This window comes from Centruroides vittatus, unplaced genomic scaffold (genome assembly GCF_030686945.1).
Source record: "Centruroides vittatus isolate TY-2023 unplaced genomic scaffold, ASM3068694v2 contig_912, whole genome shotgun sequence".
NCBI classification, from domain to species: Eukaryota; Metazoa; Arthropoda; class Arachnida; order Scorpiones; family Buthidae; genus Centruroides; species Centruroides vittatus.
In genome coordinates, this window is record NW_027122601.1 from 1,125,287 (window position 1) to 1,264,185 (window position 138,899).

Consider the following 138,899-nt stretch of genomic DNA (forward strand, 5'->3'; position numbering starts at 1 on the left):
AGTAATAACTTTCAAATATTATAATTTAGAAAGGACAAGAGTGTGAACTTGTGATATTAAACAATTGAATTATTTTTCTTATATTCTATTCACACAAAATTGACTCATACATTTAAAAAGCATATCAGATCGATTTTTTATTGTTTGGAGAAATTCATCTATAAATACACGTCACATGATGACGATGATGATCGTGATGATAATGATGATGACTTTATCTGAAGAGATAAGTACGTTATATCGGATTAAAACTTGTCGGAATTTAGTTATAATAGATTAATTTCCTTAGATAATAATGAAATACGCTCATTTAATTTTACTTTCCCGGCTGTTTTGTAATCGTATCAAATTTGACCATCCGAGTCTTTTACAAATTTCGACGATTTGTGATCCCCTGAGCCAAAAATTCAAAAAATGGGAAAAATTCTCGAAATATGAACGTGTTTGTGTGTTGGTATCTATTTCGTTTAATATCTCAGGATGGGGTATAGATTAAGAAACAAAATTTGGCCTGGTAACTTGTATATAAGGAGCATTAAACTGAAGGGGAAGGGAGATACTGGAAGGTCACAGTCAACTGGGAGATGGTGAGTGGGAGATGGTCAACTGGGCTACAGTCAACTGGGCGCCGAACATATCGGCGACAAAATAACAGATCAATAATAGACAAAATACAAATTTTTTATTGATTTTCTTTATTAAAATAACTTCATTACGCTTTTCTATTGATCTAATATCCGGTAAATTTAAATAATATTATTCAAGAAACTATTTAAAATAACGATTTTGTGATATTTATACATATTTTATTTATTTATTTTTACAAGTAAATATAAAAGTCCCGAATGACAGTTGATATCTACCCTAAAAATTAACAAAAATACATAAAAAGAAACACAACAATTACATAAAGTTAAAAATGCATTACGTTATACATTAAATACAATATAAATTAAATCAAGAAAGAATAAATGTTCCTGGAAAGAATTTGTTTTGAAAGAACTGATTTTCGAGGCTACAAACAGTACGTTGTTGGGCTGCAGTTTGAAAAACTTGTAGACGTATAAATTTCCACAATCGTTCGCCTTTCTGTCCGCCTGTCCGCCCGTCTATCCCACTGTCTTTAATCTCGAAAACGGAGTTATATAGATGTAAGACTGACTTTTGGGAGGCCATTCTATGTAATTTCGTTACTGGCATAGATATTGTTGCAGTAATAAGATTTATCCAGAGTTACTGCATTACATTTTATTTTATAAAGTAATTTTCTTTAAAATATTTAAAGTTAAGACCATATATGGAATCCTTGGGAGAGAGATCTAGATTAACTGTATACGAACGTTCTAAACTAACCGGAAGTCGTGTTATTTAATTCAAAAAATTTCTTCTGAAAAGAGTTAGTTCGATGACCGACACATCTCCATTGCTAACGGAAAAGGAGCAAGCCACTACTAATTTGAGGTGGAGACAGTGGCGGATTTAGCACTTGAGCAGCCCCAGGCCGCCAGGGGCGGATCTACATAGGGACTAATAGGGCAAGTGTCAAGGGCTCACAAAAATTGAATTATCATCATAAATATTTAATACTTTTTCATTAACGATGAGCACTTATTGTATCATAAAAAATAGTTAATATTAATAATATAATAATAATGTTAATTTATAGTATTATTTGTTTTATTGTAATCAATGTAACGTAATTGATCAGTAATTAATCAATGTAAATATGTCTTTATTTCTTACGTTTTTTAATATAAGATATAAAGTTTGTCATTCAACACCATTTCATAAATAAATATATTTCAACTCTGATTTTGATGTTATTAAATATGAATTTTAAACCCCAATTTAAAGACTCTTAATCTAACAAAAAATGGGGCCCCATTGGACTTCAATAAACCCTAGGCCCAGTAAACCTAAATCCGCTCCTGCCCAGGCGCAATTCAATTTTGAGGCTCCCTTTAAATATTTTCGCTACCCCTACACCCTACAGTGTGCATTCTACGCGCACGTTTTTTATTCTGGTAGGCACTATACTGGTCCAGAAAAAGTGAGACATAGGGAAATAACGTTGAAAAGGAACCAATATAAAATTACAACCGCATGGCTGTATTTAAAAGGTTACTGTTGTTCAGATTGTATTAATTATGAAAATTGAAACTTATTGGTACAAGAATTATTAAGTTTCAATAGGCAAAAGTGTTAGAAGCAAAAACAAATCTAGTAATTCATGGATATAAAAAATAATTTATTTTTAAATTTACTACTGATTTTTATTTTGAGAGCTGAATTTCAAGGTCCTCTTGATTTATGAGGTCTCAGGTGCGCGATTCGTGCGCCTATGCAGAAATCTGTCACTGAATGGAGGCTATATATTTTAAATTAACTAAATTAAAAATATGGTTAAAATTTTCAGTCCGGCGTTGTGACAATGTCACAATACATAATTGCTCGTCCCAAAACATTTCCTTCCCTTAAATTGAAAATAACTCATAATTCATAGTTCGTAACTTATAGCTCACACCTGATAAGTCTTAACCAAATTTATATTTATATACATTTTATTAATATTTACAAATATATATATATATATATATCAACCAAATCGTACGTTATGAGTGCCTGTAGCGTACACTATCTGCGTTTTAACTAGTTGAAACTAGTTTTTACTGGATGTCATTATTATAACTAGAATTTACTGCTAGTTAAAAATGAATTTGAGTTTAAACTAGTTTTAACTAGACAAAACGGGTTTTTAACAAAATCGGCTTAGTAAAAACTGTTTTCGACCAAGGTCATTCAGCTAACACGTCCCTATAGCGTATGATGAATTTCGTATCGCTTTAACCCTTTTCCCCCGACATCTTGTTTACGTTTATTTTGCGATCCCTCCTAAGGCAATATAAGTCAGTCGGACGATATTATTTTTAAAAGTTCACAAAAAATCAAATTATCATTATATCTATGTGAAAAAAATCACTTACATTTATTAATATCTTTAGTTTTAAATACGATATTTTCAATATATTTTATCAGAAAAATTTATAAGAAAAAATATTATATATATCAGAACTAACACATAAACTCGATAATTGGTAACATTTTGTGAAAATTAACATTGTCTAGTTACATAGTTGTTTGCTGGCACTGAGCCAGAAAGACGTAGAATATTGTTTTGTACAATTCGACATAACACTTATGCATGTATGTTTATTCGTTGTGAAATTATCGCACATTATATCAAACATTTGTTTGAAATCAAAATTTTATACTGCCATCAACTAATATAATGAATTATTATACTTTATTCACTTCATATCGAATGAGATTATATCTGTTGTTAATAAATTTTACAAAAATCGATGTTTACCAAAGTAACGATGAATCGGTACCCCCGAAGTTTTTCTTAAAAAGCCAGGGTACCGATCGATCGGTGCCTTCAGGGACAAAGGGTTAATAACAGATGTGTGACCAATATTTTCAATAAGTATCGTATTAAATAATACAAATGTTTTAATCCCAATCATCACTTTATTTATTTCCGCCAAACATATTTATGTAGCTAAAATTAGTTTTAACTAATGTTAATAGTTAAAAAGTTAATGTTTGATTTTAGTTTTATCTAAAATCAAAACATGTACAGCAGTAAATTCTAGTTTTTAACTAGACAAAACGGGTTATAACAATGACATCCTGTAAAAACTAGTTTCAACTAGTTAAAACGCGTTTTCACTAAAAACGGGATTTTTAATGTAACATATATATATGCTTCTATGCTTCGATAGAGCGTGTATGGCAACTAGGCCTTGTACGCCGAACATATATATAATATATATCAGTCAAATCGTACGTTATGAGTGCCTGTAGCGCAGTACTGTACTTGGTCAAGTTTTACAGAGTGGACCTAAATTCTTTCTCGTTTTGCCATTTATAATATATTTAAAAACTCATCTCTACCCTGAAAATTAAGCTTGTTTTTTTTGTCTTTTTTATAATAATTAATCATATAAAAGATAATACGGTATCATGTCATAACACATGGCGCCACACAAAATTTTAACTGTCAGCCAGTTCATAGTGTTTTCAAACTTAAATATTTTCTTAAACATTAAGCGATTTTTTTATCATCATTCAACAAAATTACTTCTTTTTTTATGATTAAATTTTTCTCTTATATAATTTGAAAATTATCCCACTTCGTAACGGTTCCCATAATTTACTGTTCTAGTGCCGGGAATGTCCAGCAAGAGCTCCTATTTTTTCTGAAACATTGTCAAACATGTATGCTGTATATTCAGAACTGTTCTTTTTTAAATTTAAATTACTAAATAAGTGATATGTAATTTCGTTTATTTAATAATATAAGACTGCTATTTTAGAATACATATAACTGTTAAAAATTAGTGTATAGAAAAACACCGTTTTTCCGATGACGTGTGTGTTTTAAATACTGTATCTAATGTATTTATACGTGTATTTTATTCCAAAAGAAAAACTATTTGTTTAATAATATATTGGTAGTTCGATTCGTTGCATTCTCCGGAAATTCGATGACGTTGTACCTGAGACACTGATGTAAAATAGAACTCATTCTGCCACGTGTAAGAACGGCCCGTGTCACATGACAGTCACTACTTTTATAAATACTGAACGCATACATAGCTACAGTTGATTTTGTTTCTGTTTTTCTGTGTCTAGTCACGCGAAGATAAAGATTTATTTTTATTCAGTGGCAAATACGAAGTAAAGGTACGACGGAAAAACATTACAAATTCAGCCAATTGATTTTGAATTTTGAGGTTAGCTGCTAATTTAACTCATCGACGTGTGTTATTTATCTTGAATTTACAAGACGTATTAATTTGCTGGATTTTTAATAGGTCCTATCTATTACAACAATAGAAAAAATTTAGTAATTTTTCAAAATATTTGTAGAAATATAAACAGACGTTTACTTGTATTTTCAAAAAAATATACGCTCCTTATTTTGCTGATTCATCAACAGTCATTTTGAAAACATCAAATAAAAAATTTCTGAAAATCCTAACTGAAAAAATTAGAATTCATACATTTTACGCACGTTTCTCTGCATGAGCAGCGTTCCCCACCCCAAATTATTGATTGGATTTCTATATATCAATTAATTTTTGCCTACTTTTTGATTTGCTGGGCTTAAACATTTATCGCCATCTGTTGGCAAAACATTTAAGAAAATGATAATGATATAATGTTCTTACCATATACTAAATATTCTTACAAAAAAAATATATAGTTTTAAGTATATATATATATATTATATTCACTTAATTACTGCGACAATGATAGATCGCGAAATAGACACGCTGTTATACGCCATTACTCCATTGCTACGTCAGGTATTTGTCTGTGCGGAGTGTAGTAGTGTTTTGCTACTGTACGTCGTACTTTCTCCTGTTAGCAATTAGAGAATGCTGCTGACCATGAATTTTAATATCTTTCAGCGGAAAATTTTTGAATTGAAATAAACATGACTTCAAATTTTTATCGTATGTTCCTATATAGTTAATCTGGTCCTCTTTCTCTTACGATTTCCATGTTTGGTATTGACTTTCATCTATTTAACTCTGTTTTTGAGATTAAGAAAGAACAGTGAAAATTTATAGATCTAAAACTTTTTCAAATTTCAGCCCAGTAAGTAACCTTCAGTAACAGAGTTGATAAAACATAAAACACCGTAGTTGGTCATGGGTTCACACATTGCCAACGGACTTGCCACGTGGAGTTTTCTAAGTTTTCATTAAATTGGGGCCTGCTTTACATAAACGTCTTAAATTTGGGGCCAGCTTTACATAAAGTCTGGGATGCATCCTCCTTGGCAGATCGCTCACGTGTCTCACGTTTTGTGCCGTAACCAAATAAACCAAACAGATTCTAATAATTTTTCTATAAACGCGATATTTGCGAGGATATGCTTAACTACCAGGAAACCTGGACATCTCCCCGATTTCATGTCCCTTATTAACTCATAAACTCATTGCCCGAAACTTCCTTCACTGATCTGCTGAAAGATGTTCTAACGTTCAGTGAAACTATTGTACTACAGTACGTGTATATGATTTTAAGGCACAAAGTAAAGCTCGAAGTCTTTTTTGTGCCGATGTTTATTTTTCATATTTATTATTGCGGTGACATTGCTTCATCCAAATCTTCCTTTAGTTGTAGTATGTGTAACGTGTACTTTATTCACATGTTGTCAAATCTGTTTCCGCTATTCTTAAGCCACAACTTTCAAAACTTTCCTTTATTTACATGTTTTTGCTGAACTTTACTTTTTCAACCTGGTTTCACCAATTTTTTTATGGGATTACATAAAAGCAATTATTGTCACATTTTTTTACAAGTTTTTTATAAATACACATCTCATATCAAGTCTTTTGGACGTTAAGGTTAGTAACTTCAATCACATGCAGGACCTTCACAACCTATCTAAGACGGATCACTTTACAAATATTAATAGTAGACCAGTATTAATTATAATAATAGTCGTTGATCGTCCTCTCTTCTGGGAGGTCAACTACTACTTTTGGTCGAATTAACTTCAACCTCATTTCTTTCTTCCTATCGGACCTGGCGGTATGGCGACATTCGAACAGAAAAATTACATAATACGGATTACCGGAGAGTACAAAATATGTTTTAAGGGGTTTTCGAGGGTGCCGAGTTTAAATATTCGGTTCATTTTTCGTGAAATTTGATTCGTTGACAGATTGCCATTTGATATTCGGCCGTGAATGAAACTGTTTGTTAGAGCTAACATTAGAAAAAAAATGACACAGTATCTTAAAAAATTTAAGATATCGTATTTTTAATTGCTGTCTACTTGACCGATAAAATTATGTCATTTCGTACCATCCGAGAATCGCGAAAAACATGGCAATGGTAGGCTGAAATAACCAAACTCTATATGGTTTTCGTTGTGACCAATTTAACACATTTTTAAAATTTATTCCTCTACTGTACACAATTTAAAGAATTTTTAAAATGTGTTAATTGGTCACTTGGTGCGATAAACCCTTACGTAAGATATTTGACATCTCCGTTCGACTTCATTTTCTTTTTTGACATTTAAATAATTTTTTTTTCTTACAACGTGGTAGTTTTTCTTTTAAAGGAATGTTTCTTTTTCTCATTTATTTCTAAATTTTGTCATGTCTACGAGTGTCGGAGTCAAATCTCGATCTTCTTTCTGATTAACATTTTAAACATTTCAGCCCGTTAGTTCGCGACAACTCGTGACCGCACGGGCCGACCGTATTGTTTATTTCATATCTTCGCGACAGATCTATTACATACGTTTTTTATAACAAATTTTCTTCTTAAATAAATTGAACTTTTATACATTTAATGAGAACCCTTAAACATATGCAACACTGCCTTTCTGGCGATACATGAGAAAACGCAGGCGGCTTTCTGGTCATCCTTAAATGCACTTCCAATTTCTCTGCTCTTTCATCCTCAACACGTTATTTGCTCTTTTTCAGAATTTCCTTGTATTCATGTTATTCATTGTATTCTGTACTCATCCTTACTCCCATCATTCAAATATCTCAGGTAGGCTTCTTTCTTTCTTTTTACACGCTTTAGCAACCTCTTCATTTAATCCAAACCTCAAATTTCTCTTTCATACACTTTTTTACAGCATCCCACAGATTCTCAGGGTTTTGTCTAACATCCACACTCAGCTCATTTAGCTTAGCAGATACACTTTATACTGTAATTTTCACTCCTTCGAGCACTTTTCTTTCACACAGTCTAAAATTTTCCTTTAATTGTTTTCTACTATATCGCCAGCCATTCAGCGATTGTATTCTCAACATGACAGGTAATGGTCAATACCTATTTCATACCCTCTCATCACTCTCATATCTTTCACCATCCATTTCAACCTTTCATCATATATCACAAAATCAATCATACTCTTTTGCTGCAGTATTCTGTACTCCCAAGTATACATATGAATGACTTGTGTAGAACAAATGTGTTGGATATGAACAAGTCCTTTGCAGCACATAGTTCAATCAGGCACTCTCCATTGTTATTCACTCTATCAAAACCATATCTACTGACATATGGCCAAGAATGTCCATCACACACACATTCATATTACCTAACACAATTCTTTCATTTGTCTTGCATTCATTCAAGACATCCAACAGAACACTCCAGAATTCTGTCACTCATAAACCAACTAAGTGATTTTGATACAGATCTTCTATTCTGAATAGTCAATTGACCTTCACCCAACGCCATTCCTTTAGTCTGGCCTCACCTGCAACCTTTCTGGCATGGCTGAACCTGCCAGTAGCCATCCTTACCACCAGTTAAGCTCTCAGGATCATTGAGGCACACAAACCTCACCACCATGATGAGGTGGTGATACCAAGATGGGGAAGAGATACTAGGATGGGGAAACTGAAAAACAATATCTTATAAGATAAATACAGTAATAGAATTAATTACTGTACATGAAGATAACTATCTTAAATGTCTAGTGGACATTGAATAAGTGTTCATTTAAATATGTAGGAAACTTTGATTTTTAAATCATAAATATTTAATGTGTAAATATTAATATATTACCAATTTTATTAATCAATAACTTTTTCCATTTCATTTAATCCACATCCATGCTAATATCTAACCACACTATGAGGTAAACAAATCTGCCATTTAAGAACAGTTTAATATAATATCAACCAATCTAAATGCTATTACATATTCTTGAGTATTTTTTAAATAATAACTAATATATTTTTGTAATCAGAAATTTTCATTTGTCCAGATATTCTGATTTGTATTAACATTTTAAAGATTAATGAAAACATAATTCATAAAGAACTAGTAGAAACTCATTTATTAATCACTACATAAAAACCAATGTGGATTCAGAAATATATTTGTTATATTTAAGTGATTATAATACAACACCTTAATTTTGCTGAGAATTAGATTTTTAATCACAAATGCTTTCAACCTGATTAACAGGCCATCTTCAGGTCTACAAAAAACGATAATGGAACAGAAACGTTCCATGTATAGAATATAAATATTTAAATCAAAATTTTAGAACAAAAATTTAAAAAATATACAATAGAGACGGAATAAAATATAAAATTAAAATATACAAGAGAATAAATAAAATAAACTAAAAAATATAATATACATAATAAATCTTCCCATAACTGATTCTAGCATGAGTTTTCAGTGAATTTTTTAATCATGTATTTCCACGCCGACGACAGGCTCTCAGCATCTCTCGCATTCAAACACCCTTCCCGTAGCCTACTCCTATATATTTCAATCTTCTCCGCTGTCATTGATAAAGTGGGGGAAGATACTGGTTTTATAATCGTTGCCTCGTCCCATTTTACTATCGAACCTTGGACTTGCGACATTTGTGACAAAACCGTGGTATTGGATCCTTTTTTTACGTTATACCGATGTTCTTTTAGCCTTACCCCTAAGCTCCTGTTGGTGACGCCGATGTAGTCTTTCTTAACATCTAGCTGGATGTTTTCATAAGGAACTTTATAGACCCCTGGTTTCTCTTCTGTCTTTATTCTATCCTTATCAGTTCTCAATTTAGTAAAATGGGACGAGGCAACGATTATAAAACCAGTATCTTCCCCCACTTTATCAATGACAGCGGAGAAGATTGAAATATATAGGAGTAGGCTACGGGAAGGGTGTTTGAACGCGAGAGATGCTGAGAGCCTGTCGTCGGCGTGGAAATACATGATTAAAAAATTCACTGAAAACTCATGCTAGAATCAGTTATGGGAAGATTTATTATGTATATTATATTTTTTAGTTTATTTTTATTTATTCTCTTGTATATTTTAATTTTATATTTTATTCCGTCTCTATTGTATATTTTTTAAATTTTTGTTCTAAAATTTTGATTTAAATATTTATATTCTATACATGGAACGTTTCTGTTCCATTATCGTTTTTTGTAGACCTGAAGATGGCCTGTTAATCAGGTTGAAAGCGTTTGTGATTAATGAAAACATAATTCATAAAGAACTAGTAGAAACTCATTTATAAATCACTACATAAAAACCAATGTGGATTCAGAAATATAAATATTTGTTATATTTAAGTGATGTCAAAAAATCTTAAAGATAGAGATTTCCATGTCACAAAAACATACAAGCATTATTTCAAAGCCAACAGTATGAAAGAAAATTAGTGATGTAACAGCAGCACACCTTTACACTAAATTTTGTCCAAGTATTCATTACAAAGAAGGCTTATTAAACTCCAAAACTGGGCAGAGTGGATTCAGTATAAACCATATATGCTAAGATACATATCTATATTAACTATCATTATCAGTTTATCATCTGATCTATTGAGCTCCATTTGTTATTTATATGTTACCATACATTTAAATTTAAGATTACATTTCAGCACTGACATAACATCAATATTCTGAATGAAAATATATAGCATAATATTTAATTTATTGTAAAACTTTTAGCAAATAGACATTTTGTTATATTTGTTATACTGTACATTTATTATTTTTTGTAACAACTCTGTAGATAAATCTAAAAAGAGAAATTTTAATATCTTTTGGCAACTCCTTAGATGTTTATTAATGTATAGGATATTTTAGGGTATTTTTTACTTGTTTACTAAGAATTTTTTTAAAAATGGTTCATAAAGAAATTACAATTGTTAAAAAATTAAATAAGCTTCTTTACTAATAGTACTAATTCTTTGTTTATATAAATTGGTAAAAAAAAATATATTCAAGTAAAAATGTCTTTGATAATTTATCTTCATATGACATTAAAATGTATCTATTACAGGTATACCTCACTTTATGTCGGTAATTGGTTCCAGGAGAGGCGACATAAGTCAAATTTACTTGTGTAGTTATGACATAAGTCGAAACTACGGTGGAAAATGCCAATAATGAGCACTTAAAGATTGCTAAATAGGATGATAGCAGAGAAACACAGATGTTTTCATGTTTCGTTCTCTAGGATTTATGATGATTATATTAACATTTACTGTAAATATACATATTTTAATATGATTTTATGTGCTTTTAACGCTTTTCTAGTGATATTACAACTTCAATATTTGTGGTGGACAGATGTAAAGTCGAATAAAATGACTTAAACTTGATTTTTATTTTTCCATATACTTTTTTGACAAACGACGTATAATCGAGAATGACGTAACTCAAGGTATATCTGTATTTTTACAATTTTGATATACAAGTCTGATGACCATTATAAAACTGCATCATAAAAGTCTTTTGATTGCAGATGACAACTTTTAAGAAACATTTTAGTAGTAATTAATGAGTCAGTTATATCTTGAAAAAATGAATTTTTCAGTAAAGGGCAATTCATAAATGGTATCTTCACTGAAAGGTAGGAAGAGGGTTATGACAAGTTGGACAAAGTTGGAGGAGATGATGATGGGTTGTGCTTCAGCAGACATCTGTTTCATTTCATTAAATTTTATAGTTTATGCATTTTATTATATTTATTTCAAAATTTCTTGTATGCTTCATTTTTAAAGAAAGATTTTTTTCAAAATACTTCTCTTGAGCTGATAGCAAGAGTATGGCAGAGTTTTCATTTTTAAACATTTATTAGCAAATCAACATATTGTAATGTTGTCTACTATTCTTTCAACAGATGTACACCACATGGGAGGAGAAATCTCTATTAATCCTAAGCAATTTGGGCTATTTAATTCCTGAATGGTATAAACTTTATGGGTTTTTGATTACCTCTTTAATTCAGTTTAGAAACCCTCATGCAAGTATTACCTTACTACTGTACTGTACATACATAGGTACCAAGCAATGAAGTCTATGCACACAAACTAACCTGCCGAGTGATCATGTCTAATTATTGTGAGAAGATTACTTCAGGATTCTGACACAACCCAGCAATCGTTTGAAAATACTTGAGATGACCTTGAAGAGTCAATCTGAAGGATGACATGGCAAAGATTGGCAGATAGTGAAGACAGTGGATAATAATCGCACCTTAGGTATTGTAGGAAGAATGGTGCATCCGAGGAAGGAATTGGCAATGGCAGGCAGTGAGCAAATAATGAAAAGCAGCTGCTAAGATGAACTTGAGATGGATCAATCAAGATAGACTGATCCTTCTATCCAGAACTTTACTCTTTATCTTTGTGTCTTTGATTCCATTGACTAATGACCTGTCTTGATCTGTCCCTCATAATTTGACCTCCTCCTTGATGACACCTAGTCAAATGTAAACTAAACTTTAACTAAACAAAATAAATCAAATTTTTAAAAAAAATTTTAAAAAGAATGTGCAAAGATTAATTTTTTTAACAATTTAAGCATAGCCAAGGAATACATCACATAAAAGGTAACCTCTGCAAAAATGTCCTGCTCTATTTTCTACACTCCTGAAGATAACATTTTTATTTTGGAATTGAGGTATTATGAAAACACTACTATATTTTGCTAGAAAGGTGCAATATATGCAAACTTACAAGAACAATATGGATGTAATTATACTTATATCTATAGTTCATAAAATGATAAAACTTAAGGGGAGTTGAGTTTGTTGGATGTCTGAAGAGGAAGGCAAGATATGGAAACTTGGAAAAACTGGGACAATGGGGCAGGGGGAGTAAAAGTTTCAAGAAGAATGCAGACATAATTTATGTGGATATAAAACAAAATCTACCCTAAGATTATTAACAAGAATGAAAACATTGCAAGGTTGATATCAGTTGAACATTTGCCAAAGTAGTCAATTTAAAAGTGAACAAGAATTGGTATATCTTTTACCATATTAGGACGACATAAAACTAAATATTTCATTAGTGTCCACTAGTTTTCACTTAACTCTTTGACACACTTCCACCAGAATGACAAGATTTGGATCATCTTATATTGATATTTTATAATTTCAATCAAATAAATTAGAATCTATTTTCTAAAACAATACTTTTGGAATGCATGATAAAAATAGGGATCTAAGTTACTTTTACAAAGTGTTGAAGATAGAAAAGACAATTGCAAAGTAAATGAATTTCAACTTTTGATCTGTAGTAAAATTAATCTCATACTGTGCCAGTTGTACCACTAGCTGTTGGTCTAAAATTTCATAAATTTAATTGTCATCATTAAAATCATAAGTAAGTTTTTACAATATCTGTCAGGACCATTCAATATTATAAAATACAAAATTACTTTCTAATTTGCACATTGAATTATGAAACTTCCAGACAGAAAATTAAAGTATATATTAAAACAATTCTTTGTTTACATAAAACAGACCGACTAAATAGCTTTAAACTCAAGGTATATTACTATTTTTATTATTTATTTATTTTATTTTAAAAAATTCTTAAAACATTTTAATATTTTAAATTCAATCTTCAGAATTATAGCAAAAGAGAAGAATTTTAGTTCAGAAACAATGAACAGATTTATAATCACAAACTTTCAAACATAAACTCATAATTAACTAGAAGTAAATTTTTCATCTGTATTTTTCAAAGTAATTGATATCTGCTTAGGAAGTCTTATTCTATTGTTTACATTTTTATACAAAATTCTGAATTCAAATATGTCAGGATTTCTAAGGTTATTAATATGTTTAAGTATAATATGTTTGAATTCAAATAAGGTTTTAAATATATAATATGTTGAATTCAAATTATTTGTAAGAAATGCAAACCTGTCAAAAAATTTACATTAAATAAAAGATTTTCAAATGTATCACACCCCGGCAAGAAAAGCAACACAACTCAAAAATGAAGTATTTGAGAAAAATCTACTTAAAGAATACTATAAAACTTATAGTATAAGCTGCTTTTAAATTTCAGGTATTTATGGCAGTAAATTCTATTATATTCTATAGTATAGTAATTATGGATCTGTAGCTCTGCTCTCGTCGAATGTAGTGTTATCAGTTAAATATATACAAGGTCTTTGAGTTATGTCACTTTTCTTGCTTTTCTAATAACTCTGTTATTTTGTGAGATAGATGTGATGCTTGTTATGAACATTGGGGTACTTCATACATATTTTTCAATGACGTAATATCAAAATTGCCATTTTTTGAGTTGTGTCACTTTTCTTGCTGGGATGCAATATAATATTAAAACAATTTTAGTGATTGTATAACTTATATTGTATAACCTATGTAACTTCTAATACACTTGAAAATGTTAAAAGTTCATTATCACATACTTTTACTTTAACAAATATACTTTACGTGTACTGGAATCATACTTCTTCCCTCCACGAAAAACCTTCATAATCCAGTGATAGTTGTTTCTACAACCGCTAACGTTTTCAACCCCGTCAGGGTCTTCTTCAGGCACAGCTCATAAGAAGTTTCAAATACCAGTGAATGGAACAAAAAATCGAAGCAAATTCTATTCCATATTTGGAATCATGGAATTGGAAGATAAGATGGAACATTATGCTCGTGTTGGGATGTTGTTTACGCATGCGTACTATTATGCTTGCCGATCTTTGAATATAAATTGAATTAAATCAATGTGAAGTTATTTGTGGGTGTGCATTTCCCTCATAACAATATTTCCAGGCGTGCGAGATGTTAATTGCATCCTTGTAGTTGATGCATGTGTTCTGCAATCCTGCCTTACATATCTCTAGAGTCTCCAATGTTCTAAGTTGGTCCGTATGGTGTGACATTCTGATTATACGAGCATTTTGGAGGTCGGCTGTGATTCCCGGTTGTGTGGCATAAGTTGCCAGTGTGGTAGATTGTTTATTGTTGGCAATGTCATACCTATCTACCACACTGGCAACTTATGCCACACAACCGGGAATCACAGCCGACCTCCAAAATGCTCGTATAATCAGAATGTCACACCATACGGACCAACTTAGAACATTGGAGACTCTAGAGATATGTAAGGCGGGATTGCAGAACACATGCATCAACTACAAGGATGCAATTAACATCTTGCACGCCTGGAAATATTGTTATGAGGGAAATGCACACCCACAAATAACTTCACATTGATTTAATTCAATTTATATTCAAAGATCGGCAAGCAGTAATAGTACGCATGCGTAAACAACATCCCAACACGAGCATAATGTTCCATCTTATCTTCCAATTCCATGATTCCAAATATGGAATAGAATTTGCTTCGGTTTTTTGTTCCATTCACTGGTATTTGAAACTTCTTATGAGCTGTGCCTGAAGAAGACGCCGACGGGGTTGAAAATGTTAGCAGTTGTAGAAACAACTATCACTGGATTATGAAGGTTTTTCGTGGAGGGAAGAAGTTTTACTTTACATATTGATTTCTATTCTTATATCATCAATTTTATTGTTCTATTAATCAATCAATAAACATGACATATTTACCAGTCACATTACTTTTACTTCTCAGAAATATAGTAGAACACTAGCTGAAAAGATGTGAATGCCTCTTTTCCCAAATTTCTGAATGCTCTCTAATGGAACATACAGTACTAACTGAAAGTAAGGTCATGTGACTTCCAAAATATGGTCACTAGTCACTTACCTTGTTCCCTTGAGATGAGGAGTTACATATATATATCCAATAAACCAATAATTGTTTCTCATATGTTCATTATGATTCTGTAAAAAAATCTTTGACTGTTCATGTATTAGAAAACTGACTAATGGTAATTTCAACAAATCTCAACAAATATTATACTGTAGAGGTTGGTTGGTTGGGATTTATTGGCACAAGAGCCATACAGGCTATACTGCACCATGACACATAATACAATTTGTACATATTATACTGTAGAGAGCCTTGTTGCTATGCACCCTTGGTGGCAATGTAACATAAGACCCTTATAAATCTTCCTTAGAAAAGTGCTCCCTTATTTGAACTGCTGCTCTAAAAATTCTGCTGACACAATGCTCATATAAACAAACTGCTCTGCTATCTGGTACTCTATTAACAGGAGTCCTACTAACGTAAAACAGGAGAGAAATCGGGAACATGGATAAGTGCTCTCTTATGCAAACTGCTCCTTTATCCAATGCCGTTAAGTGGACCAACTGAAGTAACCACACAAATATTCAAATTCACGAATTTTATATTGTTTCACATATACTTCATAAGTATTTTTCAGAATAAAAATTTTATTTTCCTTATATTTCATTATAAGTTTTCTATAAATTACTAATTATTCTAAAAATTCTATTTAAAAAAATATTAAATTTCAGTCTTATATAAGAATGTAGTTAAACTTTTGGTTTCTCTATGAGAATAACTCATTCTATCATACAGAACATTTTTACAGAAGTAGGAACTTCTTTTTAAATCATTGAAATTGGATTAAACTTAACATTTAAAAACATATTGGATGGATGAATAGAAAGTATTTAAATGATTAAAAGATTTTCAATTTGATCAACAAATTAAAACTTTCTAATAACATTGATTTGTTGAACAAATCAAAAATATATTTATATAAAACAACAAAAACTAAACAGAATTTTTGTATAGAAATAAGAAAAACAGATACACAAAAGTTAAGGTTTACAGCCAATATGCATAAAGGAAATAGATGCATTGTGACTTAAAGACATTAAAATTAGTCAATAATTAAAATTAACAATAGCAATTCTTTTGTCGTCTTGATTGTTCACTTTAATAATTATTAAATTTAACAACTATCATATTTTCTTAAAAATTACAAAAATATAGTAATATTTTTGTAATTTTTGTGGTTAAATTTCATATGAAATCTCAGAATACTGACTTATGAAATAAGACACAAAATATCTTAGTATTTTATTCTTTGTAAATATTCTTCAGAGATAACAGCTTTTAACTATATTTGAATACTATTCACTAACATATTTGAATAACTAAATATAAGCATTCAAAAGAACATTCTTGTAATCTATCAATTTCTCTTGTTCAATTGCATTTCTAATTGACGAAAAGAATTCCAAGTAATGATGCAAATTATGAAGCATCAATAATACAGAGGCTAATAATTCAGATGTACTTAATAAATGATGTACATAAGCACAAGTAAAGTTCCTGCATGTGTAGCACTTACAGTCTGTCAACAAAGAATTAAAATTGTCTTTATATTCATCACAAGTAAGATCTATTTCAGGAGATGTTGATTTTGAATCTTTCCATGTCAAAGGAAATACAAGAGCTTTTCCTCTCTCAGTACTTAAATATGCATATGATGCATCAAATACATCAATTCCACATAATACAAATTCAACAACAATGGATGGTTTAAATGATCCAAACATCATTTTCAATTTTGTTTTTGGTAATAATGAAACAGTACTTTGTAATATTGGTTTTACTTCTGCCAAATTAATTTTTTCTGCTTCTTCACCATTCTGGTGAAAACCATCTATAATAAAACCTGTAACAGGTCTCAATGCAGTTTCACGGGCTGAAAACTCGCGTGCTTTTATGTCATATCCACCTTGTACAGTTCCAAAAATGGAACTATTTTTTAATTTTTGTGACGATAAGTGTCTTTCTAAACAACTGTCAAGGAAAGAAAGAGAACGTTGTACAGAATGGTGCATTCTTTTCTTTGAACAATTCTGAGGAGTATCACTGTCACATAGGGCTTGATAGCAATGTGGTGTAAATACTTCTTGAATTTCCATAAAAGCATTCGGATCTAAATGCTCACGACCTGAATGTTTCCATACAGAAACACCAGTTTTGTTGTTATAACCAGACGGTGTTGCTACTGCTGGATCTTGTACACTGATAAAATTTGGATATTCATTAAGACCAACAAATTTGCAAAGACTTTGACCATAATTCATAACAGCATTCTTTAATTCAACTATACTGGGTAAGGGCAATAATAATGGTATATGCTTTTCACTTAAAAATTGAAAAACTTCACGTGTTATATGCGGAACACTACCAGATTTTGTATATAAAAAACAAAAGGGTGTTCTGAAATTCATATCTTCTGTCATACCATTTACAAGCCCTAGTCGACTTTGCTCTGTGCCTGCCTTTTCAACATTAAAATCCATCGAAATTTTGAAATTTTACTAACAAAACAAAAAGTATTATTTATTTATAAAAATTTAACAAAAACGACAATGTGGAGTAAACCTTTACCTTGTTTACTTTCGGAATTCTTAATACGATTCAACCACGTGTTCTTAGATATATCATTTTCAGTGCTGTTGCCAGCTAATAAAAAAGTTAGTGAAAATTCTCGGGTCAAAAAGAAAGTATTTTCTTTCTTTCTTTCTTTTGATGGGGTGTTAATATGGAATGTTCAGCACAAGTAAGCTGTATACTCTGAATAATTGTTATTGATCGCTAGGCGACCAAAAAGCAGGCCTTACAGATTGACCAATACGCGCGCGGGAAAAGAATGCCTTCCGGGAGGACTCTTATGGGAAACCTGCCACTGTTGGGCCTTACACCGTTTTAGGAATGTTGGACGAGCAAGGTCCAGTTTTGGACCGTTAGCCGCCTGCGTGCCAGAGATATTTGGCCGCCCCTATCAATGCTAATCGCGAGTAAATTCAAAATCTAAGCCAACGCATGAAAGCCTTCTAGTATGTTGACAGGGGTAAAAATTTCCATAAAAATATTTGATATATATTTATTTTAATTTTATTCAAATTAAGCCTTTAGTAGTTAATACGAACCTTTGTTCAAAGGTATATTTCTGCGCCGCCATAAAACAGAAGTTGCAAATTAAAATGATATTAATTTAATGAAATTTTTCTTCTTATTTAGTATATAAATATAATACATACGTATGTGTATATAAAAATTTATTTAAATGTGAATATTTAAATTAATAACGTTGGTGCGCATCTTTTTGTTTATTTAAATTGGGCTGCAATTTGAAAAAATTTGTAGATAAATTTCCACTGTCGTCCGTCCGTTTGTATGTCTTTCCTTAATCTCTAGAGAGAATATTTATCAAGAACAGTGATTTTCAAACTTTTTTGATCGTGTACCCCTAAGACGAAAATAATTATAAGTTGCAACCCCTATAACATAATAAAATTTGCTAAATTTTCACTATAAATACATAATTCCTGCTAAATTTCCCGCTATCCGCAATTTGGATTTTTCCGTGTATGATCGCAAGTGATCGTGAGCCTACTTCTTCGAAAGGATGACTGTAAGATGAGACAGACTACAGACAGGATACACATACAGTATTTTGAAGAGAAACTTGATGTACCCTCAAGTATCACTTTGCGTACCCCCTGGAGTACTTTGGAGACCACTGATCTAGACTACCGCATACAAACTGTGTTGAAGTGTTTCCCTTATCTTTCTTAACAATGGCCTGGATACTCAAATCGGTTTAAATTGAATATTTGCAACATGAGAATCGGTACCAGGCCTCATCTTCGATACTAATCACGAAAGTTCAATGGTATGAAAAATATCTTGTTTCCTATCTTTTATTAGTGATTGCTGACTCGATTGAAATCGGATTCGCCCATAATTGTCCAAATTGAAATTTATTACATAACAACAGCGTGCTACAACTCCGTCTCATTTATGTGAGATCCCGGACAGAGTCCGAATCCCTTATTTAAAGTACAAAAATTTCTATATTAATTTTAATTTTTTCTAGTCTTTTGAAAAGTTACAAAATAGTTATATGTGCCAAACAATCTATTTAATAAAACGTGAACAGATTTATGATCTGTAATTACATGTAAATATGAATAAATTAATAGATAAAATATTGATTAAAACAGAGCTAATTTGTTCGAATTTAAATTTACGAGAAGATTTCAGCTTTGTATTTAAAAGCCTATTTTAGGCATGTGCTGCATGCTTAAAGAGAAAGTTTTAACTGTCAATATATTTTTTATATGAGAACAAATATGCCAATAATAATGTATTCTAACGTGTAAACTCTTTTATCATTTATGTTTCCTTTTACACTGGCAGCTAGAGGCTAGCCGTTTTAAGTCAGTGCGGTGCTTGCGGAAACTCGATCGCTTGCTTGTGTGGAGATTTGCCGCAGCAAACAAGTGAGTGTGCATGAAATCATTTAAAGCTTTTAACACGGCCAGATTGTATCGAAAGCTTGCGGTACCGAGTCAGCATACATATATCGTGTACAGTGTCGGATCTACCTAGGGACTAATAGGGCTTAAACCATAGGCCACCAGTATTAAGGGCCCACGCCCACAAAAATTGAATTATCATAAATTTTTAATACTTTTTCATTATATTTCATGTGTAGATATAACGGGCTTTATAATAGTCTATACTTTTTATTCACCCCAAATAACGTTTTTGCCTATTGTTTAGTGCTAGAGATAGGCCTATTATTCTTATTATAACTTTTAGCATGCCCAAAAATTTTGGTCATGCTAAAAGTGCTGCTATTTAATAAATTATTATGTACAGGTACGATTGTTCTTAACCGAACAACCAAATCGATTTACTGACCTTTTTTCTTTTATTTATGAAGTCGATTTTATTTAAATTATTGCATTATTTTAAATTAAATTTTGAAACGTATTAAAAGGTAATGTACATACATTATTAACACCTATTTGAACTCTTCAGGAATTCCTGGAACGCAGGAGTTAAATTAACAAAAGGGAAGGAATATCTTTGTTGGGAGTAGAGGACAAAAAGGGTTACTTTCGCTCTCAGACTTGATATTGAACAAACGTAGATTCATCTGCTAATAACATTTTGATACAGTATATTACATAAAATATAAATCAAACAGAGGAGCAACAAAGTAAATATCTTATGAACAAATAAGCCCCAAAATATGCGATGACGTAAATGAAAATAGACTGGTTTCCGGACAGATGATAATTTTATCGTTTGTTAGCATAAATGATTCGATTCTAAATCATACCTTGTGTTTTGGACAACGTTCAATATTTTGATGTTTCTGTCTCTTCCCCAAGTAAGCTAAAAAGATATCTTAACCTAACCAGAGAAATTGAGAAGGCTACCAACATAACTTTTAAAATATTCTTGATAGTCAGGCGAAAGGATTGTCTTAACTCGTGATACCTAATTAATCATAATTTATTCGTTTAGAATGCTTTTAGTAAAAGTTTATCTTTCGTATTAAAATTTGACGTACACGCTATTGTACTTTTGTACCTGGGAATATTCTTCACGTTCATACTTTCAATATCTCTATTTTGCAATGAAAATATGCAATGTGTAAAAAAATTACATGTTTAATATTGATACTTATAATAATAAGTTTTTACTGATAACAAGAGGAAAGAGAACAACCTAGAAATTACTTGAGGTATACTGTTTGTTAAGTTACACGGGCGATGCATTTCGGGAGGTCTTTTTAATGATAAGTGGTTCCTATTCAGGCGTTACAGACGTGGAGAAAACCCGGAAAACTTCACACAGCCAGTCCGTTTTGGTGAGGCGCGAACCCACGCTCGAACTCCCAGTGTTCAGGGAACGGAATCGCTTGGTCACTGGAGGGCCTGAGGGTATACCAAATTTACACAAGTTATCATTTATTTTTATTGAAATTTTTAATAGAGCGAAATACTATTCTGACGGTCCTTCACCCTTATATCTACACTTGGGAATCAATTTTGAGATTATACGGAAGATTTAGTTTTAGAAGAGATAGATTTTCAAAATTTATAATAAAATCCAAAATATTTACAAAATATTTTTGTTAATTTAATTAAATTGTTTTATTTTAACCCAAACACATTATATGTGGTGTATATTTTGCATAACACTAAATTAAAACAATTTTTTTTTAGTTTTATTTTTTAATTTTGATAGTTCCTAATTTCACCAGAAGAGGACGTATCGTATTCTAGCGGTTTGTTGTTTGGGAATAACACTATGAGCTGAGAATAAACATTATTGACATTGTCAGTATAATACGAATTTTTAAATCAAGAATATGGAAGACGATTCTACTTTGATGACCAAGCTCGAATGCTTGAAAGAAATCAGGTAATAGGCCTATCATTCTATTAATGTCAATTTTTTTAAATTTTCTGATAAATTAAAATTAATACAGCTTGTAACATCGATTATTTAATACATGAAATGTATATTAGAGCATTGTTTTTAAGTGTAATTTATGAATGAGTAATAATTTTATCTATGTAGATTGATTTAAATGATTTTAATACATTTATATTATTGTTTTCAGCTACAATAACAACGGTCATAAAAATTTAATAACCAATTATTTTATTCAAAATGTAAATTAATCAGAAAGAGGTGATTACATTATCAAGATGTTTTCTTTGTTTTAATGATACAAATAATTGTTGCAGTTGCCGTAATCCTTCGGAAGTTGCGGCTAATCTCGCAGATGCATTCGGAATAATTTTTGAAAGTGCATAGAATCTGGTGACTTTGAGTAGCTACTCTTAAGAGAATGATGACATTGATTAGCTAGCATTCATTGTTAGTCTTTTTTGTTAGGTGAAACCACTTTTTTCCAACACTATCTTAATTTGTATCTGAACGATATGCTATCTATTAAAGTATTTTGTTGTTTTTTTAGATGTTTTTTGGATTTTGAAAGAATTTTTTCACTGCAAGATGCTTTAGGATTTGACAAAAACTACAATGATTCAGAAAAAATTTTCAAATTTGGTCATGTTGAACATTGAGATCCACATCATCAAGCAGAATCTGACAACACAACAACTAGTATCATTACAAAAACATCTAAAAATTGAGTCTAGTTTAAAAGCAGTTATCTAAGCATATTAGTATCTCTTTTCTTTCAATAAATTACAACTTAACTTTTATTTATAGTTTATGTTATTTTTTACTTTACCATCTTAGAAGACAAATTCTGTTTCAATGAAAGAAGAAAATGTGTCATTGAACTGCTGGTAATAAAAAGACTTCTCAATAGGATTTCACAATTTCTAAATAGAAGTGACCATCCCCAAAAAGACTTTCTTGTTATGCCATTATTCATCCATTACAATTATATTGGATTTTTTTCAATGACTTGTAGAAAATTTCAAAATATAATTTGAATATCTGAGGCAATTAAAAATTAATCTTGATGAACATTATTTTACATTATTCACAAAATATAAAAATTATTTTTTATGATAAAATCATGAATTACTTTTATCTTGAACTGTTTTCCAATTTCCTGTGAAATTTCATTAAGATTACAATACTTTCCATTTTTTATTAGTTGGAAAGTTCAATAAAGGGAGAGTTTTGACAGGACATGTTTACTGTTCCAATGGGGGCAGTAAACATGTTAAACATTTAATAGTGAGAAAGTTTTTCATTTGTAAATTCTATCTTTTGTATTTAAACCACCTGTAAATATTTCTTTCCCTTTTTACATTAATTATAATTGAGGTCAAATATTTTAGTAAATTGTATAAATGAACAGAAAATGAAATTTACACTTATCAAACTCTATGCTGGAAGGAATGTATTATAGCTTCTGAGTGAATTAAATAATTAACAGTTTAAAGAATTGTAGACATTAAATTTGACTCTACTTTAATAGAAACAATTCAAACAAGCAAGCAAGTAGTCAGTTATTTATTATTTTAACTTCCTTGTACTGCTGAATTTTGACAAATTTATGGAAAATGATATAAATCATAATTAAATAACAACATTAAACTTTAGTTGAAATATCTCAAATTCGGTTTTAAAATAGTAATGTTAAATCTAAAAGATTAATTTGTGTTTATTATTTCAAATTAAAAATAAGTTTTATTTTCATTAAAAAAGATAAAAGTAGTAACTATTTTAAAATATCTTTTTTAATTTTCCAAAAAGGATTGATGGAAACGTACTGTTTATATATTTCTAAAAATGCAGAGAAAACTTCTTGACTGATCTGAATTTAATTCAACTTATCACTTAATTAAACTTCTCTTATCACTGACATATTTCTTTGTAGGAACATCTGTTGATACATATGTTATGAATCAATAATACCATACATAAAAGGAATATTTTGAAAATGAACTGATGATTTCACTGTAGAAATGCTGCATCTTCAGACTATTGATCTTGCAGTTTGAAGTTTTAATTACATTACCAAAAAAAAGTTTTATTTTATTTCTCTAGCATTAAAATAAGTGATCGCAATAGAAAAAATTCTCAATTTCAAAAATCATCTCCAAATTTTCCTGTCATACAAGATCAGAAGATAAACACATCTTTGTTTGTATACTAATATACATACTAATTAGTAAGTTGATAAAGCATATCTACCTATGAAAATCATTTTAATATGGACTTGCAACCCATACATCACAGCTGACTTTAACGAAGCATGTATCATCCTCACCACCCAGCATCATGATCACCTCAAAGTGTTGGAGGCAATGGAAATATTTAAGACAGGTTGCAAGTCTACATGCATTAATTTTAAAGAAATGTTGCTTTCCAGAGCATGTCAAGTCTTAATAGATGATAGCATTTGATTTTGTATTGGTGTTTAAATGGTTTGAATTGAATCTTGTGTGCATTTAGAATCTCATACGATTATCCGATATTTGAATATCTTGGAATGCATGTACGTTTTCAATCAGAAATCTAATGCCTTCTAAATGAAATTCAAAAAATTGAATGAACAGCTTGCAATGGATTTACATAAGTCTGAAGAAGAGCCCAGAAGGGGTGTCAAACACATTTGCATTAGTAGAAGATTGTTGCTCTGATTATTTGGTAAGTAAGGTTGATTTTACAGTAAGTAAGGTTGATTTTACATTCTATCACTCCATACTGTGATGTGTACACTGCTAAGCACCTTGAACATTAAATAAAACACATGCAAATGTTTTAAAAGTGTATATAAACTTGCCTTTAGAAAAGCTGTTTGGATATTGATTTCCTCTTGTATTCCTGCTTTCAAGAGTTATGACTCTTGAAAGCAGGAGTACAACAGGAATTGTCTGTTTTTTATTGATAAAGTACATATTAAAATTATTTTATTTTAAAAGTCTCACAAGAAACCAGTAGTAATCACAGCATCATTGGATCCATGTGACTTTCCATGACATCTCTTCTTCATGGTGGAAAAAATGGCTTGGTGAAATCTTTGCCAAGTTTATCACTAACATTTAGAAGATTTTTTGAGGAAAAGGTTGTGGTATGAATGAGGAAAATGCATTTTTAAAGACATTCAACAATCCATATTTCTGTAGCACTTCAGTAATTCTGACACCAATATTTTATAATTTTCCTCCTTTTTATTGTCAAGAAAATACGCTTGCCTTGAATGACTGTCATGCTTCTAATTTAATTTTTTATAAATGGTGGTTGAAGACATTATCATTCATAACTTTTTGTAAACCAATGAAAATTTTTTTTTTCAATTTGTCATATGTTGAATATAGGAATACTTTCTAAAGGACATAAGTGCTTCTTCATATTGAGAGCCTTAATAAAGTTTTCTATCAACCCAAGTTTGATATTAGCATGAAAGAATTTTGTTTGTCTACAACAATTGTTTGTCTTTTATATTACATTCCCCTGGAACAAATTCTTCCCTTTTCTTCACTGAAAGTATATGATATAACAGTTGAACCTCAATTATCTGAGATAATGTGGATTGATGTAGTGGTGTAGCGTGGGTGTCAGCCGCCCTGGGTGGAGGAAATTTCCTCCGCCCCTTAAAATTTCGCCCCCTCTTAAATAAAATACGGGGAATCCCTACAAGTCAGTACAGATGGTGTTGTCAGTTGCTACAATGAGCAAGTTGTCATTATTATACATACATTTAAAGAAAGGGGATTCCCCAGTTTCGTCCCAGAATAAGTAATGAAAAATTCCATGCTTATTTCAATCGGTCCGAATCGTAGGTGCGATAAAAATATGAAATGAAATGGTTCAAATTTTTACAAGATATTATTATTATTTATTGTGAAAAAATGCCGCCCCCTAAAAGTGCTGCTCGGGGCGGGCTGCCCCTGCCGCCCCCACTACGCTACGCCACTGGATTGATGTTATCTTAGAGAACTGAAAACTTAGATAAAATGATGGCCATAATCATTTCAGATTAAAAATTGCAAAAAAGTTATAAAAGCGTTATATGGTATTACATTTAACCTCTTTTCATATCTTAGTGAATTTCATCATATATAAAAGCAATATTTTCAGACTGCAATTTGAAAACTTTGTAAACCTATAAATTTCCACCATTGTTTGTTCATCTGTCTTTTCTTAATCTTGAGAATGGAGTTAGATAGATGAAAGACAAGACCAGATATGGAAACCTTAGGGGCAGGAGACCCCGATTAACTATATAAGAACTTTCAATGCAAACCAGAAGGAAAAGTATGATATACAGGGACAAGCCACTACTAATTTGAGGTGGAGAGCATAATATATTTTAATTTAGCATAATAAATTAAAAATATGATTAAAAAAATTGCAGCCTAGCATTGTGACGATGTCACAATAAATAATTGCTTGTTGTACAGCTAATAGTGTTTGCACAACACAAAGTTCTTCTTTAACCTTACCTTGTGATATTTCCAGGTTAGAAGAGTTCCTTTAAGAGAAAAAATTAAGGAGCATCCCATGCAAAATAATTATTTATTGTGACATCATCACAATGCTTGACTGAAATTTTTAGTCATATTTTTAGTTTTTATTTAATTTAAAATATATACTTTCGATTTTAGTAGTGTCTTGCCTCCGTACATCATACTTTTCCTATTAACAACAGTGTCATGCTGGTTATCTATCTAACTTTGTTCTGGAGAAAATTTTTGAATTTAAATGTGACTTTTGGTCCAAACAAGAAGTTTGTATATAGTTAATTGGGGCTTCCTGCCCATAAGCTTTCCATATCTAGTCCCAAATTCATCTATTGGCAGTGGGAATTTATAGGTCTGCAATTGAAAATTGCAAGCTAAATAGTGTAAGATTCATATTTTAGACAAATCACAGTGCAGTACTTGATGATGATAACTAAACCCCACCTTCCTATTGTCACACTTAAAGCAATTGTTGGTTGCCATTTTCTCTTTGCAGGATTGAGAATTTTACACTTTTATTTCTTTTCTATATAAATATTTTAATTAAAATGAATGAATTATGAAAATAACTTAAAACATATTAATTTCAAATTATCATTTCTTATTAAGTGATTAAATGTAAAATGATAAAAATTATCAATGAAATTATTATTTTGTGTGTTTTAAAGAACAAGAATTATAAAGTTGTTCATGGTCCTTACAGGCTTTTTAAATTGAAGTTTTTTATAAATATACTTCAAATTTCTTGTTGAGAGCCAAATTAAAACTACAGTTTTGGTATAGAAGCCATGTTTACTTACTTTTCATACATATGATAATATAATAAACAAATATAATTATTAAAAAAATTGCAAAAATTCTCTTATCTGCTTAAGATAAAGTTTCTATCTTGGATATTGGCATCATTAGGAAGGGTTAAGCAACCTTATAAGAAGAACGTGCAAACTCCTTAATATGTACAATAGTTAAAGAAAGTTTAATAGTTTTTGTTTTATAGCTGTTTATCCCTTGCTGCTTTGTTCCACAGTTATTCAGTATTAACCACTTGCTCAGTACAGTCTAATGGACAAATTGATTCAAGAACAAATCTATCTGGCAGTTGCATTTTCCATTACTAACCAATAAGTCACATTACTTCCATAAGTCAGTCTTTCAAGTATCATGTAGTTAACAAAACAATATGAAATAAGTGTCAATGTAATAAGCTACTTGTTTAAAAATGAAAAATTTCTTTCAAAAATAGGTAGATGATACTGAAAATTAAGTAATTGATTGAAACTTATTGTTTAAGAAATATATATTTCTAAAAATTTATTAACACCATAATAGGATATTTTCAATTTGAATGAATAAAAATTTCAGACTGAGAAAACAGATACAAAAAGCTAGCAATTTCTAACAGAACTGGATATGTTGCCATGACTATCCTGAATTATTGTTGTTAATAAAGCTATTGTTTCTTTAAATGTCATTCATTTTTTAATGTTAATTTAATAATTTTAAATTTAAAAAGTAATAAGGTGGAATGTTTATTTACCGATTACTTCAATTACTGGAGAAGTAATCGTCAGGTAATTATTAATCAGTGGAGGAGCCAATTATACGATTAATGATTAGCAAATGATTAATCAGTACATCTCCACCCCAAAGGTAAAAATCATGTTCAGAAGTAATTATCATTCATGTATTAGTCAAGTTTGTATAAACCTATTACTGTTTAGTTATCCATTAGTTATGATCATCTCAATTTAGTTTACAGCAAACAACTGCTGCAAATGACAAAATGTTTGGAATGGTCAAAGAGAATTTTTAAATTACAGTAGAGCGTCGTTAATTGGAACGTCGGTAATTGAAATGGCCGGAAATTGGAACGATTTTCAGTCGGACTGTGTCGTGCTGAATCGAATGTTTTTGATACTAGATTTACTTCTAAAGTATAATTTTCATGTTTTTATATTCTTTAATATATTTATTTTGTTTGTACAAAATGCAGAAATAATTTTTAACGATACAATAGCCTCGATGATTATTATAAAAATTTTCATTAGGCTTAAAATCGACGAAAATTCAACGCGAAGCGACACGCAACGAAGAAAAATTTGAACATCAGACAGGTTAATATATTTTTTCGTACAAAGTCGGAAATTGGAACAAATGACTAATTGGAACAACCCCAGTCCCCAATTGACGCCAATTTTCGACGCTCTACTGTATATTCTTTCTCATATGTAGTAGTTAAAAGATCCATGTGATTTTTCTAGTAAACCATTGACTTTAATCACAAAAAAATTAGCACAAACTCAATGAAATGTAATTCATGCCTGTTTGTTTGGGAATCAAATGAGAAAAGCTAAACTGATTTCTTTCAAACTGTTCATATAAATCAGGTTAGTCCTGGAAAAGATATAGGCTACTTTCCTTTTCCAAAAATTAAATTTTTGGAAAAAGAAAGTTGCTGTTCTTCCAATTATAGATTATAATTTAAAAGACAGTGTTACAGTATGACTAGGAAGGTGTTGGAAGTACTGTTGGTTTATTGAAGAGAGTTTAGTCATACAAACACAAAGCAGGTAACATCACACACTAACTTTTCAACTGCCTCTAATGTGCAAGATCATGGAATGTGAATTTTTGGATTTTCAGAGAGAGAGACTCAGATTAACACAGTTTGTTTTCTAATCTTTCTTGAAACATGAAATGTTGCCTTATCAGAAAACATGATTCTTGTCATGGTGATAATGAGATGACAAAACTTGTCAAAATCAGTATTTAAAAAATTTATTGAATTTTTCTTTAAAGTGAGATAGGCATATTTTCTAAACCATTAGGTTCACTTTTTATCTAGGATAAAAGTTGTAAAGATAATTTTTTGACATCTAGTGTTTCACATTTGTATTGCATTATTACTATTTTTTTTAGATTTTTGAATAAATTGAACATATTTTTTATAAGTTACTTAGCTTTTTGAAACATTGTTTCAAAAGAATGGAAATTTTTGTTACTTTTTTTTATTTTTTTTGCTTTAAAGTTAATTTGAATTATTTGTATAAATTAATTTTTTCTCTATATTAGTACTTTGCTTTTGTTTATTATAAATTGCAGGTTTTTCTTGGATCATCATTTTTTTACTTCACATTTATTTAAATTATCTTTATTTAATTAAATTTAACATGAATAACTTTCTAATTTTTAGGTCTCGTACAATTCAATTAGAAAAATTAAAAGTACGAATGCGGCAAGAAGTGGATGCTACAGAAAATGAAGAGAAGTGCCTTCAAGATTACCGTCATGAAATGGAATTGTTATTACAAGAAAAGATGGCACATGTAGAAGAATTGAGACAGATTCATGCAGATATCAATGTGGTAATTAAATATAACAAATTATGATTAATAAGTAATGAAAATATTGATATATTTTCAATGGTAATACAGCTTATATAAATAACTAAATTACTAGGTCATAAATACTAATTTTGAATAGAAATTTTTGCAAGCTAAATTTATTATTAGACCAGGAAATAATTGGAAACAAGAGATGTCATGAATTTGTCTGTGAACACATTACTGTTAGCAATTATTTAAAACACTCTAAAACTGGGAAAAAACATTGACTAATGCAGTATTTAATTGTGAAATTATAAGATGCAAATAGATGAATACCATGTGTAAAAATTTAACAATAACAAATTTGCTGATTATTGGTAAATGTAACTAAACAAAATTTTTAATCAAAACTATGTATTAATAATTCAGTATCTGTCAATATTTACATTGGTAAAATTTTACAATATGAATCATTTTTTTAATTTCTTTCAGATGGAAAATGTCATAAAACAATCTGAAGAAGATCGTAATAAGCATCTTGAAACTGCGAAACAACTTCATCATGAATATAAACCATTAAAAGATTTAATTGATAGTATGCGTAATGACATAGGTTTAACAAAATTACCAGAATTGCATGAAGAAGATGAAAACTTTAAGCCTGAGTATGTTTTACATATTAAATAGCTAATTATTAGTTGCTTTATATTTAATAATTTCATTTTATTAGCATATTTGAAATTAACTTTTGATTTAATAGATTTTTCGAGAAGCAGAAAACTGAATGGCAAAGTGAAGTATCAGAGGCTACACTTCCGTCCTCGTTAGCTGCAGTGAGTGCTGCCACTCAACAGATGCAGATGGGTCGAGCCAAAACTCAAGACAGACCACAGCCTACAGCATTTAGACAACAGCCACCTCCAATGAAGGTTAGTAATAAGATTAAATATGTTATTATATATTTAAAAATGATTTAATCTTTAAATAATTTAATTTTTCAGTCTTGCCTCTCTTGTCACCAACAAATCCATAGAAATGCTCCTATTTGCCCCCTCTGTAAAGCCAAAAGTAGATCTCGAAATCCAAAGAAACCTAAACGGAAACTAGATGATTGACATTTATTTTTATGATAGAATCATTTTCTTCCCCAAAGAAATGCCACTTTCTGAACACATTTTTTTTAATACAAATTATCACTTTTAGTAGAAATGAATTTTCTTTCAATTTATGATGTTTTTAGTTTCCTGATTCTATTTCTTCGAAATGTTCAGAAGAATATTTTCAAATTTATAGTCAAAAAACTGAAAATAAGAATATTGAGTAAAAACTACATAATATATTGTCTTCTGTTATTACATCACTCCTAATTTTATTCATTTTGCATTTTGACCTCATCATATTTATTTATTTCATGTATCAAAGCTACATTTTACTTGATAATGTATTTTGTTAAAAATTTAGTATTAATTTCTATTACTTAACAAAAATTACATATAATGGCATTCTAGTTAGAATCCTCATGAACAGATATTACTGATATTTTTAGGATTGATGGCATAATATTAGAATTGCCATTTGTCATATTTTCCCTAAATGATATATGAGCTGTTGATAAAGTGCCAAAGTATTTGTATGTCGTGCAATAGTGTGTCTCTTTCCACATAATTTTTCTCTTTACAATAATTGTTGAAAAAATATCATAAACCTAAACAAGAAAAATATTTTAAAATTTGTATTTTATTTCACCATTTTTAAGGTTTTAAATAATTATGATAACTGGATGTAAAATTTTTTATTATTATAATGTTCACATAAAGAAAAATTTATGCATAAAAAGTATTGATTTTTTTTCATTTGCATGTTTAATTATTATATAAAAGATTTTTTTTGTTGTTATAGTTCATTTGTATTGAAATTATTTTGTAAAGAAATTTAATACAAAAATTAAATAATAATCAAGAAAGCATTTTTGTGTAATTAATAGTCATAAAAAGCAGTACATGTTACAGTAAATTTACAAAATAAAATATTCCATCATTTTAAACATAAATACAAAACAAAAAATAATGAGTTTGATATAATTATAAAATTGATTTATTTGTATTTAAGGTATACATTGCAAAAATAAAAATATAAACGATAAATTTTTATTTTTGATTGTAAGTACAATAAGTAATTATTTTACATCTACATTTATTCCTGTCACTAATATTTTGTGTAAGTGTATAAAAATTTATTATTCCAAAATATTGGGGGTGGCCTTATATTTTTGCAACACACCCTAACATTACTAAAAATCAGTTTAAGTGCTTTTTGATGTTAGTATCATGTTGTAGTGATTTATATACAAATTTATATTACAATACAAATACAATACAATTTATATATAATACAATAAAACAATAATACAAACAATAATAATACGAATAATACAAATTTATATATTTGTAATGTATGATTTGTGAATATTACTTTTATTGGAATACAACAAATAATTTTTTTTTTTCAAAATTTGTTTTAATATTTTAAAAAGCACCTTTTGTTTTTTCTAATAAAACTGCTGCTTTCAAACTGTCAGTAAATTTTATAGAAATATTTTATACTAGCAGGTAGGCCCAGCGTTGCTTGGGCAAAAGTAACGATAGCGAAGATTAAGATTATTACATTATAATTAACCTTACCCGTTTTCACAGAATGCAAGAATTGGGTCCCCCTGTTTCTAGACTAATTAGAGAATTGTTAGATGGGTCTAAAAATATGTTCGATTCAAAACTAAAAAACTGCATCTGCGTCTTGCACGTTGCTTTCTCTTAACAATTTCATTGTTACTTAACACTTTCATTGTTGAATGAAAGTGTTTAAGACTTAATCCTGTCCCTTTCTCCCATGGGAGGAATTTCGAAAAATCCCTTTTTAGTGTGCGTCCTCGTGACGTACCCTAACTGTGTACAAAATTTCAACTTTCAACTCCTTACCATTTGGGCTCTGCACTGATTATTATTATTATCAACTTGTCTCGATTATATATATAGATTTGAGAATTTTCTTAATACAATAACAAAACCAACAAAAAACAGATGCAATTTTAACATTTCTTTATTCAAAATTGATTGCTTCTTTAAAGAGAAATTAATTAAAACAATTTTAAAATTGATTTTAAGGTGCAAAATTTTTTTCCTAAACTTTTGTTATGTTGATGCTTTCCTCATATATATTTATTAAGAATAAAACTGCTGAAATTTGGTTACAAATACTTTTATTTATCTGTTTTTCTGCTTTTTGGGCACTAAGAGACCTTTATTTCATACCCATCATGGGTTCCAGCCCACAATGGGGGCAATGGGCGATTAGAGAAAGGCCATCAGACTTACATGAAAAAGTCTCCAGTTGTCTTGTCCAGATTTGATTCCAGGTCTCCATAGTGGTAGATGTCATCTTAACCACTTCAAAGTATTTGTTTATAACATATGTAACCATTGGTTACAAATACTATAAACAAATGAAAGCAGCAGAATCTCAATTCATAAAGGAAAAATTCAAAAATAGCAGTGGCGTGCCGTCATTGGAAGTGATGGAAGTGCCGATTCCACCTTCCAATGACCTCCCCTTGTATTTTATAAAATATAAATTTACATATTTTAACCTACTTTGCATTAATTAAAAGTAATATTTTATTACATAATGCAGTTATGATATCTTTTACAAATTTCTATACTACATGTGAAAAAAACGATAAGATTGCTATTGTATATTCGAATAATTCAGTGGCGGAAGGAATGTCAAAACCAGGTCAGTTTCCAATCAGCCAGATTATACAGGCATTGACACATGCGGTTTACAGAGCACCAACCTTACCCGGTTTAGCTAGTAGAAGCAACACACGCATAAAGCATCTAATTTTATATCCCGGACTGGTTCTGAGCTGTTAGCCGTCTGCCTGTCAACTTCCAAGCAGCCAGATTATAGGCATTGGCGCATGCGCTTTACAGAGCACCAACATTATCCGGTTTAGCTGGTGGATGCTTCACACAAAGCTTCTAATTTTATATCCCGGACCGGTTGTGGGCTGTTAGCCGCCTGCCTGCTAGATGTTCGGCTGCCCTCGCCCGATTATGCGAATCACGAGCAGACTAGATCAACAGCGGGCAACCCCCGGCCCGCGGGCCAGCTACGGCTCGCGAAAAGTTTCTATCCGGCCCGCGAGATCTTTAATAGATTATTAAATTGGAAAAATAACTAATTAATAGTTATTTTTCCAATTCTTTGTAATTTTCGAAAACGATAAGAGCAAATAAATGTAGTAATTAACTTTTTATTTATTTATTTCATATTTGCAGACTAAAAAATTACGAGTCACAAGAAAGCGTCAATTAACTACTACAGCCCGCGGAAAAAAACGTAAAATTTATTCTAGCCCACATAAAAAAGGTTGCCCACCGTAGACTAGATTTATAACTTAACCCAACCGGTAGGAATTTACTGGCATGTTTTTATGATAGTTCTGTATAGTTGACAAGAGTTTAAAAAAAAATCCATTAAAATATTTGATATATTTATTCTGCGTTTATTCTGCTCTCCCATCTTATATTACTTACGGATTTCAATGTTAAACCGGTGATATTACGATTTAGTATGTCCCATCTGTAAGGGGATGCAGAAAAAACGTGTACAATTCTAGTACAGTATTAAAAAATTAACTGTTACTTTGGCAGCATCATTTACAATCAAATTTAATGAATGAGACGTACAATGGTACAAAAAAAGCTCTAGAATTTATTTTCCTTAAATTTACGATTTATGTATTCGTTGTCATAAAAATTTCTTTCCACTTCTTTCCCAAGACTACAGATATTCAAGTACAAAGTAACCGGTTTCAACTTATTTGTACTTAAGTAGTAGTTAAATAATTAAGCGATTAGGGAATTAGAAACATAAATAAAACCCTGATGAAAGAGCCGAAATTTTACTTAAACAGAAGCTTTAACCAAACCAATCTCTTGCCGAGTACGGTGAGGTCTGATCTCTTCATAATATTAGATGTAATAAAGACAAAAATTTTTCCAGTTCAATGAGAGTGACCGAAAAGTTGTAAATTTTGGAAATTTCCGTGAACACTTGGTCCTAAAACGAATTAGTTAGAAAACGAACGACGGACAATCTGTTAAGTTTAACATATTTAGATTTTTACAGCTATGGTAAGAAACGTTTAAAAACAACCCTGTCGCGTCCTTTGATATATACTAGTGATGCGACAAAAGAAGCATTTGACATTGACCGGTATCCGCACTCTCGGGATTTGGCACGCACACACCTACCTGGACAGTCTCTGATTCCATTCATTAGCCACTCGTAGGGAGCTATTTGACTAAATGGATTGTTTTAAGATTTAAAAAGTAAAGAATATTTTGTTATTTTATGTACAGTACGTTTCTTCACAAAGTTATATTTAATTATAAGTTTCTTTAAAAGTATATTCGTACAATTGAAGAATTTTTTGTACTAGGCATGTATATTCATCACACATTTTGTTTTACCAAGTAAGTTTTTCTGATAATTTTAATTTTAGCCCTTATATCGTGGCTAGTGATTCAAAAATTTATTTTAAAAAAGTTTTGGCTCAAGACCATATAATGAAAAAGAAACATTATTAAAAAGAAAGACCAATGCCTAAATTAAATATAAATACGTCAACAAAAAAATTTCGACATTTTGACGATAAAATTTATGACGAATGACGATTCTTTCGTAAAATTGAAGCAATTTGGAAATCAAAGCGGAATAGAATTTAACATTGGTAGACAATATAAAATAAATATTGAAAATTATAACAAAATAATTACGATTAATAGATATATCTAAACTAATAGATATGTTTTTTCTCAAAGCAAGAATTGGCATTTAGAGGGCATGGGGAATTTATTGAATCTAATAACGGAGGTAATTATATTGAACTTTCTTATTTATTAAGTACGTCAGATAATCTATTAAAAATACATTTAAAGAAGTATATCGGTTTTTACTGGCTTATCGAACAAACGAATACGAACGGGCCCTGACGCGCAATTAATTGGTTGCCCCTGTAAGTCGGCTTCTTACAGAAACACAGCTTTCCTATTATCAAATGTCACGGCACGCCACTGGTATTTATAGATGAATTTCTCCAAGCGATAAAAAAATCGATTTGATATGCTTTTTTAATGGATGAATCAATTTTGTGTGAATAGAATATAAGAAAAATAATTCAATTGTTTAATAGCACACGTTCACACACTTGTCCTTTCTAAATTATAATATTTGAAAGTTATTACTCCAAATACTAATTATTGTATCTAATTTTATGCATTATAATAATTGCTCTGCTTTCATCCAAACATACAAGATTGAATAACTTACACGTTTAATGTGAAATTAATAGTTAAAAATAGCTAAAATACTTATTAAATTAGATAGACGAGGAAGTAAATATTTCAGCTGATTAAATAGGAAATTTTCTTTGTTTACTTTCCGCCAGAGCAAAAAGTTGCAGATTCGCAAAGCTGATTGGCGGAATTTAACACACAAACTGTATATAAGCGTGGATACAAAGGCTAGCAGCATAAGAATCTAAGTATTCCACTGCAAAAATGAAACTTTAAGTATTCTTCCTGTTGTTTTTGTTGGTCGTTGCATTTGCGCAAGATGCTAAAGAAGCAGAAGGAAAAAAAGAAGAAGCGGGAGAAACCGGTGGAGAAACGGCAGAAAAAGCAGAGGGAACCGCCGGTGCTGAAGAAGGTAGCGCAAATGCAGAGAGAAAGAAATGAAGCTTTCGACTTTTTCCTGGAACCAAATTCGGTAGAATTTTGTTCTGTAAAAAACCAAAGCATTTCTGATATAATGTAGTGAATAAATGACCATTTGCAAGTTTAATTGACTGATTTTCGTTATTTGAAATGATAGAAAATATCAAATTTCAGTATTAATCTCAACAGAAATTACGTTAGTCAATTCAAGAAATCACAGAATAGAAAAAGTTAATTTCCGATCGTTAGAAAACGAACATCTAATTAATCAAGAATGAAATTTTCTTGACAATTCTCTTTAAAAATTTTGAAATTTCTGAATTTCATTCAATAATTTTATATTTTACATTCCAAAATGAACATATATCTTCGTTATTTTCTCTTACATCTGTGAATTTAGTATTTCAAATTGACCTTTAACTTAATAGTTTTTCGTAATGTAGACTGTAATAAATATTTCGACGAAAAGCTACTAATTATTCTTTCGTCACACATGGATTCATTTAGAAACAAAACCTCCTTGAAATATTCTTGGTTAAATCAAACTCTTTATATTATATATTATGGATATATATTTTTGTTTTCAGGATATATTTTATTCCAGAAAAAAATTTTATGAGACCAGAATTACAAGATAAACCACATACCAGTTTTGAAGATGAGGTGAAGAAATGTACTTTTTCTAAATTTTAACAAATAGACTGCATTCTAAGTATAATTTTTTTTTTTTTTTTCAGCGCGTGCGTTGAGCATTACGCTCGAGCTAAAGAGCACATTCATAATTTTCATGCTCTTCAACTTCATATTGTCTTTTTAAAAATTTACTGACTGACTGTTTCATTCAGCACTTAAGGTTATTCTTTGTGTACTTCTAGCTGTACGTGTTATACATCTATTTACATAATTTTAAGATCGTCTTAAATCAGTGGCGTTCTGTCCTTTAGAAAATACATGTTGCGCGATTATTTTCATATTTTAACGGACTTTGAATTAATTAAAATTAATATTTTATTATAACCGCATTATCTTTCTTATTATTACAAATTTCTATACTACATGCGAAAGAAAACGATAAGATTGCTATTATGTATTCGAATATATATTCGAATACATAATAGCAATCTTATCGTTTTCTTTCGCATGTAGTATAGAAATTTGTAATAATAAGAAAGATAATGCGGTTATAATAAAATATTAATTTTAATTAATTCAAAGTCCGTTAAAATATGAAAATATGAATTTATATTTTAGAAAATACAAGGAAAGCGGCGCTTCCACCGCATCCAATGACGGCACGCCACTGCAAAATACCTAATTTAAGTGCTAAAAAGTGAAAAAATATCAAGAAGTGTTCAGCAACTCACAAGTCAGCGGTAAAAATGGAACTGTAAAATTCCCGTGAATCTTACAATATTAATGCCTGAGAAGTGAATTGATACGATACTTAGCACATTACACATTTATTTTACATGCATCTTGTATATACAGAATAGGGTCTAACAAAGAAAGAGGGTACTGCCCTCGGTTACAGAGTTTATATATCGGGCGTCTCGCCCTCGGACGCTGCGCTCGACGCGTTCTTTACACGTCGTGGTAAGACACGACATGATAGGAACTAATATCTCTTCCAAACGATCGTAAACTTCATAAAGAATCAACCTGTGATACTTTGAAACAGTCCCTTATGCAAATAAAGAAACGGGGAGCACTCAACTTTCCAACTTAGCAAGCGTAAATTTAATGCATATAGTTTCTAGTAAAAAGCAAAATATACTATGTTGATAAAAGTATTGGGACACACATAGGAGGAGACGAAAGTAGCTTTTATTAGCAGTTTTCAATACAGAATTAGGATGCCTTTGGCCTAAATCACTGAAGAAACTCTTCTAAGATAGATGCGAAGAAATGCTCGCAAGCCCAACATAGTAGTGTATGAACACCGGCACCTGTGATAATACTTAAACGTCATTCTTGGATTGCCAATCAATGGAAGTAAGTGTTGTAGACTGGTGATTCATTGTGCACAATCTTTTGATCGAATGATAGTTGTTTGAAGAACTATTTCTACAAGTTTTCGTCATCCCAACAGTGAAGTTTGGAGAAAGCTCTGTTATGATGTGGTGTGTTTCTGCTGTGAAGGACTAGGGACATTACAGTGAAGTCCACCCTCAATACCAGCGAGTTTAGGGCAATGTGGCATTATCTGTCATGTAGCGGTACTTTGGGACAGTTCCGTGTCTACCAGCATGACCGAGCCCTGTACTTTACAGCACGCAGTGTTGAGAGGTAGTTTGAGGAGCAGAACGTCCGCAAGCTTGTTCGGCTTGCCCCAAAGTCAAGACCTTAATCCCATCAAGTATCTCTGGGATGCCATATCCGTGTGCGACCAGCAGGTTCATCGTCCACTGCAACACTATCCGTCGCTCTTCACTAAAGGTCACTCTTCTATCGTGACCTTTCATTTGCAGTTTCCTACAGATGGTTCTAGCGCTAAAGATGTTCCAATCGCCTGTGAAAAATCTCCTAATAGACTGTTTTAGCGGATGATGAGCTTAACGCCTTCACAGCTCGTACAATTTTCCCGTTCGACCAGTTTACGAGGCCTTCCAGAACGTGGCTGTGTGACCGTTGGCCATAGTAATGTATATTTTTGTATTTTATAATTTTATAAATTTAAGTTAGGTTTAAGATTTCTTTTGTTTCTCTCCCTTTCCTGTTGACAAAAAAAAAAAAAAAAAAAAAAAAAGACTTCTATCTTAATCACTTTACTATCTAATTGTTTTACTACCTGATGGGGAGTGATGCCTCCGATGAAAAACAGCGTTGTTAAAAACAAAGTAATAAAAAACAGAGAGGAGAAGAAAAGAAGAAAGAAAGACAGAAGGGATCTCGGCTCTCGACGAGAAAGGTCGTGGAGCACGGGTTGTAAGTCGGAACGACATAGGATAAGAATTGGAGCTCGACGAGTGAGGTCGAGACGGAGAAGCTATCTAGTGTTAAAGTAGACAAAGAACTTCCTGATGAACTGCAAAATACCTAATTTAAGTGCTAAAAAGTGAAAAAATATCAAGAAGTGTTCAGCAACTCACAAGTCAGCGGTAAAAATGGAACTGTAAAATTCCCGTGAATCTTACAATATTAATGCCTGAGAAGTGAATTGATACGATACTTAGCACATTACACATTTATTTTACATGCATCTTGTATATACAGAATAGGGTCTAACAAAGAAAGAGGGTACTGCCCTCGGTTACAGAGTTTATATATCGGGCGCTGTACCTCTGAACTAGATGATCGGAGGCATCAGTAACCCGCCCAGTGTCACGGAGCACCCAGAGCAGAAATCCCGGGTATTTCCACCTTCCCCTTTTTCTGTACTTATATTCTCTTTTTCTTCCATTCTTATAGTCTGTAAGTAAGTTTAAGATAGATAAGGACCCTTGTAATATTAGTAATATTGTTTTATGTATTCTAGACTTTGTAATTTCACCGCCTACACGTTGGGATCCAGTGTAAAAGAACCCTGTAGCGTAGCGAATAAAAGTATAGTTTTGTAAATTAACAAAGTGTGTTTGTTAATCCTCGATTACCATTCGCTGTCGGTTATAACAGCTGCACTGTAAGGTACCACTTGCTTTCCACTTCCAAATAACATTGCCAACAATTGACTTTGGTAGGTCCAAAAGCGCTGCAATGGCCCGTGATCGTTTACTAAATGGCATCACACCAGTTTCCTGTTGGAAGTCTGTCAACTTTTCATCATGCTTCACCCGACGGGTATCTGTGCCGGGAGATGTTTGTGCCATGTGTCTCCTTTATACTTAGTGTCCGCGGTCCCCCGACCATTTACACAAATCACATTCGCTTGACAATAATGATGTTTCAATACTTTTGTCAGCATAGTGTATATTTGATAATAATTAGTTATGATCATGTTTGATATTTTACTCTGCATCGTGCAATCGTTATGTTATTATATATAAAAAGTAGTAGGAATATTAATAATTCATAATGTTTTAAAGTGTGGTATCAAATAGATATATTCTCAAGTATAAATGATTATCATTAATTAATATTAAACAGGTGAAGTCACTGAAACTACTGTTTTCCTTCAGGTAGAAACTTACATGGGATCGTAGGCGTCCGCAGAGAGGCAAACGGGACACTTAAGTCTCCCTGGGATCGAGTAAAAAATTCCAAAAATTATAATCGTAAAAATGATCGAGATATGTAATCTTACACCCTCGACCAGGGACGCTTTATCTGTCTTTAAAAAACTCACGTCATTTTTTTAATTTTTGGAATTATTTGTCTTTAAGCTTTGTCCCCTGGAAAATTTTCTGCCAAACGCCCATGCATAAGGTACTTTCTATAAAATAATATACGTCTGTTTACTCTGAATATTACTGGATACAATAATAATTTCTTGCAATTTTAGATTATGGCGCTACATTTAATGAAATCACATTAATTTGGATTTGTTTATTTAAAATACGATGACAAAACTTGATTAGAGTAACGGTTACGATATTACAATTTCTAAGTTTGTTTATTTAAACTTTTATTTTTATAAAATTATTTTCTTATCGTCTATTAGTTCAAAAACAAAGTAGGCTATTTCATTAAAAACGAAATGAATTATAGGTACAGTACAGTACTTAGAACATGACATTTTTCTGCTTGATATTTATAGATGTTGAATGTCTACGTGAAAAGTTCTCTCTCGGGCTAATAAAAAGTTTTATTTTCAATTATTCGCAATTAAATTTCGTTAATAACATATAACATGCATTATTTAAGTTATATTTTGTATATTTAAAACTAGAATATTGACAGAACATGAGAAAATAGTAACTATTAAACAATTTTCTATAAAATGTTACAGTAGGGGAGAGCGGGGCTAAAAGTTCCCGGGGTAAGTTGTTCCGATTGAAATAGCTCCATAAGGAAAAAAAAGAAATATAATTAGCAAATACGTCATGAATCTAATGTGATTGAACATTGATAATTGATAATTTCAAGGCTGATTAGCTACTTAAGCTAATATAATGGTTAATGTTTCAATCGTTAAATAAAAATTATAAATGTTAAAAAGTAAAAATGTTTAGTTTATAATAAATTTAAAAAAAAACAACTAATTATTCATAAGATATTATTGATTAGTCTTTAAATACATACTTAGTTAAATAAATTGTTGTTTTTTTTTTACATATTACACCTTCCATAGATCTCGTAACAATTTGCCCCACCCTGTTAACAACTAGCCCCGAACCGGGGTAAGTTGTTACTTTCCGACTTTAGGTATTGTATTATTAATTATAAAAAAAAATCTTACACAAAACAACCCCAAAAACTGTCTTTATAGCAAAGTTAGATATATTACTAAATTTTAATCTCTCAATACTTATGCTAGAATTACGTTTCCTTAACAAATTATGACGTTGATTAAAAAACGAAACTTGTAGCCCCGCTCTCCGCTACTCAAAATATAAAATTTTTCGAAAACGTGTTTTGTGAATATAATTTTTCATAGATTTATGGAATTTTTAGAATCTTTTCTGTTTGTGTTGGGAAAATGCATATAGAGACATTTTTGTTAAAAAAAATAATAACGAAATAAAAAATTGCTTTCAAAAAATAATGTCGTTATTAGTTCTGTCTCATCAGTGGCCGAGTGAATAAAACCACTGTACAGTACACGTGAATTCGCATCTCGCCAACGAACTGGCCACGTGGAGTTTTTCGGGTTTTCTTCACGTTCGTAACATAAATAAGGGTAAGGTTCCCTTAGAAAGTCCTCCTGGAGGCATCTCCTCGGCAGATCGCCCATGTGTTGCGTTGCCGTAAAACAATAAACCAATAGAACTAACAATTGGTTTGGTTTATCAATAATATTTTGAGTACCCAAAAATGTGAAGGTGGAGTAGTTGGTACTACAAAATATTTCACATATAGAAATAATTTAAATACATTTTCAATAAAAATCTTAATGTAGTCTAATATATCAGCACAGAGAAAGCAGTCTAATATATCAGCACAGAGAAGGCAGTAAAATATATCATTTAACATTTTTATTGAAAACATATTTAAATTATTTATATACATATAAAATATTTTGTAGAACCAACTACGATATTGTTTACGCCAATTTCTCGCTTAATTAAATATTATAAGAGATTAATAATATTGTTGATTGTTTATTATAAATTAGATGGAAAATATTTTGCAAATTACATATATATGTATATAAAGCATCTATAAACATGCAGATCATCAACATATTTATTCTAATTCAAAGAAATGATTATCTAATGAAAATAACGCCGAGACAATGTAGTAACAGTAGCAATAGTAATATCGCAGATGTGGTCAGTATCATTTGACAATACAAAGAAATTCGCGACTATTGGGCGACATCTTATCGCGCTTATGCTGCAAATTACACTCCACTTGTCCTGATAGTTGATGGGAACAAAAGTACATCGGATTTTCTATCTATCGCGAGAACAGTAGATAGCGATAACTTAATTACTATCTTAACTCACGATCTACTCAATTGCCTTCCTGCCGTTTTGCATAATAGACCATACTCCGAAATCGATTTCGGAACTCGCTTCTTTCTAAATTCTCCGTTTATTCGACATACAGGACAGGCCGAATATAATATCGTTTAAATATAAAAATGAGATATTCGTCCACTTAAATTTCGAGATCGGCCAATTAGATAATCGGAAATCGAACGGCCTTATCTATCCGTAAACACGATTGGTACTTTTTGTGAATGAAATGAAAGAGATGAAAACAGATAAAGTTATTAACAGTTTACTTTCAACATGGCCGGTATCGAATTACAAAATGAGAAGCAATACAGTACTCTCAGTCAACGTGCAAGAGCATTTTCAGTCGATGCATTATTGGGTCATCAGAAAATAGAAAATTCATCTGGGAGAGATGTGCAAAGTCGTGTTCCTGTAAAAGGTGCGTGCCTAATATTTTTTTATTATTTATTTCATGCTTTGATTTTCTTTCTTTGCTAAAATACACCCGCGAAAGACATATCCGAGATAGATTGCACGAGAAAAATTTCTGAGGTTGCTCGTCTGGATTTGAGTCCTTCAAAACTGTAGTCTGTGGCCATAACCGCTTCGGTCGCCTGGCCTTCCCTACTTAGGTGTTAGACAAGTGAAGGAAACCTGAAAACTCCAAGAAAGCCAGCCCATTTTTCAGGCGCGAACCCGGGACCAATTACCAGCGTTAAGTACTTTCATCCACTCGGCCACCTGTCGGTCCAAGTGGATCCGTTTCTCATTTTAAAGTATATTGACCGAATCTCTCGTACCGTACAGTACATCAGACACTTCAGCAGCTCGTACCAATTTACTAATGAGTCTGAAGTCGAGTCTTTACATGCTAATCGCTGTTTCTTTCTCTGGTCATTAGGGAAATTAAATCATAACTTATATTAAAATTGACATTGCGATGCTTTTTTTATTGATAGAAATTTTTAATAGAATTTTCTAAAGGAGACACTGATGAGAAGAAGTTTTCATTTATCTTATTTTTCTTTAAAATTTTATTTACAGAATCGATTTAAATTTCAGTTTTGCCTGCCTATTCCGTATACTAACGAAAATACCCAGTATAATTCGTCCAAAACAAACTAATCAGCTTTATACATAAATAAATTTGAAGAATTTTTCAAAATTTACGCATTTCGCATATTATGTTTGGTTTATTTGGTTACCGCAACGCGATACATTGCGATCTGCCGAGATGATTCCTCCTGGAAGAACTTTTATGGAAAACTGACATTTATTTAGGTGTAACAAACGTAAAGAAAACCCGGAAACTTCATGTGGCTAGCCTGTTGGCCAGGCGTGAACCCTCGACCAACCTGTGTTCAATGGTTTTATCCACTCGACCATTGATGGACTCTCGTATATTACGTTGTGATTTATATTTTAAGTCGGGTTAGCATCGTTCTTATTTATATGGACACATCCTCATTTTAGAGATAAAAATTACTGTCCACACACATTTTTGTGAATTCCCCATTTTATACGTATGTCCATGGACGTTGTATCTTTAATTTACAATTCAGAAATTAACTATTCAATTAATTACATCAGCAAGTGAAATAGTGTTTCCACTTTTCATATTATATTTTTAGTGTCGTTTTTCTAACAGATTATATATTGGTATTATAATATAGGCTATATGATATATAGAAAAATAATAATTAAAGAATTATTTAAAAAATCCAGTAAAGAGTTGCTTAACTTTCCCGGTAACATTTGGTGGCTTTATCTGTTACAATATTTTATTAAAAAGAACTTTTTATATATTTTTAAGTATTATAAAATAGCAAAAAACTTAATTTTGAAGGCGGGAAAAAATTGTAAAGGCTAATAACGAGTAAAATCGTCATGAAGAGACTACTCGAGATATAACGCGACCCCGTTTATCTCTCCACTCCCTGGACCTTTAACCACCAAAATTTACTAGCATCAATCTCCCTAATACATAAATCTCCCTGCAAAATTTCAGAAATTTTTGACTAAAAGCACAGGAGTTATTAAGCTTCAAAGAGTGTGAACAAAATGTTCACACTCTGAAGCTTAATCCACACACTAACATCCATACGTACAAAAAAAAAAAAACTCGAAATTTTTGTATTTATCGACGTTTCAAAGTCTCCTGATTCCAAAAATATTAGGAGACCTCGAAAAAATCTTGGGGTCATTTTTTGACCGATCGCCATACTTTCCTTCTGTTATATATAACAGCCGGGAAAGTAAAATTGCCCGATTTCACTTAAAATTCAATAATCTTTTGCACAAAAACTACATGAATGAAAGCAACAGATCCTGAATATTTTTTACAATACAATTTGTTAAATGCAGGATTTAATACTTGATTTAGTCACCTGTCTTTCACAGCTTGTTAAATCGAGCTATGTTAAAATCTTTCAAAATTGACTCATTTTTATAAATAAATTTATTTGGTTGCATCTTCAAGAATTTTGATTCGTGAATAGTTGTTAGTGTTTCTGTTAGATGATTCATGAGTGAAAAAAGTTAGTCGGCAATATAAACAACGAACATGAAAATCTTTTAAAGTCAAGTTACATAAACCAGGTCTACGAAAATTATGAATATAGATTATCCTATTTGTCAATTTAATTTTGTTTAGACAGCGTTGTCAACTTATTACTAAAATGTGTCAAAGATCACTGTAAAGCGTTGTTAAACCTTAAATTTATACTTCGTTTCCGGTGCTTTGTTGTAGCGAGCCTACATATATAAATTTGTATAGAATGACGCAAGATATTCTAATTTCAATTATATATTACACACTGACTTAAATCACTAATGGTGTTCTATGAGAAATAATTCATTTTATAGATTTCTATTTTAAACTTTCTATTGTCCTATTACAGTGTATTAAAATGTCAACTATTACAAGATAAATATATTGCAATATAATCCTTAGAAAATGTGCATACCAAACACAAGTCGCGGGAAAGTTTATACAGGAGATATTTTTTACAAAAGAATTTAACGGAGGAGCTGATAATGTCTAATTTTTTTTTTATATATATAAGTTAATATAAAAATTAACAAACCAACTGACACTTAGCTTAAAAAGTTATCTAAAATTAAATGCATTAGCATAAATATTATGGTAATTTGATGAACTGATTCTAAAAATAAAATACGGACTTCAAACATTAATTTAGTCTTTAGATTTAGATTTTTTGCTATATGAAAACTTAATTTTTCACGCAATCGACAGTATTAACGACAATTACAACGGAAGGGTTTTGATTGAATTTCAGGCTTAGGCCTGCTCCAATACGATTGCGATCGGAAATGGACTTCACAAACTTTAGTTAGCCATAAATTCGTTAAGACCACCAGTTTGATTTTTGCTAAAATATGTATTATTTAATAGGTTTTTTAAAATGTAGTTATAGCACTTATAAGCAGAAGGCCTCATCATATTTCAGAGAAATTTCATAAGGTCCCATTTTGTATTGCAGCCTGCCAAAATATATAGCCTATAATCGGCATAGGCTTACATGTATGAAAAGTATACATATATCATAATTTAGATAGATGCTTACATTGAAAAAAGAAAGATCAGAAAAAAAATTTTATTTGTTTATCTGAAAATTAAAAGTCTCAAACTCATTTTAAAATATACCATTTTAAATCTCATGGGCTGCACTAGAAGATACAAAAGGCCATCTACATATTTAATTTACAGGTGGTATATAATCACCATATAAACCTTTCATTTTTTGCTATATATTTTATGGTCCAATTTTACCTTTTCATAAAAAATATATATAGGAAAATTTTGTGAGGGCATCAATAGAACAATATTTTAACAAAATGAAAAATTTATTACATGAAAATCAACTCATTAACTTAGGCACTTGACGCTAAACTTTGTCGAGCACTTTAAGGTCTCGCTAATCTACAACTTTTATGATGGATATTCGTAAATTATGTATAAACAAGATGAGCTAATCTTGTATATTGTCAAAAATAGTTACGATTACTTTCATTAACAATGAATACTTTTAAATACAGTGATTACAGGGATTCACAACTAAAGAGTTAGTCAGAAGTTAACCAATAAACATTCACGTATTTAGTAAAACGAATGGTAATTGGTTGGCTTCTGACTCTGATTTTTTAAAACCTTTTATAATTGAAACTATTATTCTATAGTTAAGGACTTTATTTTTTAAGCATATATTTGTGATTTTAATTTAAACTTGTAATTATTGTGATTAAATTATTATTAATTTATTTATATTTTATAAAATTATGATTAAATAGTGCATTTATATTAATAAATTTAATTATTAGTATTATTTAATACTAATAATTATAAATCTAAATTAAAATAAAAATATACATCTAAATAAAATTATTCGCGTAAAATTATATACTATTTAAGCCTTTTTTTAATTTTATTTTAAATTATGGACTACACTAAAAGTGTCTTCAATTTTTATTTCTCGCGATCAATATACATTTTTAATAGTCATTTAATAGTTTAAGTGGCACTTATATTTCACCAGGAGAAGACTAACATCGAAATAAATTTAATGTTTATGTGTAGTTAATTATCAAATAATATTTTAGATATGTTTACATATTTCACGAGAGATTAAATATCATTGTAATCGTAATCTGAGGACGAAATTTAAGGCATTGGGTAATGTAAATAACAGTTATTCGTCCTAAAATTATCTAGAGACGATTTTGAAATCTTCTTCGAATTTTAATTTAAAATTAATATGAAAATTTAGTATTAACAATTCACTTGTAATGGCGGATATAAAACAAGATTGTGTTATTCAATGAATGTAGAATGATTTCACTCAAAATTCGCAAAAATTTCTTGCATCTTTGTCTGTAATTAGAGAGAAACAACTAAAAAAAAGTCGCCATAATCGTTTTATCATGTTTTCTGCCATTTTTGCGTAATCATCTACCAGCCACTGAAAAGTTAAGAAAAATTAGATTTAAAAAAAGAGAGATTTTTAAAATGCAGTTTTCATTTGTATATTTGTATTTATCATTAAAATAGAAATTTAAAATTGTATTTGACTATGCTATTCGTTCGTAGGTTAAGCTTCTTCTGCTATGATTAACGACTATTTTTTCCTCTTTATTACGATATTTCGTGTAATTTCTGCTTTGTCATTTCTGTTCCATTCAAATTGCAAATAACAAACTACACAGATCCCTCCCCGAAAAAGAAAATCTTATGTTAACCACAGCGATTTCGAGTAAAAATATGCTAAAAAATCATTTACTTTTTGTTTGTCAATGGCTAAGACTACGAATCGTGAAAGAGAATAGTTGGGTGCGTTTCCTGTTTTAATGCAGCTGCATAAGCCAGCCAATGATGTAACCTGCTTCATTTGAAACGGATTAGATCATTGGTTTGATTATCCAACTGTATTAAAGCCGCTTTGTCAGACAATGCGTCCATTGACAAATTAAAACGTATACAAATTAATTTCGGAAAAAGTAAACACTATTAACATTTTTTTAAAATTTGTACATTATTATTCAATTAAAAATCAATCAACGGTAAAACATTTGCCTATTTTACCAAACATAAACGTGAATTATAAAAGAATATTTAATTAAATTGATAATAATTGGAACGAAGATAAAAAGCCAATTAACTGTTCAGTTTTTCTTAACTCTTTCCGCTCGGTGGACAAGAACAAGTCTTTGAACAAGCTCTCTGATTGAATTTGATAAAAATGAAAATATATTTTTTATGTGACTTTTAATCCTTTCTTTTTGAAGAATCTCTCGATTGTGACATATTCTTTAAGCTAGAAAAAATTCGATTAATCTGATTAAAGCGTATCTAACTCTCCCGTTTAGTTATGAAATGTAAATCGTTACAAAACGGGTCAATTGTTAATCAAATTTCAAACTAAATTACCACTGCGTCTTTCAATTACTGAAGCTATTTATTTTAGAAAAAAATAACCATCATCGTACGAATAAAGATTCTTTTTTACAAGCAGATGTGATACGAAACGATATTAAAGTGGAACTCGTAAATTGTTCTTTGTGGTTACAATTTCATCGTCTTGAAAATGAAATGATCATCACCAAAGCCGGAAGGTATGATTTTTTTAATCAATTAAACGCTCTCAAAACTATCAAAATAATTAACCCTTTCATTGTATTAATATTCTACGAATGTATAATAAAGTATATTTGTATTAAACAAAAAGTTATTTTATTTCAGGCGCATATTTCCTAGCCTGAAATTTGATGTTTTCAACTTGAATCCGGATGCTTATTACTTATTATGGATGGATATTGTGCCCGTAGATCGACATCGTTATCGTTACGCATTCCCAAAGTACGTTACTAAAACATGTGAAAAACCAATTCCGAATTTAAAATTATTATTAACCGTTTACTCTTGGTTCAGTTCCAGGTGGACGATAGCGGGAAAATGCGAAACTCATTCGGATTGTAATTTGTATATTCATCCTGACGGGGTAGCGCAAGGTAGTCACTGGATGTCCCAGAGCGTGGCTTTCGATAAAGTTAAATTAACGAATAACAAAGAATGTAAACAGAAAGGACAGGTGAGCACGTTTGTTTAATTGTCAACACTTTAATTTTCCACTAATTATCGATAACATGACAGATAGTTCTGAACTCCATGCATAAATATCAACCACGTCTCCATATCCAATTAGTAGACATTAGGAATAGACAAAATGCGGCGCCCGATGCAAAGACTTCGAGACGTTTCGAATTTATAGAAACTTCATTCATAGCCGTTACTGCTTACCAGAACCAGCAGGTAACGTAATTCAAGTTTAAAATGAAGAAGTTAATCGATGTTTAATGAAATTTTACCTCGCAGATTACCACTCTGAAAATCCGCTCTAATCCATTTGCGAAGGGTTTCAGAGATGCCATCAAAATCAGGTACGTTATCATTAGTATATATACTATATTTTTGGAAGAAAATCGCTATCGAGTGTTAAAAATGGTGTGTCAAAATTAATTATTATTGGCGAAATTAGTAGCCTGTCATTACATGTCCATTCAAGTTTTCCGTTCCAAATGAGAAGTCACGCATCGAAAACGCCGTTTAGAAACATATTTTTCAAGAATTGCGTGATACTTCGACCTTATTTTGGAGGTTATTGGCTATCAACAAACTTTATTTTTAAAATTGACACATTAGCGGCGCGACGTCGATCCGCTAGATAAATTTACGCCATGCATAACATACAAAAATAGACTACTCGAAAAAAGTTGTTTGTCAGCGTCCCGATGGCGCCGTAGGTTAAATCGTTGTTGTTGGTCTTCGTAAATATCAGAGCCATATCAATGTCACAGGATCGCTACCGTTTGACTTCACACCTGTTATCGGCGATAGACGCCAAACTGGAGCCAAATCTAATCTATCGATTACTTGACAGGTGTATGTCCCGGTTTTGATTATTTCCTATCGCTAATTTATAGTAGTGGGGGGTAGAACTTGTCGACACTTGGTCTTATCTCCAACTGTCTGATTACTTTTACCGCCGAATCGTTCCTTGATTAAGTGGCGCCATTCAAACGAACAACTTTGCCGATAACTCTCGAGTGTCCGAACTTTTAGACATTTCTCTTTTCTTCTTCCTGCTTTGTAAACATCTGAAAGGGTTAAAATTTATTTGGAAAATCCTAATTGGCATTCAACCGTTTCTGAAAGAATAGTAGGGTTTCCCAAAATTCTAACGTTGATTCTAAGAAGTCTCCATATACATCGATGTAGTCTCCAAACAATGCGAATATCAGTTATGTTACATAAATGCAGACATGTATAAACATTTATATAGCAAACTAGATATCAGCTGACAATTGGCATTATTGATATAAGTGAAAAACAATTGTGTCAAATCAATATCTATTATTATACTTTCTATGTCAACTTATGTTTATCTTTCTTTAAATTATTATATAAGAAATACTTTATAACAAATTCTTTACGCTGTAATACAAAAATTACAGCGTAAAGATACGGAAGGCTTATTACACAAACAGCAGACAGATGTCTAAAAAAGATTATTATTGTAATCTTAAAATAATTAACATAACAAAATAATGACAAAAAATGAATAATATAAATTAATAATCAAGAATAATGAATAATTTATTTATTTTTATTATTTTTTAATAATTTTAATTGAAAAAATAATGATTAATTACGACATATTTGTGATATGACAATGAATAATATACAGTAACAGTGTTATTTGGATTTGCAGTTTGCACTTGGGGCACAAACGTTTCATTTATTTATTTGCCGTTTGTTAGGTTAAGTTACGGCAACGCTACACTTGGGCGATCTTCCTAGGAGATGCTTTCCGGGAGATCTTTTTAAGGGTAAATTGCCCCTATTCAGGCGTTACAGACGTGGATAAAACCCGGAAAACTCCATGGCCAGCCCGTCCGAGGCGCGAACCCACGACCGAACTCCCAGTGTTCAGGGAACGGAACCGCTTGGCCACTAGTGGGACCTTATTTATTTGCACATGATGAACTGCTGACATTTTGATGTACACAATTGGTTTACCTTCTTACACGTGCATTTTTTCGTTTGACTTTTTATTTTTTGATACCATACACTTACAACTGGCAAATCCTTGTCCCTCAAACTTTGATTTTTTCGCCACAGCTTCACGTAGAGATACATGTGTTTCTGGGATATCTTCAAGAATTTGAGTCCCAGAAATCTGGAAATCACTTCTACCGAACCACCGTTTGTTTCAATTTGATGAACGTTATTTTTTGCATCAAGAATTTTTCTATTACATTTTGGCAGTTTAATGGCCCTCGGTCAATCTTTGGAACGTTCAATAAAATAAAGTCCCCAACTTCAACAGGTTTTAGTTTTTTGTAGTAATTTCAATTATTTTTTCTGCTGCTCTTTTCTGGCCTTCGTGTTTGTTGACGTTCCTCTGCAATTTTTTCTTTTGCAAGTGTCGCAAATGTAAACGTCACTAATGTCTTTAGAGATCCTCCTTGTTCTGAGCACAATTCTTTTGAACTCTCATCGCACATGACGAACATAATGTTACGTGTGATTCATTTAGATCGCGTACACAAACAGAACAAGTCTCTTTCTCAAAATTCCCCCTCTTGATTTTCGTTTACTTCCTCAACGGCAGCTCGTTTTAAGCTGTTTTCCTTAAGTTACAAACTCTTTATAGTGAAGAAGATTTGGTGTAAAATTTCTGGTGAAATATTCGTTGAACCTAATCCTAATTTTAGTTTTGATTCAGTGCTGTATAAGGACTTCTGCCTATAACTCGATGCTTGAAAGAGTTATTTTGCGACTGGACGAAAAGCAGCCTATTACCCAGTCTGTATACCGGTATCATCCATCCACGATTTTCAACACTCTGATTGCATCGCTCTACGCTCTCCTGGAATTGAGGATGTCGGAGTCTTTCGTGCACTATTTTACATTCAGACCATATAACTGAAGATTGTTCAAAGACATTAGCTGGGAATTCTCTTCCGTTATCACTCTGCAAAATATAAGGCGCCAAAGACTAAAAATGTTTTCAGCAGTTCCAGGGCAATTTCCGCTGCACATTTTATTTTCAAAAGGCAAAGAACACAAAATTTTGTTGCGTGATCTTGATAGTTCATTAACCATTTGTAGTCTGTACAGAGAGTAATTGAAAATCAATTAATTCAATTTGGGCCCGAAGATTGAAATCGTTCGTAGTGATTGGTCGTACTACGATGTTTTTCTGATGTTGAGACTTCTTCGAATTTCACATTTTACACAGCGATACAAATAAGTCACTAGCCGGTCTTGGGATGTAAAACTTATTTTTCAGAGCAAAACATTTTATCACAACCTCTATGACCTGTTGAGCAATGATATTGAAGTAATATATCAAAATATTCCTCAATAGGAAGAATTACCGCAACAGGATCGTCATTGGTTTTTCTTTTCTTAATTAAAACTGGCCTTTCCCCAGTCTCCATTGTATCATATTTCCTAATGGATTAATTAGGAAATATGATACAATGCAGTCCGTACTGCTTGCTACTTTTCTTCTTGTCAGGATTCTTTTATCTAAAATTTCACGGATAACTTCATTTACACTTGAAGTCGTCCAAGGTTTTTTTATTACACTATCATTCTTATTACTGTATTCTTTCATTAAATTTCAACTTTATACAGCATATTTCTTCTTTGAACCATTTATAGTATCATTGTCCCGCATATTTTCTTCTCCAACAAATTGTAGTTCATATATCCTTCTCCATTTCCAAGTCCCTCTAAATACAAACACGACACACACACACAAAATGAGATGTAATTATTTAAATTCTATTAAATGTTAACTCAAAAAAGCATCTGCGACTGTTACAAGCTCGTTAGCAAACCTGGGCGAAATCATGTTTTCAAGGGGTGTTTGAAGACACGACCAATGGTGCTAACACGAAAAGGAGAAAGGAAAAGAAGTCATATTACAATAAGCCTAGAATCTAGCGGCCGGATGGCCGAGCGGTCAAGGTTAGCAGCCTGCCGCCCTGAAGAACTCTGTAGACTCCGATTGCAAAACGCCTAAGAAATGTCAGACTGAATAGCAAATAAAAGATGATTTTCCAATTTTCCAGGGTTATTGTAAAATGACGGCGCTCTTTACAATGAGCCGGATTTTCCAATTCGCCTACCACAGGCACATCAGTTATTTATTAAATACGAAAATATTCCTTGATTTTTTAAAATAATTTTCTGTCATTATAATTTGTAATTAATGTAATAATGTCTTTTTCCCATTTTAACATCAGAGATTTCCGGCTGTAAATATTTAACAGGCGTGATTTGCAAACAAAACTGAGTGATTGTGGTGGATACATTTTTACGCGTAACCGTAAATTGTAAAGTGAAGGTGTCATCGTAAAATTTTTTAGGCGTTTAAAAATCGTTTTAATACTGCTTGTGAAATTACGCTTGCTCAGTTTTGCGATTGCTCGTTTTATTGTATGATGCGAATATACCTATGCATAATAATTTTATACACAACGTTTGTAGCTCCACCCACTAGGTAGGAATGCATTTAATTAAAACGCTAAAACGTACCAAGTGTCACTAGTGTCGCATGAGGTTTTGTGATTGGCTTCAAGTTGGCCAATGAGTGGGTGAATAATGACGTGGTGTTCAATAAATGGAAAAAACCTCTTCTATAAATGGAATTGTTGAAAATAATTCGAGTGAGAGAATGCCTACGATATGTTTCACGGAGTGGAATCAACAAATAAACGTTATTTCTTATCCGTTATCTCTGGAAAGAGAATAGCAAAAATGAATCACAATCATATTATTCTCAAGATTGTAGTGGTAAATAAATTGCTTGCCGACAGTTTGTGAATGTGTCATAATTATAGACTACTAAAAAAACAATTATGAAAAAAAAAATATAAAAATTGTTCATATACCGAAAACCCTCCTTATATCGCGTAAGTAGGGGAGAAACCAAATGAGCGGTTTATAAGATGGTGAGATATTACCGCTGTATTTACCCGTTATCGGCTAAAGCGCTTTTATATTTGGAAGGCAAAAAATAAAAGCTCCTCGATACATCGCATATTTATCTTTATAAATTTAAAATACTCGAAAATAACTTCCGTGAGGTTTTAGGAATAACGTTTTCATTTAGTTTAAGTTTAAATCCAGACAGATCATTGTTACGGGTTTCTTGTCTTGTATGTCAACGCCACCTATCGGTGATTTTATAACTAAATTTTTCCTGTTCCTAAAAAGTCTCCCGTACTTACCACGCAAATCGCATTTCGTTCTAATTCTTCCATTTTTTTAACGAATGTTGAAAATGTTCACGGACCTTTTGCCCACCTTGTTTTTTGGCAAGAACTTAATCTATACAAAAGGCAAAAAATACGCCATGTGAAAAATGCAATTTTTCATGCGCGCAACAATGTTGATTCGTCACAAAACACTTCGAGGTCTGAAAATCTCACTCAGCAGAATTTTGTTGCGCTCAGCAATGAGTGAAGGAATAAACTGTTGCAGCGGTGAACGAAGGAAAGTCCTGGATGTTGCGCGCTAGTGGGTGATTTGAAATTGGAATTTTATTGGTAACAAAAAGTGGACTGGACAAAGTCGATCAACCGAACCTATTCCCATGGACTTAAATTTAAAAGAAAAAAAAAAAAGCTTCAAAATGCTTTAAATTTCTTGTCATATACAAGATCAATCTGAAAAGTTTTGAGACAATAACAAGATCAATGTGTGATATATAAGTTTATTGCTATTGCTCAAAGTACTATTCTTGATTTCATGAAGGTGCCAAAAATAAATTTTTATATCTTTCAAATGATCTGTTTTGGAATGATGTTGATCTCATTTATAACCCTATTCTGAGTCTGTTACTGTTCTGTTACGGAAATATACTACTACTTTCCCAAACTTAAATTTGATTTAAAGACAGTTAGTTGACAGTGTGTGTGTCTGGTAAATAGGATGGATAAAGTATATTAACACTTACCTTTATCAAAAATATTTCAAAACTGTAATTACTACCCTATCACCAGTTACAATGCACAAAATCTGATCAAGAACTGCATGCAACAGCTATTTGCTGTTGTATGTAATATTCTTACAATAAAATTCATCTTAAAAATTTAATGACTAAATTATTGCCACATCAACTAGGAACAACTTATTTGTCTACACATTCTGAAAGACAAATGATACAATTATATTCAGCTAAATACATAATACATTAGAAACTTTTATCATAAATGTGTTTAATATATTAGAAAAATAGTCTCAATTATTAATTTAATCCAACTAGAAAGATTTGGCTAAATTTTTGATAATTATATATACAGAATTTATTAATTCTTCTAAGATTCAAATAAATTACAGCCTATCTTAATCTATAATCTCATCTAAATTTGATTAAACTGAAAAATATTTCAATTTTAAGGAATGTACACCTCTCGTGTCCTGATACAAAGAATGAGGTTTCATTTCATCATCCAACAGTCAACACTTTCCCATCTGGTAAGTTTTCATAATAAAATGTAATCTGGAAAATCAAATAATTATTCCAAAAAGCAGTAATCTGGAACTAGGTTAATTAAATTATTTAATGATTTTAAAACTTTGGACTCTGTATAGATTATTATTGTTATACAATTACATAAGAAAAACCAGTGTTAACATTTGATTTATAATATCTAATACAAACTCGTGAATCATTAATTTTATTAACCTACTTCTAAACCAATGGATTATAATTATTTGATAATTTAGTTTTAAAATACTGAATACCGTTATAGAATTTAACATTTTTTTTATAAATCTTATTTTTATAGAGAATGTACTTGGGATGACTTCTATTCCCAATGATACTTTACAATGCATACAGTATCCTCACTATGTTACCCTGTGCAGATTTTGTAATTACTATGACATTTCTGCGGGGACGGAGAGATATTTAACGTCACCACATCTATCGCATGCTTGTCGGATGTACATGCCCTGTAAGTGAAATATCGCTGTGGAGAAATGCATAACAAGATCTTTACTTGTCTCGACGACATTAAGTATGACAATGAAAACGACTTTTTTTTCTGTAGATCAGCTTCTATTTAAAAAGAACATTTTAATTAAATTGTACGTAACAATATTAACAATCAGTAAATATGAAATTATTATGATTAAATAATTATGAAAGAAACTCAAAATAATTCAATTTGCATTTTATTGAAATTTATAACAAGCTTTCTCATATTTAAACAGAATATAAAAATCTAACTGCATGACAAAAGCCACAAAATATACAAATAGAATTTCTGTACATCTTTAAGCCAAAAAACACATTAATCTTAACAACTATTGTCAACAATTTGGAAACATTCATGTGTTTTTATATACACCTAAATATTGCAAGTTTTTTCTCAAATACAGGAAATTTATTAATTTTTCAGTTAAACACTAAGCAGGATTTAAAAAAAAAATTTATATATTTTTCATATTTATCTATATATATATAAAAATTTCCATATCCAATAACTAACTACATATACAGAAAACTATCTTTTGAAGTAATCTACAAGATTGTTAGATTGTCTACCATCCTTATTTTACAAGATTTGTTGTTCACTCTCAACAATTTTACAAATACTTGAAAGGCATGTTTGATGGGGATGGAATGATTAATTCGTAAAATATTCAAAAAAATACGAATACAAAAAACAGGAATCTTGAGTGTGAATTTTGTGGGAAAGATATGATGTTCAAGTGCACGAAATCACCGTGCTCAAATACAAAATTAAGCAACATATACATCTCTCTGCAGTTGATTTACAAACAATTGATCAGCCATTGCAGCCACGTAATTTCCTATTTTGAGAATTCTAATAAATACTAACTCTTGTTGATTAACCATAATACTTAACCCTTTTAAGGATTATCACACCCAAAAATGTTCTAAATTGTGATTTATGCTATTAAGATTTGGATAATTACATTGATATTGTCAGTAATTCCCTGAAATTCCAGTGGATATGACATGCTGTCAAAACTAATTATAAAAAATACTGTTGTTCTATGAATGTTCAATGCATATTTGAGCAAAATATAAATTATTGCTTACATGTTAAAAAAATTAGCAATTTTGAAGATATAAAAAAAATTTTATAAAATAGCAATTATTCTTTTATATCATTTTAAAAAATTCAAAATAAATATGTACAGATTGCACTTTTTAATTTTGTGCATGAATTCTTTTTTTTTTATGTTGCAAATCATAGAAAACAAACTAATTTGATATTTTCCTATTTAGAAACAATTGTTTAAAATTTATAAAAAGAAATAATTATATAACTTACAAATCTAAGGACAACCATCATAATATTTCAACCAAGAATAAAATAATTAAACAGCTACTTTCTTATATTTAGAAATTTTGGATAAAAACTATGTCTACAAATTCTAGTAAGAAAATAAAATATGGACTATTACTGAAAATGCTCATATTAACACATCAAAATTTAGAAATGAAAATTAATAGTGAAAGATAGGATTTTCAAAAAATTTTTAAGCACTTTAATTGATTCATTATTAATAAAATTCTCTTCTTTTAACACATTCACTGCCATGAATGTTCTTAAATTTTGGTCCAATTTAATATTGCCACATAACATCTCATTATTATTATGCTATCAGACATTAGCATCACTTTGTATTAAGTAATATTTTTCATTGTCAGTTGTAAATTATCATCATGGCACTCTAAAAATTAAATTATAGATAGTAATGTCATATAGCAGTTATAAATTAGCTAAAAATATCAATAATAATGAATTGTTTGTGAAAAACTATTTCTATACACTTGATGTTTGTCATACTTATTTTTTTTAGAACCATTAATTGGAAAGTAACTTTTACTAATTTTTGCATAACATTTATATATATTATTTTTATTTAAAAAGGTACAAACAAAATAAAATTTATAAAAAAAATTATATATTTTAAATATATATACATAATATGTAAAAAAATAATTACTGTATATCTCAGCAGATAAGACGATAGTTGAATCATAAAAAAAGGCCCCCAAAATCCGGGGTCGTCTTATACGACAGATACAAAGAAATTAGATTGAAATTTATATGAATTAAAACCATTATAAAAAACGAACAAACCGTAATTATTTACTAGTAGAGAGTAGGGTATGTCCACAAAATAGAATAGTCCATATGACAGTTTTTGTGAATAGTCAAGGTCATTACCCGAATGCCGAATCAGTGCGAATGTTTGCAACAATTGCAAGGCAGTGCAATAAAATAAAATTTGTTCATTCGAAAAATTACAAATAGGACATAATTCTGTATACACTATACAGTGTTATTATTCAGATAATCGCTGATCTAAACTAAATTCATAAGCCATTGATAGTTTGGGGGTCGTCTTATAGGACACATGTTAAAACTATAAAACTTCAACGAAAATTTATGCCTAGTCTTATCTGCCGAGATATACGGTAAAAAGAGAAAGATCTGAAAATACACATTGATCAATAAACTATTTTCATAAAAATATCTCAAGTTAGCAAATATTAAATCACACCAGTTAGTAAAAGTGACATGGCACAGGAGGATATGCTGTTGGTCATTGATAATTGACATGACAGTGAATGTGATAATTCTCATTAAATGAATTAATCTCAGTTTATCACTTATATTTTTCTTTTTCTTAATAGTCACTTTTTATTTGCTGACATCTTTAGCAAATAGTTGGCATATTATAAAGATTTCCTAACCTATAATGCTATAAAGCACTCCACTTTTAAACTTTAAAAAAATTTCATACTTATATATCCTATTTTCCTTCAGTAATAATTTTCAACATTTAACAATTTGTTATATGGAAGTTATCAGTCTATAGGAAAACATTCTGGCATCTCACCATTTTCTTTCATTGCAGCGCAACTAATAAATTGTTAGCCCATCTAATTTTGTCACTATATAAAACTTTGGAACTGGCCTTAAACTATATGCAATAAAGTTGTGTAAAAATTTTAACCTAAAATAAAAATTATTTTAATATATTTGGCACTATTCTTAATAAAGAATATACATATACAAACCTATTCTTCACTATTAAAAATTTTAATTGGAATGTTAACTAAACCCATTAATAACCAAACAAATTATGCTTTCACATTTAAAATAAAAGATGCTTTAAAAAATCTTCAAAATAAAACACTATGCTGCATCAATATCATATAAAATTTGCTCTTTTATATTATGTACACAATAGATAATTTGATATTATTAACAAACTTTCATTATTTTATTTTCTGATCCAAAATGCACTGAACCAGTCGAGGTATTAAATATTAATAGTATTCTGCAGTCTCCAAATATCCTAAACCAGCTTCAAGCATTACATAACAATATAAACATGTAAGAAAAACCAATTGGAATGTTGGTTTGTGATCTTCCAAAAACTGTGTCAAAAAATATCACCTTAGAAATGGCAGCAATAAACTGCGTGGAGACGGATTGATTCTGATTATTGTGCATAAATTATACGGTGGCAGTTAATTTTTTTATGCGTTCTAGCTGTACCTCGAGTGCCATTCGCAATTTCTTTTCTTCATCTATTTCACTCATAAGTTCAAAAACTAAATTGCTGAAATAATTTCTTTGTGATTCAATTGTTTCTTTTACAGTTTCAATCTGAAAATTAAAAATATTAGTAATTTAATAAAATAATCTGTATTAATGATAATTCAGAAACATTCTATTATTTACATGTCATATACAAAAACTCAACTACAACTACACATATATTACATTAGAATAATTTGTGTATTTATTTTAATTAAGATTACTAAAATGCTTTGTCAATAATTTTCAAAGTTCATTTGGAAAGAAACATTCAAAAACTTAGCACACTAAGAAGAAACTTCAGAAGTGAATTTATGACTACAAAATAAAAATTTAGAAATAAGTACATTTTATCTAAATACATATCAAAGAAATATGATGTAATTAATAGTTAGAAATGGTATTATTCTAGCTAATACTGAAATAAATTGATAGCAATTATTTCCAAAATAATATGCATTTTATTTATATATGTACATGCAAAATTTGATAGTCTGATAGATGGTGATGGTGTTTGAATTATAATTGTGTATTGAATTCAAAGTTTAGTCCCTATTTTAATATATTACATAATTAGAATAAACATTAAAAATTGGTAAGAAAAAAAGGGTCCATCTAATTATTTCAGTTTTTACAGCTACTTACAATAAATTATTTGGTACTTTATAATTATTAGTAACAGAAATGTAGTCCAATTTAGTCTGGTAATCACTTGGCTTTAATAAAATCATCAGGTTTTAAGATGTTGATACATCTGAAGTATATCTATGGTCATCAACAAATCTTAATATAATCCATGGAATTATTTATTAATCAATTACTCAATAATCAATTATTTTAAAATTCTAGGATTTTCAATTTAAAACTAAATTAATAAATATACAAAATTAAAAAGTTTAGTTTTTTAGAATAAGGAGTAAAGACAACAGAAAATTTTAAAATGAACTAAAAATTAATTTAATAATTATAAATTAATTTTTAATTTAGTAAGTTCTGGAAGAATGGTTCTGTACAGCAGTGGTCTCCAAAGTGGAGTACACCAAGTATCACTTTGCATATCAAAATGTAAATTTGTAATTTAATTTAAATGTGTGTATATTGTTTAAAATAATTAAATAATAAATAATTTGATTTTTAACTACACACACACACACACACACACACACACACACACACACACCGTTATATTATATTATAGGGGGTACAACTTATAATTATTTTTGTCTTAGGTGTACACGACCAAAAAAGTTTGGCGATCACTGCTGTACAGTATGCAGGAATTGAAGGTTTGAGTCCCCCTCAGGATCAATTCTTTCATTCTAGAACTCTAAAGTAAAACTGCAAATGAAATTAAAAACAGTAAAACAAAGCCTGAATCCAGATAAAATACAATTATCTAACCTGTTTTTGTAATTCAGCAAACTCTTCCTTACTGACTGTATTCTCTTTCAATGTTTGAATTTCTTTCCTCAGGTCATTAATACTGGTTACTGATTCAGATGCAACAGCAACATTGGAACTATTATTAACTGGCTCAGGTTTACTAACCGATGATACAGATGCTGTAGGAGAAAGCTCTTTTGTAGGGGAAACAGATGCAGGCGATTTATTTACTGGTTTATTTTCTGTAGGAAACAAAATATTTAATTTTAACATTAAATATAACAAAATTTTTATATTAAAATATGATGAATTTACCTTCATCCTTTTGTGGGGTGACTGTACTGGGTGCAGGAGGAGCTGGTTTGTGTTGTGGTGAACTTTTTGGTAGTTCAGCTGTATGTGATTGTGCCTAAATTGTAAATTATATAGGATGTTTAAATTTCTTTACTACATACTTTTTAATTAAAATTATTATAGAACATCTGAAACTATTCCTTAATATTTGTTAATAATCAGAAGACATTTTATTAGACTGGTTTGTTAATAATTTAGTGGATAAAGAACCATAATAAGCAGTTTCTCAATAATAGAGTATTCCTGTTATATTCAACACATTCTATTTGGAACCATGTAAAATTCCAAACAATTACATAAAATAGCAAATTTTGGTGGGCAATAACCCATCAAACATTTGCTATTTTTGGTTTGTTCAATTTTCAAATCCCATTTTCTGAAAGTTTCAGGTTTCACAGCTAACCACTTATTCCATATACATAATATATAATTCTTAAATAAAAATCATTACTCTAACTCAAGTAAATTTAGATCATTTAAAAATATTATGGATACAAGAACAAAGTACTGTAAAAATACATTTCATGTATTAAATATTAAAAACTATATTAAAAACAAATTGTAATATTCTATAATCTTGGTAACAATATTTTTAAACTGTCTTACATAAAAATTTTCAGAATGTCATCTTAAGCCAAATGAAAACACAAATATCATTATTATTATTTGATGATACTTATCAAAAATTAAAATTTCTTCAGGCAAAATCTATTAAAAGATTAAATCTCTTATTGTAAAAGAATCAAGAAAATACAGAAAATTATTCTAAGATTTTTTAAACAAATTTCTTTAAACAATAAGCATAATTAAAATTCACAAAATTAGACAAAACACTAAAATTAAAATTGCCTTCATATTTTGTCCCTGTTTACACCTCAGGAACATAGTGACTATTGTTAGACTATTTTCCTGATGAATGAAAAGGGACAAAATGTGAAGGCACTTTTAATTTTAGTGTTTCTCCTAATTTTAAACATTTTCTTCAATAATACAAGTGTTTTTGTTTCACTCTAAACTCAATTTTATGAACTAGACTTTTCTTAGTTTTAATTTTGAGATTTAGATCATCATTTAATATATGACTCCATTATATAAACAAAATATAAATATTTGACTCAAACTAGATTGAATATTCATTTAAACAGTAATTTAAAACAAAATTTTTAATTAAAAATCATCATCCTACTTTATCTGATAAAATTGGTTCCACTTGACTAGATCGCTTATCCTGATTTTTAGATGTATCTTTAAGCCATGCTGGTTGATGCAATCCATTATCACCATTCTCTTTATCCTAAAAACAATTATTATTGAAGGGAATTATTAGTTTACAAATTATTATTTTAAAGTCTAAATTATTAAATTTAATTTATGTACATTTTCTTTATTCATAAATATACGAGATGGTGGCCGACGATTTGGAGCTTTTGCTCTGCTTGCAGCAAGATGTGTTAATTTTTCAGGGGAAGACTCTATAACATCTAATGTTAATTCATCTGATAAAGAAAAAAAAATATGAAACATTATAATTAAATTATTTAAAAACTTATAAAACATAACAACATTACATTACCAATACTGCTATCTTGATTTTCTTGTAATGATTTTGCTTTCATATCATCAGTCAGACCAACAGTTCCATTTGTTAATGCAAGTGAAGTAGACTGAGTGGAAGAAGTAGGAGATGAGGAATTTTGACTGGAAGCTACAGGAGAAATGCTACTTGTGTTAATATTTGGTTTAGATCCAAGAGAAGATCTCTGAGGTTTCTTCAAGGGAGGAGGAAGTTGGGGATTTTTACCAGGTAATGGTGGTGTTGGTTTTTCTAGTTTTTCATCTAAAAATATAGTATATTATTGAAGTAAATGATTAACATTAAGGACAAGACTTTAGATTTTAAAGAAAAACCTTTCTTGGGTAGGTCTGGGGCAGGTGGTTTGGGAGGTGGAATCTTTGATGTTCTTTCTGTGCAACTAAAATCTTGATTTGAAACTGGTTTTTTAGGAATATCAGGTTTTACATTACTCTTACTTAATATCACTGTCATTGATGGTTTTTCTGGTCGTTCTGGTCTTCTAAGCTGAACCTAAAAATTATAAATTTTGTTAAAATTTTATAGCATAAATTTTAAATAGAAGTCATTCATATACTCTAATTAATCAAAAATCTAAAACTGACTAAACTTTTATTCAAAAAGTCTAATCAAGCAACATACATCTTTATTTAGTAAAAATAGCAATCTGTAAGATATCCTGTATAAATGATTATTATTTTACTATCTCTCTCTGAAAGAAACTCTCCCCTCCTACAGATGTAAATTCAAAAACCAATTTAAGATTTATTAAATATAAAAAATTTTGTACTTTGAACAAATCTTATAAAACAATAAAAAAAATTATATAAGCACTAAATACAGAGGAACCTCATATATCCAGCTCAAAACCAGGTTTGATCATGATGACTGAAAATCCAGATAATCAGAAAAATTCATTAATGACATTAAAAAAATAATAAAAAAACTGTTTTTTATATTTCTAATTTATTCTCCATCATAACAATCACTTATTTAGACATCATTTTCACAGTGTTTACTTCAAAGAAGACTTAAGGTGACTGAAATTCAGTGAAACAATAGTAGCTGAAAGTGTTGAGTAAATAACTTGCAAGGTTACAAATAATGAACTTATTAACATATTAACCACTGTGAGAAGCACAACAATTTTATTCTACAAGCAATTTTTTATAATTGAAAATCTTAAAAGATTATTTAATATCCTGTTGAATCTTTTTTAACCTCAAAGAATATTCCCATGGAATGCATAACATAGACATACATTGTATTGGCATATGATGTTCATCTTTCATACTTCTGAGACAGAGATTGTGTTTTATAATCTGGATTAACAAGATCTAGATGCATGGATTTCTACTGTATTGATAAATTTGTAAAACATATTTTTATTCAATTAACTTATTACCAAACTGTAAAACATTTGAAAATTATTATGAAACATATCAGACTTAAGAATGAACAGCTTACATTTGTTTTTCAAGCAGAACTATGTAAAATATGATTTTATTATCTTAGTATTCCAAATTAAAGATCTTAGAACTTACATGTTTTAAGTAGATATTTTCAAATCATTTCACTGTTTGAAATGTATTTAAAATAAATTATTATTAAATTCTGTTTTATTTATTCAAAATTGAAAATATGAGGAAAACTTGATATAAAAATTAATTTATTGCTAAAATTAATAGTATCAGAATATTAAAAGATGAATGAAATTATTCAAATTCTATGTTAAATACATTTAAATATGAAACTCAATCAACTAACTATTTATTTTATTAAAATACTATATAATTGCTGAATAGCCAATGTTATATGACTTTATATAGTGATAGATAAAGCTTCTTACAATTTACTTTCAATTGTTTGCACATTAATATAATATAAGTATAGTCAGACCTAACTCTTGTACTTACATAGATTAGTTCTTGTTTTACATAAAAGAGACTAATTTGTAATGTGAGACTAATTTGTATGAAAAAAGAAGTTATAATGAAGGATGATAAAAAAATAGTGATAAAATGAACAAAAAGGAAATTTAATTCTGTATCTATCTACTTGTTGATAAGAAAGAAAAAATTGTTTATTTGAAAATCTTACATCCCACTTATTTTTTTCTAAATAAATCACTAAAGACATTGATTATCTTGTCTCAAAATCTGTTGCATTTTTATTTATTTCTATTTCCTAACAAAGTTAAATTTAATGAATATAGTGAGAAGTCATGATGTAGCACTCTTACCAATAACATTTTTTCTTCATAAAAAACAGTAATTATTTTGCACAGCAAAACCATTATCAAGTGAAGTTATCACATCAAATATAATCAAATAATAAAAATAAAAACTGTAATAAAAACTAATTTTAAAATTCATTTCTTTGTGAAGATAATCTTGGTGTCAGTCAAATTTTAAGTTATAATAGCAAAGAATTAAATGAAAAATTCAAATATAGTTACATTCAACAAAATTTAAGCATAATCATTTTTTATTTATTGACTTTTTCAATTTAAAAATTATATTCAAAATTATAATTACACTCAAACCTGTTTTTGTGCGGTCTTTTTTTGTGCGATTTTTTATTTGTGCAATTTTTTTTGTGCAGTATATGAATTTCAATCAAATTGGTATACCGCACAAAAAACTGCACAAAAAAAAACCGCACAAAAACAGTTTGAGTGTATTATGACAAATAATTTAGAAACTTACTTCTTCTATTCTAACTAATTCAACAAAATTATCTGGGAATACTCCAATTTGTCCATTTAGTTCTCCTTTCCACCATCCTTTATCTTCAACCTCCTTTGTAATAATTGTGATTATGTCTCCTTTTTTTAATGTCAATTCATCATCATTCTGTGCTTCATATGGATATATTACTTGAGCCTGTTCTCTCACTATTAAAATTTTTTTCAATACAAACATTAAAAATGTATATCAAAAACTAATTCTACAAACTTTTTAAATTTAAAATTTAAATTTTAGTTATATTATTTTTCTATATATACAGCAAACCCCACTAACTCGACTAATAGGGCAGTGAAGATTGTCAAAGGTTACAAAAGTGCAAGGAGGGCCAAGTTGGCAGGGAATTTTCTCCAACAATGTGGAAAATGAGAATGTGAATATACAGTGCAATAATTTATTATAATCAGCTCTGCATAGAAGTTTTACTGCTAAATTCATTATTACGGGAAGTGAGCTCATAAAATTTCATGACAGTACAGTATAAAGCAATGTAGTCTTTAATAACTTACCAACTACAGTAATAAAATGCACAGTATTGCAAAGACTTGATATTGAAAAACACTCAATTATAACTTTTCTATTCTCAAGAAATTCTAAGTTACCATTTCAAAAAGTTAGTCCAATTAGCAAGGGTTTATTGTATTTACAAAATTATTTTGTTTAACTAACTTCAGGTGTTAATTTTAATTAAAAATGCAAAATCAAAGGCTACATTTTAAATTAAATATTTAAATAAATAATTTGCAACTTAAGTACAATTTCACTTAAACATAATATGATAGTTATTCTAATTGAAAATTTTATCTGTTTTAAAAATTTCTTTTCTTAAATAAGAACTTTTTGTTCAATTACCTGGTTTTGGAGGTAACTTTGGGGCATTTTCAGCATTAGCTGGTAAAGGTGGAGGTTTTTTCAATATGGGCTGAAATTTTAAAAAATTAAAAGTTAACTTACATAATAATAATGCTTTGCATATATTAATTAATTAATAGATAAAGATTAAAATCAAAAATATGTTGAAAATCTAATTTATTTATAAAAATGCTCTTGATTTTCCCAGCACTTGAACAGGAGAACAAGGACTAGGAAGGAAGTCTGATAATTTTCAATTAGACTACAATATAAAATTTAAGTAACAACAAAAGCTTAGAGGGCATAATTGTGTTGAATTATGATAAATTTCTCTATTTAAAAAAAAAATGTAATAGTGTAAAAATAAGTAGCAGTTTACCTACGCCTAAGTTTAAATGATGAAAGCAAAAGTATATATTATATATGATAGACTCAAAGACCAAAAATCCTCAGTGAATGAAAGAAAGTTAACAACACATTCTGACTTCTCAGATCCAGCTGCAATATGAATTTCATGTTATACTACTTCAAAAATGTGCACAATGCATTTTGGCATATTCAATAAGACCATAAAGCAAAATTCACATTGATATTCTTTTAACAATCAACCAAAATGCAAGCTGGCAATGAACTATGAGGGCTATTTTTTAAATAAGGTCCATTTGTGAATGAGAGTGAGAATGACACGCAATTGCAGCAGTGTGCATGAGCATCTGTTTTCAGCATGCTTTGCGCGTGTTTAGATGTCATTTGCAGCCGAATCATCTATCTGTGTGCTGAACTGTAAAAGTTTATAATGTTTAAGAAAATTGAGTCGCCCACTGACTGTAAGATACGATCTGTTATTAAATTTCAGCACAAAAAATCATGGTAACTGTCTTTTGGGACAGGAAACAGACTTTGTTAGTGGATTTTATGCCAAGAGGCACATCAATCAATTCTGATGCTTATTGTGTGACTCTGTCGTGCCATACAAGACAAGTGGCGTGGCCTAATGTCTTCCGGTGGCAGGCACAGATTTCTTTGAAGTCGGAATTTTAAAAAATTTTGAGCGGTATGATAAATGTTTGAACAAAAATGGAAATTATGTAGAAAGTAGATAAAAGTATATAGAATATGGGAAAAAATATATTTTAGCAATATTTACAGTATTTTTCTTCTTATCAAAAAATGGACCTTATTTAAAAAATACCCTTAGTATATACTATTAACTACATGAAATTGTGAATGAAAAAAGTTAAATAATTTTTCATCTCTTATTTTGTTAATGCTCATTTTATTTTATAAAATGTAAGAATGAAACAAATTAACCAAAGAAGCAAATCAATATTTAATAAAACAATCATACACACTTTTTTATCTGCTGAAGATTCTACAGGTGTTAATTTTTTAATTCCATCTTGAAAAATATTTCCAAGTCCAACTCCTCTCACTGGCTTTGGTTTGATCTCTTGATGGCTAGGAGAACTCAATTTAGCACCATCTGAGTTAAAAAAAAAAAACTTATTAGTTTAAATAAAATGTATTCAATGTATTCATAAAATAAACTTACATATTATATTACATATATAATTATAAACTGTTGTTATATTCTAAATTAAAATCAAAAATTTGTACATAATAATACTAATGTTTTTGTAGGAGGACAGAAATCAAATGTATATTCAGACTTTTCCTGCAAATTTAATGAAATAAAATAAATAAAAATAAATAATTTTAAAAATATAAGAATATGATCATATTGTTTAATGTATCAACAATATTAATCTGTGCACTTTTCCCACTATACAACCTATACAATTTCATTTATTTACTATATAGTCACAATAATAATTCTTAATTATGAATATATTATTCCAATTACTGTAGCAGTCTATTAACCTGCAATCATGTGTGCTTTTTCTTAATATGATTACATGCATAAGGTAGAGATTTTAAATGATTTTTCACACTTAATTACACTGCATATAATTGTCATTCCTTGAATTTGACAATTCTGGAAAAATCTGTAATGTCTCTTCTCCACATGTACAACATTTCAAATGTCATATATTGTTTTGTTACAGAGCAATGTCCTTTCAAGGACACCCTTTGGGAGCCCTTGAAACTTTGTGATAGCATGGGTTAATGTAAATGAATTCAGCTGGAGATAAATAACAGGCAGCCTGAGGTGTTTCTCAGAAAACCCCAAAAATGATTTTTCATGCAGAAAATAAAACCACAAAAACATTTAAATTGTTGAAAGTCAGTGTCCTGGGCTATCTTGCAGAGATAAGAATTCAAGATTGTAGTAACTTGCAGACCATCAAATCATTCATAGCTAACAAATATCCATGACAGCATGACCACCTCTTGTAGCAATTATGAGAGACCTCCATGACATCATTTTTCACGATGTCAGGTCACCAAAAATGACATCACAGCAATCACATGCACAAGATGGCAAGTTTCTGCAAAAGTATTTTTGAAGGCTTGTGATAAGCAGAAAATATTTTTGGAGACATTTTTAGATGGATAGCATGTAGAATGAGAATATCATGGAAGCACAGTTCACAGCTAAGTCAATTAGATGAAAAACATGCTTATAAAAAACTAGTATGCATATAAAATTGCCACTATTGCACATGATCATGAGTTAAATGTATTATTATAGCTTTGCAATACAAAATTAGTTTTAGAGTATAAACTAAATTTAACTTTTATTTGTGTGCACAAAATACATTTGTTGTGGTATACAAACTCAAAGATTTGCCATCCATTATATTATAATATCCAAACTGATAAAATAAATTATCTTATGAAGTAAACCAAGGGTGACCAACAACTTTTTCCAGGCATGTCTATAAATAGGCACCAAGTTTTTGCCGAGCCACTATCCAATCACCTTACATCCAGTTTATAGTAGTAGTTAAAGATAAACTAAAGCAGCAATCTGCAACCTTTCTGCCCTCACAGACCACTAAACTCACAATTTTGAATTTTGCGGACCACTATCATGAATTTTTTTAAACAATACAAAATCTGTAGAATAATGATTATAAAAGTTCAATTTTACTATATTAATATGAAACTTGCATGTTTAATTATAACAAATTAATGCAAGCCTAAAATTCATTACTGCTTGTTTGAAATAAGTTTATGGATTCTTAGTGCTTTTTGCTTTTCTACAAAGGACGACAATCGCGCTCACAATATCGTTTACTGTTTATTATTTATTAATAACAGTCACTTCGTATTTCATTTTAGATTCAAATAAAAACCACCAAGGAGTGAAAAAACATAACTAAGCATTTTGCATTTCTTTCCTAATAATTCGCATAACCTTCAGTTGATCAATGTCCAAATTTCTCCATGGACCACCCAAATTTTCTCGCGGACCATCAATGGTCCATGGACCACCGGTTGCCAACCACTGAACTAAAGAGTATTAAAAGTAAACAAGTATAATAAAAGCATTAAAATATGTTGTTAGATGGTTGTAAAAACAAATATTAAATAAGCCACTAGTTTTAGTTTGAAAGTGACAAAATATTAAAAACATTTTTTATTGAAAGGAGAACAAAAAATTTGAAATTCTAATTAAAAAAACAAAGAATCTGAATTTAAAATCCTCTCAATGTGGTTTCTGAATTTGCATTTCAGTTAACAGTTTCTCAATATTAGGATTGATTTTCGAGGTTGATAATAGGCGGGCCATTCCAAATGCAGCTGTGGGTCACTAAGTGACTTGCAGGCCTTGAGTTGGCCACTTCTGAAGTAAACCATTTCATCTTGTTTATTACCATCTCTGTCTTTTAAAAAAATGAAATGAATTTAAATTTCTATATTTTTTTGTTATTTTAACTATTTAAAAATTATAAATAAATTTAGAAAGTAGTTTTCTGTTAGACATCAGTAATTTTTCACTTATAGTTGCTCTAGTTTCTGATTCTACTCCATAGTTTGAAAATCACTCCCTGATGTTATGTTTTACAAAAGTTTTTACATTTTTGAAAGGTTTTGAATCGAATTCAAGATTCAGACTTTTTTTTATTAAAAATGTAGGTATTATAACTATTAAATGCTAAAACATTTAATAATTAAAAATAAAATTAGAATTAAAATTTATATGGATTATTTGGATAGTCTATTCTTTTAATTTTGTTTTAAATAGAAGACTTAGTTAACATGTAAATAAAAATAAGTCTTAAAAGATGAAATTACTCAATGATTGAATAATGCAAAGTACTAAAATCTTTTAAATACTTTTTTAAATCTAAAAATTCAAGAAAATATATATATTTTTTCTTTACAATGAAAATTTTGAAGATATACGACGTCATGGATCTTTTAAACAATACATACAAGTAGGAAAGTGCCTATAAAAAAAAGGTTGACTTTGCCAATGTTGATTGTGTTCCAGTGATTGTGAAAGGATGTTTAAGAAAACTTTGAAAGCTTGTTTTTGTATAAGTCTTCAATGTTGTATACTTTTACATTTTTTAAAATATACTAAAATCTTAGGAAAATCAAAATACGTAATTTTTTGGTCAAATATAAAATATTGATTTCTTGCATTTCTAATTAAAAATAGACACAAAGTAACTATAAAAATGACTGTAAGTGAAAAAAACTAGAGTCATCTAAATCTGAAAGCTTTAGACACAAAATGACAAGAGAAAACAACCCCAGCAAAAAAAAAAAATAAAAAAAAACAACTGAAAGATCTTGAAAAAGAAATTAACATATAAATTAAATATACAAACGAAATGGCAAAAGAATTATCAGACACAGAAAGAGGGAAAAAAAATCTAGTTCTGAAATGAAAATATGCATCACCATCACCATCTATGATAATAATGATTAATGATGGCTGGCAATAACAACTTATGAAAATAACATTTTACAAGTTGCATTTTCTTTCTCCTCCTATAGTACAGCTCAAAATAATGATTTCAGCATTTTTAATTTATTGCTTTCATATTTTTCTCATATTAAAAAATAAAGACTACAATATAATTACTCATCATTTAATATTTTTAATAATATTTTCATCGGTGATTCAACTGAACTAGCATTTTTTTTCTGAATATCTTAGATATCCAAATTATAAAAAAACCATATATATTCCATAAAATTTCCATTTTAAATAATTTCATTTACAAATAGCAGTAAGCATTAAAGTATAGAATATAAATTTTCCAAAAACTTGTAAATAATCAAATACAATACCAACCAGTAGCATCAACTACAGATCCATCTTTTTCCTCTTGCTTTTCAGATACTTTAGAAGGTTCAAAAACTTCTGAATTATCTTCTACAACAAAATTAGATGGAAATACACCTTCTTTGCCTTTCAAAATACCTCTCCACCAGCCTTCTTCTACTTCTTCTATTACTCTAATAATATCATTTACTTGTAATTCTAATTCATCATCATTTGCAGGAGTATAACTATATAAAACTCGTGCTCTTCTCTGCCTTACAGTTTCTGAAATTGTGTAAAATAATTTATAATTCATTTCACACTTCATAAAAAACAAAATCATGGTCTAAATTTCTCATTTCATTTAAATTACATTACTTTTTTGAAATGATATTTTATATTTTAAGAAAGTACAAAACTGTCTTAAAATGCAAATAAATCTAAATTAACAAGCAATTATTTTATTGTGACATCGTCACAATGCCAGACTGTAATTTTTAATTATATTTTTAATTTATTTAATTTAATATATTCTCCACTTCAAATTAGTAGTGTACATTATACTTTTCTTGTTAGCAATAGAGTCATGCCAGTCATCTAACTACTTTCTGGAGAAAATTTTTGAATTGAAATAACACAACTTCTGATGCAAAACAGAAGTTCATATATAGTTAATCAGGGCCTCCTGCTCCTAAGCTTTTGACATCTGATCCCAGTTTTCATCTATTTAACTCCATTCTTCAGATTAAGAAAGACAACAAACAGATGACAGTGGAAATTTATAGGTTTACAATTTTTCAAATTGTAGCCCAATTAATTAAAAATGAATTTATTGATGATGTAAGCTGAAAATTTTTTCCTAGATCAGACTGAACTGGAATTTATGAAATTTCAGCTTCTCAAAATATATTAATAATATGAATTTAAACTCATAATAGAATCTGGTGACCACTCACCAATGAGAGAGAGGCCCCTCCTTACTTGTCTCTTTAGCAATAAAGCCTTAAAAAAATTTGTTTTGTCTTTCATGTGTATATGCTTAACATTAATTAGTTTGTAAGTCTCTGTTGTAAGTAGCTTTCCAGGTATTAAACATAAACTTTACTTCTCAGCTTTCCTGGATCTAGTAGCAGCAAATAAGTAACTATATTAACAAAAAGTAACTAATACATTCTACCTTGGCCCCACTCTTGGCCACAGTAAATAATAAGTAATTTTAAACTCCAAATAATAGGACTGGAAGAAGAAAAATACAGGCACATTGCTCTCCAAGCAATGAGCATCGTTTAAGCCTTTGTCAATTTCACTTTACTATACTCTTCTTTTTCTGTGGCAATTGGTTTCAGTGCCTTTTTTTCTGCCATGCATTATTGGCTTTCCCATTGTAATGGTTTCCTCTCTTTGTTTTACTTACCAGAAGGTGATTAACACTGTACTGGTAGTTGACCCTCTTTTCTGGCATGCCAATGAACTGTCCATGTGAAGTTTTACTGGTTCCTTCACATTCTCCTGAATAGGGGCCAGTTTCCCTAAAGTCCACACGGTAGGCATTTATTAGCTTTGCTCATAGCAACACTAGTCCCCCCTAAATTACTATTCTAAATTTGCTGGAGCTCTTTGTCATTGGATTCTCCATGTCTGCCTCTTCACTTCCTCAGCAGAACTGGAAAGTCCAAAAATTCAGTTTGGTTAGGTCAGCTTATCTTCTGACTAACACTTGACTTTTCTATCAATTTCATTTTCTTCTTGATACAATGGGAAAGGTAAGTATATAAGCACCAACATTATAAATAAATACACAATAAAGTTTACAGACAACATATAACACGTAATTTATGAGCCCTTCACAAACGGACATTATGAGCTTCACATAGATGAACAGTACAAGCTATCATACACAAAATCCCTGAGCCTCTTATTGCTCTCAGAGCAGAAAGAGGCCTACTCCACAGAACTGCAATCATGTGACAAAAAACAATCTAATAATAGAAAAATTTGAGTTAATAATGTTATCTAGCATAACTTAAAAATAACTAAGTATTTATGGAAAGCATTTTCAATGATTTCCCATAAACAGGAAGATAATTTGCCATGAATACTAGTAATTTTCATAAATTTTCAACAATAGACAAACCATGAAAATACATGATAGTCTGAAGTAAATTTAAAACAGTTTGTTACTTTACAAAAACACTCAAATTAAATATGTTTGACCCATTGGGCACTAAGAAGGCACTTAAGTATGTACATATTAGGAGCATATTATATAATTCTTGTACCACTAGAAATTAAGCATATGTTAAGATGAATAAAATGAATATTTTACCAACATTTCATTAATATTTATGATACAAAACCAATTAAAATATATATATACATTGTTTTAATTAAGATATTTTTTAAATTTATATTAAAAAATAACAAAACAGTCTAAATCTATAATGCTAATTTTTGCATGAGTGTGTGCATATATCAAATACAATGCTTTTACTGAAGAATAAAATATTGAAATTAATATATATCTTAATGAGATAATATGGATTTACATAAAATCGTTACTATATTAATAATTAAAAAGGAAAAAAAACAAATTTATTAAATATTTCTAAGTTATTATAAATAAAAATATTAATATGAAAGTTTAAATAAAACAAAATTAAAAGAAAGCTTAAATATTAAATTAAAAAGAATGAAGTAACTAATAATTCATTGAAATTTCTAAATTGTAATGAATTATTTAGTTATTTCATTAAAAGAAATAACATTCATTTCAAAATTAAACAAAATGTATAAAAAAATTACCTCTGCCAGCTGCATTTTGTTCTTCAGACATTGTTTTTGAAACTACAAAAAACCAAATTAATTTTAGAATTATTTTTGAAAACAAATTTGAATATTTCTAGTCTTAAAGCAACAATAAAGACTACTTGAAGTTACCAAAAATTATGTACTATGAAATGTTTTCTGCCTTCAATTCAGGTAATCCTGAGACATGTAAATGAATGAAGGAAAAAAAATAATGGAAAGTATTTAAAAAGAAAATTAAATCTCATTCACTATGTCTTAGAATGCTGATCATGTAAAAGAAAATATAAATACACTCTTGCTAATCTAAACTCTGCTTAATTCAAAACTTTCCTAACATAAAAATACATTATTCAATAATTTGTTTGAATTAGCAAGACTGAATTGTACGCACAATGCACATTACGCATATACAGTAGACCCACCCATAACATGGTAGATACATTCTATGTTATATGAATTCCATGTTGTATGAGTCACTTACATTTTACAAAAACATGAGCCATTCATAGACTAGCACTTGTGCAGTTTAGGGGGTACGACTGTTTGAAAGGTTTTCTTCCATAAAATTAATTGATTCTAGACTAATTTGATTCGAACATTTCCAAAACACGCATAATTTTTCGGAATAATCCATATAAGCTATGCTATAAACAAAATATTGTAGGAATACTTACTGAGTGTGCACCGTTTGAAGACGCCATTGTTTAAGCTTGTTTTTGTGTAGAGCGTCTCATCAAATGGCGGACACATTTCCAGATAAGTTATTCTTTCCGCGAAAAATTCGCTGAACTTTGGAGACATCATTAATAGAAATATCATTTTTATGGCCATTGAATAATAAACGTTTTTTAGTAGGTCTGCTGCTCATTTAAACTCAATGGTTTGTGCAATGTCCACTATTGGTCCAGATTCAACCAATCCTGTCGAGACACGAATCGGCCATGACAATCTGTCTCATTCTTTTACCATGTTATACGGGCCTCTTTTAGTGTGTTATACAAACACAATCGCAATTTTTCCGCCATGTTATACGAATCCATCTTATATGAACCCATGTTGTAGGGGGGGTCTACTGTATTGTACAATGACATGAGAGTAAACCGCAGAGTCAAAAACAAAACAGGAAAACAATAACAGAGTTATTGTTAAAGTAGATATAATAAATTATAATATGTTTTCTATGGAATGACAACCATTTGCTTACATACACTTTTGTCAACTTCCATACTATGACTAGAATCAGTTCTAAAATCTATTTATATCCCATTTTTGGTCAGATACTACTAGACTTTGAAGGCTCAATGCACACAATACACGAGTTTGTCAATATACACAAAATAATTTTACACATTTAATGGCATACAGAAAAAGAATGTACAGTGGTTCATCATACTTCAAATGCTTCAGAGTTTGAACTGTCCATGCACTGAAAAAATGTGCTTGAACCGTGAATGCAAGTCATCTCTTGCTATCGTGTTACACTCATATATTTTCAGTGGTTTTTTTTTGCTTTGTTTTTCATACGTTTCATTATATATACATATTGTATGTTTTTTGTCATTTTTAACAATTTCTTCCTGCAATTTTTCTTTCTTGACATCTTCTGAATGCCCTGTACACTGTTTATTCATTAGTTCAAAATTTCCCAAACAGAATTTTTTAAATCACGCATATTCGAAGCTTAGAAGAGTCTTCCCCATACAAATTATGAACCTTTTTTACTGTTTATACAGCTTATATCCTTTCCAAAATTCATAGAGTACACGCTGAAAACACTTTTTATCTAATTTCAATTTCAAAATTCAATTTGATTTTATTCAAACAAAAATGAAGTGAAAAGTTTAAAGCAAGCATCTAAACAAAGAATACAATCTCTCATTAATAACAATGTGTTAAATTTCAATGACTATTACAATTAAACCACATAAGTATGTTAAGTAACGACAGCTATTAAAACTACACATAAACTTTCCATTCAGCCCAATGTAACCTTTACTTATTAACCATAGCATCCAAGAAGTGTGTAAAGGCAAAAAATCTAAAAGGAAGATTGTATTATCGATAACTGAAATGTGAAAGCGGTACACTTGTGGCAGATATGGTGGCCATGTTTAAGATGTCAAAGTCAACAGTGTGCAACCAGCAAATGCAATTTTCATTTTATTATACAGTATTTACATATTTTATTTATTGTTTTATATTTTAATTTATTATTAGGGCATTTAATTGTGTTATTTTTACATTAAATTATGTGTATTTGCAGTTTTAAGTTTATCGAATTGAGTATTGTTTAGGAATGAATTAATTCACTTTCCATTATTTCTTGTGGGAAAAATTGCTTCAGACTTTGAATGATTCAGAGTTCAAACAACCTCCTAGAATGAATCAAGTCTGAAGTACAAGGCACCACTATACACAATTTTATTATGTATAAACTTTGAGCTACTTTGAATCTGGATTTTAAACATTTTACATAATTATCTGACAACCATGCTTGCATCAAACAGTAAATTCTAACAAGCATTATCAATTCATGAATAATACTGTTAAGTTTTCAGTGAGTTTTAGTACAGTATTTGTAGATCTGTGGTTTTGTTTGAGGGAATCATAAAATATATTTTTTCTACATAACAAAACTGATGAAGTGGACTACATAAGACAAACATTTAAAATAAATAAATACTGTATGACCCTAATTCACTGTACATTTTAGGATATTGTTAAATAAATATGGATTATTGAAAGGAAAGCTATATACAAGTATTATTTGCATTTCTGTTTAAGAAGTTTCCTACTGAAGAAGTTTTTTTTATATGATCGTAGGAAAAACTTAGCCAAGTTCTACTACATAAAATTTAAAAATTATTTTTATACTATAATCTTCAAATAATCATGATCTAAAAATTATCATAGTAAAAGAAATGGAATATTTTCAGTATCATTGAACAGTAATCAAAAATATCATAACTGTCAAAAATGATGATGTGTAAGTTAATAAAACCTAAAAAACAAAAATTGATAAAAATCAAATAGTTAATTACAAATATACTTACTTTAAATAATTTTCATTAAAAATTAAAATTCCTGTGCAATCTGCTAACTCTGTTTTTACTTTTGTCTTCAAAATGTATTATTTATTTACTGACTGATAAATTTCTTTTTATACGAAGTTCATACGATAATAATTATACAAATACACTTTTATCAAAGTTTTGAATATCTAGATAAAAAGAAAATAATAAAATAAATACAAGATTTTAAAAAGTTTTGAAAATTATGTAAAATCTTCATTTAAAATTTCATAATAAAAATAAGAGTTTGGTATACTTAATAATGAAAAAGTAAATAAACATCACAAAGCCCAATATGTATAAAGAAACATAATCAAATAATCACCTTAAATAATTGGGCTATAACTTGGCTAATTTAAAGATTAATACTAAGTAATTTGCTGCTAGAGGTAGATGTTAGGTGCCATCTCTTAACTAAATTAATAATTATAATTTTAATAATTAATTAAATAATTTAGAATTATCTGGAGTTGTACTTAGGCCATGACATAGGAGTCGTCCCCAGCTGGTGCCGTGATTAACCACATAAAGTTATTTATCTAAATTTAAATACATCTGGAAGTGAATGCTTGCTTGGGGTCCAGGTGGCACAACTGGCAAGCAGAGGTTGTGGGTTCAAGCCCCACCCTGGGTCAGTTCTTTTCTTCCAGATAATTCTAAATTATTTAATAAATTATTAAAATTATAATTATTAATTTAGTTAAGCGATGGCACTTATGTCTACCTCTAGTAGCAAATTACTTAGTATTAATCTTTAAATTAGCGGAGTTATAGCCCAATTATTTAAGGCAATCATTTAGTTATGTTTTTCATTATTATTAAAGTATTGAAGATTCTATTCATTTGTACTATTTCATATAAAAATAATGAATTAAAATTAAAATTTTAGATTACAATAAACCCTACAAATTCAATTGTAAAAGTGATTATGATTCATATACACTTTTTTCATAATACACAACCATTTGTGAAAATTGCAACACCATGAAGGAATGATGATATTAGCTTGAAACTTACAGGATATGCAAGTCAGAATATGGTATGCAAATGATCAAAGTTACAAAGTGATTGCACATGTTTAAACTCGGTAGCACCCTCTTAGCTGTCAAGTTGAAGGTATAAATAAAGGACTGTTTAGGAGACACACAAGTTGTGCACTGCAGATAGCAAGCTGTAAAAAGTATTTCTAGGATTATTATATCTCATCACAACAAAGAACACAATACTAATGAGCAATTATTTATTGTGAGATCATCACAATGCTGGGCTACAATTTTTAATCATATTTTTAATTTATTTCATTTAAAATATGCGCTTGCCACCTCAAATTAGTAATATCTTGCCCCTGTACATCATACTTTTTCCTTTAACAATAGAGACATGACAATCATCTATTAACTGCTTTCAGGGGAAAGTTTTGAATTGAAATAATGTGACTTCTGGTGCAAACCGGAAGTTCATATTATATATGAACTTCCGGTTTGCACCAGAAGTCACATTAGTCAATTGGGGCCTCCTGCCCCTAAGGTTTCCTTATTTGGTCTTGCATTTCATCTATCTAACGCTGTTCTTGAGATTAAGGAAAAACAGACGAATGACAGTGGGGAATTTATGGGTCTACAATTTTTTTCAAATTGCCACCCAACAAACAACAAAAATTGAGCATGTTGAGCATGAACACGCAATTGGCCTGTATGAAGTTTCGAATTGTTGCCTGAAGACCAGGGAAGACCAATCGGTATCCATTATTTTACGTTGCGTAAAATAATGGATACCGATTTGTTCTTGTGTTTGTTCTGCAAGGTGTTTGTTATCTGAACATGTGTTTGTTGTCTGAACATAAAAATCTTTTGTGAAAGTGTTCGTTATCCGATTTGTTTGTTAACCGATCACCCATTGTATATCATTAAGTGATTCAATTTCTCTGGCTACTACTATATTTCTTTCTAGTTCATTTTTATAGTCTTTCCTGTAAAAATTTTCATATCTAACAATATTAAAAACATTTTTTGATAACATTATTTAGTTTAAAAGTTATTTTTTGACACAGTTTAGAAAGTTCTATCTGAAATGTATTTCAGATTCATTGAAAATATTGTACCTACCAGTATGCAGTTTAGAAAAGTACTGTTTCAAACTTTCCATTTCTTTTTTAATTTCCATTAGCAGGTTATTGTAAATTAATAGAATAAATGGAAGGCATATATATATATGCCTTTTTTATTTCCATTAGCAGAGTTTATATATATATATAAACTCTGCTAATGGAAATAAAAAGGAATGGACAGAACTTTCTAAACTTCCTATTAGTTAGTGCAATGTTCACAATGCCACTTTGCAAATATGAGGTTCTAACTTGCACTGGTGCAAGTTAGAACCAAAGTAAAATTTCTGCACATTAGTTTCTATTAAATTTGTAGATTATTTTTATGCAAAAACCTGTAATAGCATATACAGACATCAAAATAAAAGACTATCCAATTTTTCTTCATTTTATACACAGTTTTAATAACATTTCATTTTTCTTCTTCTTACTACAATATATTTTGATTGATATTGAAACTAATTCTAAGTTTATAAAATAGGAAACAAAAACAAGATTAAACATTACATTAATCTAAAATTGTTTATCTAAAATTATTATTATGGTTTGAGTTTTTCCTGGCATATATATATATAGCAGGGGTGGGCAAGCAAGAGTTCAGTGGGAGCCAAAATATAGGTTTTGCAAAATGCATGGGAGCCACAGTTCTGTACTGTCGTGGCAGATAGTATGGTAAGGTGCGCGATTTTATTATATAATATAAATATAATATAAAACAAATATTGAATTTTTTTAATAAACATATTTTCACAAAATAATAAAAATAAAATTGTAAAAATAATAATAAAAAACAGAAATTAACACTTTCAGCAAGAGCTGCATTTGCCCATGTCTGATATATAGTATATACACATACCAGCGCCTAGTGTTAGGCCAGACCAAAATCAAGGCATAACTAACTACAGAAAACGAAAGTTTTGCTTATGTTAAATTCTCAAACACCGATAATATGTAAATGAACAGTATGTATGCCACTGAAAAATCACACCTTCCTCACTTTTTCCAGAGTAACTGTTTAATAAACAAGTGTTTTCATCCACATCCACATTCATTGGTCTCATTCCCAACCTTAGTAAATTTCTTAAATTTAATGTTTTAATATTAAAACATATTAAATTCAAGAAATTAATCAGCCATATTATGGTCTGAAAATGTGATAATTTAGACTAGGGATTGACTACACACAACTTATTCTGGAGCAAATTATTTTCAATTCCCTCTTATTAATAAAAATTATTATTATTATTATGAAATTCTGAACATAATTTCATTTATAATTTTGTGACTATACATTAGAAATTATAATAGATATTTAAAAAGTTTATCATCACCAAAAGTAGCTTGATATTTTAGATTCATTACATAAACTTTAAAAAAATTTTTTTTTTGTTTTGAAGATAAACATTATTTTAATATAATATTAAATAAATACATAAAAGATAAAATTAAACAATGGGATCGGTTATACATACAAGTTAATAAATGTAATTCTAAAAATAATAAAGGATTATTTTAAAAAGTTAATTAGCTTTACATATTTATTTTATATTCAACATACATTTCAATATTAATTTTAACTTTTTTCAATGCAAAACTAATTGTGAAATGATATATTTTTACTGAAAGTATACATAAATACAATAATTTAATTTTTAAAAATCTACAATATATAATTTAAAAAAATAGTTAAAACATAGAAGAATCAATGTAATATTCAAAATTAAAAATCAAATAATTAATTTTGTAGGCTCTCTGCTATATATTACTTTTCATTCTCAGGAAATAAAGTGGTGATAAGTCAGAATTATACTGTATATGCAAACATTAGTCAGCAAGCAAGTTTCACATAGTAATGTAAAATGCTGTACTGGTCAGGGTTACTTCTTAGAAAAAAAAATGAAAGAATGAAAAAATTTAAGAATGCCTTACAAGATTAAGTCATAAAAAGAAAAATAATCATCACAATCACAGATGGCATACATTACATTCAAAACAACATATTCCATTATATCAAGACATGAACTCTTAGCAAAAACAGATGATATGTATAGACATAATTAAACAATATACTTAAAAACTTACATACTGACAGAATATTACATACACAGGCTAATCAACTTATAAATACACACAGATATTTATGTTAAGTGTTATTTTCTGTTTATTATGACAAAACTATAAATAAAACAATTCATCACAACAAATCAAGCATCACATTTATTGCTAAATAATAATAATAATAATAATATCTTACAGCCATATATAACCATCCTAAATACACTGCTGTGCATAAAAAAAATGCAACACCAAGGGTTACAGATATCAAATTCAAATGTATAGAATATGTAGCTTAGGTTACAAGAATGAAATGATAAGAAATACAAGTTCATTAGACTTTTAAAGTATGAAATATTAAGTATCTTGTGTAGCCCAGGTGGATACACCTGGACTACACAAGATACTTAATATTTTGTAAGATACTGTGTAGCTACACAAGATAGTGGCAATAACCACTGTTATTCAATCTGGCAATGTATCAAAAGTGTATAGACTGATATTCCCCAAAGCTTGTCTGTACATGTAGCAGCTGTTGATGTCTGGTTTGCTACCTATTGTAAGATCAGACTTTCTACCAGGTACAAATCTGACAAATTTGTAGGCCAAGGAAGAAATGGAACATGTTGGCTATTCAGGACTTATTAGACATTGTGCACTGTCATCCAGGTATACAGTATAAGAGAAGCCGTGAAGGTAAGTTTACCCATAGGCTCCAATACTTCATTAATATAATGCTGCTGGTCAAAGTACCAATAATGCATATAAGATGCAAGCAAGCATAAATTCCAATGGCACTCCATATCATAACATCTAGCACAGGACCAGTATGGCACTGCATAATGCATGCCTCATCAACATTGCAAGACCTTGATTTGCCCACTGATCAAGTGTATACTGAAATGGAATTCATCTAAAAAAATAATGCAATTTACTAAAACTGTGTGTTTTGCACACTTCCAGTACAGAAAAAGTTTATCATCACCACAAATGTTTACAGCCTCCTCTTTCAGGGGCCTCCTCAGGTTTCAAGCACCATTTTTTGAATACTAGATGAGAAATTTAATTTTGGAATGTTTTATTTCAAAATTAAAATTAGATATTTGGTTATGAAGATTCAGGCTTAGGTACAACATGAGTAGAAATAAAATTAATAAATGTACAGAACTCACCTCATGGAAAATAATTAACTATTATTATACTTTAATCATCTCCTCATTTATATAATACCATACTACATCCATTTAATTATATAAAAATTTAAAAATATTATATATAAATTTTATATACAGAGGGTGTCAAAAAAATGTACACACATTTTAAGAAAGGAAAAAGCTATTAAAATTGTAATACTCAATACATATAGATACCAATAACAAAAAAATGAATACAAAACACATTTGATTTCTGCAATTAGTAGAAGTACACAAAGTGATACATCAGCATCTAAACACTTCTGATTATAGCAAACTACTGCTTGAGCAACATTGACCATGTGCATGCTGTTTCAATTTCTTCCCAAAAGTAAAACCAGTAGAGTCAGTTTTCTACAGTACATCAAATCCTTTAAGTCTACCATAGGTAGAAGTCAAGAGATATTAAGTCATGAGTACATGGGGAAACTCAACTGCACCCTTTCATCCTTTGCATTGTCCTGGCAAATTCTCATTGAAGTAAGCTCTCGCATCTCAGTGGAAGTGAAGTAATCTTTTGAGGGACATCATACTACATATTGCTGCCATAATTCAACTTTAAAAGTAACACATAGATAACATCTCTTAAAAATGTGTGTATATATTTTTTGGCATCCCCTGTATATTTTATATAAACAAATTTCTATATAAAATCATGCTAGTAAAATCTAATAACTTACGACTATATAATTACAAAATCACTGATAAACACTCAAAAAACAAATAATATACTTTTCTTAGAAGAAAAAACTTCTATTTATATTAAATTTTATGTAATATTAAGCATATTTAGAGTTAAAACTAATGAAATTATATATAAACTATTTTGTCATATAAAATAAAACCATATTAAATAAATAATTTAATATAAATTTATCACCATTAATCTTATTTTGATAAATTTTTGAAAAGCTAATTGCTTGATAAAATTCTTGAATAGATTTAGACTTTTTTTCATATTTCATACATTATAATAGGGTTATCATAAAATAATTCATTAATTACTTTTAAAATGCTATCTTTTGTGTAATCTTTCAGGTCTGAATCATATGTCTACATGACCTTAATTTGTGATATCATACTTCAAAATGATGTCACTGTCAAATTTACTTCCAGATAAAACTTTAATGACTACAATAAAAAAATTCATTTGACAAAAATGATTTTTAACAAAATTTCATGTAAGAGTAACAAAAAGAATAAATGATTGAAAATGTTTACATAAAAATTTATTTTTCTATTTGTTTCAAATCAATTTTGAAGTAAACAACAGAAACTGTTAATTTTAAGTATTAATTATAAAGTTACTTCCATACAAAATCAAATCTTTAGAATCTATAATTTTTTAATATATATTACAAAAATGATTAGTAAAGCCAAAAATGTGAAACTAAAACTAACTAAAAACTAAAACTAAAAAGATAAATAATCTTATATAAGAAAACTGATTTTTTTTAAAATCAATTTTTATTAAAAACAATAGTTCCTTATTGCTATAAAAATACTTTTAACTTAATTTTTAAAATTGCTCCATCTTATTTCTAAAAATGCAAAATTTTTAAACAATTTAAATATATTTAAAAATTATCTAGAAATAAATTTTTTTTTTCAAAAAACAAAAAAAAAAAAATTTACTAAAACTCCTAAGTTCTAATTTCATAGAAAAATAATTTTTATTTAACATGAAATTAGAAAATGAATGGACTTAATCAAATCAAATTTCATCAAAGACTCTATGTCAAGTTTGGGCCTTTTCCAAGTGTCAACAAAACAGAAAAATAGCAAAAAAAAATAAATAATAATTAGTTACAATATAATATATTTTACAATAAAGGATAGCATTTGAACAAAAGAAGATTAGCCATTCATGAATCAACAAATACTTACGGAATTAAATAAAATTAGAAAATTAAAAGTGAGGTCTACCATATTAAAATTGGTTACATAAGTAAATAACTTTTAGATTTAATCCTAATTAATACCCAGCTAGATGCTTCTGAACTTCTACAACAACACTTTATCTCACTGAGATTTATTTATCAACTTTAACATTTTTAACCTGTTCTACAGGCCATCTTCAGGTTTTTAAAAACATGAAACATTGATAACTGTTCTTTAACACCAAAAAAAAAAAAAAAAGAACAGTTATCAATGTTTCATGTTTTTAAAAACCTGAAGATGGCCTGTAGAACAGGTTAAAAATGTTAAAGTTAATAAATAATTCTCAGAGAGATAAGGTGTTGTGGAAGTTAAAAGACATTTAAAAAATTGTTTTTTAATTCAATACTTGGCTGTTTTTTGAATATAATAATTGTCAAACAAAATAAATGACATTTGAAAACATGTATATATGGATTTTTTTTGATGTTTCTCTATAGCAACATTTCTTAATTTTTTGCCATACAACCTAAGTTTATATGTTTATAATAGTACTGCAAGTCAACAACCCAATACTATTTACTGGTACAATTTTTAAAAACCTAGTAGGCCAGAGCCATTTTATATTATATAAATAAATAAAATTATGCATATTGGGCAATAACTTCTAAGTAAAAAATAACTGTTCCAAATTGACTTTCACCTCAGCAATGGGTTTTATAGCACGAAGGCTCTTTTGAGTTGGAACTGTGAGATTATTGGAGAATTTTCTTCATTAGAAAAAGAAAGAAGGAAATTCAAAGCTAAAGTTTAAGAAGCTAGTCGAAGTTACTAATGACTGTAAAGTTTCTTTTTGAATAGTGTATGTAGATTTGAATGATTGAAATATGGAAAGGAAAACTGAATCATTTTTTTTTTTTAAATTCAAACCTGAGAATCAACAGAAACAGTAACATTAAGTACATTTTTATTGAAAGCAATTCTGACAAATTTCAATTCAGTAACTTCTTGAGTTATGACCACCTCAACTTATGACCATTCGCACTTACGACGAAAAAATTTCATTAAAAAAATGTATCAATTTCTTATAATTTTTAACAAATCTATATCATATACATATATAACTCACTTCTGCAATCAATTGTGTCTTTAGTTTTGTTGTGCAGTTAGTTACCCTTCACATGTGCTTGTGTAAGGTGGCTAATTGTTTTGTAAGTAGTTTACTCACAGTGTAAATTGAAAATTCTACTTTATTTTTACTTTGATTTGTGATATTTTAGTCCCAAAATGGCTGGTAAGACCAATGAAAGAAAAAGAAAGAGAATAGATTTAAAGATGAAAATAACAGCATGAGTGCAGCAAAACAGTGTTAAACTTGTCATGTGAACATAAATTGTTGCATTCAACCATTTCAACTATAATAAAGGACAAAGAACAAATTCATGAAGCAGTAAAGAGATCAGCAGCAGTAAAATCAACCATCATCACAAAAAAACAAAATGGTCCCATACATGAAACGGAAAAATGTTTAAAGACTTGAATGGAAGATTTATTACAAAAGAATGTTCCACTAAGTCTCATGACCATCCAAACTAAAGCACAGTCTTTTCAAAGATTTAAAAAAGAAGGAGGGTGACTACTATGACTACTACTATTCAATGCAAACTCTGGCTGGTTTGAAAGATTTTAAAATTGTGAAAACTTCCATAATGTGAAGATTTGTAGAAAGGCAGCAAGTGCAGATTCACAAGCTGCCAAAATCTTCAAGGACAATTTTGAAGTGATGCTCGAAGAAAATTATATGCAGGAACAAATTTTCAATGTGGATGAAACCGCATTATACTGGGAAAAAATGCCAGAACGGACACACATTCAAAAAGAAGCTAAATGCATGCCTGGTTTTAAAGCATTTAAAGATCATGCTACCCTTTTGTTGAGTGGAAATGTCGCTGGTTATAAATTGAAGCCATTTATATCATTCCCAAAACCCAAGAGCCTTCAAGGAAATCAGTAAGGACACATTATCACTACAGTTACATGCCAATAAGAAGGCATTGTACATGGACAAGGCAGTGATATGCCTGTTGTTTGCAGGGCTGTGGAGTCAGAGTTGTGGAGTTTTGGTATTTTAGTCAGAGTTGTCAAAAATCCCACCAACTCCGACTCCTTTTTACTTCCCCAACTTGTTATGTATATAAAAAACAAAAAAGTATTTGAATCATGTCACATTTGACACTCAAGTTTTTTGCAAATCTACACGTTTGAAGATCCTATAAACCCAAAAATGTCAAATAAAGGGAAAAATTCGCACGTCCACGTGCGTATGTTGGCATCTAATTTGTTTAATTTCTTTATTCTGTTCTGAACTATTAAACAATATCTCAGTATGAGTAAAGTTTAAGAAACAAAATTTGGCATAGTAGCATGTGTATGAAGGGCATTAATGCTATTAAATTTTGGTTCTTTATTAAAGGTCGACAGGGTAGAGACATAGAAGGGGTCGTGTCAAATCTCCAGTGTGGTCAGACTTAATGAATATTTTACTCGTTATTAGCATTTACAATCTTATAATATAATCAAGATGGGTTAATAATAATAATACTGTAATAATAATAATGATAAGCTCAGAGTTCAAACGGTTAAGAGTTGAAATTTGGTTCACAGTTAGGATAAGAATGTACACTAAAAAGGGATTTTTCAAAATTCCTCTTGCATGGGGGAAGAGGGAGAGGGTTAAGGATTACACTGAAGAACTCTATTTCTACCGTACTATTTTAGATGCAGTATTTTGCATTTTTGTGAAAAATCAAACATACTTTTAGATCCATCTAAAAATTCTCTAATTAGTCTCAGAAGAGAAGACCTAATTCTTGCACCCAGTGAAAACGGGTAAAATTGGCTATAATCTAAATATCTTAATCTTTGTTATTGTTACTTTTTGCGTGAGCAACATCTGGCTCATCTGCTAGTTCTTTTTTTATAAAACTCGTCTCTACCCTTAGAATTAAGCTTGAGTTCTAATATGAGTACAGACAGAAAAGGAAATCTTACAAAATCTGATGATGATATTTACTGTTCACTGGAAATAATAATTCACATTGACCACTCTTCAAGTTTGGATGTTAAAACGGCAATACTGCACCATCCAGACATTATCCAAAATACAACATTGATTGTCACAGCATTACCACCAACCAAGTTTCAGTAGAGTGTTTATTTTCCGCTCTTAAAATTATTAAATATGATTTAAAAGCTTCAGTGAATGCTGACTTAATAGAAGTGATTTTTTTTGTAAGGAGTAATTCAGTTTATAACAGAGATTAAAAATAATAAATTAATCAACATGGCAAAATAAGCAACCTCTTTTTTATCAGTCTAAATGTTATATTTCTCATTCTTGACTTAGTTTAATGTATCTATGTACTTATATATTACCCAATATACTCATATATTATGTACAACATTTGTATTAAACTAATTTGTTTGTATAAGAATGTATTTACTATTTTTATTTATATATGCTTACCAAATACTAATGCCATCATCAAACAAGTCAATAAATGTAAACTTATATATTCAATAGATGTGTCAAATTTTAATGTTTAATTAATTTTCTTAAATCGTTTTATTTTGTATTTTTTAAAAATAATCAGAATCGTCATCATTATTACTTTCCCAGCTCTTATACAGTATAGGCCTGTAACAAAGGAAAAGAATGACAATCAGTCAAAAATGACTTTCTCAGATTTTTACTCTTTTAGACTCAGGAAGCTTCGAAACATAGAGAAGTGCAAACGGATGTTAGAATGTGTACAAACCGATTTAGTTCAACCATTTTCAAGCTTACTAACTCCTGTGAATCGGAGTTGGATGAGACCATCCAACTCCGATTCAAAATCATGCCTCCCATACAGTATCACACATTCGTACATACAGAAAAAAAATGAATCTTTTGCATATCTTGACATTTTGAGGTGCCCCGAGTCCAAAAATGCAAAAATTTGGAGTGGGATTATTTTTTGAACAATCGCTACACTTTTCCTCTGTTATATATAACAACAGAAAAGTAAAAATTATTGTATTCACTCATTGCTTAGAGGAATATTTTAGCTTTGAAATAAACAAGTTTCTATGTTCTATCTTTATTAGAACTATATTGATGCTAATATTCGTGATGACGTCAGAATTTTCGGGCTTACTTTGTTAACAAGTCCGCCCCTGGTCAGAGTCAAAGTTGAATCATAAGAAAAGGTCGGAGTCATGTAAAATCTACTGACTCCACAGCCCTGATTGTTTGCAAGGTCATATTAACGTTCATGTACCATTTTGCATATCAAACATATGATTGAGCCAATATATACTAAGTCTCTTTTGGAATCTATCATCCCTAAGAGGAATAGAGTACACTCATGGGGTTCTGCTTTGATCCACTTTATCTTTTGCATTGTGTAGCAGCTTGCAAATTGTACTGGATCTCTTGTACACAATTTCTGTACCACTCTGGTCTGCAATGTCCTTGTATAAGGAGTTCAAATGTTGATTGAACTGAACTATGGTATGCCTGGAGCCTGTGATGTATTGTTGATCTCTGTTAGAAGTAGACTGGGTATTGGAAATGCTGTGTGTGGCAATTTGGTTGGCATAGGTGTGGGCTTATACTTATACTTAAAGGAGGTAGAGAGCTGTCTGACCTTTATGTCAGACTTTTGCCCTAAAGAAATGGAAAGAAGAAATTAGAAAAGAGAAGTTAGGTGGAAGAGGGAATAAGGAAGATAGGAAAGTGTGAAGAATAAGAGCAACTGTGGGGCCCCATGGGACCCCACGGGTGTTTGCATTGCTTAAGATAATCAAGAAAAAAAAAAACCAGCAGAATTCCACAACAAATGGCAGATGCCAGGAGTCCTATTGCTCAGGAGAGTTCAGAGTAGGTATGAGTGCCTTGGTCTCAGTTATGAATTGTGTCAAGGCCCTAAAGATTTTTTTGTTGTTAAAAAGCTGGTGTTTCCCGGGCGGTCAGTTTAGTCCTTTGTACAGGCAAGTTCCCTGGAAAGTGTCTCTTAAGTCCTGGTATTTAGTGCATTCAAAAAGAAAATGTTCTGCAGTATCTTCACAGTCAGTGTCAAGTTCACACAAGCATAGGTGTGGGCTAAACTACATACCATGTTTCTTCTGTAGCAGTGTTTAACCCTTATATCTTCTATACGTTGTAGCTCCAGCAGAGTGTCATGCTTGGTGTGATGAGTGAAGGTTCGTCTGATTAGGGCACAGAATGTGACGATTTTATAAGCAAAGGGGTCCAACGAGTTGCAGTGATGAATAGTGGTATGTGGCCCAGTTTGTAATAAGCGCTCGTTTACACCTTGCCCTTATTGAGACATCTCAATAAGGACAAGGTGTAAATGGGTAGGGCTAGGGTCTAGGGCTAAGGTAGGGCTTAGATGTCAACATAAGGACATGCCCTTATGTTGACATCTAAGAAATGAGCGTTACAGTTACTAATTTGATCCAGCTTAAGGGTAAGACTGTATGAGTTGTTCTTGCATGTTAAAAACTCATTGAACATGGCTACAGAAGAAACATGGTACATAGTTTGGCCCGTGCCTACCCAACCAACTTGCCTCACACAGTATTTCCAATACCCAGTCTATTTCTAAGAGAGACCAACAATGCATCACAGGCTCCAGGCATACCATAGTTCAGTTCAATCAACATTTGAACTCCTTATACAAAGACATTACAGACCAGAGTGGTACAGAAATTGCATACAGGAGATCCAGTACAATTTACAAGCTGCTATGCAATGCAAATGATAAAATGGATCAAAGCAGAACCTCAAGAGTGTACTCTATTCCTCTTAGGGATGATAGATTCCAAAAGGGATTTAGTATATATTGGCTCAACCATACGTTCAATACGCAAAATGGTATGTGAACATTAATACAACCTTGCAAACAATAGGCATATCACCACCTTTTCCACATACGCCACTGACCCGGAAGTATTTGCAGACCTTATTTATAAAGCCAACTTGAAAGACAACTGTATTAACTTTAAAGACTGCAAGATGGTGGTAGGGATTGCAATTGCTGGATCCCTCATCCAGCAATCCAGCTGGATCCAGCGTATTCTTCGGCCTGCTGGATCCAGCACCAGGTGCTGGATTCAGCGCTGCGGATCCGCAAATACTCAATTAACTTTTTAAATAATGGCGCAAAAGTCTACGTTGTCGGTGTTGCCGCTTTGCTAATTACTAGATTGCTACTAATTACTTACTTATTACTTCATTAACACCAATAATTAAATTACTTATAAATAAACTATACCTTTATCAATCCAGCAAAATTTAATAAAATAATAACGTATTCAATCGCTTTTAGCGATCTTCCTCAGTTACAAAAAAATACATTAACTATAGTACATAAAATGTGTTGGGAATAAATATAAAAAGAATTGTGCTTAATTACATCCCATTTTTAAACAAGATACATAGATGTACTGCTAGGTCTAATAATTTTCACATTGTATACCGACGTAATCCTACTGTTTTCAAACTTTTGAGAAACGATAAAAAGAAAGAGGATTGGAATTCAACAACGGGTATATATTCAGTGCCTTTACACGACCAACGTTTCAATTCCAAGCTTGTTTATGTGGGCGCATCGTTGCACCCACATAAACAAGCTTGGAACCAAACCAAACCATGTTTCTTCTCCAAACAACCAAAGGCTCAAGGAGCACAAATATTCAATTGGTAAGAACCTTGACAACACTGCGCTGGCATCATACGCAAGACAAAAGGATGTTAACGTCCAATAGGATTAAGCGGCAATTATAAAAACGACGACGAATAGGCAAACGGTCAAACATCTTGAGAGATTGGAAATCTGCAAGGCGTACATGGCAACTGGTTGTATAAACCATAGAGATGCAAACTCATTGTCTACTGCGTAGAGATCCTTTTACATTAATTAATGTTATTAACGGACAATGCTGGTTTCGTTGTCATATCTGTTTTTTTTTTTCCTTTCGCTATTTATTTTGTTTATTTATCTATATTTTGTCCGCTTGGACATTTTCCGTTAACTTTTATATTTATTCCGAACACATTTTATGTTCTACTTTTCTGTAACTGAGGAAGATTGTTAAAAGCGATTGAAAACGTTATTATTTTATTAAATTTTGCTGGATTGATAAAGATGTAGTTTATTTAACTTATTCTACTTCCAGTACATAGTTTTTATATACTTATAAATAACTACAGACTAATATGTAGAGCCTTTGTCATTCGATCCTACTGATCTTTAGAACTAAGCAGACAAACACGAACAGTAACAAAAAAACTTTATTAACCCTTTCCCGGCCAGGGTACCGATCTATCGTTACCGTAATTGTTTCGCAAAACGGCCAGGGTACCGATTCATCGTTACCCTGTTAAAAATCGATTTTTATAAAATTTATCGACAACAGATGTCAGCACTTCATGGTATCGTCTTGTTTATCTTCTGTTTTACATATTTTTGTCCAGGTGGTGTTCTGTCGATTAAAAAAACTTTTAATTATCGATAGTTTTTCCTTAATTTTTCATTTTCTGATTATTTTTTATTTTATTTTTAGCATATCTATGCAATAATATTACTATAATAAGTTCATTAATGCTATAATAAGTTTATTCAGCTATAATATGTTAATGCATCATAAATATTCAAGTTATGACCTTCAGTTCTGATATTTTATATATTTTTTTAATTTTTAATTATTTTTTAAATTTAAAATATCCGAAAATGTTACATCTATTGCTACTGGTAATCATATGTTTATTACGAAAATAAATAATCTTGTTTGATATAAAATGAATAAAGTATATTAGTTCATTATATTAGTTGAAAGCAGAATAAAGTTCAAATTTTAAACAAATGTTTGATATAATGTGCGATAATTTCACAACGAATAAACGTACATGCATAAATGTTATATCAAATTGTACAGAACAATATTCTACGTCATATTGGCTCAGTGACAATAAGAATGGAGTAAGCAGGCAATGTTAATTTTGACAAATAGTAACAAATTTTCAAGTCTGAATGTCAGTTATCATATATTATTATTTTTTTCTCATAAATGTTTCAAACAAACTTTATTGAAATATGTCGTATTTAAAACTAACTATATTGATAAATATATGTAATTTTTTTCATATGAATAAAATAATAATTTAATTTTTAGTAAATTTTTAAAATAATATTGCCTGATTCACCTATTTTGACCTTGGCCGTTTTACAAAATAAGGGGGCGTGGCAAACGGCAGGCTAAGGGTTAAAAAGGTGAGAACTGTCACCGACATTCTCGGCCAACATCCAGGCAAAAACCCGCAAACTTTCGCGCCTCCTTTTTACGTTGCCAGCCAACATCTCGTTGGCAAGTGTTGCCAGGCAGTGTTCGGGATCTCTGGCGCTGGCGGCCACAGCTACTCCCCCACCAGTGTCTGCGACACGAAACAAGCGGGAAAGGTTACATGTCGGCCAGAGCGTGTGGTAGTTTGTTGCGTTGGGGCTGGATTGTCTGTGGTACGTTTAGTTGGCGCTGGTCTTAGCATTGGGGGTAACTGGTCCGACTCACTCGCTGCGAGAATAAAAGCCGGTTTCAGTCGATCAATAGAAACGACAGTTTCTTTTCCCTTTATGCATAGAGTGAATGTCTTGCTACCACGTGACACGACTTCGTAGGGTCCATCGTATAGAGGCTGCAAGGGCTTCCGTACAGCATCATTGCGAAGAAATACGTGGGAACATGACTGCAGTTCTTTGTGGATAAATGGGTTGCGGTAGGAGTGGTGCACCACAGGCACTGGTTTTAAGTTTGCCATCATCGTCCTGAGTTTTTCGACGAAAGAACATGGATTGACGTCCTGAGAACTTGGAACGAAAAACTCTCCAGGCAGTCGGAGGCTGGTGCCATAGAGCATCTCAGCCGTGGTAGTATTGGTGTCTTCACGGAGTGCAGTTCGTAATCCTAACAAGACTGTAGGTAGCACTTCCGTCCATCTTTCAGTAGAGTGACACTTGATGGCAGTTTTAAGTGAACGATGAAAGCGTTCAACAATGCCATTTGCAATTGGATGGTATGCTGTTGTCCTAACTCTTTGGGTACCAAGAAGCTGAGTGAGAGATTTAAATAAGCTAGATTCGAATTGCCGTCCTTGATCAGATGTTATTTGGGCAGGCACTCCAAAGCGAGATATCCAGCCTGAGTACAGGGCTGAAGCTACTGTTTCAGCTGCTATATCTGGCAACGGGATTGCTTCAGGCCAACAAGAAAATCTATCGATGATTGTGAGGCAATATGTTGAGCCGTTGGAAGGTGGCAATGGACCAACAATGTCAATATGAATATTTAAAAATCTAGCGTCTGGAATAGGAAAGGTTCCCAAAGGGCTAGCAACATGTCTCTGGATCTTCAATCGTTGACAAGAAATGCAGGTGCGAGACCATGTCTGGCAGTCTTTACTGATGGATGGCCAAACAAATTTTGCTTTTACCAATCTGGTTGAGCTCCTTACACCTGGATGGGACAGGTTATGGACAGTGTTGAAAGCAGTGCGACGATAATTAGGCGGAATGTATGGACGAATGCGACCTGTCGATACATCACAGTAAATTTTGACATCACTATCAGGAAGTTTAAACTTCTTAAGTACAAGTGATGAGTTAAGTTCACTTGAGTTCACTTCACTTCTTCACTTCTTAAGTTCACTTGAAGTCAGGAGAGACTGGAGCTCAGGATCTTGCTGTTGGTCTTTTGCAATTTTGCTATAATCTATAGATGGGCTACTAATTGATTCAATACGGGAAAGAGCATCAGCTGGAACGTTATCGATCCCCTTTATGTGTCTGATGTCTGTTGAGAATTGTCCTATAAAGTCAAGATGTCTCAACTGACGGGGTGTACACTTATCGTGTCGTTGCTGGAAGGCAAACGTTAATGGTTTATGGTCTGTGTAAATGGTGAACTGTCGTGCTTCCAGCATAAACCGGAAATGTTTCACAGCCAAATACACAGCCAGAAGTTCTCGGTCGTATGCAGAATACTGACGCTGAGAGTTACTCAGTTTGCGGGAAAAGAACGCCAGTGGCTGGAGACCTTGTGCTGTTGTGAAGCTTCGGAAGTGGGCATACTATTTGTGCAAATAAGAAAATTTTTTTTTTGTAATTTTTGTAAAGAAGCAAATAATAATAATTGTTGTTATTATAAATTAACGTTGTAAAAAGAAACCGTCAGACAAGAAAAAAATAGTAAAACGAAAAATGAATATTACATGTCCATAAAAGGACATGTCTGTAGAAATTTCTGAGAAAGTCATTCTTCTCAGGTTGAAACAATAGATGAATTTGAGTACTTAGATCGAACATCTTCGATAGGAATCGAATTGTCAGACGATGTTGACTCATCCAACGACCTGGGTTCCGATCTCGTTACAATGCGTAACGAGGGGGGGACCAATTAGAGAGCGGAGGCAAGTTGACATCGACCTATCGGAATGTTTGATCTGGGACTCAAAGGAAAGTTATAAAACCCGAAGAAAGAGAGGAGCTGACGTTCTCGGTTATTAGTTCTCAGTTCTTGGCTCTTAGAGCTTTGTCTCGCGATTTTACGACAGTTTTTTTTTTTCGTGATCTTCGGCAGTTGGATTACATCTCTTTTGGAAGGTCACCCACTCCCTCGGATTTGTCACCAGTTATCTGAATCGTCCCTGCTTCTGGAACTTTTCCTCGAGAAGCTGAACAGTGCGCCCCGGGGCCATCATACTCCTGCGAAACATCGGAGAACTTTTCTTGTGGACTTTCGATTCCGAGAGGTGGCCCAGAAGACTCGAACGCCGCCGCTGATAAAAGTGTATCGTAGTTGTAAGCACCTTTTGTTATATAAACGGGTTACGAATGAAAACCTGTCTCTTGAGAGTTTCTTTCACTCCCACACGTGGATCGTGACCGCACGACATTCTGACTAACACAGTCGTTTGGCAAACCTCACACTGTAACTTGATGAAGGGCAGCGCCCACAGCAGAATCGGATGCATCGACGTGAAGTGCAAGGGTAGCACATGGTGAAGGATGATGCAGTAAGGTGGCATCTGCTAATTGTGACTTACATGACTCAAAATGCCTGAATCGAATTGTCAGTCCATTTAATCTCGCGCTGGTCGTTTTTCTTTGCTCCTTTAAGTAGATCGTGTAAAGGAGCTTGGTGATGGGCCGCATGGGGTAGGCACCTACGATAGAAGTTCAAGATGCCTAAGAACCTTCTCAGTTGTTTGAGGGTCTGTGGTCGCTTCTGTTGAGTTATGGCAGATACACGTTCTGGAAGTGGCATAACGCCATGGGGAGACACCATGTATCCTAAGAATGATACATGTGGAGCAGCAAAAGTACACTTGGATGCATTGATTTGCAGACCGTACTTGTCAAGGCATTGAAACACTTGCCGCATGTGCATCTTATGTTCCTCCCACAAAGTGCTAGCAATGAGGATGTCATCTAGGTATGAAAAACAAAAGTTTAAGCCTTTCAAAACTTCGTGCATGAATCGTTGGAATGATTGGGCAGCGTTGCAGAGACCAAAAGGGAGGAAAACGAATTCAAATAGCCCAAATGGCGTTGTAATGGCTGTCTTTGGCACATCATCTGGGTTAACGGGTATATGATGGAAGGCTCTAACCAAATCGATCTTGGAAAATATTTGGGCTCCATGTAGACTTTGACCAAAATTGTGGATGTGTGGCACTGGATAGTGATCGGGAACAGTTATCCTATTCAGGGCACGATAGTCTCCAGTAGGTCTCCAATCGTTATGACCCTTCGGCACCATATGGAGGAGAGAAGCCCAGTTGGACTTTGATGGTCTGCATATACCTAACTCCATCATGTGCTGGAATTCTTGCTTTGCTACTTGCAGCTGAGCCGGATACAATCTACGGGGTTTGGCAAATACGGGTGGACCGTGTGTTTCAATATAATGCATTGTGTTGTGCCTGACTTTATCTGAAAACGGTCAAGGACGAGTGAGATGTGGGAAGTCCTTGAGGATATCCTGCATTGGGGAATTGCTGATTATAGTTTTGACCGAAGTAGGTGGTCCTGTATAATATCTTCCTCGTGTAGTAAGGGAAGTCAGGGGGTCAACCAGTAATCTGTTTCTGATGTCGAGAATGAGTCCAAAGTTGGCCAAAAAGTCTGCACTGATTATAGGCTTCTGCACATCAGCTATGGTAAATTCCCATCTGAAGGAACGTCTTAAGTTGAGGTCAAGTTCTAGCACCTTTGTTCCATATGTCGAGATTTTAGAGTCATTGGCAGCATACAATTCAACCTTTGTAGGCTGATTCTTAGTGCGATTGGGAATGATCGATAAATCTGCTCCAGAATCAATTAAGAAATTTAGGCCAGTTTTGTTGTCATACACAAACAGACGGCTATATTTAGGAGCCAGGCTGGACCCACAGGCCGTTACTGCGGCTGGCTGCGCTCATTTCCCTGATCGTAATGCAGTTCGGTCGAAGGAACACGGCGAACGACATTTCCTAGCAGCTGATCCAAACTTATCATGGTAGTAACAATATCCCTGACAATTGAGGCTTCTTCCTCGAGGGCGTGAACTAATGCGATACCTCGAATTCGGGTCATGTCGGTTTCTCTCCCTACTACGATAACGGGGACGAGCAGTACGCGATACATTAAGTTCTGCAACCTTCGTTGTGAGTTCTAAAATCTGCATTTCGAGATTTTTGATTACGGGATTGTCGGCTTCTAAGTTGATGCTGGCCAGTTGGGTTGGTTCTGTAAGTTCAGCAACCTTGTCAGCAAGGATGGCTAGCTTGTCCAGTTCATCACCGCTAACAGCCAGAACTGTCTGAATATTTTTGGGGAGACGTTGGAGCCACAAGTTTCTAAGAAATTCTTCGGTAATCTTGCCCGCTGAAAGCTCCCTCATTTTACGGAGTAAAACGCTGGGTTTCTCATCCCCTAACGCCAGATCTTCAAGCAGAATTTTAGCCTCTTTAGCAGCGGAGGTCTGAAAAATTTCGAGGAGTCGATCTTTGAGTTTAGTAAACGGAGCCTCGGCTGGACGGTCAAATACTAAGTCACTGACGTTAGATAGAATCTCGGCGTCCAGGGAATTGATTAAATAGTTGTACTTAGTGTTCTCACTTATAATCCGATTAATGGCAAAAGCTGCATCTAGCTGCACAAAAAATAATTTGATGTTGGTTTTAGTGAAGATAGGCATTTTTGCCTGTACACGTCCAATTTCCAACTCGTTCTGTTCCGCCATTTCGGGCGCCTAACTATGCGGGTACAAGGAAAGCGGGATAGTCTTTGATTAGGCTTAGCCCGAGTCACGCACTCTTAGTCGTCTTATTGAATTTACGATTCAGAAACTGATCATACCTGCATATCCTGTTAAAAATGTTCCTTCATAGACACAGAGTTGTTCACTATCCAATTCAGTCGAAAGTCCAGGTAGTTCGTTAATCGTATCACGTTCGGGTCACCACTTTGTCATTCGATCCTACTGATCTTTAGAACTAAGCAGACAAACACGAACAGTAACAAAAAAACTTTATTAAAAAGGTGAAAACTGTCACCAACATTCTCGGCCAACATCCAGGCAAAAACCCGTGAACTTTCGCGCCTCCTTTTTACGTTGCCAGCTAACATCTCGTTGGCAAGTGTTGCCAGGCAGTGTTCGGGATCTCTGGCGCTGGCGGCCACAAGCCTATATAAGAAAACTGGTAAGACTGATAGCCACTTAGCCACTGATTATCCATCCTTACATTATTATAATATAATATATTAATATAAATTAATTAGTAGAATTACATTTGCTATTATTTAATTTAAAGATTACATTATAATTATAGTCTAACAAAATATTTAAAGTTAATTATCTCTATCTCAAGTGTTAAACCGAACCAAAGCTAAGTTTACTACCTAAATGTGTAAAAAGTTTTACTGATTTGTAGTGACCAGTCTAAATAATAAAAGTTTCTTAAGTATTTTTAAAAAATGGTTTATTTCTTTAGAAAAAACCATAAATTTCTGGATAGATAGATAGATAGGCAGATAACACTTTATTACACCAAAAATACATCCGCGCTGGAATTATTTTGATCCAGCAAAAATCCAGCTGGATTGAAAACACTGCTGGATTGCAATCCCTACATGGTGGCACATGTGTGGAAGTACCTGTACAAGAAATTTGAATGAAGTCGATCAGCCACATGAATTTGATATAGTCAAAGTTTAAAGTCGAACATTATAGTTCTAATGTTCCAATTTGGGAAGTCAGTTTAGTTCGTTACCTGAGGCAGGTCTTGGTGAAGGCCAAAAACATTCAAAAGTTACGTTAAAGTTCAATTACTGGTTAAAAAAGGTTTTGTTTGTGATTGTTTATTTACTCACTCCAGTAGTTTAGAGAAGGCTGTTATAATTTAAATTATATTTCATTTTTCTGTTTTAATTTTTCAAAATTTGAAATTTTTACAAATACACAAAAATATCAGAAAAGAAAAAACTTTACTAAAATAAAATTTCAAATGAAAAATATTTTATATAAGTTATTAATGTATTCATAGTAAACATGAAAAAACCAAGTGACGTACTGCTTGGTTTTTCATGTTTGCTATTTCAGTTGTATTAACTACCATAGAACATTTCATTAAAAAATAATTCTGGTATAGTTGCAGCTCTGAAGGAGGTGGTTAAAACAGAGCTGTAGACCATGCCAATAGAAAGAAAAAAAAATCAATAGGAACCAATGGACTATATATAACTCTTCATGAGATGAGATGTAGCTTCTGAAATCAGCCTATCTCACGAAGACTCATATATAGACCCTTATGTTTCTTTTATTTCTATTGGCATGGTCTACAGCTCTGATAAAGGCCACAACCATCTCCTTCAGAGCTGCAACTATACTAAAATTTTATAATTTTAAGTGCTTATATCTGTGTATGTGTATTATATATATATATATATGTGATGTGATCTACGAAAAGAAACCTTAAAAAATGAAAACTGATTTTTCCAACTTAAGTGCATCAGTGCATCATGCATCAAATAAGATGCATGATGCACTGATGCACTTATTCTACAGACAGAGGATTATATAAGAAGGTATCTATAGCTTAAAATGTTGGTAAATGTTACTAGAAACATATGGGTGTTAAAATCCAAATCACAACAATTTTGACTGCATTCAGATAATTGTTTTTTCTCTACAGCAAAATTTACTTTTTCAACTTAAGGTATCTTTTCACAAGCTACATTACATATACAGTATAAACTAAAAGCATTTTTATATAAATTTATATTAAGGATAACATAAAACCTTTACTAATTTAGTGATAAAGTCTTTAATTAATGTTAATAGATAAAAACACTTAATAAATTATTAAAATTTATTGTTAATTCTGTGCAATTTTGTTTGCAAACTAGCTGAAACAAATGTTCAAAAATTATGTTTGCTACAATGAGTTATATTATTTAATTGTAAATTTTAAAAAATCCATACAAGAAAAGACAATTATCTTATTGTCTCATGCCATGCTTGACATTGCTTTTACAGCCATGCTCTGTTTATTTAGTTTAACTAACTAACAACAATTGTATTTTATAAATCAATAGTATGATTGACCTTTACATTTATTCATGTGTATATTATCTCCTTCTGAAACATTAAACTATTGCATTTATGAAAGAGGAAAAAAAAATTATATTTTAAATATAAAGTTAATTTCTTGGATAGCTTTCACTAAGAAAATAATATTGTTCTACACTAGCACATATTAAATAGACATCCACAACTGCCGTAAATAATTGGGCTATAATTTGGAAAGAATGATTTTGAATTACAAATGAATTTGACACTAGAGGGACGAGTTAGGTGCCATCTTGTATTAAAATTAATAATTATATTATTTAATTAAATAATTTAGATTAAACTGGAAGAAAAGAATTGGCCCAAAGCAGAACTTGAACCTGTAACTTTCACTTACCATGTGAATGTGTTACCAGTTTAGCTATCAGGACCTCTGGTCCGATCTCCTCTTCCAGTATATATATTTATATATAGCAGTGATTCCCAAACTTTTTCGATCTCCCACCCCCTTTGTTCCATAAAGTTATACCCAATGCCCCCTAACCCATTTTCTCTTGTGTGAGAAAGGATTGGAAATATTCTTAGGAAACTTTTCTATGAATCTCACACTTTGTGCCCTTACCATACATTGTTCTCAACATCTGAAAACCAAACAGCTGTCAGTGACCCCAACTTTTGCCTTTGGTCACTGTTCAGTACCCTGCCTCCAGCACCCCCCCTAGATTTACTCACTGCCCACAGGGGGAGAGTTATCGCCCACTTTGAGAAACGCTGATATATACTAAAAGAGTTGGCCCGAAGTGGGACTCAAAAGAGTCCCACTTCGAGCCAACTCTTTTCTTCCAGTTTAATCTAAGTTATTTAATTATATATTATAATTATTAATTTTAATACAAGAAGGCACCTAACTCTTCCCTGCAGTGTCAAATTCATTTGTAATTCAAAATCATTCTTTCCAAATTATAGCCCTATTATTTACAGCAGTTGTGGATGTCTATTTGCTACTCATTGGGTTTCAGTTGTTTATATTTGTATAGCACATATTATAAATAATCTAATTAATTAGATCTTAGATTGATGCAATAGAATCATAAGAAGTCAATATTATGTCTTATTGCTATCTTATATATCATTACCAATATCTAGATTAAAAAAAGCAAAAACAACACTAAATTATTCAGCTGTAAAAACATATCAAAATTTATACTTTAAAATAATTTTAAAACACGATACCTTCATCCTTTATTCCTCACCCCTGGCCAAAACCACAATTCACATAATTAAAAAATAGATCTTTTTAGTACTCATAGGAAAGAGGGGGTAAAAAGACTATGGCCAGATGTAACCATCAATCCTTTGCTGATAACTGCATGAAACTATTGATTCATAAGTGCTTTTGAAGACATTACACAGTACTAGTAACAGTTATTTTTAAAATTTAAACATGTTTAAATTTTATGTTATTTACAAATATCTACTTTGCTCATTGCTACGGTGAAAAACCATTAAAATCAGAATGAACTATTCTTACTATTTACCAAAAATTAAAAAATAAAATTATTGGATGACAGATTCAAACTATTAACTTTTACCAAAGACATTACATCTAAGCTTAAAGCTTCTAAAATCCTATCATTTAATATAACCAAATTCATTGGCAACCGTTAGGTCAAGTGATGTTCTCTGGTATTTGAATGGATTTCCAATTTCCAAAGTTTAACAAGGCCATCACCTAGCAATTATATTTTTTATCTTTAATAACCGACTACAAAAAAAGTTTACACGTGGCAGCTTATTTTTAAAAATTACTCATTATTATATGTAGTTAATTATCCATTAAAGTCTACAATCTTGATGCATTTTATTATGTTTTATGTTTAATTTCAATAACAGATTATCAAATACTACAACTGATAAGACTTAATTACAAATAGATCAAAATTAATTTTCCACATCATTAAAACAGATTATAATAAATAAATCTTGATACTTTTGTATTTTTTGCAAAGTGCAGATCAAACATTTATTTCAAGATATATTACTATTTAAACATACTCAATTTATAGCATCTATTTCAAAAATAACTCTAAATATATAATTTACAAAAAGCATCAAAACTTCAATCTACCTGCCAAAAACAAAGCTAACTGTTAAGATAGGATATATGATAATTATAATTTCCTTTAAACCTCAGATGTTACCATAAAATTGACATTTAACATTTTTAAATACTGTAAGCCCCACTGTCATGAAAGATCGCAAACTTTTTCGACAACACGAGTTAACATATGTTTAAAATATTTAAATTAGACACATACAGTACATATTTTGCATTATATTTTCGTATTGAAATATAAAGTAGTATTAAATGAAAACTGCACAATCAATTGTCTACTTATTACTTCTATACAAACTTATAATTTTATGAAAGAATACAAATTAAATTAATTTCAAGTAGACAATTTTATTTAATATAAGCATATTAAATGTAAATGACATTTCAAATATAACAACAATTGGAAGTGAATAGTATAAATGTAAATTTAATTAATTTAAAGTGAATAATAAAAGATATCATTTTAAAACTTATTCAGATTTAAAAATAAGATAAAAACTGATCTAAATATAACAACATGCACAAATAAATTTGTTACACACCATGCATGACATCACATGTCAGTTTATTTATGATGTATTCTACGTCATAAATAAACACGTTATATTATAGATTAACTTTGATCATAAACTACCCGATCAATGTTGACACAATTTTATATGATAGCATAGGTAACATTAAATAAATACTAGAAAAATTTCGTATGTCATCTTTAACTCAATGAACCATAAACAGAGCACTGACCTCTACTTGTAAACAAATGTTCTATTGGATAAGTCACAGAAAACGATTACATTTTAACGAATAGAAATTTTCAATATAAGATGACGTCAAAAACAAGTTAGCATCTGTCAGAGTATACGTTCAACATATCAGAAGTAAAAATTTTAAATGCAAATATTTAAAATAATAATAAAAACTGAATAGTTACCCATCACTGACGTTACGCATTAGGTATTCCTATATTAAATTACCAAAAATTAAGCATCGATATGCTATATTTTCAATTTCTTTATCGAAACCTCCCGATTGTTTATCATCCACCATTCCGGATGTTACTACCCATAAATTTCACGCTGCGAAGCAAAAAACGGAAGTGATGTCACTCATACGGAATGTTGATAAGCGAAGTGTTTCATTTGTTGTTTTTTTTTTTTTTTTCTTTTTCTTGTTGTTGTCCTATTAATAAATAAATTTAGTGTAAATTTATAAATAATAATATTCTAAACAAATGTATGATTTTCGTGCAATCTTAAATAATTGTGATATGATAAATTTATCAAAAGTAGTATTTAAAAACATAACTATATACCTATTACATAATTATTATTATTAATTTAAAGAAACAATTAGAAATTACTCTCTATTTACTAATTCGTCAATTCGTAAAATTTAAAAATCGAAAGTAAAACTGATAAAAATAGCGATGACGTCACACATCATAGTATGGACAAATAACAGATCACGTTTTAAATTTAAATATATTTTGTTGTTTATAATTTATCATTTATTTTTTAATTATGTTGTTAATTAGAATATAATTACATATAACTTTGTTAACTTAAAGAATTCTAATGTCAAATATTTTACTTGAAAACAAAGATGAAAATTTATGTACAGTAATAACTTATATAAGCGTGTGATTAAACACATTACGTCCATTGTTTCACAATAAATATTAAATTTACAAATGAAAGATTACGACAAATTTTTTTTAGAATTGTATTTCTAAGAAAAAATTATTATATTTTATCGTGTAACAAATATTTATCTAACAGATTAAAATTCAACATTTGAAACCAATTCAGATATTTAATTTAAGTTGATAAGTTATCAGTGTACTATATACTAATTTAAACATATTTTTTTACTGTACAGAACCTTGTTAATTTAAAGCCTTGCAATATGTAGAACAAGGAGAGGTTTTGTTATATTTTAATAAATTTTTCATTTAAGTGTCGGTGTTGTCTTTCTTTACATATTTTTAAATATCATAACCTTGATTATTATGCATTCCTTTTAATTTGTTCGATATTTAAAGATTAAAGTCCTCTTCAACCTTGATAACCATATATGAATAAAATATGTGTTTAGGCATGTTCCAATGTAACTTTTATAGTGAGAAGTTTTCATATCGTCAATTAAATTTTAATCTAAATTTTTATATATTCACTTTACTTAACTTTATCAAATATCAAATAATTTCTTTTTATCATGTTAGGATTTCACATAAATTTATTCATTTATTCTTACTACACAATAAGTATCTATATACTTATTATACAATAAGTATTTATATTCTTTTTGTGTATATTTCTTAATATGTATTAAGTATTTATACAGTTATTATATGTTAAGAAGCATTTCAAAATAAAACTGTGAGAAATTTTAATTTAAACAAGATTCTTTTGATTGTAAGTCAAAGAAAATAAACTAAAATCGCTTGAAAGTTTTTACCAGAAAGCACTGTTTTTAATATAGAATACAGAAACTAAACATAAGAGTGTACTTATTTAAATATAAATATTACTATTTTACTTCTCATATCCATATATTTTCAAATATTAATAAATTAAGTTCATTATTTTTCAAAATTCTTTATCTTAAACTATTACAATAAAATCTCTATGAAGTGATTTGATGATTTTTTTTAATCCTTGTTTTTAAGTTCTAATTAATAATAAATAAATTCTCTAAAGCATAAAATACTTGTCTATTTGAAATTTATTGCAATAATTATTTATCTATTTATTCTCATTTTTTAAAGTTTTATAATACTGAATTATATTTATAATCCTCAATTAGAAATATTGATATGTAATGCACGATTGCATACGTCTCAATTTTAATATCGAAAACAATTGAAAATTTTAAATAGAATCGTCAAAACAACTTTAATTTCAGCTCTAGAAAGTACTCTTTTTAAAAAAGCATGATTTAAACAAGGATTTGTTCTTTGAAATATCAATTTTCTAATGTGGGCGTTTAAATTAGAAGTACGGCATACATGACATCAGTATTTATTTCATGTAACTGAATTAATCTTGAAATATAATTAGGTAATTGAAGTTATAAATCATTTATATATTTATGTCAATATATATAAATAAATTATTAACTTTATAAAATTGAAGAATCATATTTCATCTTACGTTTGATAATTCTAAAACAAATACGATGCTATATTAGTAAGCAATTATAAAAGTTAGATATTTAATTCCTGAGAACAAAATAAAAATATATTTGTATAATTGACGTTATTCTGTATGTTATATCATAAAAGTAAATATAAAATATACATATATAATATCGGATTTCATACCTTTACGCGTTAGTGTAAAAAGTAAAACCCAGAATAAAATCAGATACAGTATTTCAAAAATGAGGAAAATCTAGGGCATACCAGTAAAAGAGATTTACAAAATAATAACCTGTTGTACTGTTTAAAATCCACATAAAGAAGAACGTGATAAGCACATTATGTAGAACTTCACAATATAGAATTTTTTATCCAATTTATGTAAATTCAATTTGTTAAAATACAGATTATAATACATATAAAATAAATATTTATTCATTCGTGCATAGAAATTTTTATAATTTTATAACAGATAATTACACGAATAAAGTCCTTTTGAACAAAATATATTTATAAACAACGCTTTTTTACAGACACACGCTTTTACAACGCTTTTTTCTAATACTATACAATAAATTATATAGTATTATAAAAATATAAAAAAATTTAAATTAACGAAAAGAACGGAGAAGTTAAATTAATAGTATCAACTCATCTGTTCTCAGCTTCATATTGATTCTCAACACAAATTAGTTTTTCTTATTATGATGTAAAAGTTAGCTAATTAATAATGTGAATGTAGAGTGACTATTTCGAGATTGTCTGGACAAAATCACAATATTTATATATTCTGGTTTGTCGTTACAGTTCCGAACATATATGCTATTGTTCCACGTTCTGGATATAGTCTGTGTGGAAACAAAAAAATTCGAATTTTATGAACAAAACTTAAATAAGATAGGTAAAAAATGACTTCTTCCAAGATTTTTACATTTTTGGATTCGAGGGACGAACGCCGAGAAATGCAAAAAGTTTTTTCTGTAAGTATGGATGTTGGTGTGTATGGGGAACGTGATTTTTTTCACCCATTTTAAAGATTAATAACTTCTGCGCCTTTTGTCAAAATTTTCTGAAATGTTTCAGGGAGTTTTGTGTATTAGGTGGAAATGTTTCTAAAATTTACAACAAAATCGGATCATTTGTTCGGGAGATATTAAGGAGACGAGACGACATCTGAAAAAGCTTTCAAGTTATGGAATTTTTTTACTCGTACAAACTTTTAGTTTACCAAAATATAAATACATTGTTTTGAAAGTTTTTTTCAAAAATTTTTATTATAATTAATAATATAAAAATTATTTTTTAAATAAAATCTCATAACAAATGTCATTATTCACAGTTTTAAAGTGCTAATATCAGAGTTGATAGATATACTGGTTCCCAACTATACTGGTACCCCCATGGTTTTGACTTGTTTACGACAAGGTGTTACATGAGCGATCTGCCAATGGGGAGTGCCTCCCGGGATGTCTTTTATTGTAAAGTGAACCTATATTTAGATGTTACAACCTTTCAGAAAACCCAGGAAACTTCACAAACCAGTCCGTTGGCGAGGCACAAATCCACAACTACCAATGTTCAGTGATTTTATTCATTCGATCACTAATGGGCGCTATAACTCCATGGGTTTTATTTAACTCCTGTGGGCCTTCCTGTGGGCATAAGAGGGCCTCTTTTAGCAAGCTCATTGTGAATTCGGCCAGGCCCACAATGTAGCGGTCGGGTGGTGAGGGACGGGGGACAACGTATCCAGTCGGATCACCTGCCAAAAATCCCCAGGAATTTTTCGGGGTGGGGTAATCCGACCGGGTTCGATCCCGAGTCCCCCAGAGCGGTAGGCTGCCACCTTGACCGCTCGGCCATCCGGCCTGCGATGGTCCCCAATGCACTCGAGTATACAAATTCTTAATTAAAATAAGATATGTTACAAATAACTGCCTATGTAAAACAATTTGAGAAAAAAATATTTTAAATACGATTTCAAAAACAGCAGCATTTTGTAAAAGGATCAGTTAAAATTACCAGCGAAAGTTAGAACAACAGCTACATAATTATCTTTAATAACTGACTACAAAAAGTTTATATATGACAGCTTATTTTTAAAATTACTCATTATCATATGTAATTAATTATCCATTAACGTCTACAATGCTTACGTTCATTCGACTTTACAAATAGTTTTATGACCGAGTCTCGGTCCGGATTTAACAATCAGAGGCCCGTGGGCACAAATACTGTGGGGCCCCCCTTTAAGAGTAGGCAAATTTGATGATTCAGAAAATTTACATAAAATACTGTACTTTCAACTAGATTTCAACTAGGAAGTTGTAAATTTCATTTAAAAATAAGGTTATTGTAAACATACATATATTTTATTGTGTAAAACTAATTATTTTAATTTAATTGAAAAATACCTATTTAAAATTTTTCCCGAAATTTTGTGATATGATTCATAGGTTTTTCTCGGGTTTGGTTTTCTCTGCCTGTGGCCCTCATGATTAGGCCATACTAGGCTGCCGCAGTAATAGAAAAAAAAAAAAAAATATGTTTAAACATAGCTTTGTGGGGGCCCTGGGCACCGGCCCCAAATGCCCTTATGCAAATCCGGCCCTGGACCGAGAGGTTAAAGTGGCAGTATATAGCTTCGGAGGATTCGAAATCAATAAACCCGAGGTATTTTTCGGGGATGGTCGGGCCTCTCTCCTCAACGGCTGGATGGCTGGGCGTTCAAGTACCCGGGATCGAATCCAAACGGATCGAAAAATCCCCAGGAATTTTTCGGGGGTGATCGAATCGGATCAGCGATGTCAGGCCCCGTCCCTCACCACCCGGCTGCCCCATTATGGGCTTGACCAAACCCATAATGGGTTTGCTAAAAAAATTTCCACAGGCGGAAAGAGTTTTAAAAAAATCTAGTTTAAAGTTGAAATATAATGAAATTATATAACGTGCATTAATATAACTATCACAAGGTAAACGAACAAATTTTAATTTTAAAGTATTATTTCATAAAAATATTTTTGAGTGGCAACGTTGTCAATCTTAAAACGGCATGTTCTTAATAAACACGTTTAGATGCTGCAATGTTTATAGTTTTTAAGTTGCGTTTTCCAACGAGATGTTTCTTAACTCGAGGACTTTCTAAAAAGGCTAAGGTCTTTTATATATTATTATAACAATCAATTTATTATAGTTATGAATAGCATGTGATGATAATTTTATTTTAAATATTTAGCGTGTGATGATAATTTAAAATAAATATTTAGCGTGTGATGATAATTTGAATTTAAAAATTAGTAAAATATTAGGTAAATATTACCTTGAGAAATCAATATTTAAAATGTGTAAGATGAAATTACTAACGAAATGTCGCATAATATTTGAAGGTGTGATGTTATATTGATCTAAAATGGATGGATTAAAATTATTAATGGATTGATTTTATCCATATTTGGTTAATGTTACCTTAGGTAGCCAAGATAGCGGCTCGTCTCTAATTCCATCAAGGAAACAGTGGGACGCACGTTCTAACCTAACTAACCTAACCTATTCTAATAATTTGGTTGGTAATAATTATGGTAATTTATTAGAATAGGTTTTTTTTTTTTTTTTGTAACTCTTTTCGCCCAGAAGGCACTAAGAGGGCCTCTTATAGCAAGCCCATTATGGGTTCGGCCAGGCCCACAATGGGGCGGCCGGGTGGTGAGGGACAGGGACTGACATATCCAGACGGACCACCCCCTGAAAAATTCCTGGGGATTTTTCGACCCATCCGAACTCGATCCCGGGTCCCCCAGGGCGGAAGGCTGCTAACCTTGACCGCTCGGCCATCCGGCCGCTTATTAGAATAGATTAGGTTAGGTTAGGTTAGAACGTGCGTCCCACTGTTTCCTTGCTGGAATTAGAGACGAGCCGCCATCTTGGTTACCTAATGTAACATTAACCCAATATTTATTTAATTTTTCTTTGTATCAGTTGAATCGAAGTTAAGATGATCATTTATACGTTAATGAATTCAGTATATGAATTTAAGTTTGAAAAATATGATATAAGATTGCCAGATAACCAAAGTGTACAGAATTGCAGAACAACTAACTGCAGAAATGTATCCATACATTTTTTTTTTTTTAAATTTAGCTTTACAATAACTAACAAATTATTAAATATGTAGAAATTTCATAATAAATAATAATTAATACTCCTGATTCTTATGTTTACAAGTAGATTTTTGAGTTTAAACTTTCAAAGTAATCCAATGAATAAAAAAATTCATCATGATTAATAAAATGGCAGATTCATTGTTTCAAATCGTGCGAATTGCCATTTTTTATATTGAATAAAATTTTATAAATTATTTTTGAAGTTGTGGTGTTAAATGCTAATTTAGCGCAAGTTTGTGTTGACAAGCTTTAAGTTACAATGTCACTTTTTCTACTTAGCATTATCCTAGAAAAAAATGATACAAATAATGCATATTGCAAGCCAATAAATAAATGGAAATTAATATATTAAAACTTAAATGATTTATTATATATGCTACTGTAATTTTCAATTACTATGGCATAAGTACAGAACTGTACAGTAGACCCCCTGTAACACAGTAGATACGTTCCGTGTTATATGAATTCCGTGTTGTACGAGTCACTTAGATTTTACAAATACATGAGCCATTCATAGCCTGGCACTTGTGCAGTTTAGGGGGTATGGCTGTTTGAAAAGTTTTTTCCATAAAATTAATCGATTCTAAACTAATTTGATTCGAACATTTCCAAAACACATATAATTTTTTGGGAATAATCCATATAAACTATGCTATAAACAAAAAATTGTAGGAATACTTACCGAGTGCGCACCATTCGAAGATGCCATTGCCTCAGCTTGTTTTCATCGCGGAGCAGCTCATTGAACGGCAGACGTGTTTCCTGATAAGTTATTCTTTCTGCGAAAAATTCGCTGAACTTTGAAGACGTCATTAATTAATAGAAATGTAATTTTTATGGCCGTTGAATAATAAATGTTTTTTAGTAGGTCCACTGCTCGTTTAAACTCAACAGTTTGTGCAATGTCCACTATTGGTCCAGATTCGACCAATCCTATAGAGACACGAGTCGGCCATGACAATTTGTCTCATTCTTTTACCATGTTATACAAACTTCTTTTAGCGTGTTATACGAACACGATTGCAATTTTTCCGCCGTGTTATACGAATCTGTCTTATATGGACCCGTGTCAATAGGGGGGGCCTACTGTATTTGATTGGAATTATTTTTAATTTTATTGTAAGAAGAAACTCTACTTCTAACTTTTCATGAAATTTTTTTATATTCTTTAGTCAAAATTGGTAATAGGTTTTTATTGAAAATTTGGATTGTTTTAAAAATAGAATATATTAATAAAAATAATGTATTCTATTTAAAAAATAATCAAAGTTTTCTATAGAAAATCCTATAAACAATTTTTACAGACTATAAACAAATTTGTAATAAAATATGTATATAAAGAAATTTAATAAAAATATATTGATACACAGTTGATTACATGACAAACTTAATTATGAACAATTTAATTCACTAAATGAGTCCATTATATGTGCTCTAGTCATTATAATGGATTCATTCGTTATAATTCAGTATTGACTAAACATTAACTAAAGCTTTTTAACTATTGATAATTCTTGGATATATGATGTTCAGGGAATTCAGTACTAATCTTTATTATAGATATTTGGATATTTAGTATAAACACAATATTTTATTTTAAGAGAAAAAATTTACTTTTAAATGTTTTTTCCTTTTTTTTAAAACATGCTAACAAATGTAAAAATCCAATATTTCAACGTTTAGATATTGTATATCTTATAATAATAAACATTTTAGCTTAGTATTCAGCTATTTAAATTAATAAAGAATTCAGTTAATAACTCAGCTATATCTGAAAATCATAATGAAGCAATATTATGTTATGCATAAAATTTAAAACTAATATTAATGTAAGATTTCTTTGTAAAATAGGGTTGGCGGAAATACACTATTAACACGTAAAAACACACAAACAGATAATGAAAATCTTCTTTACTCGCCATGTCCAATCACCAGGAACAAACTATTCTCCACAGCAGAATCTTATATTTTTAATTGTAAAGAGATTGTCACCTGTGGACATTTTAGATTGTTTTACATAATTTGGCAGAGGCGTAGCCTCTAAAGAAAGGTTGTCTCTGCTGTGGAGAATAGTTTGTTCTTGGTGATTGGACATGGTGAGTAAAGAAGATTTTCATTATCTGTTTACATGTTTTTACGTGTTAATAACTAATATTAATGTAAGGAAACTGTTAATGCCCAAGGATATAGCAAAATAACCTAAAATATGAAAGTGCTTCCATTTTTGGAAAGTTTCTTGTTGTACAACTTTTTTATTTAAATTTCATTCAAGTTAAAATAACAGAAATGAATAGACTCATTTTTGATTACTTATTAAAAGAAATTTTTATTTTTTATTACTAATTTTCAGATGAAAGAAAAAATGAAGACTACATCCATAGAACAAGCTCTTCAACATTTTGATGATTTTTATTCTGGAATATTTAAAACAAAATGGCCTTCAATTCGATTAGCATTGCAGTGTCCTTCAAAATACTGTGCTTTTGTGAATACTTTCAGTGATGTTGAAAGCACAATAAAAACACTTGAAGAATATGGTGCTATAAACTTAAATAATATATATAACAAAAATGTACAAAAGTGTCAAAAAGAATCAAATAAACAAGAGAATAAAGAAATAATCAGTTCTTCAGGAAATATTAACAATCCAGATGAAATTTTAGCTGAAGAAACAGATGATTTTATAGAAACTGATAAAAAAAGTGTCTATTCACCAGAAGAAAGTTATATTGCAGAAGGAGAATATATCCCAGCAACTAAATTCAAATATGAAGAAGAAATTATTGATGAAAATGAGTATTTTTCTTTTTTAAAATCAGATTTGAGTTTGACTATAAATTCTGAAAGAGAGAAAAATACAAGCTTTCCAAAATCTTGGAATATTTATATATATCCTAGAGGAAATATAGAGAGCTTTCCTGCTCCCAAAAAGGATTCATTAGAACTTTTCAGTGAGTAAAGTTTCAATATCATTAGAAATATCCATAAATTGCTGAAATGACTATTAATTATTTTAGGCTATTACTTAATGGATGGAGCATCAATATTACCTGTTCTAGCTTTAAACCCTCAACCTGGAGAATTAATAGGTGATTTCTGTGCAGCACCTGGAGGAAAGACACTGGCTATATTATTTTCACTTCAGTTTGGTAAGTTTTATATCATAAAAAATGGGAAATGCACTGTTTATTACATTCTATAAATTTAATTAATATTTAAATCAAATAATTTTAAATATCATTTTTATAGCAAAGCAATTATCCATTAAACTAAAAAAAAGTTACTCAAAAAGCTCAAGATAAAAAATTTAAATTCATTCAATATTATATAGTACATAATGAGGAAAAATAATTTTAGATAATCCGAAACACTCACCAATCCAAACAGGTTCATGTAAAGAAGTTTGGATTAGCAAGATTCTACTGTACAAACAAGTTAAGTTCAGTATATTATAACTTTTCAGGTGCAAAAGGAATAGAATTATAATAGTTTTTAATTCTTGTAATTTTATTCTTTTGTTCCTAAAAATATTACAAGAAATGTAATAAAACAGTCAAAAACTGTTAAATGGCGCAAATATAAAAATATTAATGTATTTTAAATTTTTTTTATTTTAATAATAATAAACATTTTTTTTTTCATCATGAATATATATGTTACTGGCCAAACCCGATTTCAGGCCAAACTAGTTTGTCCTGCACATGTCAGGATATACTAGTTTTGCCTAGGCCAAACTGATTTAGATTTATTACTCAAGTATATTAATGGTTAAAATAAAATTAAAAGGCAATTAGATGAACAATATTTATTCAAACATAGTCTACTTAATTATAAAAAACGGTATTGATTAAAGTGACACAACACTTGTACAAAACTATAAAATAAAAATAAGCTAATCAATACTTATCAGTTTGTATTTTTTTAATTAAGCCATGCACTTTTAAAGGTTTATAAATATAAAGGTACGAAAATATTTTCAAAAATTCAAATGAAATAATAATAATAACGGTTAAAGTGTACCTAGGTAATCCCAAAGGCGGTGCTTCTGTTAGGTTGGTTTGGTTAGGTTTACATTTTTAGTAGATGTTTCCTTTTTTTTTCTTTTGTTCAAGAACTACTATGAATCAATAACTAGTGACGTTAAACACTGGGCGGTCTGCTGGCGGCTCCCCTCTGTGAGGATTCTGTCAGGAGCACGAACAGTTGGAAGCACTGCCATTGGAGTTACCTAGGTACACTTTAACCAAAATAACTTTTAGAGTCAAACTAAAATTAAAAATGAACTTATTTGTGCTTCTTAGTGTAACATATAAAATATTTAATCTTTTATTTATTTTTACTGTGGTGGCATTTCAAATTACACAGAATCATTTTTTTTGTTTTTTTTACACTGGCACCTATTTGTAGTACATAAATCAGTTCGGTCTAGGTCAAACTAGTTAAGCCTAAAGTATTTAGGCTAAACTAGTATAGTAGGATAAACTAGTTTGGCCTGAAATCGGGTTTGGCCAGTAACATATATCATATATATATATATATTTATATAAGTTTCTACATAATTAAATTACTAGATTTTTGCTAGGCTATAGTTAGGCAAAATGATTTCCTAGATGAAGAAGTGTCACATAAGATAACAAACTAATTGACATAAATATAGCCTTGTAAAAATCTGACATTTATGTAATACAGTGGACTCTCCTACATCTGGATATCCAGATTGATCAAAGACAGCCAAAAAATTTTGAAAATATTGTACACTACTTTAAATCTTATCTTCCCATACATCATTTTGTTCTTAGTTGAGCACAACGTATCAATCACCACTGACGTGATAATGATGAGACATTGGCATGATTAAAGCCAAAAGATTGATGGACTAGATTGTGTTATATTACCATTACTGTTAATAATTAAATGCTAAGTAATATTCATTGTTTATATTTGTACATTGACATGATGTACCAGCTCATTAGCAACCAAGAACAAAACAATTTTTAACACAATACTTTCAAAATTAATTGTAATTATAAAAATAAATGTCAAAGTTAAAATAAACATGTTTTATTTATACAGTAGACATATATGTTACAGTCTTATTTAAAAATTATCACAGTTCTTTATCTAGATTTTTCTAATAGCCAGATCACTCCCACCCACATTATTTCAGATATGGAAGCATCTATTGTACTTATTAGATTCCAAAGATAGATAGATTATCTTTACTATACTAAAAAAACATAAAAGCAATAATTGAATATCTTTAATTAAGTAACATTTAAATATAATATTTTTGCACACTTAGCAAGCATATGATTTGACAAATGTTATTTTATTTATTTATTTGTAAATATTGGTAAGATGTATGTAAATATAAATATGGTTAAGACTTATGAAGTATTAGTTATAAGTTACGAGCTATTTCCAACGTAGGAAAAGGAAATGTTTTTGAATAACATACTGTATCATTGTTAATTATTTTTGATTATATGTGAAAACAGTTAACAAAGCACATCGAAGAAAAGCAGTTCTTCAAAAACGAATTCTTTTGAAGAACTTTTATATTTTTTTGTTTTAATTTATATTGTACTTAATTTATAAAGTAATGTATTTTTAGTTTTATGTAATTGTTGTCTTTGTTTTTACATATATTTGTTAATTTTGGAGGTAGATATCAACTGTCCTTCAAGACTTTTTATTTACTTGTAAAAATAAATAAATAAAATAAATAAATTTGGTATGTAATCTTTATAAATATGTTTATTAATTACAAAATCTTTCTTTCAACTCATAAATTTAAATAATATTTTTTAAGAAATGAGTTAATTGTTTCTTTAAAAATATTATTTAAATTTACTGGGTAGTAGATCAATAAAAAAAAAATGGCGATTTTTATAAAGAAAAAGAATAGACAAAATACATATTTTTTTGTTATCTTTTATTTTATTGCCCAGATATCTGGCACCCAGTCAGTTGTAGCCCAGTTGTCAGTGTTCCATCCCCTTTGTCTTAATATAATGCTAATTTTGTATTATAAGAGCATGCTCTTAGATGTGTGAAAATACAAATTTAATGATTAGAAATAAATTAATTTAGAACATTCTAGGAGAATATGTCAATGATTAGCATATATGGTTATATCTTTTATATTAGTTTAATCTGGAGCAAAGATCAGACAGAGCTCCAGGTAGAATTGGCAATGCAGCTGCATTGTAAACAATGTTTTAAGTTCAGGTCTTACTCTGCATTGTTCTTTTTTCCAGAATAATCTAATTAATAAATTTCTAATTATTAAATTTAATATAAGATGTGGCTTAACTGTTGCCCAAATTATGTAATATCTGCATAATTAGTTAGCCATATTATAGCCTGATAGAAATCCAATGGTATTGTATATTTACTACTACTAGTCATATGTAGCCTAATTATACTTTTTTATTTTTTCTATATACAGTCCTTAAAATTAAATAAATAGAAAATTGATGTGTATATTCAATAAATATATTCAGTTAAATTTATAACTAATTAATTCTTTAGAATGAAAAGTATTTATGGAATAAGTTTACTCATAAACTATTTTGTTAATGAAATTTTTTGAAAATTTATTTAATATGAATTTATTGATAAAAATATAATTGACTAATATGTTATTTATGTAGGAAAATTAATATGCAATGACGTTAGCAAAACTCGATTAAATCGACTTGTATCAGTTTTAAATCAATATATTCCTTCGCTTAATATCTGCAATGAAAGAGTTGAAATTACTAATTTGGATGCTAGGAAAGTAAGAGATAAAAGTTTTGATAAGGTAAAGTATTTTGATTATATTACAATATAAAACTGATGAAATTATGAATTGTTTTGTAACTAATTTTTACATTTTTTTAAATATTTGGTGGTCTTTTATAAAATTTTTGTTTCATATCATTTTAAGATGCAGAAATAAAATTATGTTGTTTGTATTTTAAAATAATATGAAATTTTGTATTCTAATATGGTGTTTTATGTTATTTGTACAAAATAACATGTCAGAAATAGCTGACCATTTGATTGGGATATCTAATTGATGAACAGATCTAAATAAATTTATTTGAAGATCATTAATTTATATTTATTGAAATTCAAAAATTTAATTAATTGTAAATATAGTATTTTATAATGCACACTATTAACTTAATGTCAGATATTGCTTGATGTGCCATGTACGAATGATCGCCTTTCAGTCACTGATGTCGACAATAATATCTTCTCTTCAAGAAGAATTACTGAAAGAATAAAAATGCCTCAGTTGCAGATGGAAATATTAAGGTATTATTTTTTTTATCAATTTATAATACTGTATTTAGTAAAATTAATTTTCAAATTTGTTTTATAGTGCTGGTTTACAATCTCTGAGGGTTGGTGGATCAGTTGTTTATTCAACATGTTCTTTATCGCCTATTCAGAATGATGGAGTCATTCATATGGCACTTTCTCATTTTCATAAAAACACAAATAAAGAATTCATTATTAAAGATTTAACAGATACTTTCAATCCTTTTAACAAAGCAATGAAAATTTGGAACTGTAAATATGGAAAACTTATATTGCCATTTCTTCCTTTAAATTATGGGCCAATGTATATTTGTAAAATAACTAGAATTAAATAAACCTCTTTATATATATATATTTTATGTCATTTAATCTGATAAATCATTTAAAATAGATCTTATTTTCAATTATTTATACTTTTAGATGTTTAATTATATGAGTTCATTTTTTTCATTAGAAATGAAATATTTCTAAAATCTTTGAAAACTCAGAATTATGGTAAATTACTGTACTTTTTTTTATTTAATAATATAAAAGCTGTCGTCTGTGTGTGTGTATGTGAATTCCTTAACTCCTGTTATTTTTGTCCAATCTATATGAAATTTTGGTTATATTCAGTTTATGTACTGACAGAAAGTATAGGCTACTTATTTTGCAGAAATATTAGCTGTAGAATAAACATTTTCTTGATTCAGATCTGTGATTGTGCTTATGTTGCAGTGACCATGAGACATTCATGCTCAATGAGAAAATTTCCCTTAAGTTGCATTTTTAAATATTTTTGGCAAATGGCATATTTTACTTATTAAATTTAAACTTTAAAAAACGATAGCTGTATCATGTTGCTTCTACAATTAAAAAAAAAAAACTTTATAGTAGCCACTGACCAGTCTATTATCCAATGGGAAGTAACAATTTAAATAGCCCGCTATTTAAAATTATTATCGCACTTTAACTATGCTTTGATTTACAGTATAGGCTACTTAATTTGTAGAAACATTAGCTACTCTTCTTGAATTTCTTGAAATCTGTGCTCTTCTCAGTTCTTCAATATCTACTTTCTCATAAAAAATATTCCATCATGCTTGGCAGGAAAATTTCTAGCTATGTTAGAATATTCAAGTGTAAACTAAATTGGAAATTAAGCAAGTGACCAAGAAATAACTTTTTTTATGTCATTCAATTCATTAAAATTGACTCAAAAATCAAATGACATGAAAAAGATTAAAGATTGTTATAGAATAAGATTGAACATAAAATATTTCAGTAGAAGTCAGATCAAAATTAATCATGATATACACTATACAGTATGTATTATTGCTCAATCTTTTAGATCCACAATGCCCAAGTTTTTTGTTTACAGAGCATATTTATTATTGATACTTATGTCACAAGTCAGGACATTCACAAAAATAAGAAAGACTCAGATTAAGGAAAAAAGATAATTTCTAGTATGTTGCCCTCACCATTGAATTATGTGGACATCAGTGCAATGTTTGCAGTTGCTTTTCTGAAACCAACTTTTGAATGTCTGGTTCAAATGTGGAGATGTTGATATGGAGTATAGAATGAAGGTGATCATCTGTGATGTGATTATGCAAGACAGATTTCACTCTTTTCAACACAGAATGTTTGTTCACACAAATACATGCTTGTAAATATCATTATCATTTTTAGAGCATGTTTTCAGATTTGAAAAACTTTGTTGATGCAATTGTGTGTAGAAATCTAATAAGTGCAGATCTCAACATTTGTCATGCACAGAGGACTGACATTGCAAATCATCTAGTTCCACTTGCAGCTTAGTAATGCATTTGCCAGATCCACTGCAAATGGATTTTCAAATAGGTGTATTTCACTGTTCGTATTATGAAATTCCAAAAGAATCTTTCATTGAAATTCTCCCTCATGAGCTTGAGAAGTTAGACCATTCTTGTCTTGGGAAAAGACAATTGTATCTGCTGTTCTTGATGCAAAGCTGTACAGGTGAGAAAGTGAACAAGTTGTTCTCTTTCAACTTGTATGAAGAGTTGCAATTTGATTTGAAACAGTTATATCTGCATACACTCGTGAAATGAGTTTGTCTTTTCCTTGTAGTTTGACATTGAGTTCATTTAAGTAAGATGCAAAGATCACAAAATTGCTAAATCCCACAACCATGAAGAATCACCCAGCTCAGACACTTGTTTTAATTTCTCTGTTGTAAAAATGTTAATTTCGTGCCTCAAGTTGAAAAACCATTTAAGAAAATACGTAAATATTAAATTTAATTTAAATATACTTTTCAACATTATAAATTATTTCAAATTAAATTTACTATAAAGAATAATTACAGAATTTTAGTCTACAGGAAACAAGTCATTCAAAATAAAATCCTGCAATCTATAAATTCTCATTTATTTTTGAAAATAATTTATATTTATCACTATTCAATCCATATTTAAATTCTGTAATTCATTTGTGCACAATCATGGTTTTTTTTAATTTTGCAATAATAACTATAAACAAAGCTTACAAAAATATTTAAAAAATACTTTTCCTTATAGTTCATTGGGAACAGAATTTTATTATTAAGTTCATATTAAACAGAATCAAAGTAAGTCTTCAGATGGTTTCCATTTATCTTTATAATTCTCAACTGTTAATGTTCTATACTTATGTACAATTACGAGGCATTTTCCAAGACCAGACTTCAACAGTATGTCTTTAATAATAAGACGGCTAATATCAAGGAAATCTTCATTTTTTTCATTTATTCCTTTTATTAAATCAACTTCATCCCCAACATTAACCTATATAAAGAAGAAAATTATTTTACAAATTTATTTATTTATTTATTTATTTTTAAAAAACATTTTTAAAGAAATACCTTAGTTCCTTTCTTATATATTTTTTCTCCATTTAGTCTAACTAATTGTTCATATACAGCTTTCTCAGCTTTACTGTAACAAAAAAAATTGTAGATGCAAAAGTTTGGTTAATTTTTGACATTTATAGTTTTTAATAAATTAACTTTCAAGAATGAAATATTTTTGTATATTTTAACTCATCAAAAATTTTCCTTATGCATTGACAATTCAAAAATCTACACTCATAACAATTTTAAGGTTTCATAATTAAAATATCCTATAATCCTTAAATTGAATGTTGAAATTTTTCAGTTTTTTAGCTTCAGTCCAAAATTTACATTTTTCATATTTTATCTGTTTAAAAGCATCCTAAATACAAGGTATGATCAAAAAGTTCTCACACTGGCTTAATATAAAAAAAACCAAATTAAAACTCATTTTAAAAAGCACACAAACTTTATTGTAAATGCAACATCACATGCAGTGTCTGTATTTTTAGAAAATTCGATTTGAAATAACATCATTTCAGTGATTTTCAAAGGGCGATTTACACAAATAATGCATGTTTGAAGTTTTGCTTCAATTTGATGAAATCAGCAAGTGAAAATCTTTTCAATGATACAAAAGAACAACAAATTTCAATAAAAAAAGAACAATAGTGTTTGAATGGTACTAGGGGTTTAAAGATAGTTGCAACTCAGTTGTAGATGACCATGATCTGGAAGCTCAAAACAATGAAACAATCCAATACTGTGGAAAATGTTAAGAATTTGATATCTGAAAATTGGAGGATAACCATTAGAGAAATCAATGTGTCATTCAATCATCCAATGATCTTAGCTTAAAAAGAAAATCAAGCAAATTTATTCCTTGGATATTGACCTTACAGCAGAAAGAGGAACATCAAATGATCTGCCAAAACCAAAAGTGCCAGATGGTTAAAAATGACAAGATTTGGGTAGATAAAATGATAACCAGTGATGAAACTACAGGTCAATCCAGAAACAAAATGCCAATCAATACTGGTAGATTATTGCTTAGTTTGTGTCTGATCAATAGGAGTTTTCCAAATTTTCTTCATATGTCTAATGCCTGAACAAGGACCAGTTTACCAGTGAGTCCTCCCAGAAGGCATCCATCCCCCTTAACAGATTGTCCATATGTTGCATTGTTTTATTCCAACAATCAACAGACTAACATATAGTTCATTTGGTTCTTTCTTTTTTGGTCAAAAATAACACTCCCATATTATCTCAGCCGCCCTATTCTCCAGATTTACCCAAATGATTTTTTCCTTTTCTCGAAATTAAATATGATGCTAAAATGTAAAATATTTGATACAAAGAAGATAATCAAACAAAAATCACTGAAAGTTTTGAGAACCCTGTAAAAGAATGATTTTTCTACAAATTCTCATAACTGGAAAAAAAGATGAAGGCATTGTTTAGATACAGGAGGATCCTGTTTTGTAAATTATCAAAATAATTTTTTTTCAAATTCTTGACATCATATTGTAAAAATAGAAATCCATACCACTTTTTATACATTTTACCAATATATAAAAAGCTAATGAGAAACATATATACAGTTCAATTATAGATACTTGTACATACATTATTTTATACTATAAAATATATATACAATGTACAGTGGGTGTCAGTTAACAAACATAATCTGTTCCAAGACTTTGTTCGCTATCTGAATTGTTCATTAACCAATTATCGATTTACCATACATTTTTATAGGAATTCTGGAGACCTCAAAAAATAAATAATATATACTTTCTTACTAAGTTTATTTATATGTAATAATAAAAATACATATACACACAGTCTTGCATTTTTTTAGTCATGTTTTTTCCATTTGTGGAAGTTAAAGAATCTGTCTAATGTCATTTGCTTTTCTCTCTTCTTCAGGAGTTTTCAGAAGTAATTAATAGCATTGTAATTGTAGAGATCGTCAAGCCTATTAATCTCACCTTGGTTTGGATGCTGTTCTAAGACCATTATTCTGACATCCTCCCACTTCTTCAAAAGATGTTTAATAGCAGATATCGACATTAATCCTCTTTTTCAGAAGAAAACATATCTCGCCAAGTTTCTTGGTGTTCTTCTGTTGTCAGATCCGTTTCAGGTTCCATTATGAGCTCTTCAACATTCTTTATTTCTCAGATGTGATTTTTGTTACTCCTTTAGCTGCTTGAGTCTTCTTGATTATACTGTATCTTTCTTAGATAAGATTGAACAGTGGCCTATTGTAGACCTGTTCAAGCCATACTGCCCAGCAACATCAGACATCTGCCCACCCTCTACCTTTGCTCTTATACTCTCACCTTTCGAAAAAAAAACCGAAGCAAAACTTAACGAGTGCCCGCCCGACAGTCTCACAAATACTATAAAAGAATTGTTTCTGTCAGAAAAATAAAAGACTGGAATTACAAGGAACAGTTTGAAAGTTCAGAGGAATACTATCTGATCAGTACATACCAGGTTTAACGTTGATGTCAACATCTCCCATGCTCCGAAAAGTTTCGAATTGTTGCCTGAAGACAAGGGAAGACCAATTGGTATTCATTATTTTACGTCGCTTCTTGTGTTTGTTCTGTGAGGTGTTCATTGTCCAAACATAAAAATCTTTTGCGAAAGTGTTCATTATCTAATTTGTTTGTTAACTGATCACCCAATGTATATTTAAAAAATAAAAATTATTTGTAATTTTTCAAGTGTTTCTTATTAATCTATCTTTTAGGAAAACATATAATTTTAATTCCAATATTTGATATATGTTCAATTTTTATTTCTTTACTTACTACTTTATTCTTATCTACAGGAGTTATTCTTATTTGTATTTATATTATCTAAAACATATATGTAATAGTGATAATCTAACATTCCATTAATTTTTCTAATCAATTATCTCAAAGAAATTAATCATGTAAATCTCAAGAAATAAATATATTATGGTATTTTGACTAATACTCAAACTATTCTGGTTAAAATTAATTTCTTATTGAAAAATAAAGTTGCTGATTTCACTAACTGAACAATAAAATTTTTATTATACAGCTAAGTCAGTGATTTTCAATTTTTAAAACTTGTTTGTAGCATTCTAAAATCAGTCAGACACATTTTCTTCTGAATTTATAAACACAGAATAATTTTAATTATGAATAAATGTACCTTTTTCAACTGTAATGATATATTTTTTAAATAAACATAAATTGTTAATAAAAAAATATGTATGTTGGATAATAAGGACTAAATTAATTACAAAAATTTTTTTTAATACTCTAACATTGAAAATTTTAATTTATAAAAAAATGCATTTTTTAGCTCTAATTCACTGTGCAATCAGTAATTTTGTTTTAATTAAATTACTTTTATTAATTATTATAAAACATGATAATTTATTTGATGTTTAACATAAGATACTAAGGAAAAAAAAAACTGTATACTATGGACTATGCAGTAAGTTAACCAGCCTCCTTAAAGGTATCTGAACTGAAATAGGCCATCAATGATGAAAAATGAAGAACAATATTCTAATTAGTTGTTAAAACAGAATTGACATTAAAGATCTATATGATGATGTGCAATATAGTGTCATTAACATTCTATTGTAAAAATTTTAAAAAAACAAAATAAAAAAAAACTGTTTTATTGGAGCACAGACTAATTAAGTCCAAAAGCATTTGGGAATTAATATTTACTTTATTTTGTGTTCTGATAAAGTAATTTTTGGTATTGTGTTTAATAATTTCAGTATATCAAATTACAATATTCATTTAAATGATTTAAATAATCTGATATTTAAGTAAATACAAATATCCCCCATATAACACGATAGTTAGATTCTGAAAAAGTGCCATGATATGGTAATCCATGCCATAAAAAACAAAGGACTAGTCCTTTGTTTTTAATAGGTATAGGTGCACAAAACATAGGGTTAGGTTCCAAAAATTAACAAAAGTATACTATTCTTTTTTGTAATTAAGATAAATACGTTTATTAAAGCAATCAATAATTAATACTCACAATCAGATATTGCACATTAATATAAATTTTTTTCTCACCATTAAAAGATGATGTTTTCTTTTTGGTTTGGTTTTATTTGTATACAATACAGCAAGCAAACACATGGGTGATCTGCCAAAGGAGGATGTCTCCCAGGAGACTTTCTAAGAGAATGTGGCCACCTTACTGGCAAGGCATGAACCCATGACCAGTATTTGGTAGTTTTATCTGCTCAGCTGGTGAGCAGTTTTCTTTTTGGCAAAATATTGTCATCTTTAGAGCTTTTCTGTAGACCTTAATTTGAAGTATCAGTAACATCTTGAATTTTCTTTACTTTTTCATAAAATCTGATACTTTCATTTGCCCAAAAGATCTTTAAAAATTTAATATTTTTGGGCTGCAACTTGAAAAAATTATAACCTATAAATTCCTACATCTAACTCTGTTCTTGAGATTAAGGAAAGACATGTCTTTCCTTAATTTCAAGAACAGTTAGATAGATGAAAGATGAGACCAGATATGGAAACCTTTGGGGCAGGAGACCCTGATTAACAATGTATGAACTCTTGGTGCAATATGGAAGTCATGTTATTTCAATTCAAAAATTTTCTCCTGAAAGGTGTTAGATAAATGACCAGCACAACTCTATTGTTAAAGGAAAAATATGATGTACAGGGGCAGCCAGTACTAATTTGAGGTGGAAAGCACATATTTTAAATTATATAAATCAAAAACATGATTAAAAATTGCAGCCCAGCATCGTGACAATGTCACAATAAATAACTACTCATTATATAGTAACTTTTAATTTAATTTATAAAAACAAAACACAATGAGTCTTTCAGGATCATTTAGATCACTATCACCAACAATAGCAACATCCAGTTTATAGGAAAGCTATAATAGGAAGCTCGGAAAAGGAAGAAAAATTGTACAACCAGTTCTCATTAAAGAAAATTGGGCAAAAGGAACAAAACATTGAAAATTTCAATATTCTAAAATCCATGGGCAAACACGAGACAGCACATATGCTTTCTTGAATAAAAAAATATAGAACAAGAGCCTTTGCACTTAAAAATTGTCAATTTTTATACAGAGATGTCTCCAATTCTCAAACTGCATTGAACAAGGGATACCTGTACTTAAGTGATGCATATGTGAAATAATTATTGATACTCTTTATTGTTAATACTTTAGAAACATTTAATATTTTTAATCAAAAGTTTTATTTGAATGATCTATGAAATTATTTGATTTTCATTAAACCACATATAATAAAGATGCAGAAATTAGCTTGTTGATGAAAGTATAAAAATTAAAAACCTACGTTCTTGATATATTAAATCCTGCTTTAACGATGGCATCAACTCTAGTTGATGTCACATGTATGGTAACTTCTTTATGATCTTTCGTATAATCATCATCATCATCATCACCTTGCACTTCATCTTCATCATCCTCATCCTGAAAGAGGAAAAATATAATATATACTCTATTCAGAAGTAATGGATTACTTTGTATATATATTTTATTGCATACATCAGAATCTTCTTGTTCTCTAGACTTCTTTGATTTTGATTTATCTCTTTGTTGATTTATAAGAACTTTCTTATTACTTAGTAAATTTGAACTGCATTTATTCACATTATATTTATTACGAAAACCTGAATAATTATTACTAATGATATTATTTATAGCAAATGTTTTTGAAGTATTTTGTAGAATATGCAATTGTAATAGCCTTGAATTTAACAAAGATCGGAACCTAAGATAATTAGTCACAACAGACATTGCTTGTACAAACTTTTCTTATCGTAACAACTTCGTTTGAAAGTAAGTCATTGGGGTCGCCATGTATCATTCAGATGGTTACGCCCTCTCTAGGGTAAAAAACATGATATTTAAAATATTAAAAGATATATCCAAAATACAAAAAAATAATTTTTGTTTTTATTTTTCGTAATTTTATTAAATATATCTTTTTCTAATATAAATGCATATATATAAAGGGTGATTTACTGCTGGCGTTCAGTGGTTTTTCTCGAAAATCGTTGGAGATATGAAGAATGGACTAATTATCAAATTTATAGTGCAGATGGGAACAATTTTACTGACCTTGAATGACCTTGAAAATCCGCAGTTTTTGAGATAGAACAAAAAATAGGGTACTTTTCTGCCAGCGGGTATGTACTGTACAGCAACGGGTAAAATTCAAGCTCTGAATGAAGGATTTCGCACCATCCCAGAATTATTGAATTTTGTCGAAATGAGCGATCAAACTGGCCGAGCGGTCAAAATGGCAGCCTACCGCTCTGGGGACCCAGAATCGAATCCGGACGAGTCGAAAAACCCCAAGGAATTTTTCGGGGGTGGTCCGACCGGATATGTCTGCCCCGTTCCTCACCATCCGGTTGTCCCATCGTGGGCTTACTAAAAAAAGGTCCTCTTATTGCCCAGAGAGCGAAGAATTTAAAAAAATATATATATATACAATACTGAAATTTGTCAAAGGTGAGAGATTTATAATACTATTAAATAGTTTAAAATTGATGATTAAATATAGTATCAATAATTGAATTTTTTACTCTTTCCGCCTTGTGGGCACTAAGAGTCTTTTTTCACGCACATCATTCCGTGTGTAGATATATATATATGTTACAGTAAAAACGCGTTTTAACTAGTTGAAACTAGTTTTTACTGGATGTCATTGTTAAAACTAGAATTTACTGCTAGTCAAAAATGAATTTGAGTTAAAACTAGTTTTAACTAGACAAAACGGGTTTTAACAAAATGGCTTAGTAAAAACTGTTTCGACCAAAGTCATTCAGCTAACACGTTCCTATAGTGTATGATGAATTTCGTATCGCTTTAACCCTTTTCCCCGACATCTTGTTTACGTTTATTTTGCAATCCCTGCTAAGGCAATATAGGTCAGTCATCATAAAATAGGCGATATTATTTTAAAAGTTCACCAAAAATCAAATTATCATTATATCTATATGAAAAAAATCACTTACATTTATTAATATCTTTAGTTTTAAATACGATATTTTTCAATGCATTTTATTAGAAAAATTTATAAGAAAAAAAAATAATATATATCAGAACTGACACATAAACTTGATAATTTGTAACATTTGTGAAAATTAACAGTGTCTAGATACCAGTGGCGTGCCGTCATTGGAAGCGGTGGAAGCGCTGCTTCCACCTTCCAATGACCTTCCCTTGTAGTTTCTAAAATATAAATTCTCATATTTTAACGTACTTTGAGTGGACTCCGTCTCCGCTCATCACGGCGGTGACCAAACCCTAAACACTGGAGTTCGATCAGGGGTTCGCGCCTCACTCGGACGGGCTGGCAGCAGGAGTTTTTTCCAGGTTTTCCTCCTTGCAGATGACGCCTGAATAGGGGCCAGCTTTCCCCCAAAGTCCTTCCGGAAGGCAAGTCCTTCCGGAAGGCTATCTCCCTTTCTCGCGGGAGCCGTCTCCTATAAGGCCGGCTTTGGTCGTGTCGCGACCCCTCCTGTCCTCCCGGACTGGCCGTCTTCGATAAGGCCGCTTCTTCGATCGCTGCGCGATCATCGCTCTGTTCCTTCTGGAGAGTAAAAGCCACAAATGCTACACCTCCTCTGTCGCCAAATAAAAAAAAACATGAAATAAACGTACTTTGAATTAATTAAAATTAATATTTTATTATAACTGCATTATGTATCTTATTACAAATTTCTATACATGTGAAAAAAACGATAAGATTGCTTCTTTTTTTAACTCTTTCCGCCCTGTGGGCACTAAGAGGGCCTCTTTTAGTAGGTCAGCAATAGGGCGACCGGGTGGAGAGGGACGGGGCCCGACATATCCAAACGGACTACCCCCCGAAAAATTCCTGGGGATTTCTCGACCCGTTCGGATTCGAACCCGGGTCCCCCAGAGCGGTAAGCTTCTACCTTGACCGCTCGGCCATCCGGCCTCGATAAGATTGTATTGTATATTCGAATATCAGTGACGGAATGGAAGCGCATACGAGACAGCTTCCACGGCGAGAATAACTGAATGGTGTAAAGCAGCCAGAGGGCATTGGCGCATGCGCTTTACAGAGCAACCTCACCCGGTTTAGCTGGCGAAGCTACACACGTCTAACGCTTCCAACGATTCTATCCCTTAGCCACTGGTAGCGAGCTATCTGACTAAGTGAATTGTTTAAGATTTAAAAAGTAAAGAGTATTCAATGTTATTTTTATGTACGTTTTTTTGCAAAGTTATATTTGATTATAATTTTCTTTTAATTATACTGTAATTATATTGACAGATTTTCAGACATAAAATCTTTAGAATTTTTATCACTTTTAGATGTTTTTCATAATATTAAAATTATTAACAATTTTTCCAAGTGTGTTTTAATTCTTTAAATTAAGTAAATTTTATGGGAATTTTTTTGATTTATCTAAATTACGTAGTGAATCGCAATACAGTCAAACCTGTTTTTATGCGCTCTTTTTATGTGCGATTTTTATTTGTGCGATTTTTTTAATGCGAATTTTTAATTTGTGCGGTATAGTTGGCGACTAGTCTCGTGCGATTCGTCATGTCTTACGTTGACTTATTATAGCTAAATAAACTTATTATAGCATAAATGCACTTATTATAGTAATATTATTGCATGAATATGCGAAAAATGAAATAATTTACTTTTTAAGTCAACAAAACACAACCTGGACAAAAATATGTAAAACAGACGATAGACCAGACGATGCAGTCAAGTGCTGACATCTGTTGTCAATAAATTCTATTTCGTACGGTTTTGAGTTATTTTCTATGTGAGACTTTTTTTATGCGGTCCCTGTTGACCGCATAAAAAAAAAATATTTTTTAATTGTGTCGCGAAAACTATTATTTACAGCCATTCGTGAAGTTTCGTGAGATTTTTTTAATGCGGTCCCTATCCCCCGCATAAAAACAGGTTTGACTGTATTTATATTCGTGTCCGGACTATATCGACAAGTAACTCTCAAACATAAAACATATTATAATTAATGTCGATCTGAACAAAGACGTACTAAAAGAATTATATGATTTAATATCATTAATTTTTATGGTACCATCTACCGGTGCGTCTGTTGAGCGCAGTTTCTCGACCACGAAGCAAATTCATACATTGGCCAGGAACACTCGGTCAGAGGAAAAATTGTCGTCGCTAGCGTTGCTTTCGATAAAAAAAGAGCTTTTAAATACGTGATGGAGTCGACGACCAGCGACTTTTATGATAAAGTAATTAACGACTTTGCGAAAAAAATCGCCGAATAGAATTAGTTTATAAAAAATTAAAAACACAAGTTTTTCTATCATTGTTTGTATCGTATCAATTTGTATTATGTATGTATCATTTGTATTTTAGAACTAAAATACATATATTGTTTATTTTTGTCATTTCCAGTATTTGTTTAAAACTTTTATGGAAATGCCATGTACCGGACAGGTCTGACCCGTCACGAAAGACGCGAAAAAACGGTTAATTTAGAGAAAAATTTATTAGTTTAAAAAAACATAGGTAAAAGTCGTTTGTAGGCGGACACCCATTGTTTATATCAAACTGCCAGGCAGAAACCATAAATAGCGGAAGGAAGTCGTCCTATGATCGGTGGAAGATCGAATTCGTTTTCGATTTGGACTTTTCTCGCGCTCCAGGTAAGAGTCTCGTTACGTTTAGTAACCAGGGACCAACCACACGTTCCGAATAACCAAAACGCCATGTGTCAACGCGGAAAAAAAAGAAAAAAAGAAAAAAATACAATTTCTCGTCTATTGTGCCAACCTGTAACCCGTGCCACTTCGGACTTAGACCGTGTCCCCGACGACAACAGAAGAAGTCTCCCCGTGCCCTACAGACTTGTTTACGCCATTGTCCCGGGGCCGCCTTCGATCGACCATCAAAGAACCACATCGACGCCCAGGATGTCCGAACGGCTGATTGTCCTAAAGCAAACTATTTTGTACTTAGTATATGTTTATTTTATGTTTCTTTTTTGTCGGTTCTTTGTCAGATACGTCTCTTCCGCCACCACGCACGTACGAATGGACCCTAGGCCATCACTGACGCGCAATTAACTGATTGCCCCTGGAAGTCGGCTTCTTACAGAAACACAGCTTCCCTATCATCAAATGTCACGGCACGCCACGCTAGATTACATAGTTGTTTGCTGGCACTGAGCAACGCCACCTAGATTATCTAGGTGGCGTTGCACTGAGCCAGAAAGACGTAGAATATTGTTTTGTACAATTCGATATAATACTTATGCATGTATGTTTATTCGTTGTGAAATTATCGCACTATTATATCAAACATTTGTTTGAAATCAAAATTTTATACTGCTATTAACTAATATAATGAATTATCATACTTTATTCACTTCATATCGAACGAGATTATATCTTTTTTTTTTTTTTTTTTTTTTTTTTTTACAAATAGAAGACAAATCGCTCAAAAATTTATTAGACAATCACCATTTACTCTGATGTTCCAGAACAGAATTATAGAGCGCTGGACCTTCCTTTTTAGGCTACGCAACTGCCTACTCTTTAAAAAGTTCCTTTAAAAAAAACAGAAAAACCGATAAAATTAAGAAATCTTTAAAATTGGTATGGTAATCTTACGACGTCTTTTTTAGGTCATCCTTATGCTGTCAGGATTCCGGCTCCTTTTATCCACTGAGAATTAGAGCTGTTTAATGTAGATTACGCCGAGATATCCCTCTGGTGACGAATTTAAAAATATGTTTGATTCTCCGTTGGATGAATAAATATATTTTTTTACAAATATCGAGATTATATCTGTTAATAAATTTTACAAAAATCGATATTTACCAAAGTAACGATGAATCGGTCCCCTCGAAGTTTTGCTTAAAAAGCCAGGGTACCGATCGATCGGTGCCTTCAGGGACAAAGGGTTAATTAATGTTAATAACACAGATGTGTGACCAATATTTTCAATAAATATCGTATTAAATAATACAAATGTTTTAATCCCAATCATCACTTAATTTATTTCTCCCAAACATATTTATGTAGCTAAAATTAGTTTTAACTAATGTTAAAAGTTAAATCTAGTTTTATCTAAAATCAAAACATGTACAGCAGTAAATTCTAGTTTTAACCAAACAAAACGGGTTTTAATAATGACATCCAGTAAAAACTAGTTTCAACTAGTTAAAACGCGTTTTAACTAAAAACGGGTTTTTACTGTAACATATACAGTAGAGAGTCGTTAATCGGAACGCCGGTAATCGGAATAGCCGGTAATCGGAACGATTTTCAGTCGGACTGTGTCGTGCTGAATCGAACGTTTTTGATACTAGATTTACTTCTAAAGTATAATTTTTATGTTTTTATATTCTTCAATATATTTATTTTGTTTGTACAAAATGCAGAAATAATTTTTAACGATACGATAGCCTCGATTATTATTATAAAAATTTTCGTTAGGCTTAAAATCGACGAAAATTCAACACGAAGCGACACGCAACGGAGAAAAATTCAACACGAAGCGACACGCAACAGAGAAAAATTTGAACATCGGACAGGTTAATATATTTTTTCGTACAAAGTCGGTAATGGGAACAAATGACTAATCGGAACAACCCCAGTCCCCAATTGATTCCGATTTTCGACGCTCTACTGTATATATATCTGCACACGGAACAGAGCCGTAACTAGGATATGGCCAACGTGGCCCTCGCCATAGGCGCCGATTTAATAAAGGCGCCAACGAGAAGGTTTCGGAATAATATGTATTCGAAATTAATAACACAAAAACACTTCTACATTTATATTTATACAGTGGTGCCTCGTATAACGTACGCCTCGAATAACGGACGCTGCGAACAACGGACTTTCTGTTTGGCCGTTACGTGACTCGAGCAACGGACTGGCTGCGAACAACGGACTTTCCGGCGTAATTGGTGACTGCTCCATGGGTGCGTTCTTTAATAGCGGTCGCTCTGCGTCTCTGCTACTACGGGAGTGCGCTGCTGTTTGTAGGCATTTAGGAACGACGGTGAAAGAAAGAAAGATGGCGGCGCCCGCACTATCGATAGTATCGTGATGGAAAAATCTATAATTCTAAAATATGAGCTTTAAAAGGCAAAAGAAGGGCCCCAATTGTAAAATTTAACCATAAAATGGATTATTTGTTGAAAGAGCATTCAAAATAGCCTCGAAAAAAAATTCGTAAAGACACTTACATCACCACGTGCGCTAACTCGCGCTTTCACGATTTCTAAATTCTCATTCATAAAACCACATAATGGACCCGGAAACGAAACTATCTGAGCCATGGAGGACGCCATGTTGCTTTCCACTGTAAACTACTGCTACAAGCGGCCGTTTTTGCCGTTCGATGACGTGCACTCTCACCGGAATTTAGGAACGCGTTCCGCAGGAATTTTTAAACGGATGTCGCTCGCGCAGAGTTATGCGGAGGAATAAAAGAACGCACCCCATGTTCATTTTTTTTATGATACAGTACGGTTATTTTATGCTGCGGAACGAATTAGATGTTTTAACATGTATTTCTATGGGAAACTGCGTTTCGTATAACGGACGTTTCACTTAACGGACGTGCACCTGGAACGGATTAAGTATGTTATATGAGGCACCACTGTATAGTATTTATGATCTGTAATTTCTACGTACATATATTTCAAAAATAAACCACCATTTTTATTTTTATTTAATAACAAAAATTAAAAAGGCGCCATTTTGGTTAATGTTACCTTAGGTTGCCAAGATGGCGGCTCGTCTCCGATCCCAGCAATCGGAAGACAGGGAACAGTAGGGACGTACGTTCTAACCTAACCTAACCTATTCTAATAAATACCATAATTATTAGCAACCAAATTATCAGAATAGGTTAGGTTAGGTTAGAACGTGCGTCCCATTGTTTCCTTGCTGGAATTAGAGACGAGCCGCCATCTTGGCTACCTAAGGTAACATTAACCGCCATTTTTATTCTTAGCCATAGGCGTCCAGAATTCTAGTTACGGTACTGATAATAGCAAAGGTAGAGAGTGGGCAGATGTCTGATGTTGCTGGGCAGTATGGCTCGAACAGGTCTACAGTAGGCCACAGTTCAATCTTATCTAAGAAAGATACCGTATAATCAAGAAGACTCAAGCAGAGTAAGAAGTAAAAAACATCACATCTGAGAAATAAAGAACATTAAAGGGCTCATAATGGAACCTGAAATTGATCTGACGACAGAAGAGCGCCAAGAACTCATGAATGAAGAACACCAAGAAACTGGGCAAAATTTTTCTTCTGAAAAAGAGGATTAATGCCAATGCAATATCTGCTATTAAAGATCTTTTGAAGAAGTGAGAGGATGTCGTTGTCCATTTGGATGACCGTTGTTCATCCAAATGGCATCCAAACCAGGTTGATGTTAATAGGCTTGGGGATCTCTACAATTACAATGCTATTAATTACTTCCGAAAAATCTTGAAGAGAGAAAAGCAATTGACATTAGACAGATTCTTTAACCCCCACAAATGTAAAAAACATGACTAATAAAAATGCAAGACTGTGTATGCAAGTATTTTTATTATTACATATAAATAAACATAGTAAGAAAGTATATATTTTTTGATTTTTGGGGTTTCCAGAACAAATTAATGAAATTCCCATAAAAACAAAACCTATGGTAAATCGATAATCGGTTAACGAACAATTCGGACAGTGAACAAAATCTCGGAACGGATTATGTTCGTTAACCGATCACCCACTGTAGTAAAAATTAATTTTCTAAAATAATAACTCTTATCAAAAGCACAATTGGCAAAACATTCCACTGCACAATAGCCAAAAATTTATTTTCTTGGCTAAAAATGCACGAAAGTTCAAATTGGGCATCTGAAAAGTAACTTAAGGTATGACAGTATTACAAAAAAGTGAGTTGTCCAAATGTCAAATGTAAATATTTGAAAATCAATGGTTATTTTCCTTTATTTTTCATTTTTGATTCTTTCTGTTCTGTGGACACTAAGTGGGCTTTTTTTCAGACCCATCTTGGGTTTGGTCCACAATACAAGCAACTGACTGGTAAAACATAGGGCCCAACATATTAGGTACAGACTGCCGACTAAGAATTTCTGAAAAATTATTCATCCAGATTGAATCCCGGGTAGTAAGCTTGAATCCACAGCAGTAAGTTCGCCTTGGCCATCTGGCCATCTAGCTGTCTGTATTAAGAATCATTAAATTTAATTATTGTTCTATTGAATAAATTATTTTTTATATTCTTGATTTATCTAAGAATTTCTTTTATGGGTGTCTGAAAAAAGAAATCAGCAATTTAAGATTCTAAATAAATTTTCTGACTCAGAACAGCAGCAGAAAAGTTGACACTATATTTAATTCAATTATATAAATGTAAAACAAATATGAATTCAGACAAAGCATTTGTTCTCGTGGGATTACCAAGAAAACTATGAATTTATAAAATTAATATAACCATATTTGCTAACTGGAAATATATTAAATTGGAATATAATCTGTCTCTACAAAGGTTTATTATAATAATATAAATTTGTCATCACAGCTAAAACACAGTTTAATTATTTATATAAACAAGAAATTAAACAGGTTACATTGTTATAATATAAATTATGTGTTTAAAATAAATTTAAATTCAAACATGTGATGTGATGCAACAAATAAATTATTAGATCTCAAATAAATAATATTGTAAATATTGTGGAAGTTTTTTCCATTACTCAGATAAACACTAAATACACTAAAACGTTGTTTTGTGACATCCCTAAAATTCCCCTGGAAAACTGCACAAGTTTTAACATAAATCATCCATCTTGGTGGCCACTGGTAAACTCACTTAACTGGCCAAGATAGGAGTGTACAAAAGTGATATTTATCTCCATTTATATAAAGCCAGCAGAACAGGAAAACCTAATATTAAACTTTAAATGGAATTGAGTTTTGCTGCTATAGTTTTGGAACAATTTGCAAGGTTACCGAACTGCAAAAATATAACCGTGAATAAGGGACGATTGGTCTACGTCGTTCGAAACGCTCGGCAAAGAAAAATATCTACACGCTTACGTAAAAACCAGTTTAATTATTAACACTTTATCTAACTCTTAAACGCTTCTGCAAAATAACTTTTGCTGAATTTTCCTGTTAAAATAAATCTTTACTACCATTTCATAAACATATCGATTCTGCCTACTGCTACTAACAATTCCGCTTAGTACTGTACTTGAACGAACACAATTGCAAACAGCTCGCATTCACATAAGCACGTATTCTGTATTTCAATATTCTATCACACGGTGTTAACCCACGTTAATTTTTCCACGACCCCGTTTATGCGACCGTTCCGCCGGCGCAGGCGGAAGTCGCGGGCCCAAAAGGCGGCCGCGTAAGCTCGATTTTACAGCACATAAAATCGAACGAACCGCGCAGGTTTTTCTTAATTGGATTCGGTCTCGGTCGTATCAAACATGGCGGCGAAGAGACGGTTCACACAAATCACTTTTAGAGTATTCATAATTTTTTTTTTCTCTTAATAAAACTGCAAAATGTGAAAGGAAATATTCAAAATGATTATTATTAATCAGACTAAAAGATTTATATAAATATTTAACAGAGTAAAGGTGTAAAAATATATAAAAATTAATGGAAAAAAAATGTTTTCCTCATCCAAAATTCGAATTTGACGTTCAAGATGCCCGATTCGGTGGGTTGCAGTGGCGTGCCGTCATTGGAAGCAATGGAAGCGCTGCTTCCACCTTCCAACGACCTTCCCTTGTATTTTATAAAATATAAATTTTCATATTTTAATGTACAGTACTTTGAATTAATTAAAATTAATATTTTATTATAACTGCATTATGTATCTTTTACAAATTTCTATACTACATGTGAAAAAACGATAAGATTGATATCGTATATTCGAATAATTCAGTGGCGGAAGGAATGTCGAAACCGGGTCAGTTTCCAATCAGCCAGATTATATAGGCATTGGAACATGCGGTTTACAGCGCACCAACCTCACCCGGTTTAGCTGGTAGAAGCGACACACGCATAAAGCATCCAATTTTATATCCCGGACCGGTTCTGGTCTGTTAGCCGCCTGCCTGCTAGATATTCAACCGCCCACGCCCGGTTATGTGAATCATAAGTAGACTAGATCAACGGCGGACAACCCCCGGCCCGCGGGCCAGCTACGGCTCGCGAAAAGTTTCTATCCGGCCCGCGAGATCTTTAATAGATTATTAAATTGGAAAAATAACTAATTAATAGTTATTTTTCCAATTCTTTGTAATTTTCGAAAACGATAAGAGAAATAAATGTAGTAATTAACTTTTTATTTATTTATTTCATATTTGCAGACTAAAAAAATTACAAGTCACAAGAAAGCGTCAATTAACTACTACGGCCCGCGAAAAAAACGTAAAATTTATTTTGGCCCATGTTATAAAAAAGGTTGCCCATCCTAGACTAGATTTATAACTTAACCCAACCGGTAGGAGTTTACTGGCATGTTTTTATGATATTTCTGTATAGTTGACAGGAGTTTTAAAAAATCCATTAAAATATTTGATATATTTATTCTGCGTTTATTCCGCTCTCCCATCTTATATTACTTACGGATTTCAATGTTAAACCGGTGATATTACGATTATAGCATGTCCCATCTGTAAGGGAATGCAGAAAAAACGTGTACAATTCTAGTACAGTGTTAAAAAATTAACTATTACTTTGGCAGCATCATTTACAACCAAATTTAATGAATGAAACATACAAGGTACAAAAAAGCTCTAGAATTTATTTTCCTTAAATTTACGATTTATATATCCGTTATCATAAAAATTTGTCTTTCAATGTTTTCCCAAGACTCAGATATTCAAGTACAAAGTAACTGGTTTCGACTTATTTCTACTGAGAAGTAGTTAAATAATTAAGCGATTAGGGAATGGGGACATAAATAAAACCCTGCCGAAAGAGCCAGAATTTTACTTAAACAAAAGCTTAACCGAACCAATCACTAGCTCAGTACAGTGGAAAACTGATTTCCGTGTACGCCTGGTATTAAAACGAATTAGTTAGAAAACAAATGACTATTAAGTTTAACATATTTAGATTTATACAGCTATGGTGAGAAAACGTTTAAAATTTACAACAGCCCTGTTTTGAGATATACAAGTGATGCCGCAAAACAGGCATTTGACATTGACTGGTATCGGCACCCTCAGGATTTGGCAACCTGCGTGTATGCACGCGCCGCACAACTACCAGGATGTCTCTGATTCCATTCATTAGCCATTCGTAGGAAGCTATTTCACTAAGTGGATTGTTTTAAGATTTAAAAAGTAAAGAACATTTTGTTATTTTTATGTACGTTTCTTCACAAAGTTATATTTAATTATAAGTTTCTTTAAAAGTATATTCGTACAATTAAAGAATTTTTTGTACTAGGTATGTATATTCGTCACACATTTTGTGTTACCAAGTAAGTTTTTTTATAATTTTAATTTTAGCCCTTATATCGTGGCTAGTGATTCAAACATTTATTTTAAAAAGTTTTGGCTCAAGACCATATAATGAAAAAGAAAACATTATTAAAAGAGAAAGACCAATGCCTAAATTTAAATATAAATACGTCAACAAAAAATTTCGACATTTTGACGATAAAATTTATGACGAATGACGATTCTTTCGTAAAAGTGAAGCAATTTGGAAATCAAAATAGAATAGAATTTAACAATGGTAGACGATATAAAATAAATATTGAAAATTATAACACAATAATTACGATTAATAGATATGTTTTTTCTCAAAGCAAGAATTGGCATTTAGAGGGCATAGGGAATTTATTGAATCTAATAACGAAGGTAATTATATTGAACTTTCTTATTTATTAAGTACGTCAGATAATCTATTAAAAAATACATTTAAAGAAGTATAATAGTTTTTACTGGCTTATCGAACAAACGAATACGAACGGGCCCTGACGCGCAATTAATTGATTGCCCCTGTAAGTCGGCTTCTTACAGAAACAGCTTCCCTATCATCAAATGTCACGGCACGCCACTGAGGGGTAGTG

The 138,899-nt window shown here is 30.7% G+C and overlaps 7 protein-coding genes across 9 annotated transcripts; 3 read left to right on the forward strand and 4 right to left on the reverse strand.

Annotated features, from left to right (window-relative positions):
- Positions 1–16,852: 16,852 nt before the first annotated feature.
- Positions 16,853–18,201, reverse strand: LOC136984302 (queuine tRNA-ribosyltransferase accessory subunit 2). Its single transcript, XM_067281234.1, has 2 exons — positions 18,139–18,201; positions 16,853–18,068 (listed from the first exon to the last, which is right to left on the reverse strand). The coding sequence occupies exon 2, from the start codon at positions 18,048–18,050 to the stop codon at positions 16,890–16,892; it is 1,161 nt and encodes a 386-aa protein (XP_067137335.1). The 5' UTR covers positions 18,051–18,068; positions 18,139–18,201; the 3' UTR covers positions 16,853–16,889.
- A 3,608-nt stretch (positions 18,202–21,809) lies between these two features.
- On the forward strand, positions 21,810–31,795 carry LOC136984295 (zinc finger C4H2 domain-containing protein). The gene is made up of 5 exons (XM_067281225.1): positions 21,810–21,975; positions 29,704–29,875; positions 30,329–30,501; positions 30,597–30,765; positions 30,838–31,795. Exons 1-5 carry the CDS (start codon positions 21,923–21,925, stop codon positions 30,949–30,951), a joined length of 681 nt encoding a protein of 226 aa, XP_067137326.1. The 5' UTR covers positions 21,810–21,922; the 3' UTR covers positions 30,952–31,795.
- Positions 31,796–43,156: 11,361 nt separating this feature from the next.
- LOC136984298 (T-box transcription factor TBX20-like) lies at positions 43,157–57,014 on the forward strand. Its single transcript, XM_067281229.1, has 8 exons — positions 43,157–43,593; positions 49,184–49,283; positions 49,411–49,527; positions 49,600–49,759; positions 49,822–49,980; positions 50,044–50,108; positions 56,147–56,223; positions 56,538–57,014. Exons 1-8 carry the CDS (start codon positions 43,449–43,451, stop codon positions 56,711–56,713), a joined length of 999 nt encoding a protein of 332 aa, XP_067137330.1. The 5' UTR covers positions 43,157–43,448; the 3' UTR covers positions 56,714–57,014.
- A 1,753-nt stretch (positions 57,015–58,767) lies between these two features.
- LOC136984297 (SH3 domain-containing kinase-binding protein 1-like) lies at positions 58,768–104,400 on the reverse strand. The gene is made up of 14 exons (XM_067281228.1): positions 104,246–104,400; positions 78,297–78,463; positions 75,238–75,279; positions 72,466–72,720; positions 68,603–68,733; positions 67,251–67,320; positions 66,360–66,547; positions 63,987–64,164; positions 63,652–63,915; positions 63,456–63,574; positions 63,265–63,372; positions 62,040–62,133; positions 61,743–61,966; positions 58,768–60,410 (listed from the first exon to the last, which is right to left on the reverse strand). The coding sequence occupies exons 3-14, from the start codon at positions 75,266–75,268 to the stop codon at positions 60,258–60,260; spliced, it is 1,815 nt and encodes a 604-aa protein (XP_067137329.1). The 5' UTR covers positions 75,269–75,279; positions 78,297–78,463; positions 104,246–104,400; the 3' UTR covers positions 58,768–60,257.
- LOC136984316 (uncharacterized) lies at positions 98,064–98,870 on the reverse strand. The gene has a single exon (XM_067281251.1). It carries the CDS (start codon positions 98,868–98,870, stop codon positions 98,064–98,066), a length of 807 nt encoding a protein of 268 aa, XP_067137352.1.
- Positions 104,401–109,498: 5,098 nt separating the features above from the next.
- l(2)10685 (5-methylcytosine rRNA methyltransferase l(2)10685) lies at positions 109,499–118,279 on the forward strand. 2 transcript variants are annotated; one of them, XM_067281227.1, is made up of 6 exons: positions 109,499–109,608; positions 112,964–113,564; positions 113,631–113,762; positions 117,270–117,421; positions 117,797–117,921; positions 117,989–118,279. In XM_067281227.1, exons 1-6 carry the CDS (start codon positions 109,537–109,539, stop codon positions 118,260–118,262), a joined length of 1,356 nt encoding a protein of 451 aa, XP_067137328.1. In that variant the 5' UTR covers positions 109,499–109,536; the 3' UTR covers positions 118,263–118,279. The 2 variants fall into 2 exon arrangements, with proteins under 2 accessions (XP_067137328.1, XP_067137327.1); XM_067281226.1 differs by lacking the exon at positions 109,499–109,608 and adding an exon at positions 110,445–110,558.
- Positions 118,280–120,470: 2,191 nt separating this feature from the next.
- Positions 120,471–126,651, reverse strand: LOC136984293 (mitochondrial transcription rescue factor 1). 2 transcript variants are annotated; one of them, XM_067281223.1, is made up of 4 exons: positions 126,326–126,651; positions 126,114–126,244; positions 120,794–120,866; positions 120,471–120,716 (listed from the first exon to the last, which is right to left on the reverse strand). In XM_067281223.1, the coding sequence occupies exons 1-4, from the start codon at positions 126,575–126,577 to the stop codon at positions 120,516–120,518; spliced, it is 657 nt and encodes a 218-aa protein (XP_067137324.1). In that variant the 5' UTR covers positions 126,578–126,651; the 3' UTR covers positions 120,471–120,515. The 2 variants fall into 2 exon arrangements, with proteins under 2 accessions (XP_067137324.1, XP_067137323.1); XM_067281222.1 differs by having other exon boundaries at positions 126,114–126,250.
- Between the last annotated feature and the right edge of the window lie 12,248 nt (positions 126,652–138,899).

Excerpts from the sequence above, each read along its gene's own strand:
- LOC136984302 (XM_067281234.1), bottom strand. The coding sequence starts at position 18,050 with ATGGATTTTAATGTTGAAAAGGCAGGCACAGAGCAAAGTCGACTAGGG.
- LOC136984295 (XM_067281225.1), top strand. The coding sequence starts at position 21,923 with ATGGAAGACGATTCTACTTTGATGACCAAGCTCGAATGCTTGAAAGAA. Across the intron at positions 29,876-30,328 it reads TTCATGCAGATATCAATGTG|ATGGAAAATGTCATAAAACA; the intron begins GTAATTAAATAT and ends AATTTCTTTCAG. Across the intron at positions 30,502-30,596 it reads GATGAAAACTTTAAGCCTGA|ATTTTTCGAGAAGCAGAAAA; the intron begins GTATGTTTTACA and ends TTGATTTAATAG.
- LOC136984298 (XM_067281229.1), top strand. The coding sequence starts at position 43,449 with ATGGCCGGTATCGAATTACAAAATGAGAAGCAATACAGTACTCTCAGT. Across the intron at positions 43,594-49,183 it reads AAGTCGTGTTCCTGTAAAAG|ATGTGATACGAAACGATATT; the intron begins GTGCGTGCCTAA and ends TTTTACAAGCAG. Across the intron at positions 49,528-49,599 it reads TATCGTTACGCATTCCCAAA|TTCCAGGTGGACGATAGCGG; the intron begins GTACGTTACTAA and ends CTCTTGGTTCAG.
- LOC136984297 (XM_067281228.1), bottom strand. The coding sequence starts at position 75,268 with ATGTCTGAAGAACAAAATGCAGCTGGCAGAG. Across the intron at positions 63,916-63,986 it reads CCCAGACCTACCCAAGAAAG|ATGAAAAACTAGAAAAACCA; the intron begins GTTTTTCTTTAA and ends CTATATTTTTAG. Across the intron at positions 62,134-63,264 it reads AACCAATTTTATCAGATAAA|GCACAATCACATACAGCTGA; the intron begins GTAGGATGATGA and ends TTTACAATTTAG.
- LOC136984316 (XM_067281251.1), bottom strand. The coding sequence starts at position 98,870 with ATGGCGGAACAGAACGAGTTGGAAATTGGACGTGTACAGGCAAAAATG.
- LOC136984293 (XM_067281222.1), bottom strand. The coding sequence starts at position 126,577 with ATGTCTGTTGTGACTAATTATCTTAGGTTCCGATCTTTGTTAAATTCA. Across the intron at positions 126,251-126,325 it reads GAGAACAAGAAGATTCTGAT|GATGAGGATGATGAAGATGA; the intron begins GTATGCAATAAA and ends TTCCTCTTTCAG. Across the intron at positions 120,867-126,113 it reads GGATTTAATATATCAAGAAC|TAAAGCTGAGAAAGCTGTAT; the intron begins GTAGGTTTTTAA and ends TTTTTGTTACAG.